A 144,179-nucleotide genomic window follows, 5' to 3' on the forward strand; every position below is an offset into this window, starting at 1 on the left:
CGACACAAGTACTTAACAGAGGTGTCACAAGATCTTTTGACATAAGCAATAGATGCTCGAGGTGCAAAGCCATTGGACACATAGCACGTGGATGCAATAACCAACCAAGACTGTTTTACTGGGTGTGCGGACAGGATGGAATACGCACAATTCATTGCTGTTGCCTGAATGAAACGACGGGAAACGTCAGAGGCCCTTGAGATCAGAGCGGGCACCCTATGCACACACCACACCCGCAACGTCAATAAAGTTCAACGGTCAACGCCTACTCGCACAAGTCAACATAGGCAACACAGGAGTTCGCTGAGCAATTGACACAAGTTGACGAACTCATAGTCTACTGCTCCCCAGTGGTAATCGTGGAGAAAAAAACAAAAAATGGAGACTGCGTAGACTATAGGCAGCTGAACGAACACTCTGAGCGAGACGCGTACCCGGTACCCCGAATAGATCACATACTCAACCAACACCGCCAGGCAAAATATATAAGCACACCAGACCAGAATGGATCACATTCTCAACCAACTCCGCGAGGCAAAATACAAGCACACTGGTTCTGAAAAGTGGCTACTGGCAGATACCGATGGACGAAGGTAGTACACAGTACACTGCTTTTACTGTACCAGAAGGCGTACTGTTTGAGTGGAAAGTAATGCCCTTCTGATTACACCAGAACCAGCTGCTTTCCAAAGAGCTCTAGACTCAGTCATTGGACCAGAGATGGAACCATTCGCGTTCCCATACCTGGATGACACAGTGGTCATCGGACGCACGAAACTTGAGAAACTACAAGAAGTGATGAGACGAATCCGCAAGGCAAACCTGAAGATAAACACAGGGAAATGTAACTTCTTTAAGAAAGAACTAAAATATCTAAGGCACGTATTCAGCGCATACTCACCGATCCGGAAAAGATAGCCGCGATCTTTAACATGGCAAGTTCACAGACAACGAAGCAGGTGCACAGCTTTCTAAAGCTGGCCTCCTGGTACAAAAGATTTTTCCTTACTAAACGGCACTGGCACAACCGTTATACAACCTGGTTAAGAGGGCTACAAAGCTTAAATGGACCGAGGAGAAAGAAGAGGCAACGAAAAACATGAAGAAAGCCCTAACGGAAGCACCGGTCCGGACGTTCGCTGACTTTGGAAGAACATTTGTACTTCAGACGGACGCCAGTAACTGCGGATTATTAGCAGTACTAATTTAAGTGGCTGAAAACGGAGAACACGATATTTCATGCGCCAGTCGAAAGCTTACAAATACAGAACAAAACTACTCGGCCACCTGGCAATACACTGGGGCATCCAGAAAATGAGGATGTACCTGCAGGGATACCACTTCGATGTCATCACTGACCACCAAGCTCTTAAATGGCTTAACTCGATCGAGAGCCCTTCAGGACGGATTGCCAGATGGGCATTGGTAATGCAGCCATACTCATTCGAGGTACGCTATCGCCAAGGCAACCTTAACGTCGTGGCAGACGCATTATCCAAAATGCTCGAGGAAGAAGTACACGGAGCCGAGATAGAAGAAGAAGTACACGGAGCCGAGATAGAAGAAGTACACGGAGCCGAAATTGAGGAAGACGAGTGGATGAAACAGAAACTCCTTGCAATAGGAAAAGATCCAGAAACATGGACAGATTACGCGGTAATAGAAAGAAAACTGTATGGACGAAGATACGCAACCGTGGAAGCTTTGCGTGGCAAAGAACCCAAAAAAAATAGTCAACTTCGGTTGCGTATAGACGTGTTTTCTTAACACTCCGGAAAAACAATAAGCCACTAAGTCGAAAACGTTCGAAAAAATTTATAAACGCGAGGTTTGGCGATTCGCGATGCTAATTCGCATATCGTAAGCTAAAGTTTTAGTTAATTAATTAATTAATATTACGCTCTATCAATAAATGAATAAGAACGTGGATCAGCGCACTCAACGTCAAAAACAACAAGACGAAGCCCGTGAAAAAATTCAGAGAGAGCAAGACAAACGTCGTCTCTCTCTGGCCCGAAACAATGCTTATTTCTCGTTCACGAGTAATACTCTAGAACCGAAAGTGCAAGAAAGTGCAAGTTTACTGACCGCCGAAAACCAGAGAGCTAGTTCTTGCTCTCCCGCCCTGCTCTTCACCGCACAAACACCATGGAGTGAGCAATGCAAACCTCCAACCGAGCTTCAGCCACCTAGTGCAACAACAACAGCAACTACTACGTCAACTACAACGGTCTCTGTCGCCAACAATGCAATAACGACTCCACTCTCTTCTTCTGCAGCGGGTAAAGCAACAACACAACCAAGTGCAAAAATCGGCTCAAACGGCAAAAACAAAGCTACGGAAGAAAAAATTACAATTCCGCAAGCAGGTTCGGCCATGCAGACAGGCATGGATCGCTATATTAATATTTCCAAGAGCAAGCTTACCCCCCCCCCAAAAAAATCTGACGGCAATATGCCCAAAATAAATCGTACCAACAAAGGCCCTGAAAATCTCGGGCCATTAAATGAAAATAGATTTTTCATTCTGGCGGAGCCTGAAACAGAGTACGAAGAATTAGCCCCAAAGAAACTAAAGCCCCCATCTATCTTTATTCGGGAGAAGATCTCCAACGTCCTAGTCAATAAAATAGTTAACCTTGTCGGGAAGGATAACTTTTATGTTATTCCGCTTAGGAAAGGGAATATAAGCGAAACCAAAATTCAAACCAAAACCGAAGATGATTTCCGAGCAGTGTCGAAGTACCTAAACAATGTCAAAAAGAATTACTACACGTACCAGCTAAAAAGCTGCAAGGGCTTACAAGTTGTCCTCAAGGGAATAGAACCCGATGTGACCCCCTCTGAAATTATAAAGGCTTTAAAAGAAAACGGTTTTTGCGCTAAAAATGTTATAAACAACCAACCACTTTTCAAGGTCGAGCTGGAGCCAGACAGCAGAACTTTGAAAAAAACGCAGTGCACCCGATCTACAAGTTGCAGTACCTTCTGCACCGTAGGATCACAGTAGAAGAGCCGCACAAACGGAACGGGCCAGTGCAATGCACAAACTGCCAGGAATACGGACACACCAGGGCTTACTGCACCCTCAGGTCAGTTTGTGTAGCTTGTGGAAACTTCCACGGCTCCGAACCCTGCCCTGCCAACAAGGGAGACTCTCTCACTTAAAAGTGTGTAAACTGCCAAGGAAACCACACAGCAAACTACAGAGGCTGTCCAGTCTACAAGGAGATGAAAAGTCGGATGCAAAGAGCGACAACGGCACGCCAGAACGTTTACATGAAATCACAAACGACACCCGAAGTTTTCTTCGCAAAAGCAGGTCATCATTTGGCCCTTCAATTACCACCAACAGCATTTCCTACGCCAGTGCTCTAAGATCAGGCACAGCTCACATAGAGCCGAAATCTGATAACATACAGCAGGCCATGGGACAGCCACAAAGTAACATGGAAACTATGATGAAACTTTGCAACAAAATATGATGGAATTTATGTCCTTCATGAAAACCACCATGCAAACTCTAATGCAAAACCAAAATATCTTGTTAAAAATGCTTGCAGCTCAGCAGTCCAAATAAATTATGCCTAGCCTCCGAATAACTCTGTGGAACGCCAACGGTGTTTCACGGTATATACCTGAAATAACTCAATTTCTGAACGAAAATCACATCGACGTTATGTTGCTGGCAGAAACGCATCTCACCAGCAAATATAACTTTCAAATATGAGGATACACGTTCTACGGCACCGATCATCCAGATGGTAAAACACATGGCGGAACCGGCATTCTTCACCAACGGTTTGCAAAAAATTATCTGCAAGCTACATCGATAAAATTACAGTTGGGCACCAGCAACCTTGCCATTGCCGCTGTCTACTGCCCACCCCGCTTTACAGTCTCAGAAGACCAATTCATGGACTTCTACAATTCACTTGGAGAGCGATTCATAGCAGCAGGTGATTACAACGCCAAGCACACACACTGGGGATCCCGCCTTGTTACCCCCAAAGGAAGGCAACTATATAATGCACTCATCAAAACATGCAACAAACTGGACTACGTTTCACCAGGCAGTCCTACATACTGGCCAACAGATCCCAGAAAACTACCTGATTTAATTGATTTTGCTGTGACAAAAAATATTTCTCGCAATCTAATATCTGCAAAATCGCTTTTGGATCTATCATCGGGCCACTCACCAGTGCTAATAACTCTTCTTCAAAGCCCGGAATTAATCGAGCACCCTTGCAGGCTGACGTCGCATCGAACCAACTGGCTGAAGTTCAAAAAGTACGTAAGTTCCCACATCGAAATAACTCCACAGCTCAACTTCAAGGAGGACATCGACTGCTATGCCAATGCACTGGAGTCTGTACTCGTCGCAGCAGCCAAAGTCTCTACACCGCAATGGAGGGATGGGCACACACACCAACACAAAACTAACCTTGAAATCGAACAGCTTGTTTTGGAGAAAGACGTTTGAGGCGTGCTTGGCAGACCAGCAGATCGCCATCCTCAAAACATAGTCTTAAGGAAGCTGGTCGCAGACTTACCAGGGCTCTAAGGCACGAAGAAGAAAAAGCACAACGCCAGTACATTGAGAAACTTTCACCCACCAGCACCAAGCACCCCCTGTGGAGGGCCCACCCAAATCTAAGTGCGCGGGCCGAAACAGTAACTCCCGTAAGAGACTCTTCAGGCAGCTGGGCCAGAAGCGACAAAGACAGAGCCTGTACATTTGCTTTACACCTTCGAAATGTTTTTCAGCCAAAACCGCCGTCAATTCGAGGTGGAACTGAGATGGCGATAATTCTGTTTCAAACAAACGAAGTTGCAAAAGTCATCAGCGAGCAATTAAAAACAAAAAAGGCCCCAGGCGGTGATCTTATAACTCCTAAGATGCTAATTGAACTCCCAAACTGTGCAGTTGAGGTAATTTGTAAACTATTTAACGGGATTACACGACTTGGCTACTTCCCAAAAAAATGGAAAAAGTCGGTAATCATAATGATCCCAAAGCCAGGAAAAGATCACACAATACCAGCCTCATACAGACCGATAAGTTTACTTTCGTGTCTGTCAAAACTGCTCGAAAAATGCCTTTTGACACGCATAATCCCATATCTGATAGAGCACAACATTATTCCGGCGCATCAATTTGGCTTTCGAGAAAGCCATGGAACAATAGAGCAAGTTAACCGATTAACAACAGAAATACGAACTGCATTCGAGTCTCGGGAATACTGCAGTGCGGTATTCCTTGACGTTGCGCAGGCTTTCGACCGAGTCTGGCTCGATGGCCTTATGCATAAAATCAGAACGTTACTACCGGAAAACACTCACAGGATACTTGAACAGAGCCTTCGCCGTGAGATGCAACACTACAATATCGGACGATTACACGATAGAGGCTGGAGTTCCTCAAGGTAGCGCCCTTGGTCCAACTCTATTTCTCCTTTACACCGCAGATATTCCCACGAACGAGCGGCTTACTACTTCTACATTCGCAGACGATACCGCGATCTTAAGTCGGTCCAAATGCCCAATTCAGGCAACAGCACTACTAGCTGATCATCTCGTGGTAGTGGAGAGGTGGTTATCAGACTGGCGTATAAAAATAAATGCGCAAAAGTGTAAACACATAACGTTTACTCTCAACAGACAAACGTGTCCCCCGCTAACTCTGAATAACACGCCACTTCCACAAGCTGACGATGTAACGTACCTTGGCGTCCACCTTGACAGAAGACTTACATGGCGGAGACATATCGAAGCTAAGAAAATTCATCTAAAACTAAAATCCAATAACCTCCATTGGCTCATAAACGCTCGCTCCCCCCTCTGCCTGGACTTCAAGGTTCTGCTCTACAATTCAACGCTTAAGCCAGTCTGGACTTACGGCTCCCAATTGTGGGTAAACGCTAGCAGCAGTAACATCGACATAATCCAGCGAGCACAATCAAAAATCCTGAGAACTGTCACTGGGGCACCTTGGTATGTTCGGAACGACAACATCCACAGAGATCTTGGCATTCTACCCGTAAAAGATGAAATTTCAAAACAAAAGGCGTCCTACCACACCAAGCTAACTTCTCATCCAAACCAGCTCGCCAGGGGCCTAGCCAGGGTTTCCAACCGGACCCGATTGCAACGAAATGACCTTTCAGCTCAGCAATAGTTATTAGAGCCCTTACATCCCGCGTCAGTCAACTTTACTGTCAGATATAGCTTTTTAATTTAAGATTTTATATACTTATTGTTAGTCTTAATTCAGAGAAGATTCAATAAATAAAATGCATATGTAAAAAAAAAAAAAAATATGAAACAAGTATTGCCTAATCAAATACCAAAGGAACATAACTTTATTCCTCACCACTGTGTTTCTAAGCCGGAAAGTACTACTACAAAATTAAGAGTAGTTTTTGATGCTTCCTGTAAAACATCTACAGGAATTAAATGATGTGCTTTATGCAGATCATTCACAAATATGTTTTTACGGCTGATATAGAAAAAATGTATCGGCAAGTTTGGATGAATCCAAAAGACCAATTCAATCAAATGATTGTTTGGCGCTACACTCCGTCTGATGAAATAAAATATTACCGGCTTAAAACTGTGACTTATGGCACAACGTCAGCTCCATTTGGAAAAATGGCAATTGGGATGCACTTAAGAACGACTTCTATGTTGATGACTGCCTATTATTATAGGCTACAAGGATTCAAGGAGAGTTGAACAAAGTCTTGCTGCCTTGTGGATTTACATCTGAGATATGGCCGTTAAGGCCAGTTATGAACACTCGTAGTGCTGTCTTTCTTTGTTTTTCATTAAGTTCAGATGTAATTGGCTTATTCCTCCCATGTGTCATATTGGTTTTGTTAATCAAGAGAGCTAATTTTTTATTTACCAGAATAGATAGTGCCGAAAAGTTTTTTTCACTTCTCCTTTCGTATTGTCCCTTGCTATTTCCGCCGATGCTCCCCAGCTAACATAACTATCTTCATCTCCTTTAAATTCTCAAACCGACTTAATGATTTGATGTTAAGAAGTATCGCACCTTACGTTTGGAATAATATCTTCCATCTTGAATTCCTCAACCTGCTTTATGTTGTGATTTAATTGTGTCTTTAAACTTGCGATTTCATTCCTCAAAGGACTCAATTCATTATTAATTAAATCGCTTACACTAACCGTCTGGCTGCTAGAAGAATTTAGAATTGGTTAGAATTTTTTTAAAGTCGTTGTTTAACTCTTCCACCTTGTTGGTTTATATTTAAATTTTTTGTAGTAACTTCTTATATATATAAAACTATTATTAAACAGCTCACTAATTGTTCTTCTTAGTTTCCTTGAATATGGGATGTCTTCTTTTTGCCTGATGATCCTATTTGGGGTCTTCGTATAGCGAGGGATGGCTCTCAGCTCTTCCTTCAATTTATTTCTCGGCTCTTCCTTTTATTTGTTGAATTTGTATTTGATTTTTGATAATATTTTTACTTATCCTTTTGTTTTTTATATTTGTTTAATATTTGTTTTTGAGAGTAATAGATTTTTTTAGCAGTGTGTTTTTTTGTTACGGTCATTAATTAAAGGATTGTTGTAAGCAAAGGGGGATTATTGCATTTATTGTTTTCCTCCTTTATCTATTTTCACGATGTAAACACTTTTTATAATGTCATCGGTTAGGATTTGAGCGGCGCGAATTCCCTTTTTGTTTTTCAAAACTGTTTTGTTTTAAAACTTATTTCAGGATTTTTTTTTTTACTGTACCAGAAGGCGTACTGTTTGAGTGGAAAGTAATGCCCTTCTGATTACACCAGAACCAGCTGCTTTCCAAAGAGCTCTAGACTCAGTCATTGGACCAGAGATGGAACCATTCGCGTTCCCATACCTGGATGACACAGTGGTCATCGGACGCACGAAACTTGAGAAACTACAAGAAGTGATGAGACGAATCCGCAAGGCAAACCTGAAGATAAACACAGGGAAATGTAACTTCTTTAAGAAAGAACTAAAATATCTAAGGCACGTATTCAGCGCATACTCACCGATCCGGAAAAGATAGCCGCGATCTTTAACATGGCAAGTTCACAGACAACGAAGCAGGTGCACAGCTTTCTAAAGCTGGCCTCCTGGTACAAAAGATTTTTCCTTACTAAACGGCACTGGCACAACCGTTATACAACCTGGTTAAGAGGGCTACAAAGCTTAAATGGACCGAGGAGAAAGAAGAGGCAACGAAAAACATGAAGAAAGCCCTAACGGAAGCACCGGTCCGGACGTTCGCTGACTTTGGAAGAACATTTGTACTTCAGACGGACGCCAGTAACTGCGGATTATTAGCAGTACTAATTTAAGTGGCTGAAAACGGAGAACACGATATTTCATGCGCCAGTCGAAAGCTTACAAATACAGAACAAAACTACTCGGCCACCTGGCAATACACTGGGGCATCCAGAAAATGAGGATGTACCTGCAGGGATACCACTTCGATGTCATCACTGACCACCAAGCTCTTAAATGGCTTAACTCGATCGAGAGCCCTTCAGGACGGATTGCCAGATGGGCATTGGTAATGCAGCCATACTCATTCGAGGTACGCTATCGCCAAGGCAACCTTAACGTCGTGGCAGACGCATTATCCAAAATGCTCGAGGAAGAAGTACACGGAGCCGAGATAGAAGAAGAAGTACACGGAGCCGAGATAGAAGAAGTACACGGAGCCGAAATTGAGGAAGACGAGTGGATGAAACAGAAACTCCTTGCAATAGGAAAAGATCCAGAAACATGGACAGATTACGCGGTAATAGAAAGAAAACTGTATGGACGAAGATACGCAACCGTGGAAGCTTTGCGTGGCAAAGAACCCAAAAAAAATAGTCAACTTCGGTTGCGTATAGACGTGTTTTCTTAACACTCCGGAAAAACAATAAGCCACTAAGTCGAAAACGTTCGAAAAAATTTATAAACGCGAGGTTTGGCGATTCGCGATGCTAATTCGCATATCGTAAGCTAAAGTTTTAGTTAATTAATTAATTAATATTACGCTCTATCAATAAATGAATAAGAACGTGGATCAGCGCACTCAACGTCAAAAACAACAAGACGAAGCCCGTGAAAAAATTCAGAGAGAGCAAGACAAACGTCGTCTCTCTCTGGCCCGAAACAATGCTTATTTCTCGTTCACGAGTAATACTCTAGAACCGAAAGTGCAAGAAAGTGCAAGTTTACTGACCGCCGAAAACCAGAGAGCTAGTTCTTGCTCTCCCGCCCTGCTCTTCACCGCACAAACACCATGGAGTGAGCAATGCAAACCTCCAACCGAGCTTCAGCCACCTAGTGCAACAACAACAGCAACTACTACGTCAACTACAACGGTCTCTGTCGCCAACAATGCAATAACGACTCCACTCTCTTCTTCTGCAGCGGGTAAAGCAACAACACAACCAAGTGCAAAAATCGGCTCAAACGGCAAAAACAAAGCTACGGAAGAAAAAATTACAATTCCGCAAGCAGGTTCGGCCATGCAGACAGGCATGGATCGCTATATTAATATTTCCAAGAGCAAGCTTACCCCCCCCCCAAAAAAATCTGACGGCAATATGCCCAAAATAAATCGTACCAACAAAGGCCCTGAAAATCTCGGGCCATTAAATGAAAATAGATTTTTCATTCTGGCGGAGCCTGAAACAGAGTACGAAGAATTAGCCCCAAAGAAACTAAAGCCCCCATCTATCTTTATTCGGGAGAAGATCTCCAACGTCCTAGTCAATAAAATAGTTAACCTTGTCGGGAAGGATAACTTTTATGTTATTCCGCTTAGGAAAGGGAATATAAGCGAAACCAAAATTCAAACCAAAACCGAAGATGATTTCCGAGCAGTGTCGAAGTACCTAAACAATGTCAAAAAGAATTACTACACGTACCAGCTAAAAAGCTGCAAGGGCTTACAAGTTGTCCTCAAGGGAATAGAACCCGATGTGACCCCCTCTGAAATTATAAAGGCTTTAAAAGAAAACGGTTTTTGCGCTAAAAATGTTATAAACAACCAACCACTTTTCAAGGTCGAGCTGGAGCCAGACAGCAGAACTTTGAAAAAAACGCAGTGCACCCGATCTACAAGTTGCAGTACCTTCTGCACCGTAGGATCACAGTAGAAGAGCCGCACAAACGGAACGGGCCAGTGCAATGCACAAACTGCCAGGAATACGGACACACCAGGGCTTACTGCACCCTCAGGTCAGTTTGTGTAGCTTGTGGAAACTTCCACGGCTCCGAACCCTGCCCTGCCAACAAGGGAGACTCTCTCACTTAAAAGTGTGTAAACTGCCAAGGAAACCACACAGCAAACTACAGAGGCTGTCCAGTCTACAAGGAGATGAAAAGTCGGATGCAAAGAGCGACAACGGCACGCCAGAACGTTTACATGAAATCACAAACGACACCCGAAGTTTTCTTCGCAAAAGCAGGTCATCATTTGGCCCTTCAATTACCACCAACAGCATTTCCTACGCCAGTGCTCTAAGATCAGGCACAGCTCACATAGAGCCGAAATCTGATAACATACAGCAGGCCATGGGACAGCCACAAAGTAACATGGAAACTATGATGAAACTTTGCAACAAAATATGATGGAATTTATGTCCTTCATGAAAACCACCATGCAAACTCTAATGCAAAACCAAAATATCTTGTTAAAAATGCTTGCAGCTCAGCAGTCCAAATAAATTATGCCTAGCCTCCGAATAACTCTGTGGAACGCCAACGGTGTTTCACGGTATATACCTGAAATAACTCAATTTCTGAACGAAAATCACATCGACGTTATGTTGCTGGCAGAAACGCATCTCACCAGCAAATATAACTTTCAAATATGAGGATACACGTTCTACGGCACCGATCATCCAGATGGTAAAACACATGGCGGAACCGGCATTCTTCACCAACGGTTTGCAAAAAATTATCTGCAAGCTACATCGATAAAATTACAGTTGGGCACCAGCAACCTTGCCATTGCCGCTGTCTACTGCCCACCCCGCTTTACAGTCTCAGAAGACCAATTCATGGACTTCTACAATTCACTTGGAGAGCGATTCATAGCAGCAGGTGATTACAACGCCAAGCACACACACTGGGGATCCCGCCTTGTTACCCCCAAAGGAAGGCAACTATATAATGCACTCATCAAAACATGCAACAAACTGGACTACGTTTCACCAGGCAGTCCTACATACTGGCCAACAGATCCCAGAAAACTACCTGATTTAATTGATTTTGCTGTGACAAAAAATATTTCTCGCAATCTAATATCTGCAAAATCGCTTTTGGATCTATCATCGGGCCACTCACCAGTGCTAATAACTCTTCTTCAAAGCCCGGAATTAATCGAGCACCCTTGCAGGCTGACGTCGCATCGAACCAACTGGCTGAAGTTCAAAAAGTACGTAAGTTCCCACATCGAAATAACTCCACAGCTCAACTTCAAGGAGGACATCGACTGCTATGCCAATGCACTGGAGTCTGTACTCGTCGCAGCAGCCAAAGTCTCTACACCGCAATGGAGGGATGGGCACACACACCAACACAAAACTAACCTTGAAATCGAACAGCTTGTTTTGGAGAAAGACGTTTGAGGCGTGCTTGGCAGACCAGCAGATCGCCATCCTCAAAACATAGTCTTAAGGAAGCTGGTCGCAGACTTACCAGGGCTCTAAGGCACGAAGAAGAAAAAGCACAACGCCAGTACATTGAGAAACTTTCACCCACCAGCACCAAGCACCCCCTGTGGAGGGCCCACCCAAATCTAAGTGCGCGGGCCGAAACAGTAACTCCCGTAAGAGACTCTTCAGGCAGCTGGGCCAGAAGCGACAAAGACAGAGCCTGTACATTTGCTTTACACCTTCGAAATGTTTTTCAGCCAAAACCGCCGTCAATTCGAGGTGGAACTGAGATGGCGATAATTCTGTTTCAAACAAACGAAGTTGCAAAAGTCATCAGCGAGCAATTAAAAACAAAAAAGGCCCCAGGCGGTGATCTTATAACTCCTAAGATGCTAATTGAACTCCCAAACTGTGCAGTTGAGGTAATTTGTAAACTATTTAACGGGATTACACGACTTGGCTACTTCCCAAAAAAATGGAAAAAGTCGGTAATCATAATGATCCCAAAGCCAGGAAAAGATCACACAATACCAGCCTCATACAGACCGATAAGTTTACTTTCGTGTCTGTCAAAACTGCTCGAAAAATGCCTTTTGACACGCATAATCCCATATCTGATAGAGCACAACATTATTCCGGCGCATCAATTTGGCTTTCGAGAAAGCCATGGAACAATAGAGCAAGTTAACCGATTAACAACAGAAATACGAACTGCATTCGAGTCTCGGGAATACTGCAGTGCGGTATTCCTTGACGTTGCGCAGGCTTTCGACCGAGTCTGGCTCGATGGCCTTATGCATAAAATCAGAACGTTACTACCGGAAAACACTCACAGGATACTTGAACAGAGCCTTCGCCGTGAGATGCAACACTACAATATCGGACGATTACACGATAGAGGCTGGAGTTCCTCAAGGTAGCGCCCTTGGTCCAACTCTATTTCTCCTTTACACCGCAGATATTCCCACGAACGAGCGGCTAACTACTTCTACATTCGCAGACGATACCGCGATCTTAAGTCGGTCCAAATGCCCAATTCAGGCAACAGCACAACTAGCTGATCATCTCGTGGTAGTGGAGAGGTGGTTATCAGACTGGCATATAAAAATAAATGCGCAAAAGTGTAAACACATAACGTTTACTCTTAACAGACAAACGTGTCCCCCGCTAACTCTGAATAACACGCCACTTCCACAAGCTGACGATGTAACGTACCTTGGCGTCCACCTTGACAGAAGACTTACATGGCGGAGACATATCGAAGCTAAGAAAATTCATCTAAAACTAAAATCCAATAACCTCCATTGGCTCATAAACGCTCGCTCCCCCCTCTGCCTGGACTTCAAGGTTCTGCTCTACAATTCAACGCTTAAGCCAGTCTGGACTTACGGCTCCCAATTGTGGGGAAACGCGAGCAGCAGTAACATCGACATTATCCAGCGAGCACAATCAAAAATCCTGAGAACTGGCACCTTGGTATGTTCGGAACGACAAAATCCACAGAGATCTTGGCATTCTACCCGTAAAAGATGAAATTTCAAAACAAAAAGCGTCCTACCACACCAAGCTAACTTCTCATCCAAACCAGCTCGCCAGGGGCCTAGCCAGGGTATCCAACCGGACCCGATTGCAACGAAATGTCCTTCCAGCTCAGCAATAGTTATTAGAGCCCTTACATCCCGCGTCAGTCAACTTGACTGTCAGATATAGCTTTTTATTTTACGATTTTATATACTTATTGTATAAATAAATAAATAATAAATAATAAACAATAAATAAAATGCATATGTAAAAAAAAAAAAAAAAAAAAAAAAAAGAACCAACGGGAATGAGCTCTACGAGAATAAGGAATTGGGAAAACGAAGCACCGGGTAATGGCAAGGGATGCACAGTAATATACAGCAGTACGTACGACGCTATGAAAAATGCCAACAATACAAGACCTCACAGCAGCAGGCGGCAGGGAAAATCCGGAATTGTAAAGGCGACGATCAAGTTAGCACCAAAATACGAGGGCCATTTAAGGTGACTGGTTTCGACAGTTATAGCGAAAGGTCGAAACTAACGATGACCTACACTCCCACATCCCACTAGAAAAACCAAGTAAATCGTACCACACTCCTACAATTTTAATTATAATCGTAGCCCTAGCCAACCGTATTGTCAAATATAACCATAGTCTGTAGCGTTCGATTTGTGTTGTTTTTTGGGTAAAGGGATGGAATTTGATCAAAAGAGGAAAGCTATACCGCCTCTCGAAACAGTTCGTTACAATGCGAAGCTTTCCCGGCTTGTTGGCGTTGTTTACCGGGAATATTGGTAGATCCAACAATGCTTCTTCACCGCATCCGATGTTCTGATCGGTCTTGCATATCCTTTCCGCACGTCCTCGTTCATTTGCCGTCTCATTTCGGCGTCAAGATCCGATTGCTGCAAGAGCTTCTGATATAGGCAACGTGCGCGCTTAATAACTGTGGGCAAGCTATCGGGTAGGTCACTACACTTAGTTCCACACGCGCCTACCTTTCCAGCAAAATGGGGATGTTCAATTCACATCGACTATATTCTTGAAATTTTTAAGTAAGTGTATGCTGTGCGTTATGGTGTTAAGATTTGTGACTATCCAACCCTTTGACTAGGCCGTCACATTCTGTGATCTTAATTAAGTCTTAGCTAAATATCTTAATCCACAAATAAGTGTCTAAGTGTAAATTACGTTAGTACTAATATTAATAAAAAAATCATATGAGAAAATAAAACTAAAGATTATATTGTAATTTTATATTATAAGAGAAAAAGAACACCGAGTCTGATTCCCAAAAGCTAAGTTCCGAAACACACGCCCGAGGTAGCAACTACAGGTAAAATAATACAAGATCGGCTTCTTTTTTTCCGGGTTTTCAAGCAAGGCGCCCACGCGTGCTTTTTAACGCGAGGACAAATCAAAAGTAAAAAAAGGAAGGTCTCAATTAAATAATCTATTTGTCTTACACCATCTTCAGTGATATAGGTGATTGCCTGATTTTCAATCCCTCTGTTTGCATTGCGACCCCATAAAGAAAATGAAATTAAAAGAAACCAACGCACAGTGGACATAAATACTTCTAGATGTGCTATCGCTATGAAACTTTCAGTAAAAATCTAGAAAAAAAAATCTGAGTCAATATTAAGGAAAGTTCAAACGAAATCCCGAGCAAGCTTAAAAAATGTTCTACCTTACTATCGCCTAGTTCCATTTTTAAAAATTGGTATGTAAGAATTTTTTTTTTTAACAGATATGCGATCATTTTTCTGTTTGTGACGATGTAACTGTTACTGTTGACGTTCGACGATTAGAAATAGAAGACACGGATAAGACTGTCACGGACTCTCTAAATAGAGCTCGTCGTTGGTTGATGTATGCAGATTGGCAAAAAGCTTTTTTATTATTGTATCAAGTAGCGAAGTTAATCAAGTCAAAAGAACGACTTATCCACTTTATTCAAACACTTTATGTATACCAACCACAAACAACAGTGCAACTTGCTCACCTAGTGCGACTCACAAAACGAGTAGTCCTTTCCCTAGAACCACTTGATGACATGGACGTAAATGTTGTGGCAAGAATGCTTCATTTAATTTCTTCTACATTTAAGTTTATAATCGGTGGTAATGAACTTAATACTTTAATGGACAATTATTATGAAACAATGGTAAATGAGGTATGCGATATTCTCAACAAATTTAATGCTGAGTGGGAGTACATACCGAAATCTCAATGTCGGGCAGAGTCTGAATCCTGTCTGAACATTGATAATTTCAGAAATAGGCTGGAACAAATGTCCACGCTTCGACCACAAGGCTTGGAACATATAAACAATTGGTTGCACGCTCATTGGAAATTAAGTAGTTGTTTGTTTTACATGGGAATGGGAACTGCTAGGCGCCTTCATCCTGAGGAAGGGCCAAAATTAATTGAGCGTTCAACTTTTAACATGCGAATGGAAAGTTTTGATCTAGATCAAGAAAAAAACATTGAATTTGAATCTGCTGACTTAATGCACACGCTCGTTTTTACTGATAAACTTATTGAAGAGCTAAGGCTTCGACTTCGCACTGACGAAGTTCTTATATCCGTTCGAAGTCATAAACAAAGTCAATATTGGTGGTATCCTGAACAAGAGTCACAAACACAAGTACTTGTGGTTAATGCTTATACAAAAAATAATATTTGGAAAAAGGGTGAAGAGATTTCTGAACCATTTCAATATATCTCCAAACTTAAAATGAATTTTTCGGCTGGTGATCCTGTAAATGAAGAGCAGTCTTCTCAATCTTTTCCACGTGGTATTGACTTTGACGATCCTGAGGAAGATGTAGAAAACATTATACATGATAATGTGTATTCTCCATTTGAAGTTCGTATGTATCGAACCGAGTTATATGGGCATTCAGTTCTTGGTGTTACTTTTACTCAAGCGGATATAGACTACTGTGTCTTAATTCGCATGAGCATTATACCTAAATTGGTTGATATAGAAAGTCAAAGCTCTACCTGTCGAGTGAGAACTGGAGTTTTACAGCCAACTACTATTTTGTTAAGGAATCGCTGTGATAAATCACGACCAGTTTATATATATATTCGCGCTTCTAATCCATCTGAGCCTTGGGATACTTTTTATGAATCAGGAGCATTTTTTGCGTTTTCTACTGAAATACGAAGCTGCCGAATTTGGAACTATGCTAGACCCGAGCCTAGCTGGCAAAATTTGGCATGTATGCCGGAAATGAACAAAAGTATATACTTTGGTATACATTGCCGTTGTAATTTTATTAGTGACTTTGATGCAGATGCTATGCCTATAATTGCAGTGCCAATGAATCTAAAATGTCACCTGGAACGACCAGTAGTGAACCAAAATTACCAAATGATCATTTTTTTATTCTCTTTATCTGTATTTGGAGTAATATATATTTTTTTTAATATGAAAAGCATTTCCGACTGGGATAAACGATTATACGTTGAAAGATATCCAAACAGAGTCGCTTGCTGTCGCGGAGATCTTGTTCTAAGGTTTACTTTTGGGGGAAGATATAACGCTGGTACATCAGCAAACATTATACTTTCTTTTAAATATTCAACCCAAATTTCGCACTTTATAGTATATCAAGATCCTGTTTTTCGAACTTTTCAAAGGAACAGTACAATATCTTTCCGCCTAGATCGACAGCTTATCCGATTACCAACTGGTCTTGCAATCGGACATGACAACTCTGGAATATATCCACATTTTTTTTGTAGAAATGTCATTATAGCCGATATACTAACTGAAAAGGTGCAAAACTTTTCGGTTCAGAACTGGGTACGACGATTTAGATCAGTTACAACTTATAAAATGGCTAATATATTTAGCCGCGCAACAACAATTGAAAAAAGTGTGTATCAATGGAAGGTTCGATTTTCACATGCTATGGAAAGCTATATGGGGAACTGGTATTTATTTCAACCAATAATTGGACCATGGCGTTTTGGAACTGACAGGTGCGCTTTTTGTAGCTGGGAAAGAAGCTGCATATTTATATCTAAACTATTTATTTCTATATGCGTTGTAGTTATATTTTTTGGACACAGTGTACCGATAGCTTGCGACCCTAGCCCAAAAAAATACAACGATGTCGATGTAGTCATTAGGCTTTGCTTAATATGTTTTATAGTTAGTTGTTTTGTACAGGCATCTTTGGAAATAATTTTTAAAATTATTGCAGCTTATGACTTTACTTAACTATTGGATGTTAAAGAAAAATTGTAAACGTGTTAAAAAAAAATTAAAAAGGAATAAAATTAATCTTTTTTCTTTTATTGCTTTTTGATGAGTACTACAATTTAGTAAGTATTTTAGTTAGTAACATTTGTTTATTCCCTGTCTATTGAAAGTATTTACATGTATATCCGTGCCACACTATAATGAACAGTAATAGCCGACACTTACTGCTCTTGTTATCTTGAATCGTCTTACCTACTTCTGTATCCAAACTAGAGCACAAAATCATAGAAAAGTTTAATTTATATTTTTTTCCACTAAAGCTATTTTTTTATCCACATTAAACATCACTAAGTTATATTTGTATTTTGTATTTTATTATAAAATTTGCTCTTCTAGAGGATGTAAGCTGCAGTTTTTCAGAAAAATTAAGACTCGCATCTTTATCCATTTATTTAGTGAGACATCGAATATTTTCTGTGAAAATTCGGATACGTGATTTCTATGTAGTAGGTTGAATATGCAATTGCATAGTACTTTAATTTTGTTTTTACTGATAGTGTCACAGTTTAAAAAAATTTTATTCCATAAAATAGCGCTGGAACAATGCAGGTTTTAGCTATTAGTAAACGTATGTGTTTGGGCAGGCAATTTTTAGTTACGTATATTGTCCTTATTATGCCATATAATTTCCCTACAGAAATTGTAATATGATCATTCCAGGTAAGAGTTCTGTTGAATGTGAAACCTAAATTTATAGTTGTTTCAACGTACTCAAGTGGCGTGTTATTTATACTCAGTGGCTGAAACTTGTTAAAAACTACTAATGGCAAGACATTTTAATTTTGATGGGTTGATTACTCATTCACTCATTTACACGTGCAAGTTCTCCTGTTACAAACATCTATACACTCATTTATTCTGGACATCAATAGCATACACGTGTACATTACATTCAGATAACGCATTGGGAAAGTCATTAATATATAAGGTAAGCAATAGAACCTTGAGGCACACCACTATTAAAATTTACATATGAAGACGAAACGCTAGTCAGTACAACAGATTGACGAAGATTTTGTAGATACGAAGACACAAGTTTGACAGAAGTTTTAGAAAACATAAACATATTACGTAATTTTGCACAAAGAACATTATGGCTTAATGTATCGAAGGCCTTAATTTAGTCCAGTAAAACTAAGAGTGTAACATTGTTTTCGTCTATTTGTTCCCTTAGGTCGTATGCAGTTTTTTTCAGAGGAGTGCGTGTATGCACTTAGTAAAGCCGGCGCAGAATGAGCGTTGCGGCTAATTTTATTTGTGTACATGAGTTTACATATGTTTATACAGAGAATAAAATACTAGATTTGCATGCTCCGGAATAGTGACCGTTCAACAGTTATTTCAAAATACCAATAGGACAACACTAACCTGTAAATAAATTTTGGGCTGGTAATGCCGTGCCTATTGTTTACATTTGAAGCTTGGGAAATTTATGCTGTAGTTTAAGGTTTGTAGGTCAAAGTAATGGTTTTAATTGCATTGAAGATGCTTTAACTGTGTTTTATTCTAACATTTCAGGATGGCCAAATCGGACCTGTGGCGGCCATCGAATCCAAATGGAGTAGGTGTAGCTGGCTTCGCGGGTTACATCGAGATTTGTTGTGGCGGCCATCGAATCCAAATGGAGTAGGAGCAGCTGGCGTCGCGGGTTGCATCAGGATTTGCTGTGGCGGCCATCGAATCCAAATGGAGTAGAAGTAGCTAGCGTCGCGGGTTGCATCAGGATTTGCTACTCGACCGAGGCGAGAGGATTGGCAGGAGCGTAGATAAGTTTTAAAGTTGATTTTATGGTGTTGATTGTAGTTTTCGTGCAATGGAATTTTGGTTGTGTTAATATAATTTTTTTTTTTATGTTTTCCTTTTCAGCATGGCCAAAACGGATCTGGGGCATCCATCAAGTCCAGTAAAGAAACGCAAGGCAGGAGTGGCTGGTTTCTGGGTAGCATGCAGGATTAGCTGCGTCGAGACGAGGAGCAGGAAGGTAGAGTAGGTAAACGATGTCTTTATAATTTTAATTACAATTTTAATTACAATTATTTCCACCAACTAGGAAATAAGAGGCAGGAGTAGCTGATTTCTGAAAGCACATCTGCATTTGCTGCGCCGCCGAGACAAGCAATTATATAGAAGCAGAGATAAGTTGAACTTTGATGTTTATGGTTTTAGTAGCAATAAGAATACAAAAATATTTTAATTGTGCATTTTTCCCTCTTTTTAGCATGTATTTAGTATTTAGAGGCGTTAGCAGAAACCTAGGCTTTAAGAGATTTGATTAACAGTGATAACATAAAAATATCTTAAAAATAAATACTGTGGATGTTAACAGGTTTTAAAAATACGTGAACTGTGACCAAACGCGACAATTTATCGCTATCGAAATATTCTTATATATCTTATATATTACTGATAACTGTAAGGTGTGACCAAAATGCCTGAGTATCTCTGTCAAAAGTCAGTGCCGCGAATATCGATAGTGGCCTAAGTGACCCGATATCGCAGCCGTGACAATCGAAACAATACAGCATGTCTGGTTTGTTTACATTTTTGGAGTTATAAAATTTACACATTTACTAACAAAAATTTTGCTTTTTCATGTTATACGCGCCTTCTGCCGACAGGATCTGGAGTTGCCGCATCCACAGGAAGCCGTCCAGTGTCGATGGAGAAGTACCAACCAGCGGAGTCAGCGGAGTTAAGCAGCAGCCAGTTTCCAGTCTACGGAGGAGCAAACATCTTTGGACGCAGCTGTGCTTGCTGCAGATCACGTTTACTAATGAAAATTTTGCTTTTTCAGGTTATACGCAGCTTTCTGCCGACAGGATCTGGAGTTGCCGCATCCACAGAAGCCGTCCAGTGTCGATGGAGGAGCAAGCATCTTTGGAGTTCCTTGCGCTCTGTGACTACCAGCCGGGGTGAGAGCTTAGAGCAGCATTACTGTTGGCGTGTGTACATCTAGTATTGACCTCCGTTGGAACCTGTAAAATTGAGTGAGAAAGATTAGGAGTGACGGCCATGGTTTTTTGGACCGCCACAGATAAATCTGTATCATACGAATCTAATAATTCTTCTTCCAGGTTCAGTTTCAGCCTATTCAGGCCAGCTTGAAGCTGCTGCTCTGGAGTTGGCGTGCGGATCTCGGATGGTAGTAGCGGGCTCATAATAAGCCTCGGATATACTCTGGCTGAAACCTGATGATATGGGCCATGTCTACACGGCTAATCGTGCCACTCCTGACTGACCGTGACATGTTGTTGACCCAGTCCAGCGACGGCCTTTCCTGGGGTACGCCGGTCGCTAACGCTAGTTCCTGTTTTTGCCTAGCCTGGCTTTCACGTTGTTCTATACGCAGCTGTGCTTGCTGCAGATTACGCCGTTGCTGTTCTTGTTGTTTAAGGCGAATTAGAATTGGAATTTGCTGCTGGAGTGTTACCGGCTGCTGTAGTAGTAAACGCCGCAAAGGCTCAAAATGTTTTTCGAGTTGTTTCGAGTAAATTGGCAAGTCTTGGTTATCCGGAGTAAGTAGATTCAAGAGGAGATTTCTCACTTCTGTTGGCGAGCCTGTAACTGGCTTCGTCAAACACTTCTTGCACCGACTCTACGTTATAAAAGCTTTGTATGTCGTTATTCCTTATATAACGGCCAGCTTGCACAGTCCAGCGTAACATTTTGTTGTGTGAGACCTCTATTTTACCAAATTGTGTTTTTGAAACCAGTGGACTCCAGACAGGGGGTGCGTACTGCCAGGTTGGCGCGATTAATTGGGAGCTTGCTCTGCTTACCCAGGATTTAGCTCAGACCATAAACAGCAGCTCGAACCCTGTTTGATAACTGGGATGTATGATGATTTAGTTTTATCCTCCTGTCTAGTAAAAGACCTAAATAGCGATGCTTAAATTGGTTTTTTATTTTAGTTCCACATATAATTGGGGCTGTTGGTCCACGTAAAACTGAGTCAGTGCGATTTGCAAACATAATATGGTAGTGGGCCTACAAAGTCCCCACAGAGAATGTCGAAAGGTTACGACTAGGGTTAGCATCTTACCTGCCGCTTTGGTCTGTTCCGCCTTAAACCTTTGACAAGATCCACAATGGCGAACATAGCATTTAGCGTCGCGATACATACCGGGTGATCGTTTTTCGGACTCCCAAGTGTCCTGCGGTCGGGGAATCGTGGAACTCATGTAGTCGGCGAACTTCTCGGGGTCATCATGCATTTGATCCAGACGCAGTGGTCCTCGAGTTCGACAGCGCCTTGAAGTACCTCACAAGGCTGTCGGGAAAGTGTGTCGGCCACGACGTTCAATTTTCCTCGTCGGTAGCGTATGTCGACCTGCAATTCTAGCGAGATAGCAATAAGAGCTAGATAATCGGTAACGATTTCGAATCGGTACCCTTCCTGGTAGCACCGCATCTTCCTGATTGCTTAAATTATGGCAAGACACTCTAGCTCCGGAGGTTAGTCGGCGGCTAGCGTATGCGGTGACCTTTTCTTGACTTTCGAAGCCCTGTGATAAAACTACGCCCAAGCCGACGTCACTCGCGTCTGTTTGCAAAATGAACTTCTGTTCGAAATCCGGACAATTTTATACGGGGGCAGTAGTCAGGCATCTTTTAATTTCTTCCAAGGCGGCGGAGTTTTTTTAAGTTAGAGGGGGCCTTCAGCCCGTTGATCGCAGACACCTTCTCGGGATCAGTCTGAATTCCATCACCGCTTATGACATGGTAAACCTAGGTAAACGAGTTTCTGCTTGAAGAAGTAACACTTCTTTGGATTTATCTTTAAATTCGCCGCTCGCAATCTGCGGAAGATAATATCTGCTTATTATAATAATATCGTCTAGGTAGGCGATATCCTCTCCCAGGAACCGTGAATGCTGTATATTGGCGACTATCCCTAGCCCTGGGTATTTGCCAATAGTCCAACGTGGAGATGTATCGGGCGTGGAGCAATTTCTCCAGAATGTGGTTGATTCTCGGGTCTGGGTAGGCGTCGGGCACTGAGTGTGCGTTTAACTGACGATAGTCTACACACATGCGCCAATCGCCAGTCTTCTTCTTGACCAATACGATGGGAGAGCTGTGCGGGCTTCTGGAAGGTTCGATGGCCCCGTCACGGAGCAGTTCGTCTACTTGGGCATCGATGACATGTTGCAGCGCGGGGTTCCGGGGATAATACCTTTGTATTATCTTATCAACGCGAATGACGATAGTGTGCTCGGCGACGTGAGACACTCCATGTAGCCTCTCGAATAAGGCCAGTTCTCGATCGATGAAGCCTGTTGGGCTGGACCCAATGGTGTGCTCTGTCGCTGCTCGTCGTGTTCTACCGTCCCCATCCTATTGGGCGCGCCGACGTCGATGTTCGGGGTCGTAGCCCGCGTAGGAATAGGACTGGGTAGGCGTCGGGAACTGAGTGTGCGTTTAACTGACGGTAGTCTACACACATGCGCCAATCGCCAATCTTGACTAATGCGATGGGAGCGCTGTGCGGGCTTCTGCTCGTCGTTTTCTACCATCCCCATCCTAATGGGCGCGCCGGCGTCGATGTTGGGGGTCGTAGCTCGCGTAGGAATAGGACTGAGTGCCTCTGCTTCTCCAGGCCAAATGGGCCCCAACCTCAACAGGGAGTGGCGTTTCCGCGTCTTTATAAGTAATGGCTGTAACAGAGGGCCTCCTACCTGCACGTGCGGCCAGGCGAGTAAAACTTTCGCTGGCGAAACTCCTCGATGGCCCTGTATCAATGGTGGCGTCCACCCGTTGTCCTCAGACTTCTATCGCTGCTGTGATGAGCCCGCCGTGTAACCTTAACGGGAGATTTACTGGGGTCTGGTTGCTGCTCCGTTCGTCTCCGCCGCACCCGGGTTCCGGCGGAGGCGTTCCCCGTTACACGACACATTTCGACGGCAACAGTCCATAGTCGCCCACAGTCCCAACAGAAATCCCGACGTGTGTTGGGGCAGTTCCGTTAATTATGTCCGTTCTCTCCGCATCGGTTACAAGCCCGCTGTATGTCCTCTCGAGAGGTTTCTTGTCCGATCATCTGGTGGGTCACGTGTCCTATCTGCGTTGTATTCAACGGATTCCGGAACGGGTTCGGCGATCGGCGAAGTTGAGGTTCCTCTTGGTTCCTGTTCATGATTGCTCTTGGCTCACGCCGAGTCCACTCGAGTTGTTTGACACTCTCATATTCTGTGGCTGTATGGGTCAACTGTGTCAAAGTCACGAATTCACTGCGTTTAATATATAGCCGGTTTTCTGGAGCCATATTTTCTTATGCTTGGTACAATTCTTCCTCTTCTCGATAGCCGGCTTGCTGCATCTTGGTTCTGAACTCGATCAAGTATGTTTTGAAAGGCTCTCTTCTCCGCTGCACGTGGGTTCGTATCTCATCTTCCAACCGCTCGAAATATCGAGGTGGTAGGAAGAAGTCCAGGAATTCCCTCCTGAAAGTTGCCCATGAGGCCGACTGTAGCTGGCTTGTGCGAAACCACCGTGCGGATCCGAACTCCCATCGAACCGTAATTTCCACTTATGCATCTTCGCGGGGAGCAGACGTTAAATGGGAGCCGTGTTGCTCCGTGTGTCTCGCCCTTGTAGATCAGCGGATAAGCGGGCGTCTACTGGCGGCATCCAGGTGCCGTGTGTCGATCCTGGGTGTATCCCTCGATGGCGGGCTGGAGTCCCGATCGATGTAGCCCCAGAAGTCATGGGAATGGTGAGGGATTCCGTGAGTTGTCCCGTCTCTCCGTTCCTTCCTGGAGGACTTGGGGCCCGGCTGCTATATTGCTCCTGCAACTGAGCCAGTCGGAACGACCCTGTGTTGACGAGGCTGGCGAATTCCTTCCTGGTCTGCTCGACGGTACCGTCGGCTTTCAAATTAAACTCCAAGGCGAGAGAGCTGAGTTCATCTTTTCGGCGAGCGTATATCCAGCGGACTCCTATACCTGGATTCTTAATAAAATCGGCTTCTTCGTACTCACCGTCGGATTCCTTGGGGTTACTCATTGTTTGTTGTCGTCTTTGATTTAATTTTTGTGTTAACTTCCTTCTCAAGTCTTTTAGGTCCTTCCGGAGATCGAATGTGAGCGGTTCGGGTGACTCTTCCCTTCCTTCTTCTTCAGTGGGTCTTTAAGCCTCCTGGATGATTCTCTAGCTAGTCTCGGTGTCCCTGCTCAGGCGCCACTTGTAAGGATGCTCTCTGGCCGGGGTACAGATCTCAGTCAGATCCAGGAGTCCTTTACAAGAAATTTGTAAATCACCGAAACACCCGACTAAAGAGTTTCATTCAACGGTTAATGAGTCGTTTGGGGGTTCACGCCGAGGGTTCTCATGGACGCCGGAGAGAGAGTGATGTCGGAGTTGATCGAGTCGTATCTTGCTCCGGAGTTAAAAATCCAACGGGCTGGACCTTGGGGAGAGGCCAAGCCAGGCGAACGATTTCACGAGGGTGGGAACGCCGGATGATCTCACTGGTCACTTCCGCGATTGGTGCGCGTAAGTCGTTTTCCGCGTGTCGGAGGCCAAAAATCCACCGAGCTGGACCTTCGGGCGAGGCCAAGCCGGGACACTATTTCGCAAGAGTGGGACCCGTGGGTGACGTCACTGATCGCTTCGGTAATCCAGGCGCGCAAGTCGTTTTCCACGTATCGGAGAACAAAAATCCACTCGGCTGGACCTACGGGCAAATCGGGAATTTGTCGGACGTGGGGGGATTGAAAGGAAAAGGATGGCGGTTTGATTGACCAGTCGGGAATGATGTCCGCGCGCAAGTCACTTGCACTACGAGGAGGAAAGCTAGGGTACTAGACCAGACGGGCCGGGTGTCCGCGTACCGGTCGCATGCGCTACGAGAAGGGAAGCTAGGATGCCAGACCAGAAGAGACGGGTGTCCACGTAAAGGTCACAAATACTACGAGGAGGGCAGCTAGGATACTAGACCAGACGGGTGTCCGCGTACAGGTCACAAATACTACGGGGAGGGAAGCTAGGGTACTTGACCAGACGGGCCGGGTGTCCGCGTACAGGTCACATACACTACGAGGAGAGAAGCTAGTGATCGACTACGAATAAAAAATCACAAACGAGGGATTTCACTTTTTTCTAGATTAGAGGAGTATTATGTACGAGGCGCTACTTCGGATTACACGAAAAATTACTGCGGAAGACACGTATTAAGACGGGACTTACCATTCCGAAACAAGAGACCGCCAACTCGATCGTTGTATGACAACCTTTCCCACGCTCCCTTTTTCTCGCGTTCAGGATTTCTGGTACCGGTTAGCGTTGCCACTCGGGTTTGGAACTAAACTATGGCTTAATATTCGGTATCAACTTAATATTTTTTATCCATAATACGTCGCTTACACCTATAACCTTACTTACTACCAATAATTGTATCGTACACCGTCTGGGTGTGTACGTTACAGTTTATATATGTTAGGCTGACGGAGGGTGGCCGCGGGAGAGAAGGGTACTTTGTTCAGTCGGAGACAGAGCGGTCGCGCATGGCAATTATTTTCAGAGGAGTGCGTGTATGCACTTAGTAAAGCCGGCACAGAATGAGCGTTGCGGCTAATTTTATTTGTGTACATGAGTTTACATATGTTTATACAAATATACATAGTGGCTAAAATATATGCAGAGGCTAGAAAATAGCTAGCTTTAATGAGTTTTACATTGGTTTAACATTAACAGAGAATTTGCAGAGGAGTGCGTGTATGCACTTAGTAAAACCGGCGCAGAATGAGCGTTGCGGCTAATTTTATTTGTGTACATGAGTTTACATATGTTTATACAAATATACATAGTGGCTAAAATATATGCAGAGGAAAGAAAATAGCTAGCTTTAATGAGTTTTACATTGGGTTAACATTAACAGAGAATAAAATACTAGATTTGCATGCTCGGGAATACATTTGTAGCTTGGGAAATTTATGCTGTAGTTTTAGGTTTGTAGGTCAAAGTTATGGTTTTAATTGCATTGAAGATGCTTTAACTTTGTTTTATTCTTACATTTCAGGATTGCCAAATCGGACCTGTGGCGGCCATCGAATCCAAATGGAGTAGGAGTAGCTGGCGTCGCGGGTCGCATCAGGACTTGTTGTGGCGGCCATCGAATCCAAATGGAGTAGGAGTAGCTGGCGTTGCAGGTTGCATCAGGATTTGCTGTGGCGGCCATCGAATACAAATGGGGTAGGAGTAGCTAGCGTCTCGGGTTGCATCAGGATTTGCTACTCAACCGAGGCGAGAGGATTGGCGGAGCGTAGATAATTTTTAAAAATGATTTTATGGTGTTGATTGTAGTTTTCGTGCAATGGAATTTTAGTTGTGTTAATATGTGTTAATATTCCTTTTCAGCATGGTCCAGTAAAAAAACGCAAGGCAGGAGTGGCTGACTTCTGGGTAGCATGCAGGATTAGCTTCGTCGAGGCGAGGGTTTGAGCAGGAAGGTAGAGTAGGTAAACGATGTCTTTATAATTTTAATTACAATTTTAATTACAATTATTTCCACCAACTAGGAAATAAGAGGCAGGAGTAGCTGATTTCTGAAAGCACATCTGCATTGGCTGCGCCGCCGAGACAAGCAATTATACAGAAGCAGAGATAAGTTGAACGTTGATGTTTATGGTTTTAGTAGCAATAAGATTACAAAAATATTTTAATTGTGCATTTTTCCCTCTTTTTAGCATGGCCGGATCAGACCTATGGCAGCCAACGAATCCAACACAGAAACGTGAGACAGGAATAGCTGGTTTCTGGACCACATGCAGGACTTTCTGAATCGCTGAGGCAAGGATTGAGCAGGAAACAAGGAATAGGTTAACGTGCATTTATAGTTTTTAATTGTAATTTGCGTGCAATGATATTTTAACTATTTTTAATTTTTTTTTTTTTCAGCATGTCTAATTTAAGCCTATGGTAGCCACCAAATCCAGTTGAGAAAAGCAGGAGTAGCTAGTTTCTGGGCAGGAGTAGCAGTTTGGCCAAAACAAGCGTATGGCGGCGTGAATTTATGGTTTTTAATTTATTTATTTACTGTGTTTTTTATTTATTTTTTTTTTTAGCATGTCTTATTCAAGAGTATGGCAGCCACCAATTCCAATTTAAGAAATGCAGGAGTAGCTGGTTTTTGGGCAGGAGTAGCAGTTTGGCCAAATCTAGCGTGTGGCGGCGTGTGTTTATGGTTATTAATTGCAATTTGCGTTCAAAAATATTTTTACCGTGTTTTTATCTCCTTTTTTTTTTGTTTCAGCATGTTTAATTCAGGCGTATTACAAACACCAAATTCCAACTAGGAAATAAGAGGCAGGAGTAGCTGATTTTTGAAGCCACATCTGCATTTGCGCCGCCGAGACAATCAATTATACAGAAGCAAAGGTAAGTTGAACGTTGATGTTTATGGTTTTAGTACAGAAAGATTCTAATCGTGCTTTATTCCCTATTTTTAGCATGGCCGGATCAGTCCTATGGCAGCCACCGAATCCAACACGGAAACGTGCGACAGGAATAGCTGATTTCTGGGCCACATGCAGGACTTTCTAAACCGCCGAGGCAAGGATTGAGCAGGAAACAAAGAATAGTTAACCTGTATTTATAGTTTTTAATTGTTATTTGCGTGCGTTGTTTTAAAACGCCTCGGATCAAAAATAAGTTCAACGTTAAATTTGTGGGTTTTAACAGCAATTTGCATACAAAGATATTTAACTCTGTTTTATTGTTTCATTTTTAGCGTGACAAGATCAGAGCTGTGGCGGCCAACGGATTCAAAAGGAAACCAGAGGCAGGAAAAGCTGTTTTCAGAGCAATGTGCAGAATTTACGGAGCCGCCGATGCAAGATAATGAGCTAATAAATTTGAGACTGCTGTGAAAGATCGTTTTACCTGAATGTTCTTGCTTCTTTTTGGCCATTAGAAGACAACAATTGCCGACAGTCGTGATCTTGTCCCATATTATTGGCGCATTCGTTTTAAGAAGGTATCGGACTTGTTGCACACCAGATTAGGGAGGTTTTAGAACTTCAGTTTTCCAAAGTGCGGCAATGGAAGCAGTCTTAGGTACTGGGCAGGCAGTAGTGATAGGCTGAAAGAGGCTGAGAAACGAGTTAGGAAGCAGAGGAGTTATTGTTTTTCTGACTCCACTGGGCACTGGCCACTGATAATTCTGTCATTAGAATTATCAATCATATTTTCTAGTTGCAGTTTAAGCCTTAACAGGCCAGCCTCAAGCTGCTGCTCTTGGGTAGGTGGTGGAAATTCATGGATCATGGATCCTGTGACATGGCATTGACCCAGCAGATAGATGGCCGCTCCAGTGGTATACCAGTGGCGAGTGCGCTTTCGTATTTACTCTTTTGCAAGTTTACACGTTCTTCCGCAAGTAGTTTTTGCCTCTCTAGGGATTGTCGTTCTAGTAGCTGCTGTTCAAGGCGGATTAGGGTAGGATACTGCCGTTGTAGCTGATTAGGGCACTGCTGAGGCTGGTGGTTTAAGGGCAGAAAATGACGTTCCAGTTGTGCTTTATATCTAGGCCATTCAGCTGTATTGCCTCAGGGTTAGGATGGCAGGATAGAGAAGCAGCAAGTCTATTACTAGCTTGATGGAATATATTCTCTGCCGATTTAATGTCGTAGAGTTCTCGGATATCCTGATTTCTAATATACCTGCTTGCTTTAACTATAAGTCGAATTATCTTGTTTTGGGTGGCTTCAATTTGTTTGAACCTTGTGTTGGATATCAAAGAACCCCAAATAGGAAGTGCGTATTGCCAGACCGGAGCAATTAATTGTTTGTAGAGGGTAATTTTGATACTTTTTGGCAGTTTACTTTGATTTCCTAGAATCCAGTTTAAACCAAAAGCTGTGGAACGAAGCCTGTTAATAAGTTGCGTTGTATGCAGATGCAGGATTAGTTTCCTATCCAGTAAGAGCCCCAAGTAGCGATACTTAGTTTCGTTTTTTATTTCAACTCCATTCATAGAGGGCGATTTTGGTCCGATTAAATTTACCGTAGAGCGCCTGGAAAAAAGGACGTGTACTGTTTTACTTGCATTGAGTGTTATGCACCATTTAGAAGCCCATTTTGTGATTAGCGAGAGGTATTTTTGGATGGTATTAATAGCAGAGTGGGCTTCTTTGCTGGCACAGAGAATAATTGTGGCGTCGGCGTAAGTGGCGAGCAATATGTTGTTAAACAGATCACTGACATGGGGATGCTGCTGTCCGGCAATCGTTGGTAGAGGCATGTCAGAGGTGAAGATTGTATATAGAACCGGACCAAGAACGCTTCCTTGTGGTACTCCAGCGCCCATATTTCCTTTTTTTGATGAAACTCCAGAATTTCCATTTACGTAGAATGTACGATCTGTAAGATAACTTTTCAATACCCTATAGAGGAAAAAAGGAAGAAGCTTGGCAAGTTTTACCAACAGGCCATCATGCCAGACCCGATCAAAAGCCTCGCTAACGTCATTAAAAACTCCGGAACAGAACATCTTCTTCTCGTAAGCAGTGATGATGTATTGAGTGACTCTTCGTAGTTGCTGCTCTGTGTTGTGTTCCTTACGGAATCCGAACTGATGCATAGGTACGGCCATCTCAAAATCCTTGCATGCAAACATCCTATCCATTAGCAGAGTTTCAAAGATCTTTGAGAAGCCGGCTAGCAAGCTAATGGGTCTGAATGAGGTAACTTCGTGGGGACTTTTTCCCGGTTTTCTAATCATAGAAATAGCTGCGCATTTCCATTGCTCTGGGAAATGTCCGTATCTGAGAATTGAGTTGAAAATGTTTGTCAGGTAAATAATTGCCTTTTGTGGTAGAACCTTGATAACGTGATTGTCTATCTGGTCCATCCCAGGTCCTTTTTGTTTTGAAGAAGTTTAATCGTTGAAGTAACTTCGCTAGGCGAGATGGGACGAAAGGGAGCGCCTACGCCATTTAGGCTCCCCCCAAAGGATTCTCTTTGAATCCGATTTGGAGCAACAATGAGTCTTTTATGTCGTTCAATTTCCTCTTTCTCAGTAATAATTTGTTTTTTAAATTCTTCAGAATTTGTTAGTTTTGGGGAGTACCTTTCCTCGAGATGTTTTACAAATAATTCAACTTTTTCCTCACTGCTTTTTGTCCAAATAAAATTTTGCCTATTGTTAATATTATTATTACTACCACTAATGCTATTTATGTGAGTTTTTAATGGCCAGTTTGGCTCGGGCTGCCTTTTGAATTGATTTGTAATTTTCCAAAGTTTCTGCATACGATAGCGATCAGTAGGGTCGATTTTGTTAAAGATGTTATTAATTCGTTTGGTTTCTGCTTCCCTTAGTGCATTTAAGAATTTTTTCTTTGCAGGTTTATAATTTTTTCTAGCGTCTGAAGACGGTCTTCTCATTAAATCTTGTTTACACGCTTTTTTGGCATTTTGTAGATTTCTCAGCTTATGATCAAGGAAAATTTGACCTGGGCGGTTTGGTTGTCTAGAATTTGAGTAACGTGTTGCAGCATGGGCTGCTTGATAGATATTTCGATTAAATATGTTAATCGCGTCCTCAATATCTTGACCAGATCTAATTTCTGTGTTAAGTAAGATAGAATCTGATAGAATTTTCTGAAACTTGTTTACATTTGCGTTATGAGGCAACAGCTTGCGATTTATTGGTTGAGTATTTAAAGGCCCATTTATGGATAACTCGATGAATATTGGAAGATGATCAGAACGCAGATCAACTGCAGAATATGTTCTAATTCTATCACAACTGAAACCAGAATAGACAGCAAAATCTATTGCTGAGGGGCGTTTTCTTTTGTCGGTGAGTCGCCCCACCTGTGGCCAGCACATTTAGCCATGAATTCAGGTGAATAGCATTTAGTAAAGCTCGGCCTCTAGGGCATGAACGAGTGTTACCCCACCAAGAGTGTTTTGAGTTCCAATCGCCCCATAAAATAAGTTTTGAGTTAGGGTTGAGTCTGCTCATACGACTGGAAAATTCTTTGAAATGAGAGGAAGACCAATTATATGTCGGAGGACAATATATGGGAGCAATGACGATTTTTTCGTTGTGACCAATAGTCAGAACTATGGGGGCTTCTTGAAGAAATTCCTCCTCAATGGGTTCATGTGCAATATGATTTAGGCAGGCCCTGACAAAAATGGCTACTCCACCACTTCTTATTGAAAAAGGATGTGAGGCAGTGTATAAAACATATCCCTCAATGCAGAGTTTTTTAGTGGTAGTGGGAAAATTAACAGGGCTAAAAGCAGTTTGGGTTTCTATTACCATCATAATGTCTATATTGCTTGACTGGATGAAGAAATCTTGCTCAGTAATTTTATTGTTTAGCCCACAAGCATTCCAATAAGCAATTTTAATTTTTTGCTATTGGTCGCATGTATAGTTGGATTTAAAGCTTGGGTTGTGGTTGCTCGAGTATTAGTCGAATTATTTATATTGTTAGTCAAATTACAATGGCGTTGAGAAGTATTGGCTAGATTAGGCATTAATTATGTCATTGGTATTTGTATTTATATTAAGTTTTGAATTTGAAATAAGCAAATGCAAAAGGTTTAATAAGGATTCCTTTTATTTACCCATATCGTTAACCACGGCGACGCTTTCTTTTACCATCAGTAACATGTCATAATTCGTGACAGTAGGTCCATGATTTTGATGGTGTGGAGAATGATGAGTCCAAGGCTAGGGCCCGTCTTGACCCTGCTGTTTTTGTGGCGTACTAGCGTAGTGAGACGGACGTGAGTTGTCGGATAAATCTGCAAAATTAATTTCAGCACGCAGTTTTTGTTGAAATTTCTTCAAGTGGGCCGCAGCTGGGTTGTGGATAGGAGATTTTTGGGCAGGTTTTTTAAAAATTTGACTATATGTGGCTTTATTTACAGAGCTAGGTGATTGCCGGTTCCGCTGATTTGGTCTAGTTTGAGATTTCGTGGGAGTCTGTGCCTGAGGGAGCCCACTCACCGCAGGTGGCTGGGGAAGATGGTATTGTCGCTGACGATTGCTATCCACAGCGTTTGTATAAGCATGTTTTCTGTTTTTAATGGCGATGTGGGCACCGAATGCAACCAGTCTTACTTGTGCCTGCTTATATGCTGGACAGCCTTTGTAGCTAGCTATGTGTCCCAGGCCACAATTGGCACATTTGGGATTAGGTACTCGAACTTGGGCGCAGTCGGTGGAAGGATGAGGCCCGGCGCATTTCAGGCAGACAAAATCACGTCGGCAAAAGTTCTTTGTATGGCCAAACTGCTGGCAGCGGTGACACATGGCGGGGTCTAGGCGGCGCAACTGGCGCTCAACAGTTACACGTTGGTTACCCAGCATGTTAATGGCAAGCATTTTGCCGTTTAGATTGTCTGGTGTAGGGGCCAATTCAACCTCGAAAAGATCAAGAGGCTTGCGACTCCGCCGGTGTTTAATATTGTTTACATAACGGACAGACAGACCTAGATCACTAATTTGCTTGCTGATCAATGAGCAGGAAGTGGAATGATGCAATTGTCTAATAACTACCCTAAAGCCACGCTCTGATTTGAGCTGGTGAGTGTGGGTCTGTTGGTTATTTGCCTCAAATTTCCCAAGTATTAGTAAATAAGATTGTTTGTCTTTACAGGTAATTTTAATTTGGTTGCCCTTTAAGCAGGTGGTAGTAAATTTATCCGCTAGACCTGGAGTGTCCAGGAGGGAGTCCAGTAATGGTTGAATAAGGGTGACGTTATGAAGGAAAATTGCAGGGAAGTTTTCTTTTCTGCCTTGATTGATTGCAGTGCCTTCCAAATTTGTCCTTAGATTGGCCAGTGCCTGCCTACTTGTTGACGGCGCCTCACTACAGAGCCGTTTGGCAGCACTCGGGCTGGACCGCAAGTCCTGGTCATTAGTAGCTGCCTTGCCAGTGGTTCAAGGCATCTTTTAACAGCAGTATTGGTTTGGGCAACGGGCCCAGAGTGAGCAGCAGCACTAGATTGGGAAGTACAGCTGGGCTGGGGGTCAGAACAAACTTGATTGTCATCGATGGGCTGGTCAACAACGCCAGGCTGGGCAGCTACTCTGGAACGAGATGCAGAACTAGGGTGAGCAGCAGCGCCAGTATGGACAGCAGATGAAAGCCTAGGGTGTTAATCCTCGAGAGCGTTAGGGCAAGAGTCTTCTTTCTCTTGCTGGATTGTGGACCAGGTTTGTATTTTTGTGTAGCAGCAGGTTTAGTAACCCGGGGGGTAGAGGTGGGGAAACGCACCTCATCACACACTAGCGGGTCGGGCTCGCAATCCATATTTTGCTCAACAGGTCCAGAAGTAGCAAAATTTTCAATAATTGTTTCATCGCCGTATAGTCTTTCCGGGTTGTTAGAGAACCAGGATAGCCTCGGAGAGGTAGTAATACTTTTATCAGGTGTTGACCTATCAGGACTGGCAAGATCAATACAACTTTCATTTAAGCTTTTATTAATTTTATTTGCACTGTCACATGTAGATTGCGTAATAGCTACAGATTTTTTACCTTTATCTGTGATTTCATTTTTGTCAAACTCCATTTTCACTAATACTCTCTTTGTAGAGTTTCGTTAAGTCTTCTGGTGTTAGTGAAAAAAGGAATTTTTTGATGCAACAGGTTTAGGCGGCAAGTGCGCTAGTGTGCACAAGAAAAAAGGCGGCAATTGCATTAATGTGCACAAGAAAAAGGCAGCAAATGTATTAGTGTGCACAAGAAAAAGGCGGCAATTGCATTAGTGTTTGTAAAATTGGCGGTAAAATTTGCAGCAGAAAGTTAATATTTTTTAAGCTTGTCAAAGTGTATAAATTACATACACAAAACAGCTACTTGCACGATTTGTTGCGCGTCGATATTCACGTGTAACATATTTTAAAACAGGTTAAAATTAGAGAGTAAACGTTTACGCACACATTACAAAAAGTAAAATTTTGCACGTCACACAGCACAATTTCACGTCAAATAAATCTGCACTAACTAGCCTTACTAATTAGGTTGCTTTTATTTAAAGGCTTAGTAATTGATTTAACTATTAGCGTCGGCGGATTTATTTTATTTAAGTTTTAATTTTTTCAGTTTTTTTCAGAGTTTTTCAGAGTTTCAGATTTCAGAGTTTCAGAGGTTTCAGATTTCAGAGTTTTTTTTTCAGAGGAGTTTCATTTTCAGAGGTTACAGAGTTTTCAAATCAGAGGAGTGCGTTTATGCACTTAGTAAAGCCGGCGCAGAATGAGCGTTGCGGCTAATTTTATTTGTGTATGTCGCAGTTCTCAGAAGTATTTGAATTCGATGAACGCTAAAGTTATTTGGCGCTCAGATTTGGTATAAGCAGCTGGTTCCTGGAAAGACATTGGTTCCTGGTAAAACATGGATTCTAGGAATTCCTGCTCTACTCGTAGCGCGACGGCATTGCCAGATCTCTTTTAGAGTGGCGTAGTCGTCGAGTGAGGCCCGGTCGCCCAAGAGAGAGAGAGAGAACCGGAGAGCAAGAAGTTGCAAGAAGATGAGCTCTGGTATTTGAAGGGTAGTCAGTTGGAATTGGGCTCTTGGCGCAATTGGGACTTACTGCGCAATCGAAATGGCAGACCATGAAAATACTCCTTCTCCGTTATCAGAAGTGGGATCGGCCTTGCCACAGGACAATGAAAGTGTTATAGCTGCATTAGAAGCTCAAAATCGTGCCTTGTTGGAACTTGTGAAATCAATGAACACACCGCGAGTGCCATTAACGGAAGTTAAACCGAATTCCATATCATTGCCGAAATTCGACCCTGATAGTGCGGGCGCGGATGCAAATCAATTGAATTGGAAGAGCTCATCGTATCCATCGTTTTGACGCATCTTTCAAACTTGGATGCTCGCCTTTTAAAGTCAATGTTTACGGGCGCTGTTAAAACCCGCAACGATCTGCAGCAACAATTAAAGGCGTATGCGTATTTAAAACGCAACGAATCCTTTGGAAACGAAGTCGAAAGGAAAAAAATGAAACTACCATCTCTAGTGAAGTGTCATCACTGTGGGCGTCCTGGCCATAAGATTGCGGATTGTCAAAAAAGGCGAACGGACGAGAGACAACGGACCACCTCAACTCCAGGACAACAACAACGCTCAGTTAACAACAGGACCTGCTTCAAATGTGGGGAGTTTGGGCACTATGCTTCGGAATGCTCGAGATTAACAAAAGAGTGAACTTGGTGGCCATAGCACCAAAGGGAATTTGAAACAATTTGGTGAGTCTATTCCATTTTGTTTTGATTCAGGCGCTGAATGTTCTCTTGTAAAGGAAAGTGTAGCAGCGAAGTTACAAGGAAAGCGTCAGTCTAGCACAGTGGTTTTAAGGGGCATCGGAAACGAACCGGTGTGGAGCACAGTACAGATAATTTGTAATGTTAATATAAACGAACATTTTCTTGAAATATTGTTTCACGTTATTATGGATACTTTTATGAATTTTGATATTCTTATTGGAAGAGATATTTTAAGTCAAGGCTTCGGAGTCGTAATTGAAGCAAATATATTTGTTATTTATAAGCCTAAAATGGTACAAGCACTGTCGTATGAATTAAATCTGAAAAATCATTTTAATTTTAATAAAGATTTAAATGAGCTCGATAAAGAAAAATTAAGTGAAATACTAGAAAAATATTCCAAATCATTTATAGTGGGCAATCCACACACGCGAGTAACAATAGGGCTACTCAGCATACGGCCTATTGACCCACATAAGACTGTTCAGCGTCGCCCATATAGACTCACTGAAGAAGAAAAGGCTAATGTTAGGGAAATGATTAACGAATTATTGTCCGCAAAAGTTATACGCCCTAGTAGTTCCCCTTTTGCTAGTCCGATGATGCTGGTCAAGAAGAAGAACGGTTCAGATCATTTATAAGTAGACTACAGGGAACTAAAAACAAATACGGTGGCAGATAAATACCTGTTACCACTTATAGCTGACCAAATTGCCCGTAATACCCAAAGCTTACAGATGGGCTGTAACAAACCACTTACACGAAGCTGTAATGCACTTGGGTTGGGAGAAGACAATAGATTAAGTTAATGCGCCCTATTGGTTTGCCCACATGTCAAAATATGTTAGGCGTTTCGTAGAAAATTGCATTACATGCAAAATATAAAAAGGCTCTAAAGGTAAAGTGCAGGCAGGATTCCATCCGATTCTGAAAATAGATATACCTTGGCTTACTCTGCACCACGATTCTGTGTGAATGCGTGGCGGGAGCATATGTGTATACGGCTGCACCATGATCCTATGGGGATGCTTGGCGGGAGCGTATGTGTAGATCCTACGAGGAGCGTATGTGTAGATCCTACGAGGATGCTTGGCGAGAACAATTGTGTGAGACTGCACCACGATTCTGTGTGAATGCGTGGCGGGAGCATATGCATGTGTATACGGCTGCACCATGATCCTATGGGGATGCTTGGCGGGAGCGTATGTGTAAGTCCTACGAGGATGCTTGGCAAGAACAATTGTGTGAGACTGCACCACGATTCTGTGTGAATGCGTGGCGGGAGTATATGTGTATACGACTGCACCATGATCCTGCGTGGATACGTGGCGGGAGTCAGGAGGACGAGTTGGTGTCCAATTGGAAATACAGAGAAATTGTGAAAATGAATGTTGTTGAGATATGTATAACAAGAAACGCTGTTATTGGTTGTATGTTTATGGAATAATTGAATGAAGCTGAAATCAATTAATAATTGAAAGGAATAGTGCTTTGTTGTAAAGCTTATTAGGTCATGATCACGCATACACGAGGACGTGTGCAGGTCAGGAAGGCCGTGTCGCAGTTCTCAGAAGTATTTGAATTCGATGAACGCTAAAGTTATTTGGCGCTCAGATTTGGTGTCCTGGAAAGACATTGGTTCCTGGTAAAACATGGATTCTAGGAATTCCTGCTCTACTCGTAGCGCGACGGCATTGCCAGATCTCTTTTAGAGTGGCGTAGTCGTCGATTGAGGCCCGGTCGCCCAAGAGAGAGAGAGAGAGAACCGGAGAGCAAGAAGTTGAAAGAAGATGAGCTCTGGTATTTGAAGGGTAGTCAGTTGGAATTGGGCTCTTGGCGCGATCGGGACTTACTGCGCAATCGAAATGTGGCAGACCATGAAAATACTCCTTCTTCGTTATGTACATGAGTTTACATATGTTTATACAAATATACATAGTGGCTAAAATGTATGCAGAGGCTAGAGGCTAGCTAGCTTTAATGAGTTTTACATTGGTTTAACATAAACAGAGAATAAAATACTAGATTTGCATGCTCGGGAACAGTGACCGTTCAACAGTTTTTTAAAATACCAATAGGCAACAGCAACTGTTAATAAATTTTGGGCTGGCAATGCCGTGCCTATTGTTTACATTTGTAGCTTGGGAAATTTATGCTGTAGTTTAAGGTTTGTAGGTCAAAGTTATGGTTTTAATTGCATTGAAGATGCTTTAACTGTGTTTTATTCTTACATTTTAGGATGGCCAAATCGGACCTGTGGCGGCCATCGAATCCAAATGGAGTAGGAGTAGCTGGCGTCGCGGGTTGCATAAGGATTTGTTGTGGCGGCCATCGAATCCAAATGGAGTAGGAGTAGCTGACGTCTCGGGTTGCATCAGGATTTGCTACTCAATTTTTTTTTAAAAGATCAGTCTGACGACACTGCAAAACTAACAGATCGTCAACATTTTATTTAACTTATTACCATATGGCAACTTCCTTAAACATAACATGGCGTTGTTTTAACAGAGAAATAGGAAAGCATACGTTAACAAATACAGATTGGCAGCACCAAGACACAGCTTGGCGGTTACCTAAACAGATGTTAAGTTAAGAATAAAAAGCAATAATAATACAATTTCATTCCTTTTTTTTCAGCAACCACAGCAATAGATGTAACGGATGCGATCGGAACAGGCACCATATTCAAATAGACATCTTCAAGCAGGCAACAGGAGCAGGGCAGCCACCGCATTGACACAGTGGACGCAGTCATCTTAGGCTGGAGCAGCCACTCAAGTATTGGACGCCAAGAATCCGCCAACAGGGCAGTCGGCGCTGAAGGCTCCTCGCCGCCAATCCACAGAAATCAGCTGCCAGGACCAGGAGCAGCATTCATCTCGGGAGCAACCACAGCAAAAACTGCTGCATAGTAATCGGAGAAGCAGCCCACTTCCAACGAAGAACCATCCAACCGGAACATGTTCGTCATCGCAGCAGCAGTGTGGTATTGGACACCAGAGGCTGAAGCAGCTGCCAAGTGGTGGTCGCCGGAGACCGCATCAGAAGCTGCCGGCGCAGGCAGTAAGTCTGGCAGTTTGGTGTTGCTTTGTGTAGAGGCCAGCACCAACATGGCAGCCCCAGCAGGAAGAAGCTATTGCGTTATTAGGGGCGTAATTCATCCAGCAGCAGTCTTCAAGTGGAAGCGTTCAAGTTTTAGCAGCCGTAAATTTTATCGCCTGTTTGTAATTATTTACATTAATAAAATTGCATAGAAAAAAAACAATGTTAATTTATCTTTCGTGTACGTTTAGCATGTGTAAACTTAATGACTGTACAATGAAAATAATTAAGCAGCCAACAGAAGCAAGACAGCCAACACAGCCACAGAGTTGCGGTGGCCACTGGAATCTGGAGCAGCTAACAAGTAGTGGCCGCAAAAACGCCGTCATCAGGAGCAGTCAGTGCTGGAAGCAGATCTGGCGGTTCAGCGCTGCTTTGCATAGGAAGAGCTGCCAGGACCGGAGCGGCAGACAACTCAGTTGCAGTCACATCGAGAGGCAAACAAGCTGCAGCAGAAATAGGCTGGTGAAGCCACCTGGAGACCAGTATCCGGAGCGGGCTGCAAATTGCAGGCTATGTGTTTTTCCAGTAGCAGCTGAATTCAGGAGTAGCAGCTGGATGGCAGCCATCTAGAAACCGACGTCAATTAGCAGCCTAACGTAATAGCCAACGTAGTGCCTCGCTTTTCTTTTGCGATTTGCCTGTTTGTAATTAATGACATTAATTAAAATGTATTTACAAAAATTATAATTTGTCTTCCGTATTGTACAGGTCATTAACAGCAGGAACATATCAGTGCTATTTAGCGTTTTGACGATCTCCTAGAACAGCTTATACATGTAGCAGAGACCTGGAAGACTCCTCCCCGGCGACGAGATACAATAGGTCACAGACTGCCCGTTGTATTGAAGTTTGTGGCTCTGGCATTGGTTCCATCCTCTGTGAGTATTGAAAGTATAGCAGGAAGGACATGAGCGATTTACGGGGATTTGTCGTACTATGATGATCACCCCTTATTTCTCTCCCTTCTACTACACTCTGAGGCTGGATTCCGCGTTCGTCTGTCGGTTCATTGTCAACAAGTAGGTGTAGTCTTTGACGTAGTTGCTCAATATTAGCAGTCAACTGGTTCTCCTGACAAACAGGCTCAGTTGAGGTGGAAGGGAGCGTGTCCTGAGTACGGGCTCCCTCTCCTTTTTTGACCCCAGGTTTATTGAAGGTCGACTGGGCGACTGTGTGTACCTTTAGGATACCTGTAAGTGACGGTGGTCGATCTCTTTCAGCAGCTTCGAGTAGCTTTTCATGTTCCTCGTCTCCCTCAAAGTCAGGAATTATGAGTCGTTGTATTGTTAAGTGTTGACCTCTGATCCTTTGGGCAATAAAATTGCGGGTACGAGTTCCATGAGCGTGAGCCCTCTTTAGGTGATTAATAGTTTCCTCACAAAATCTGCTGGGTACAGGTATGGGTTTTAACCTCTCCGCTGCTGCCAACCGCTTCCTTTCAGCAATTTCTTTTTTTTCCCGTCCCTCGCCCTCTAGTCTTAATAAAGTTGGAAGTCCACTCGCTGCAAAATCATTGATACTGGAACTCTCCGGAATTATAGGCAGTGGCGGTTCCCACAAAGGTTGTAGGCCGTCTCGAAGTGGAGAAAAATGGCGGTTTAGTTGTTTCAAATATCTTTGCCTTTTAGACAAAAGTCTTTGTGGGATGTACGGCTCCTCCAGTATACGCCGTACCTCTGGATTCTGATGAATTGAAAGTGACCTTGCAAATCTTTCACTTGCCTGTTCGTAGATATCGTCCACAGTTTTTATGTTGTAGGAGTTCCTTATCGTGTCATTTCTTGTATATCTGGTAGCCTTAAGTAAGTTCCTGATAACCTTACTTTGAGCTGTCTGGATACGATTGATTTACGACTCTGAGACGAGAGAGCCCCATAAAGCAATGGAATATTGCCATATTGGCGTGATAAGTTGTTTGAGTAAAACCATCTTACAGTCGTTTTGCAGACGGCTATTTTTGCCCATTATCCAATCAAGTTTCTTAGCTGATGTTCTGATTTTATTACGCAGAAGATTAACATGCGAAGCCAAGTTAAGTTTACTATCCAATATAACACCAAGGTAGGTTTGGATAGTACTCGTGGGAATAGCATGTCCATTTATTTTCGGGGTTATAGGGCCCTTAAAGCGATATAGTTCCTTAATTCGGTTTTTTAAAGTGAACATGACATGAACAGTTTTAGCTTTGTTAACTGTAATGCCCAGCCAGAGAAGTGTTTTAGGTAATTTTCGTTTTTTCTCATGGCAGTAATAATGGTATCATCAGCTTAAGTCGCCAGCATCATGTCTTGAACTCTAGGAACAGGAAAACTAGAAGATGATGGTTTCTAAATTGAATAAAGCACAGGACCAAGATTGCTGCCCTGAGGCACTCCAGCGTTTATTTTTCCAACGCGAGATTTAGATCCATCTTTAGAGTTGACTTCAAAGGTTCTGTTACTAAGGTAATATTCCAATATTCTAAACATTTTCAAAGGTACTATTTTGACAAGTTTATTCAGGAGGCCAGCATGCCAGACTTTATCGAAGGCTTCGGTAATATCAATGAAGACAGCTGAGCATGATTCATGATTTTCATAAGCATTTAATATGAATTGCGTGACACACGCCAGCTGCTGCTCAGTGGCGTGTTCTCGACGGAAACCGAATTGATGACATGGAATAGCTTTCGAAAACAAAGGAAATTCGAATAGGCGTTTCAGTAACATTTTCTCGAATATCTTTGAAAGCCCAGAAAGAAGACTTATCGGTCTATACGAAGATACCTCTGAACTGCCTTTTCCGGGCTTCAAAATTAACGAAATAGCAGCATGTTTCCATTGTGCAGGATAGTGTCCAAGTCTTAGGATAGAGTTATAGATGAGAACCAAATAAAGCAACGCTTTTTTGGGAAGTTGTTTGATTAACTTGTTGTCAATTTTGTCGCTTCCCGGTGCCTTGTTTAAATCCAACGATTCTATTTCGAGCTTTAGCTCTAGAAAAGTGATAGGTCTTAGAGCAGCTTCAGAACTTTCGTTAAGGTGGGTTTCAAAATCAGCTTGGATTAGACTTCTCTGTAGGCAAGTATTTAATAGCTTCGGGATAAATCTGCTCTCAAGGTGTTAGACAAATTCTTCTGCTTTTTCCGAAATGGTCTTGGTCCAAATTATCTGCGAGTTATTTTTACTTGCTTCCGTGCTTAGATGAATTTTTATGGAAAATTTGGCTGAGGCTGTTTCTTGAGAGTATTTGTGATTTTCCAGAGTTTCTTTAAGTTATATCTGTCATTTATGTCAATACTCTCTAGCCGCTTGTTGATTTGAGCTTTTTAAGAACCTTCCTCAGCTTGTTTTGTGCCGCCTTATATTGCTTAGCCAAATCGGCAGTTCGCAAATTCTGAAAGGCAATTTTAAGGCGCTGTTTTTCCTCGAGCAATTCCCTGGTAGCTTCGTCCAGAGTATAGTCGTAGTGACTGCCTTGATTCCTAATTTGTGTATTTGATCTAGGTTGAAAAATTGTCCTCGGAGTGGCTATAATGGCAGCTTGTTGGATGTTTCTTAAAAAAATATCTACAGCATCCTCAATATCAAGTCCAGAGTTAATTTCAGTATTTAACAAGATTTTTTGCTCCAGTAATTCCTTAAATTTGGCTAGATTTGTAGCTTTAGTAATAATCCTTGTGTTTTTGTTTTTAAAATGAAAAATATTGTCTAGCGATAATTCTATCAGAACAGGCAGGTGATCAGAAGCAAGTTCTGTAGAGGCCTTTATTTTTAAAGAATTATATTTGAGTCCAGCATAAATGGCAAAGTCCAGCGCAGAAGGTCTTTTCTTCGTATCAAACGGAAATTGTGTGGCCCCGCCAGTGGCCAAGATATTGTACCGGCTCTGAGAGTGGATGGCTTCCAGCAGTACACGACCCCTTTTACATGATCTGACATTGCCCCACCACATATGCTTAGAATTCCAGTCACCCGCCAAAATAATTTTTGTGTTTTGACCAATTATACTGTCAAAATGCTTAAATAATCTCTGGAAATGTGAGGTGGACCATTCAATAGAAGGTGGGCAGTAGACAGGAGCCACTATCATCATATCATTCTTGTTGTTATTTTCTGGTAAAAGAACAATTGGAGCGCATTGAAGGCATTCTAAATTTATGGGCTCAAGAGCAGCATGTCTAACGTTTTCTCGTACAAAAATAACTACTCCACCTTTCCTGCGTGTCTTTTGTTTAGTAGCAAAATACGAGTAGTAGCCAGGAATTTTATAGAATATTTACAGAAGGGTTAATTTTCAATTCCATAACCATCATTATGTGTAGAGAATTATTTTTCTTGTAAATTTCTAATTCTGCCATTATATTTCATATGACGCATGCATTCCAAAATGCAATTTTGAGTTGGGTATTACTAAAAGCAACAGGAGCATAAGATGTATTTAAACGATGTTGATTAACAAAAATGTTGGACGAATTTGGTCTAGTATTGTGAGACATAAAAATAACATAAAATAATGGATTGGTAATTTTTTTATTGAGCAGAAGCTATTTTTAATTTCAGTTTACCGACACCTTGGCCGTAGAGCAGTCAATTTCCATCTCCCTTTGCAGACCGACCGCGTCCTGCTCCAGAGACTTAACAGGTAAGTTTTGAGAGTAAACTTTTGATATAGTAGAAATTCGACTCCCTTTTTGCAGGCTGTCCATACGTGTATTGCTCATTAGCTTTGTTGATTGGCTGGCTGTCATATAAAACATTATGTTGTTGGGAGGTACTCGGCTTTTGCTGCAGAACCTTCAGATGCCTTTCAGCTGGGTTTCCAGCGCGCGATGTACTAGCAACTCCCCGTGCATCTTCGTTAAAGCACTCCTCAGGATTCTTCGCAGATGAGCCCTCTCGAACACCAACGCCGCTGGATCCACGCTTTAAATGTTGAGACTTGTGCGTCTTCCGCGCTGCAATCTTGACCCGGTGTGTTGGACCAGAGATCTTTCCAGTTTTCCGGGTACGCGCCTGTTTATTGGTCTTCACCGTGCCAATAGAAGGGTAAGATTTAAACGGATTTCGCTGTTGAGGGGTGGAGTTCAATTGTTGTTCATCGTAGATTCTATTTTGAAGCCTTTTTATGTGAGCATCAGCCGGGTTCCATCCACGAACAACTTGGCTGCAGGATAATTCGGCATCATTTGCTGATGTGGGCAACCAGAGATGTTTTATAATTTTTTCTTGGCTGCTCAACGTGAAGAGCTGTCGGTTTTTCCCCCTATTAGCTTGGTTGTTTCTAAGCTTACTACGCGCCGCTTTAAATGCCTCACACCCCTTATAACAGCTAATATGTTTACCACCACAATTTGCGCATTTTGGAGCAACATTCCTAGGTTTTAAGCAAGCTGTAGTTGAATGTTTTTCGGCACACTTCATGCATTTATAAGGTAGCTGGCAGTAACTTTTTGTATGCCCGTATGCTTAACAGCGGTGGCACATAACTGGCTCACGTGGCTTGTTTATTCTCTCTACATCTACTGACTGACTGCCAAGCTTTTTTATCTTAAGAATTCCCAATTCTTGCCTGGAGACTGATTTGGTTTGGCTTCTTGTACCTGTTTGGGATGGCCAGAAGGGATTCCAACAGGATTAGGAGGCCCTTGACGCTGGCCAGCATTTTTTTTTTGCTGAGCCTCTAGGGATATTTGCTGTGCTACAGAACTAGTAAATTTCTACTGCTTAATTGGCGACCATGGGAAGAAGAGAGGGCTGTTGTCCATGTTTTCCAATTCAACACATCTTTTTTTTCCCAGGAGTTACTGTTGGCTTGGAGTCTGGTGCAGCAGACAGAGAGTTTGGCAGGCGGAGCAGTTCTTCATCAGAATCCGTTGTTTCACTGCAGCGTCGTTTTCCAGGAGTCCGCAACGGGCGGAATGCCTTGTTGGTCGGAGAGGTAAGATTGTGGATCCAATTTTTCACCATGTCAAATTTTTGGATGTCTTGGGCATCTGTGGTGTCCAAGGGGTCAGGTGGCGTAGGTGAAATGTGCATTATTGTGGATAGCAAACTTCTTCTGGCAGAACACGCGTCATCTGATTTTTTTTCATTGCTTTTGCAATTAAGTTGTGCTTCCATATTGGTTTTTGTCAGTATATTAGTGTCTGTAACAGAAGGTTTTGGAGCCACTGAAGATGAAGCCGCTACTTTTGTGTGGGATAAATGGCTAGATGTATTGGTGGGTAGTTTAGGAACAACTTTACTGGCAATGGTATAGGGTTTTTTACAATTAACATTAATTTCGGTCTTTAGATGATCTGATCGAGGGGCGTAATTGTTCCCAGTTGTCAATGTTTTAGGTTTTAAAAGCGTCTCAAGTGCCGTGAGGCTTTCGCTGTCATCCGACTTAATGGGGCCCATGCCAAAAGCAGAGGAAAAAACGTTTCCAGAGTTTGAAAGTAGGAAGATAACGCACTCACCTTGTAATCCTTTTAATAGCTTGCTCGTCTTTTCCTCAATCTCGGCAGTGGGGCTTAAGGCTTTAGTAGCGGCGGCCATTTTTAATTTTCTTTTCCTCAGCACGTGAATTTAACTATTGCAAATGTGCGCACTTTCTAGTGATTTTTTTAATAGCTTTTAATTGTTTGACTTAATGTTGACTTTTTAATTATTTAATTTTAATTTTTAATTTTTTTTTTAATAGATCAGTCTGGCGACCCTGCAATTTTTTATTTTTAAAAGATCAGTCTGACGACACTGCAAAACTAACAGAGCGTCAACATTTTATTTAACTTATTACCATAAGGCAACTTCCTTAAACATACCATGGCGTTGTTTTAACAGAGAAATAGGAAAGCTTACGTTAACAAAAACAGATTGGCAGCACCAAGACACAGCTTGGCGCTTACCTAAACAGATGTTAAGTTAAGTTAAGAGTACAAAGCAATAACAATACAATTTCATTCCTTTTTTTCAGCAACCACAGCAATAGATATAACGGATGCGATCGGACCAGGCACCATCTTCAAATAGACATCTTCAAACAGGCACCAGGAGCAGGGCAGCCACCGCATTGACACAGTGGCCACAGCCACTCAAGAATCCGCCAATAGGGCAGTCGGCGCTGAAGGCATCTCGCCGCCAAACCACAGGAATCAGCTGCCAGGACCAGGAGCAGCAGTCCTCTCGGGAGCAACCACAGGAAACTGCTGCAGAGTAGTCGGAGAAGCAGCCCACTTCCAACGAAGAAGCATCCAACCGGATCATGTTCGTCATCGAAGCATCAGTGTGGTATTGGACACCAGAGGCTGAAGCAGCTGCCAAGTGGTGGTCGCCGGAGACCGCATCAGAAGCTGCCGGCGCAGGCAGTAAGTCTGGCAGTTTGGTGTTGCTTTGTGTAGAGGCCAGCACCAACATGGCAGCCCCAGCAGGAAGAAGCTATTGCGTTATTAAGGGCGTAATTCATCCAGCAGCAGTCTTCAAGTGGAAGCGTTCCAGTTTTAGCCGCCGTAAATTTTATCGCCTGTATGTAATTACTTACATTAATATAATTGCATAGAAAAAAAACAATATTAATTTATCTTTCGTGTACGTTTAGCATGTGTAAACTTAATGACTGTACAATGAAAATAATTAAGCAGCCAACAGAAGCATGACAGCCACAGAGTTACGGTGGCCACTGGAATCTGGATTTTCAAGTTTACTCAACGACACTCAGGAGAAGACTGCTGATCAGAATTCCCTGGTCGTAATATTTATTGCCCTCTGATTACATGTATTGTAATATTTAGGTACATTAAATGGCGGGAAATAGTATCTACATTGCATTTTTATGTGTTAGTGTATTGTCTATTTTTTTTTTGCTTAGCTATTTTTAAGCTTAAAGCTAGATTATGTGTTAGTATATTTTGGGTTACATTTGGAATTTTAGGTTGAGGGTCACACTATTATTTAATATAAACATTGGTGGTAATAATTTTAAGCGTGTTTTCTTTTCCCGCAGTAAAATTTCTCGCCATCTAATTTCTCGCCGTAGTGTCCTCCCCCGCCGCAGTCACTTTTCCCAAACGCAAACATTCCAGTGTGATTTGTTGGTAGCCGAGAGCAGTTTGAGACGGGTGAGGGCGATTTTGTTTTGTTTTGTTTCTGTGTTGCATTTCTCTCAGCAGTTAACTCAATAGTCTTTTGGATGGATCTGCAATGCATTTGTGACAGGTAAGTTAAGGTAGGCGCAGCCTACACGCAGCCTGCACAATAATTTTAATTATTGTGCATTTAATTATAATTTTTTTTATTTCTTGCAGATTTTCATCGCGAGTCATCCTCTTGTTTGTCAGAAGCCAAGATACCTTTTAATGCAGGTAAGTGGCTTTAATTTGATTTATTTATTTATTCCATAATTGTTATAATTTTTTATTTATTATTGTGCAGGCGCAGCAGAAATTTTTACGGGGACAGCTCGCAATAGTGGCATGTATTAATGTTTTGATTTTGTTTATTGCGTTATTAATTTTAATTTTTTCTTTTTGTATTTCTCGCAGATTCGTCCACCGCAGCAGTCAGAGTTTTTCGGAGGCCTAGAGAAACCGTTTAAAGCAGGAAAGTAGTTTATAATTTAGATTTTATTGTTGCGCATGTATGTTATAATTTTGATTTATTTTTTCGCAGGCGCTGCCGGAGTTTGGTTGGTCTGGGTCGCTTATGTGGCAGTTACGTTTGTGTTTTGATTTTGTTTATTACTCAATTAATTTAATTTAGAGAAAATTTTATTTATTTGTTTTTTTTTTTCCTTTTTTTTGCAGGTTCTTCCATCGCATCAGAAAGATTCGCAGATTCGTTTGTAGCAGGAGACGCGGATTTTCAGATGCCGTAATACCCTTTAAGGCAGGTAAGAAGCTTTTAATTTAAGTTTGTTAATTGGGTAGGTGTTAATATTTATTTTTTTATTTTTCAGGCGCCGCAGAAGTTTTTTGCTGGTACTGGATCGCATTTATGTTAGTTAAGTTTATGTTTTAAATTTGTTTACTGTGCCTTTGGTTTATAAGATTTTTTTTTGGTTTTTGTTTCTCGCAGGTTCAATCATGGTAGCAACCACGGATTTACGGATGCCTAAAAGCCCTTTAAAACAGGTAAGTGGCTTTTAATTTAACATTGTAATTGAGTATTGTTAATATTTTTATTTTTATTATTTTGCAGGCGCAGCGGAAATTTTTAATGGTTACTGGATCGCGTTTGTGTCAGTTAAGTTTATGTTTTTAGATTTTTTTTATTGCGCATTTAGTTTTAATTTTTATTTATTTATTTTTTGCAGGTTCAATCATCGCAGCCGTCTCAACCATAGTTTCGTCTCCATTCGCAGTCACCGTCATCAGGAATTGCAGGAAATGATCCACACAGCCATGCTGCCCCTAGATGGCTTTGGAGAGGGATAATTGCTGGGTTTGGTGATACATCTAACTGGAGTGTGAAAGACCATTAAGGATGGAAGAATCTCCCGCCGTAGTCGTCCTAGCTTGGACCAGGAAAGAATACGTTGGCTGAGACAGCTAAGTGGAATATTGTTTTAAGTTTAATTCGGCTGTTATTAAATTTATACTTTTTCTTTTTTTTCATGTTTTGGAATGCCAGCCTGTGCGCCTGCACAGTATCCCGAGGTCCTTGTAGGATTCCTTCGCATCAGTTGTCGGCGTTCTGATGCATTCGAGTACTGGATCGCATTTGCGTCAGATAAAGTTATGATTTAATTTTGTTATTTTTTTGCGCATTTAGTTTTTTAAAAAATTGTTTTTAATTTAATTTCTCGCAGATTCGTTTATGAAAGCAGACACGGATTTTCGGATTCCCGAAAAACCCTTTAATGCAGGTAAGCAGTTTTTAGTTTATTAATTGAGTTGTGTTAATAATTTTTATTTATACTATTTCGCAGGCGCAGCGGAAAATAAAGTTTTATTTTTTTTTTTTTTTTGGTGCTGGATCGCATTTGTGTCAGATAAGTTTGCGTTTTAAATTTGTTTATTGCGCGTTTAGTTTAAAAAGAGAATTTTTTATTTTTAAATATCGCAGGTCCGTCAGTAGCAGCAATCTCGGAAAGAAAGAACCCTTTAATGCAGGTAAGTGGCTTTTAATTTAAATTTGTTAAATGAGTATTGTTGATAATTTTATTTTTATTATTTTGCGCGCCTGTGTGTCTGTGTTGGTGGGATCCCTCGCCGCAGTCGCATCCCAAGGTCCTTGTGGGAATCCATTACATCGGTCTTCGGCATCCTGGTCAAGCAGGGGCGTGACCCAGTCAGGCAGCGCAGGGGTAGGTAAGTGTATTTTGTTTTGGTTTTGTTTATTGTGAGTGTGTTTTTAATTATGTTGTTATTTTGTTTTTTGCAAATGTATCCCTCGCCGCAGTCGTGTGCACCCGAAGCCGGGTAGGAGCCCAATCGAGGTTCCGACCATGTGTCTGTGTGGAATTCCCTCGCCGCAGTCGGAGTGGGGTTGGGGTAGGTAAGTGTGTATTGTTTTGGCTTTATTTATTGTGAGTGTGTTTTTAATTATGTTATTATTTTATTTTTCCAGACTTATCCCTCGCCGCAGTCGTGTGTACCGGAAACCAGGCAGGAGTCCAAGCATGGTTCAGACGGGTGAATTTGTGTTTAATTTTATTTGTTATAAATGTGTTTTTATTTATGCCCTTTTTTTTCCCTCGCAGTCATGTCCAGCAAGGCACGTTTGGATGAATTTGGTACGAGCACTATATGGCTCGGGTAGGCAGCGTCAAGTCTTCCAGAAAAACGCAGGACAGTTTGGAGTCGTCCAGGGCAAGAACAGATGTTGATGGAGAACAGGTAATTTGTTGATGGGCCCATTTTTGAGTTTAGTTTTGACCCGTTTCCCCTTTTTATTATATTTTTTTAATTTGTTGAGTAGTATAGGGATTGTTGTCCTATGTGGTTTTGAAAATCAGGTATAATTTTGTCAAGTAGTTCCTCTCGTGTTATTCTTCCCTCTCTAAAAAGTTTATTATATTTGTTGATAAGCATTTCACACCATCTCTCTGGGGGTTTAGTTTTTAATGCCTTTTTTCTCTCGTTTTTCTTTTTAATCTCCTTTTCGTTTTCTTCTAATTCCTCTCACTCGTCTGTTAGTCGCAGTAATGTAGGAAGACTTTTTCTAAATTTTTCCCTTAATTTTTTCAATATTTGTTTTTCCTCACTTTCAGTGTAACCGTATGTGCTATTGTAGGTGGGCTTTATTAGTGGTTCAGGGATATTTGCTCTTGCTGGAGACAGGTATTTTTTGTATTGGTCTATGTATCTGGATCTGCTCGCCGCTAGTCTTTTGGGGATATACGGTTTTAGGATGAGATCTCTTATAAGTGGATTTCTGTGGGTTGTTGTTGAAATCGCAAACCTTTGGCTAGAATGAGCAAAGACTTCTGAGAAAGATTTGATGTTATGTATTTCTCTGATAGTGGATTGTTTTGTGTACCTAGATGCACCAATAGATTTTCTTATTAGCTTATTCTCCACGGTTTGAATTTGTTTGGCGCTTGTTTCTGATATTAAGGATCCCCAAACAGCTATTGAGTAGTGCCAGATGGGCGATATTATTTGTTTAAAGAGAAGTGTTTTGGTGTTGTCAGGTAGTTTGCTTATTTTGCCTAGTAGCCGTTCTAGTTTTTTATAGCCGGAGAAGATTTTTGCTCTTAATTGTGAAACGTGTGATTTAAGAGTTTTTTAAGTTTTGTTTCATTGTCTTTTGCCCGTCAACAAGTGGGGTAGTATACGGGGTTTCCTTAAGGAAAATAGTATGTGTCCCGTTTTTTTCGCATTTATCGAGATATCCCAATGTTTAGCCCATTTACAGTATTTACTCAGGTATTTGTTGCTCAGCTCAGTGGCTGTTTTTGCTGTTGTAGCACTGCTAAGGATGACGGTGTCGTCTGCGTATGTGGCAAGTAGCATATCCTTAGGAAAGTAGTTTGGGAAGGACCTTTCGTAGCTGGGGTTAGTTTGGATTGGTAGCGGCATATCAGATGTGAAAACTGAGAATAATAAGGTTTCCTCCTTGGGGCACTCCAGCTGTTATTTTGAATGTTTTTGATGTAGTTCCGTTGCCTAGCTTTACAGAGAATGTTCTGTTCTGTAGGTAGTTTTCTAGGACGTTGAACATGCAGATAGGGAGAGGCTTAGACAGTTTGACAAGGAGTCCGTCATGCCAGACCCTGTCAAATGCCTCTGAAACATCGACAAAGGTTGCAGAGCACACCTCTTTCTCTTCAAAGGCCTTTAAGATAAATTGTGTTACTCAGCTTAGTTGATGCTCAGCACTGTGTTCCGTTCTAAAGCCAAACTGGTGGTGAGGAATAGCTTTAGCAAAGGATTCAGTCTCGAAAAGCCTGACCATTAGGATCTTTTCGAGTATTTTGGAGAAGCTGGGTAAGAGGCTTATGGGTCTGTAGGAGCTTGCACAGGAAGGGGATTTTCTTGGCTTAAGGATCATAGCGATTGTTGCGTGCTTCCACTGGCTTGGAAAATGACCTGTTTGTAGAATCCTGTTATATATAAGAACGAGGTACAGTCTGGCTTTTATTGGTAGAGTTTTAATCAGTTTGTTGTCAACTTTGTCATGTCCAGGGGCTTTTTTAGTCTGTAGGACATCAATTAGCGTATTAAGCTCCGCTAATGTGACTGGCCTAAGGTTGTTCTGATTCTGTGCTCTTGTCATTGCTGCGTTAATCGTTTTGTAGTTCGTTAGTTCCTTTTTAATTTGTTCTCTGTCTGTAATTTCCTTCCTTAGGTATGGGGTAAATCGGGACTCTCGGTAAAGTGCAAGGACTTCGGCTTTTTCATCCGCAGTCTTGGTCCAGAGGCTGGCTGGTGTGGGTTTGTTAGGGTCAATTTCCTTTTTAAGTGGCCAGCAGGGTTGCTCTGGTTTTTTAATTGTATTTGTCATCTTCCATAGCTTCTCCATTTTGTATCTGTCTGTAGGGTCAATATCCTTTATTTTGTCGTTTATATTTTTTTCCCTAAGTTTTTTAATTTCCTTAGCCAGTTTATTTTGCGCTGCTTTGAACCATGTTTTTGCTGCTTTTGTCCAGAGCTACTGTATATTTTGTTGAGTTCTCGTTTTTGGTTGAGTAGGTTAAGGGTTCTTTCGTCAAGTTTTATTAGATTAGGGTTTTTCTTATGACTATTATTGTTTCTGTTTTGCGTGTGGGTTCGTGGGGTTGCTTCTTTGGCTGAAGAGTTGATGTTTCTCATGAATATGTCGATGCAGTCTTCTATGTCCTGTCCTGATTTAATGTCTGTATTTAGTAGAATTTTGTCCTCCAGCATTTTTTTTGAATTTAGGAATGTTAGCATTTTTTGTAATTATTGTAGGCTTTGCTTTTTACTGCATGATGTTAATTTTATTGAAGTTAATAGTGAGTAGTAGTAGTCAGAGCTGAGGTCTTGAGAAGAAGTGATCTTGAGACATTGCCTTCTAAATCCTTTGTAGATGGCGAAGTCAAGTGCTGAAGGCTGTTTCCTGCTGTCAAATGGGTAGTGGGTTGCTTCGCCAATGTCTAGAGTCTGTTGGTTTCTTGTGGCTTGTAGACTGTCGTGTAGGTGTCTGCCCCTTTCACAAGAGCGGTAGTTACCCCAATTTGGGTGTTTGGCATTCCAGTCCCCACTCAGGATAAATTTTGAATTACCACCCAGTACTTCCTTGAAGTAGTTGAACATTTTGGTGAAATGACTTGGACTCCATTTGTAGGTAGGTTTTTTACGGTAGATTAATGTGTTTTGTTGCCTAGTTTGCGTTTCCTATTATTGTCATTATTTTATTAATGAAATTGTCCAGCTTTATCTCTAGGCTTTCAATCCTTAATTCTAGGGCGTGGCTGAGGATATTATTTTCCGTCGGAATTGATTTATTTATGGGTTTTGCTTCTTCAGGGGAATTTGAAGTGATGAATGGTTTTTTGTTTTCAATTATTCTGGGTTTGAAGAAAGCTCTAGCAGCTCGGCTAGTTGTCGGGGGGCTTTCCCCAGCTTTCTGATTTAATTTTGCGGGGGAATTTTTTTCTTTTCTTTTTACTTTTTTCTCGTAGTCCATGTTGAAACTTTTTTAAATGTTGCTCGGCTGGGTTTTTTTTTGTTCTCTTGGGTTCCGTATCTCTCCGTAAGCGGTTGAGTCTTTTTTGGATGGCGGTGTCATGGTGTGAGGGGCGAAGGGTAGAGGGTTTTCTCTTTTCTTTGGTATCCCGGAATGGGTTTTGTCGTATGTTTTCAGCTGGCGGTTTAGAGTAAGCATGTATGAGGAGTTGGGGCCTGATTTCTCTTCTGGTTTCCCTCATTTCTCCCAGATTTATCTGATTAACAAATAATGACTTCTTTTCCTTTTTATAGACCGGACAACCCCTGTACGAGCTAACGTGCGCCCCCGAGCAGTTTGCACATGTAGCCGGAGTTGATCTTGATTTGAGACAGACTCTAGTTTCGTGGTTTCCGGCGCACTTCAGACACCTAGGGCCTTTTAGGCAGTGGTTTCTGGAGTGGCGGAAACCTTGACAATTGTGGCATTGGACCGGCTCTCGAGTTTTATGCATCATTTCGACTTTGATAGTTTGGTTGCCCAGGACCTTCAAAGTGTGTATGCCTTTATGGTCTGTGGTTCTATTTCAACTTTGTGTAATTTTATATCCTATTTTTCATACACTGTATGAATCGGGTTTTATACCCAATTTTTTGGAGCTCTTTTATCACCCATTTGTAAGGCGTGGAAGGATGCAAGTGGCGTATAACTACATAGAAGCCCCTTTCTGCCTGTGCCTGGTGGGTGTGGGCTGAGATGCCATTTTCTACAAGTACCTGTTTAATTATTTTATAAGATTTAAAATCCACAGCATTGATTTGCACCCCATTTCCTTTTGTGGTTCTAGTTTTATAGCTAGAAATTTTTTTCATAGGAGTGCGTGTATGCACTTAGTAAAGCCGGCGCAGAATGAGCGTTGCGGCTAATTTTATTTGTGTACATGAGTTTCCATATGTTTATACAAATATACATAGTGGCTAAAATATATGCAGAGGCTAGAAAATAGCTAGCTTTAATGAGTTTTACATTGGTTTAACATTAACAGAGAATAAAAATACTAGATTTGCATGCTCGGGAATAGTGACCGTTAACAGTTTTTTAAAATACCAATAGGCAACAGCAACCTGTTAATACATTTTGGGCTGGCAATGCCGTGCCTATTGTTTACATTTGTAGCTTGGGAAATTTATGCTGTAGTTTTAGGTTTGTAGGTCAAAGTTATGGTTTTAATTGCAGTGAAGATGCTTTTACTGTGTTTTATTCTTACTTTTCAGGATGGCCAAATCGGACCTGTGGCGGTCATCAAATCCAAATGGAGTAGGAGTAGCTGGCGTCGCGGGTTGCATCAGGATTTGTTGTGGCGGCCATCGAATCCAAATGGAGTAGGAGTAGCTGGCGTCGCGGGTTGCATCAGGATTTGCTGTGGCGGCCATCGAATACAAATGGAGTAGGAGTAGCTAGCGTCTCGGGTTGCATCAGGATTTGCTACTCAACCGAGGCGAGAGGATTGGCAGGAGCGTAGATAAGTTTTAAAGTTGATTTTATGGTGTTGATTGTAGTTTTCGTGCAATGGGATTTTAGTTGTGTTAATATGTGTTAATATTCCTTTTCAGCATGGCCAAAACGGATCTGTGGCATCCATCAAGTCCAGTAAAGAAACGCAAGGCAGGAGTGGCTGGTTTCTGGGTAGCATGCCGGACTAGCTGCGTCGAGGCGAGGATTTAAACAGGAAGGTAGAGTAGGTAATCGTTGTCTTTATGATTTTAATTACAATTGTGTGCAGAGTTGTTCTGATCGTGTTTTCTTTTCCTTTGCAGTTTGACCAAAACAAGCGTATATATATTTATGGTTTAAAATTGCAATTTGCGTGCAAAAATTTTATTACTGTGTTTTTATCTCTTTTTTTTCAGCATATCTAATTCATGAGTATGGCAGCCACCAATTCCAATTTAAGAATTGCAGGAGAAGCTGGTTTTTGGGCAGGAGTAGCAGTTTGGCCAGAATCTAGCGTATGGCGGCGTGTATTTATTGTTATTAATTGCAATTTGCGTTCAAAAATATTATTACCGTGTTTTTATCTCTTTTTTTTTTTTGTTTCAGCATGTTTAATTTAGGCGTATTACAGCCACCAAATGCCAACTAGGAAATAAGAGGCAGGAGTAGCTGATTTCTAAAACCACATCTGCATTTGCTGCGCCGCCGAGACAAGCAATTATACAGAAGCAGAGATAAGTTGAACGTTGATGTTTATGGTTTTAGTAGCAATAAGGATACAAAAATATTTTTATTGTGCATTTTTTTCTCTTTTTAGCATGGCCGGATCAGACCTATGGCAGCCAACGAATCCAAGACAGAAACGTGAGACAGGAATAGCTGGTTTCTGGACCACATGCAGGACTTTCTGAATCGCCGAGGCAAGGATTGAGCAGGAAACAAGGAATAGGTTAACGTGTATTTGTAGTTTTTAATTGTTAATTGCGTGCAATGAAATTTTAACTATGTTTTATCTTTTTTTTTTCAGCATGTCCAATTTAAGAGTATGGTAGCCACCAAATCAGGAGTAGCTAGTTTCTGGGCAGGAGTAGCAGTTTGGCCAAAACAAGCGTATTTTGCTGTGTTTTAACTATTTTCTTTTTCAGCATGTCTTATTCAAGAGTATGGCAGCCACCAATTCCAATTTTAGAAATGCAGGAGTAGCTGGTTTTTGGGCAGGAGTAGCAGTTTGACCAAATCTAGCGTGTGGCGGCGTGTGTTTATGGTTATTAATTGCAATTTGCGTTCAAAAATATTTTTACCGTGTTTATATCTCTTTTTTTTTGTTTCAGCATGTTTAATTCAGGCGTATTACAAACACCAAATTCCAACTAGGAAATAAGAGGCAGGAGTAGCTGATTTTTGAAGCCACATCTGCATTTGCTGCGCCGCCGAGACAATCAATTATACAGAAGCAAAGGTAAGTTGAACGTTGATGTTTATGGTTTTAGTACAGAAAGATTCTAATCGTGCTTTATTTCCTATTTTTAGCATGGCCGGATCAGTCCTATGGCAGCCACCGAATCCAACACGGAAACGTGCGACAGGAATAGCTGATTTCGGGGCCACATGCTGGACTTTCTGAATCGCCGAGGCAAGGATTGAGCAGGAAACAAAGAATAGTTAACCTGTATTCATAGTTTTTAATTGTTATTTGCGTGCGTTGTTTTAAAACGCCTCCGATCAAAAATAAGTTCAACGTTAAATTTGTGGGTTTTAACAGCAATTTGCATACAAAGATATTTAACTGTGTTTTATTGTTTCTTTTTTAGCGTGACAAGATTAGAGCTGTGGCAGCCAACGGATTCAAAAGGAAACCAGAGGCAGGAAAAGCTGTTTTCAGGGCAATGTGCAGAATTTACTGAGCCGCCGATGCAAGATAATGAGCTAATAAATTTGAGACTGCAGTGAAAGATCGTTTTACCTGAATGTTCTTGCTTCTTTTTGGCCATTAGAAGACAACAATTGCCGACAATCGTGATCTTATCCCATATTATTGGCGCATTCGTTGTAAGAAGGTATCGGACCTTGTGCACACCAGATTAGGGGGGTTTTAGAACTTCAGTTTTCCAAAGTGCGGCAATGGAAGCAGTCTTAGGTACTGGGCAGGCAGTAGTCATAGGCTGAAAGAGGCTGAGAAAAGAGTTAGGAAGCAGAGGAGTTATTGTTTTTCTGACTCCACTGGGCAAATCTCTGTCATTAGAATTAGCAATCATACTTTCTAGTTGCAGTTTAAGCCTTAACAGGCCAGCCTCAAGCTGCTGCTCTTGGATAGGTGGTGGAAATTCATGTGGTTGGAGAGGTGTCATTATAAGTCTCTGTATATATTCAGGCTGGTATTTTATTTTTTGAGCCATCTCCCATCTAAATGTAAGTCCTTTACGAAGATCCTGTGACATGGCATTGACCCAGCAGATAGATGGACGCTCCAGTGGTATACCAGTGGCGAGTGCGCTTTCGTATTTACTCCTTTGTAAGTTTACACGTTCTTCCGCAAGGAGTTTTTGCCTCTCTAGGGATTGTCATTCTAGTAGCTGCTGCTCAAGGCGGATTAGGGTAGGATACTGCCGTTGTAGCTGATTAGGGCACTGCTGAGGTTGGTGGTTTAAGGGCAGAAAATGACGTTCCAGTTGTGCTTTATATCTAGGCCATTCCAGCCTCTCAGGGATGAATGGCTGAGTAACCAGCTGTATTGCCTCAGGGTTAGGATGGCAGGATAGAGAAGCAGCAAGTCTATTACTAGCTTGATGGAATGTATCCTCTGCCGATTTAATGTCGTAGAGTTCTCGGATATCCTGATTTCTAATATACCTGCTTGCTTTAACTATACGTCGAATTAGCTTGTTTTGGGTGGCTTCAATTTGTTTGAACCTTGTGTTGGATATCAAAGAACATCAAATAGGAAGGGCGTATTGCCAGACCGGAGCAATTAATTGTTTGTAGAGGGTAATTTTGCTACTTGTTGGCAGTTTACTTTGATTTCCTAGAAACCAGTTTAAACCAAAAGCTGTGAAACGAAGCCTGATAATAAGTTGCGTTGTATGCAGATGCAGGATTAGTTTCCTATCCAGTAAGAGCCCCAAGTAGCGATACTTAGTTTCGTTTTTTATTTCAACTCCATTCATAGAGGGCAATTTTGGTCCGATTAAATTTACCGTAGAGCGCCTAGAAAAAAGGACGTGTACTGTTTTACTTGCATTAAGTGTTATGCACCATTTAGAAGCCCATTTTGTGATTAGCGAGAGGTATTTTTGGTTGGTATTAATAGCAGAGTGGGCTTCTTTGCTGGCACAGAGAATAATTGTGTCGTCGGCGTAAGTGGAGAGCAATATGTTGTTAAACAGATCACTGTCATGGGGATGCTGCTGTCCGGCAATCGTTGGTAGAGGCATGTCAGAGGTGAATATTGTATATAGATCCGGACCAAGAACGCTTCCTTGTGGTACTCCAGCGCCTATATTTCCTTTTCTTGATGAAACTCCAGAATTTCCATTTACGTAGAATGTACGATCTGTAAGATAACTTTCCAATACCCTATAGAGGCAAAAAGGAAGAGGCTTGGCAAGTTTTAACAACAGACCATCATGCCAGACCCGATCAAAAGCCTCGCTAACGTCAATAAAGACTCCGGAACAGAACATCTTCTTCTCGTAAGCAGTGAGGATGTATTGAGTGACTCTTCGCAGTTGCTGCTCTGTGTTGTGTTCCTTACGGAATCCGAACTGATGCATAGGTACGGCCATCTCAAAATCCTTGCATGCAAACATCCTATCCATTAGCAGAGTTTCAAAGATCTTTGAGAAGCCGGCTAGCAAGCTAATGGGTCTGAATGAGGTAACTTCGTGGGGACTTTTTCTTGGTTTTCTAATCATGGAAATAGCTGCGCATTTCCATTGCTCTGGAAAATGGCCGTATCTGAGAATTGAGTTGAAAATGTTTGTCAGGTAAATAATTGCCTTTTGTGGTAGAACCTTGATAACGTGATTGTCTATCTGGTCCATTCCAGGGGCCTTTTTGTTTTGAAGAAGTTTAATCGTTGAAGTAACTTCGCTAGGCGAGATGGGACGAAAGGGAACGCCTACTCCATTTAGGCTCCCCCCAAAGGATTCTCTTTGAATCCAATTTGGAGCAACGATGAGTCTTTTATGTCGTACAATTTCCTCTTTCTCAGTAATAATTTGTTTTCTAAGTTCTTCAGAATTTGTTAGTTTTGGGGAGAACCTTTCCTTGAGATGTTTTACAAATAATTCTACTTTTTCCTCACTGCTTTTTGTCCAATTAAAATTTTGCCTATTGTTAATATTATTACTACCACTAATGCTACTTATGTGAGTTTTTAATGGCCAGTTTGGCTCGGGCTGCCTTTTGAATTGATTTGTAATTTTCCAAAGTTTCTGCATACGATAGCGATCAGTAGGGTCGATTTTGTTAAAGATGTTATTAATTCGTTTGGTTTTTGCTTCCCTTAGTGCACTTAAGAATTTTTTGTTTGCAAGTTTATAATTTTTTCTAGCGTCTGAAGACGGTCTTCTCATTAAATCTTGTTTACACGCTTTTTTGGCATTTTGTAGATTTCTCAGCTTATGATCAAGGAAAATTTGACCTGGGCGGTTTGATTGTCTAGAATTTGAGTAACGTGTTGCAGCATGGGCTGCTTGATAGATATTTCGATTAAATATGTTAATCGCGTCCTCAATATCTTGACCAGATCTTATTTCCGTGTTAAGTAAGATAGAATCTGATAGAATTTTCTGAAACTTGTTAACATTTGCGTTATGAGGCAACAGCTTGCGATTTATTGGTTGAGTATTTAAAGGCCCATTTATGGATAACTCGATGAATATTGGAAGATGATCAGAACGCAGATCAAGTGCAGAATATGTTCTAATTCTATCACAACTGAAACCAGAATAGACTGCAAAATCTATTGCTGAGGGGCGTTTTCTTTTGTCGAACGGGTAGTGAGTCGCCCCACCTGTGGCCAGCACATTTAGTCGTGAATTCAGGCGAATAGCATTTAGTAAAGCTCGGCCTCTAGGGCATGAACGAGTGTTACCCCACTAAGAGTGTTTTGAGTTCCAATCGCCGCATAAAATAAGTTTTGAGTTAGGGTTGAGTCTGCTCATACGACTGAAAAATTCTTTGAAATGAGAGGAAGACCAATTATATGTCGGAGGACAATATATGGGAGCAATGACGATTTTTTCGTTGTGGCCAATATTCAGAACTATGGGGGCTACTTGAAGAAATTCCTCCTCAATGGGTTCATGTGCAAAAGGTTTAATAAGGATTCATTTTTTTACCCATCTCGTTAACCACGGCGACGCTTTCTTTTACCATCAGTAACATGTCATAGTTCGTGACAGTAGGTCCATGATTTTGATGGTGTGGAGAATGATGAGTCCAAAGCTGGGGCCCGTCCTGACCCTGCTAATTTTGTGGCGTACTAGCGTAGGGAGACGGACGTGAGTTGTCGGATAAATCTAAAAAATTAATTTCAGCACGCAGTTTTTGTTGAAATTTCTTCAAGTGGGCAGCAGCTGGGTTGTGGATAGAAGATTTTTGGGCAGGTTTTTTAACAATTTGACTATATGTCGCTTTATTTACAGAGCTAGGTGATTGCCGGAAGGGGTTCCGCTGATTTGGTCTAGTTTGAGATTTCGTGGGAGTCTGTGCCTGAGGGAGCCCACTCACCGCAGGTGGCTGGGGAAGATGGTATTGTCGCTGACGATTGCTATCCACAGCGTTTGTATAAGCATGTTTCAGGCAGACAAAATCACGTCGGCAAAAATTCTTTGTATGGCCAAACTGCTGGCAGCGGTGACACATGGCGGGGTCTAGGCGGCGCAACTGGCGCTCAACAGTTACACGTTGGTTACCCAGCATGTTAATGGCAAGGATTTTGTCGTTTAGATTGTCTGGTGTAGGGGCCAATTCAACCTCGAAAAGATCAAGAGGCTTGCGACTCCGCCGGTGTTTGATATTGTTTACATAACGGACAGACAGACCTAGATCACTAATTTGCTTGCTGATCAAGGAGCAGGAAGTGGAATGATGCAATTGTCTGATAACTACCCTAAAGCCAAGCTCTGATTTGAGCTGGTGAGTGTGGGTCTGTTGGTTATTTGCCTCAAGATTCCCAAGTATTAGTAAATAAGATTGTTTGTCTTTACAGGTAATTTTAATTTGGTTGCCCTTTAAGCAGGTGGTAGTAAATTTATCCGCTAGACCTGGAGTGTCCAGGAGGGAGTCCAGTAATGGTTGAATAAGGGTGACGCTATGAAGGAAAATTGCAGGGAAGTTTTCTTTTCTGCCTTGATTGATTGCAGTGCCTTCCAAATTTGTCCTTAGATTGGCCAGTGCCTGAATACTTGTTGAAGGCGCCTCACTACAGAGCCGTTTAGCAGCACTCTGGCTGGACCGCAGGTCCTGGTCATTAGCCGTATAGTCTTTCCGGGCTGTTAGAGAACCAGGATAGCCTCGGAGAGGTAGTAATACTTTTATCAGGTGTTGACCTATCAGGACTGGCAAGATCAATACAACTTTCATTTAAGCTTTTATTAATTTTATTTGCACTGTCACATGTAGATTGCGTAATAGCTACAGATTTTTTACCTTTATCTGTGATTTCATTTTTGTCAAACTCCATTTTCACTAATCCTCGCTTTGTAGAGTTTCGTTAGGTCTTCTGGTGTTAGTGAAAAAAGGGATTTTTGGATGCAACAGGTTTTGGCGGCAAGTGCGCTAGTGTGCACAAGAAAAATGGCGGCAATTGCATTGATGTGCACAAGAAAAAGGCAGCAAATGTATTAGTGTGCACAAAAAAAGGCGGCAATTGCATTAGTGTTTGTAAAATTGGCGGTAAAATTTGCTGCAGAAAGTTAATATTTTTTACGCTTGTCAAAGTGTATAAATTACATACACAAAACAGCTACTTGCACGATTTGTTGCGCGTCGATATTCACGTTTAACATATTTTAAAACAGGTTAAAATTAGACAGTAAACGTTTACGCACACATTACAAAAAGAAAAATTTTGCACGTCACACAGCACAATTTCACGTCAAATATATCTGCACTAGCCTTACTAATTCTTGGGTTGCTTCTATTTAAAGGCTTAGTAGTTTGATTAACTATTAGCGTCGGCGGATTTATTTTATTTAAGTTTTAATTTTTTCAGTTTTTCAGTTTTTTAGAGTTTCAGAGTTTTTTTCAGAGTTTCTTTTCAGTTTCAGAGTTTTTTCAGAGTTAAGAGTTTTTTTCAGATTTTCCTTTTTTTTCAGATTTTCAGATTTGCATGCTTGGGAATAGTGACCGTTCAACAGTTTTTTAAAGTACCAATAGGCAACAGCAAACTGTTAATAAATTTTGGGCTGGCAATGCCGTGCCTATTGTTTACATTTGTATCTTGGGAAATGTATGCTGTAGTTTTAGGTTTGTAGGTCAAAGTTATGGTTTTAATTGCATTGAAGATGCTTTAACTGTGTTTTATTCTTACATTTCAGGATGTCCAAATCGGACCTGTGGCGGCCATCGAATCCAAATGGAGTAGGAGTAGCTGGCGTCGCGGGTTGCATCAGGATTTGTTGTGGCGGCCATCGAATCCAAATGGAGTAGGAGTAGCTGGCGTCGCGGGTTGCATCAGGATTTGCTGTGGCGGCCATCGAATACAAATGGAGTAGGAGTAGCTAGCGTCTCGGGTTGCATCAGGATTTGCTACTAAACCGAGGCGAGAGGATTGGCAAGAGCGTAGATAAGTTTTAAAATTGATTTTATGGTGTTGATTGTAGTTTTCGTGCAATGGAATTTTAGTTGTGTTAATATTCCTTTTCAGCATGGCCAAAACGGATCTGTGGCATCCATCAAGTCCAGTAAAGAAACGCAAGGCAGGAGTGGCTGGTTTCTGTATAGCATGCAGGTTTAGCTGCGTCGAGGCGAGGATTTGAGCAGGAATGTAGAGTAGGCATTCGTTGTCTTTATAATTTTAATTACAATTGTGTGCAGAGTTGTTCTGATCGTGTTTTCTTTTCCTTTGCAGTTTGACCAAAACAAGCGTATATATATTTATGGTTTAAAATTGCAATTTGCGTGCAAAAATTTTATTACTGTGTTTTTATCTCTTTTTTTTCAGCATATCTAATTCATGAGTATGGCAGCCACCAATTCCAATTTAAGAATTGCAGGAGAAGCTGGTTTTTGGGCAGGAGTAGCAGTTTGGCCAGAATCTAGCGTATGGCGGCGTGTATTTATGGTTATTAATTGCAATTTGCGTTCAAAAATATTATTACCGTGTTTTTATCTCTTTTTTTTTTTTTGTTTCAGCATGTTTAATTTAGGCGTATTACAGCCACCAAATGCCAACTAGGAAATAAGAGGCAGGAGTAGCTGATTTCTAAAACCACATCTGCATTTGCTGCGCCGCCGAGACAAGCAATTATACAGACAGGAATAGCTGGTTTCTGGACCACATGCAGGACTTTCTGAATCGCCGAGGCAAGGATTGGGCAGGAAACAAGGAATAGGTTAACGTGTATTTATAGTTTTTAATTGTTAATTGGGTGCAATGATATTTTAACTATGTTTTAATTTTTTTTTTTTTTTCAGCATGTCCAATTTAAGCGTATGGTAGCCACCAAATCAGGAGTAGCTAGTTTCTGGGCAGGAGTAGCAGTTTGGCCAAAACAAGCGTATGGCGGCGTGTATTTATGGCTTTTAATTACAATTTGCGTGCAAAAATATTTTGCTGTGTTTTAACTATTTTCTTTTTCAGCATGTCTTATTCAAGAGTATGGCAGTCACCAATTCCAATTTTAGAAATGCAGGAGTAGCTGGTTTTTGGGCAGGAGTAGCAGTTTGACCAAATCTAGCGTGTGGCGGCGTGTGTTTATGGTTATTAATTGCAATTTGCGTTCAAAAATATTTTTACCGTGTTTTTATCTCTTTTTTTTTTGTTTCAGCATGTTTAATTCAGGCGTATTACAAACACCAAATGTCAACTAGGAAATAAGAGGCAGGAGTAGCTGATTTTTGAAGCCACATCTGCATTTGCTGCGCCGCCGCGACAAGCAATTATACAGAAGCAAAGGTAAGTTGAACGTTGATGTTTATGGTTTTAGTACAGAAAGATTCTAATCGTGCTTTATTCCCTATTTTTAGCATGGCCGGATCAGTCCTATAGCAGCCACCGAATCCAACACGGAAACGTGCGACAGGAATAGCTGATTTCTGGGCCACATGCAGGACTTTCTGAATCGCCGAGGCAAGGATTGAGCCGCTCTAGGGATTGTCGTTCTAGTAGCTGCTGCTCAAGGCGCATTAGGGTAGGATACTGCCGTTGTAGCTGAAAATGACGTTCCAGTTGTGCTTTATATCTAGGCCATTCCAGCCTCTCAGGGATGAATGGCTGAGTAACCAGCTGTATTGCCTCAGGGTTAGGATGGCAGGATAAAGAAGCAGCAAGTCTATTACTAGCTTAATGGAATGTATCCTCTGCCGATTTAATGTCGTAGAGTTCTCGGATATCCTGATTTCTAATATACCTGCTTGCTTTAACTATACGTCGAATTAGCTTGTTTTGGGTGGCTTCAATTTGTTTGAACCTTGTGTTGGATATCAAAGAACCCCAAATAGGAAGGGCGTATTGCCAGTCCGGAGCAATTAATTGTTTGTAGAGGGTAATTTTGCTACTTGTTGGCAGTTTACTTTGATTTCCTAGAATCCAGTTTAAACCAAAAGCTGTGGAACGAAGCCTGTTAATAAGTTGCGTTGTATGCAGATGCAGGATTAGTTTCCTATCCAGTAAGAGCCCCAAGTAGCGATACTTAGTTTCGTTTCATTCATAGAGGGCGATTTTGGTCCGATTAAATTTACCGTAGAGCGCCTGGAAAAAAGGACGTGTACTGTTTTACTTGCATTAAGTGTTATGCACCATTTAGAAGCCCATTTTGTGATTAGCGAGAGGTATTTTTGGTTGGTTTTAATAGCAGAGTGGGCTTCTTTGCTGGCACAGAGAATAATTGTGTCGTGGGCGTAAGTGGAGAGCAATATGTTGTTAAACAGGTCACTGACATGGGGATGCTGCTGTCCGGCAATCGTTGGTAGAGGCATGTCAGAGGTGAAGATTGTATATAGAACCGGACCAAGAACGCTTCCTTGTGGTACTCCAGCGCCTATATTTCCTTTTCTTGATGTAGCTCCAGAATTTCCATTTACGTAGAATGTACGATCTGTAGCATATAACGATCTATTAAGAAAGAGCTGGTGGAAAATTAACGTGTTTGCGGAGTACGCGACATCCTCGGCTTTTCATATGTCTGGTCGGCATGGGGTGGGTTAACGAAAAAAAGAAAACCGCCACGTTATAGGGCTCGTATGCTAGTAGAAATAAATTAAAATTCGCGTACTATTCATTTGCGTATATTGGGGAAGCTAGAGAAAAAAAAATAAAAGAAAAGGGCTGAAGAAAGGAAAGAATACGAAAACAAAACAAAACGTGAGAGATACACTTGCCAAAACATCACTCCTTATACTACGCCAGGAAGGCGAAGTGCCCACCCTACCGTGATCCTAATGGTCCAACATTTCATCTTGAGGATCCCTTGGAGTGACTACCAATCACCCATTCATTTCTTTTATTACAAATTATAATTACGAACTATCCCTTTCATATGGGCTGAGATATTTTTGTTGTTGTTTCATAAAATAATATTTTTTATTAAATTTGTTTATTTGTAGGTTACTTCGACTGGTTTTCATATAAATTTTCATATATGTGGTTTTAAATTTTTAAACAATACTATAAAGAATTTTTAGATGTAGGTAAATTTTATTTCTAACAAAAGCTCTCTATCATTTCGATTTCATTTATTTATTTTTTTTCTTTATTCTGGTGTATTACCAAAACTAAATAATTTTAAAATTACTGCTTCACAAAAATTTCCGCTTTATGTACATACCTAAAAAAAACTGTCTAATTAATTAATTTCATTCTTTTCTTTTTCTTATCGAAAATTGCAAAGAGTTCAAAGTTGCTGAAAGAAAACGGGATTAATATATATAAATAATAATTGCTATATATATATATATATAAATTTATATAAAAATATCATGTAGGTTAATAGTATACGATCATTGTAAAAATTTCAGGTTTTCAAATTTATAAGTGACTGCGCGTGTAAATCTTGAGAGAACTGTTGTAGCGGCCCTCGTTTATTAAAACAAAGCTTTAGAACTTGCGAGCAGCCGTCAGCAATACAGCGTAAACGCTCAAATATGTATATTCAAAAACAAAACATCGTAAATTTTATGCAGTTTGACCAGTGACGAAATAACTAAATAAAGGAAATAATGAAACAATGTATGATAAAGGTAACTTACAGTCGATTAACTCCGGCGGCGAAAGATCTTTGGCAGCGGCGACTTCTTGAACATGTTTATTTAGCTATATGGTCGTTGGGTTTATTTTTAGTTAACAATGTTTTAGTTTTCATTCGGCAACACAGTTTACTTTTAATTTTTGTGTATTATTTTTCGTTAAGATTTTAGGTATGAATTTTATAAAATTTGCGCGTTTAAACTGCGAGATTACACATTTACATTATTTATTTCGCCAAGTTTTTATATATATTTTTTCACCGGTTTGCAGCAGCAACGTTGATCTCTTTGCCTATCATTTTTCTCTCTAATATTTCATAGCCACAGCATATTTATGTTCATACTAGGTAGATTTTTTCTTATAAAACTGAGAAAAATATTGCAACAACGTGCATTAGATTTATGTTGAGGTAGGGTTAGGATGAGTAGCAACAGCTACTGCTGATGCTGCTGCGGCTGCGGCTCTACATTGGACAGCTTGTTGGGCCTATTTAGGCTTTAGTATAACTGCTGAAGATAGCCCTAGGTTTGCTGCACCTGCTCTGCTCTATTTCCACTGGGTATTGGGGCTTATTTGGGCTGCTGGGTAGCCCTGCTGTTGCTGCACCTGCATTGCTGTACTGGCTGTTGGGCCGAATTAGGCTGATCGTGCTACGGCTTTTAGGCAGCGCTATTAGTTATGGCCACGAGCCGTGTTGTAAGCCAGTGCGGTTAGGGTTAGGCGCGGTCTCAGGAGGAATATGGTGGTGCGTTGCCAGTACGACAAAGTTCGGGTTCCCGCGTTAGAGGGCGCCACCTGATCATGATGGGCTGCACTTGGTACAAGCTAGCATTCTGACTATAAGACCTAAGCTATACTGCCTACTTTTCGGGATTTCTTTTTGTTTTCTTTTTATTTTATAAGAGAGCTCGAACAGGCCCTTCTACAAGTCCCTACCGCTAAAATCGCACTTGGGAGGTGTAAACACACAATGTGCGATACACGCTTGGAGAGCCAACATCTATCACTGCTTTATGTCTTTTGCGTGGTACTTTCCTATTGATTTTCCTTGGAGGTCTTCGAGTTCGTAATAGGTTGTACCTAGCTTCCTTCTTATTCTAGCTTTCACAAAAGTTGGCGCTAGCTTGGCATTAAAACCTTTCACAAACTTGCTTTGTTGAAAATTTCTTCTGTACACCTCCTGGCCAACAGTAAATGACACTTCTCGGTTTCTCAAATTATACCAATTTTCATTCCGACGTTGCTGTTACCTCATAGCTTTCACTGCATCTCCCCTAAACATATCGACTGAATCATCTCGACTGACTTGAATAGTCCGATCCTCTAACAGATCCAGTTCTCTTAGTAGTTTATATGTAGAACCTTCTGTGATCATATGCTGACCGAAAGCTAGGCGATAAGGTGTGTTGTTAACCGCTGAATGCCAACTAGATCTAAGCGAACAGCATATGCTACTAATTTTGACATCCCAATTGGATTGATCCGGATGAACATAAGCTTTGATTCCAGCAATAATGCTACGGTTAACACTCTCTGACGCGTTACCTTGAGGAGCATGAACAGCGGTGTAAGCATGCTGTATGCCGTACTTTTTAAGCAAGTTATTGAAAATTTTGGATTTAAATTGTACTCCGTTGTCGGACACGATAACTTCAGGTATTCCAAAGCAATGAAATAAGTCTTCCTCTAGATATTTTAGAATAGCTTCGGCTGTGAAGTTTTTAACTGGCCTTAGAAATGGAAACTATGTAAAGTGATCAAGCAACACAAAAATTTCTACATATCCTGATTTTGATCGAGGATAAGGGCCTAGGTAGTCAATATAAAGTTTCTGAAACAACCTCTGGGTTTCACCTGTTTTAGCCAGAGGAGGTCTAAGAACATAATTAACATGCTTAGTGGTTTTGCACACTGCACAATTGTTGACGTAATCTTTAACATCATTAACTAAATTTGGCCAAAAATAGTGTCGTCTAATCCTTTCTAGTGTCTTATTAATTCCACAATGCGAGGCTAACGGGCTATCGTGAGCTTTTTGTAAAGCAACCGAGATTAGTTCTTGTGGCAACCATAGTTTCCACACCATATCATCCGCTAATCTTTCAGCCGACGCATGCTCTGTCCTTCTATAAATGCAATCTTTTACGACTTTGATTTCCGGAAACTGCTTTTCAGCTTGCATTAGCTTTGCTCTTAGTTCTTGATATTGTTTTGATTGAAATTGTGGTGAACAGAGATCTATGAAGTTTTCGATTTCTAAACTAGATAAATCCTCAGTAAACGTCCGTGATAAAGCATCAGGAACTACGTTCCTAGTACCCTTTCTGTGCTGAATGGTAAAACTTTATCCTTGTAGCTTGAGTGCCGATCTCGCTAAGCGGCTACTTAGATCGGATTGCGACATCAGCCACTTTAGTGAAGCGTGGTCGGTTATTACCGTAAAGGTATGTCCTTCTACGTATGCTCGAAATTTTGTTATGCTCAGAATGCCCGCTAAGCATTCTTTTTCCGTTACGGAATAGCTTCGCTGACAATCATTAAGTTTTCGTGACATAGATGCTATTGGAATTTCATCTCCTTCTTGGTTAACTTGCATTAAAACTCCCCCAACTCCCGTATGACTAGCATCACAGTGTATATAAAATGGCTGTGAATAATCTGGCATATGAAGAACAGGAGCTTTACACATTGCTGCTTTTAGGTCCTGAAATGCTTGCTCCGCTGCACTAGACCACGTAAATGTTTTCTTCTTTTTTAAGGAATCTGTAAGCGGAGAAGTTATTGAAGCATAATTCTCAATAAACTTACTGTACCACACACGATTCGTTTTCCCTCTTCTTACGTCGATCTATTGCTGAGCGAATGTTGAGATCCGTAAGTTCATCTTTAAACTGAGCCCTCATAGCGGCACGCAAATTTACCCACTGCAATGATCTAGTACCCTGACTTAGTTGAACGCTTTTGTGATAACGCCAAAACCAGTCATTAGCACTTCCGTCTAATATATTGCTTATGTAGCGAGATATTAGATCAAAGTTACCATTTAGAGTTTGATAGGTAAAGGCTTCAAGTCGATATATAAATTCATCAATCGACATGTTTGACCGGCCTGAGAAACGCAGTTTCCAGTTTATCATTATCTGGCTAATACGATCTGGTCTTAAATCTGTATTCATTTGCGAAAACCTAGCTTCGGACTCATTTCCTATTGTAGAACGATTTCCTACTGGAGATGAATTTCCTGCTACAGGCCTACTTTCTATTGGAGGAAGATTTCCTGTAGCCGAAGAATGTCCTGCTGCAGGGAAGTTCCCTCTTTCCTGAAGCTGATCATCACTCTCTATTAGCCTATTACCAGCATCTGGGGCTTGCTGTTGGTTCTCCAAAAGAGTTAACATTCGTTGAAACCCAGCGCTAACAGTTTCTGCTAAAGCTTCCGTTCTTTTATTAGATTCCTTAACGGCTTGCTGTAACTCTTCCATGTTAAAGTCGTCTGTAATAGGATTTCCTGCTAGTTCCTTGCTCAAATCAATCTGAGACCTACCCAATGCACTCGATGGTCTACTTGCACTTTCACTACCGGATTTTAAATCTGCTTTACACACAGGCCAATTTTTATGATTTCGGACCTTTGTGTTAAAACAAATTCGATGAAAAGTATGACCACAGTTAGCAGATAATAACTGAGCAGCGTATTCAATTCCTCTTAGACAAATAAAGCAATCACCGTTTGCCGTGACGGAAATATCTTCTGCTGGTTCGTCTTCACCTAACATTTCTTAATAAGCATTAATTTTTTCTTATAATTAATCAAAAAGATAACTCAATATTTAAAAAGTTTTTTTTTCTTTGAAATTACAAATAATTTCCGGGAATCAGAACAATCTTCGTGTCTGGTAATCATAATTGTTTAAGCATTGTGTATCAAAAGTAAACAACAAAAATTAGTTTTAACTATTGCAGATATTCCAACCTTCGTACAAATGTGTGATCCAAAACGTTAAAAGCTACTAAATAAAGCTTCCACTCTGGCACACCTCTGTTACGATTTTTACTTGTTTGCAACCTGCAATAACTAAATTGAACAACAAAAAAAACAAAAATTCCAAAGCGGTACTGCAACTAATAGCCATCTTTATCCAAGTTTATAGACCTGGCAAGAGGTTAGTTCGTATCTTAAAGCAGCGTTTTGGAAACCCTAAGCACCTTGCAAGAATATTGTAAGTTACGGTAGAACCCTTTTTGTAAAAGTGTATCTAATCCTTTTGTACTATCAGAGTTTTTATTTTCTTCTAAAATATCCACATCCAATCGCAGGTTCCTACTTGATTTAGCTGTTATCTCTTTAATGACTCATCGAAATTAAAATTGTTCGGAACGTTTCTATATTAATAGTACGCTAATCCAGAAACATCTTAACTCAAAATCAAGGGTTAGAAAAGGTAAAGAAAAGTAATAAATCTGACCATATTTTTAGTCTCCAGTGGTATATGAAAATTACCCACTGTTTGATGAAGTTGACTATTTAATTCTATTTCGGGGCCAGCCAAGGTCGGGCCTCACACGGTTGGGCGCCATAATTATTTCTGTAGCATATCACGATCTATTAAGAAAGAGCTGGTGGAAAAATTGACGTGTTTGCGGAGTACGCGACATTCTCGGCTTTTCATATGTCTGGTCGGCATGGGGTGGGTTAACGAAAAAAAGAAAACCGCCACGTTATAAGGCTCGTATGCTAGTAGAAATAAATTAAAATTCGCGTACTATTCATTTGCGTATATTGGGGAAGCTAGAGAAAAAAAATAAAAGAAAAGAGCTGAAGAAAGGAAAGAATACGAAAACAAAACAAAACGTGAGAGATACACTTGCCAAAACATCACTCCTTATACTACGCCCACCCTACCGTGATCCTAATGGTCCAACATTTCCTCTTCAGGATCCCTTGGAGTGACTACCAATCACCCTTTTAAAAGACACTCGACTTCCATGATCCCCGGATACGGAGAAACTTAGTTAAAATTCATTTCTTTTATTACAAATTATAATTACGAACTATCCCTTTCATATGGGCTGAGATATTTTTGTTGTTGTTTCATAAAATAATATTTTTTATTAAATTTGTTTATTTGTAGGTTACTTTGTCTTAAGAAAAATAAATGGTTTTCATATAAATTTTCATATTTGTGGTTTTAAATTTTTAAACAATTAGATGTAGGTAAATTTTATTTCTAACAAAAGCTCTCTATCATTTCGATTTCATTTATTTATTTTTTTTTCTTTATTCTGGTGTATTACCAAAACTAAATAATTTTAAAATTACTGCTTCACAAAAATTTCCGCTTTATGTACATACCTAAAAAAAACTGTCTAATTAATTAATTTCATTCTTTTCTTTTTCTTATCGAAAATTGCAAAGAGTTCAAAGTTGCTGAAAGAGAACGGGATTAAATATAATTGCTATATATATATATATATATAAATTTATATAAAAATATCATGTAGGTTAATAGTATACGATCATTGTAAAAATTTCAGGTTTTCAAATTTATAAGTGACTGCGCGTGTAAATCTTGAGAGAACTGTTGTAGCGGCCCTCGTTTATTAAAACAAAGCTTTAGAACTTGCGAGCAGCCGTCAGCAATACAGCGTAAACGCTCAAATATGTATATTCAAAAACAAAACATCGTAAATTTTATGCAGTTTGACCAGTGACGAAATAACTAAATAAAGGAAATAATGAAACAATGTATGATAAAGGTAACTTACAGTCGACTAACTCCGGCGGCGAAAGATCTTTGGCAGCGGCGACTTCTTGTACATGTTTATTTAGCTATATGGTCGTTGGGTTTATTTTTAGTTAACAATGTTTTAGTTTTCATTCGGCAACTTAGTTTACTTTTAATTTTTGTGTATTATTTTTCGTTAAGATTTTAGGTATGAATTTTATAAAATTTGCGCGTTTAAACTGCGAGATTACACATTTACTAGCACATTCACATATTATTTATTTCGCCAAGTTTTTATATATTTTTTTTTTCACTGTAAATTTTTACCGGTTTGCAGCAGCAACGTTGATCTCTTTGCCTATCATTTTTCTCTCTAATATTTCATAACCACAGCAAATTAAGAACTCTAATTTTAATTATTACATTTTTGTATCGAATATTTATGTTCATACTAGGTAGATTTTTTTCTTATAAATCTGAGAAAAATATTGCAACAACGTGCATTAGATTTATGTTGAGGTAGGGTTAGGATGAGTAGCAACAGCTACTGCTGATGCTGCTGCGGCTGCGGCTGTACATTGGACAGCTTGTTGGGCCTATTTAGGCTTTAGTATAACTGCTGAAGATAGCCCTGGGTTTGCTGCACCTGCTCTGCTCTATTTCCACTGGGTATTGGGGCTTATTTGGGCTGCTGGGTAGCCCTGCTGTTGCTGCACCTGCATTGCTGTACTGGCTGTTGGGCCGAATTAGGCTGCTGGGTAGCTGCTGATCGTGCTACGGCTTTTAGGCAGCGCTATTAGTTATGGCCACGAGCCGTGTTGTAAGCCAGTGCGGTTAGGGTTAGGCGCGGTCTCAGGAGGAATATGGTGGTGCTAAGCCAGCATCCGAATTGGCCTCAGATAGTTCACTGTATTCAGCCACCGTTGAACGCGTGTTGCGTTATTCGAATAGATTTCTTTAAACAAAATTAAATAAAAGCACTAATAAGTTTTCGTTGCTTTTTCTGCTGGTTGATGGTTACTCACGGTTTATTTTTCTAACCAAGTAGCCAAACCACGAGGTCGGTCTGCTTGTTGGAGAAATTTTATTTCAGACAACTTGTATCGTTGGCGGTGGAAATCGAAAAGAATAAGCTAAAGCCGTGAGCTTAGCAGGTGTAACGAACTGATTTTCTTTATTATCTGCTCGCTACGAATGTCGTGCGGCTAGCTCAGAAGATGTAAGTGTTCGTCCCACCAAATTTATATATACGTGACCGCCCTTTTGACCAGTGAAAACACACAGAAAGATTGGGAGTATGCAGTGCTCTTTTATTCGCCGACTTGACCATCGGCCGGGGTGGTGTAATGGTTATGTAGAATTACGTCCTGCCGTCGTCTCCTTCCCTCGTTGAACGCCTCGCTGGATCGTGCCGGCTGCGAAGTGGTGTCTTCCCCGCCGGTTTCGCTTGCGATGTCTTCTGCCACCCTTGGCTCAGCGGGTTTACAGGGACTAGGGATGCGTCACCGTTCCCAGACTAGGGTGAACAGGCACTGTGCTCTCAAGGCGTACGCCTTTCGCAGCCGCAGCCTCCTGTCCTTTGCTCTGTCCCGGCCGGTCGCACCGGACGTCGGCTCAGTTTCTACCTGACGGTTCAGGCGTACGCCGGAACCCGCCCAAGCAGTCCCTGGGTCAAACGCCAGGTTCTAGACGAACGCTTCCCCCCTACCCTCTCTGCCGCAGGCTTAAGAATCCGAAGTATAGGCTGCTCGCTCGACGCTCGTTTTTCGTCGTCCTGGGGTCCTCGTTGTTCTTGTTCTGCCTCCAGCTATCTCGACCAGCTCCGCTCCTTGTTGACGACTAGGTAAGCTGCCGTTCTGGGACTCTAGCGGTGGACCGCTGTGCTCTCAACGCATACGCCTTTCGAGACACCAGCTGGACAAACGCGCGTCCTTCCGGGCTATTCGCAGCACGACCTTGTACAGGACGACCTGCAGGACGATCAGGCATACGCCGGAGTTCGCCAATGCAGTCCTTGTAGGCAGGCTCCCCTCCTTGTTGGCGACTCGGTAAGCTGCCGTTCTGGGAGACACCAGCTGAGCAAACGCGCGTCCTTCCGGGCTAGTCGCACCAGGACCTTGTACAGCTCCTGCAGGACGATCAGGCATACGCCGGAGTTCGCACATGCAGTCCTTGTAGGCAGGTAGCTAGTTCTGGACACTTTGCTTCTGAGCCCACGGTTCTTCGTCGAAGGACTCTATTTGTTCACTTTGTCGGACACGCCGGGTGGGATGCCCAGCTCAAATCGCGACAGAAGTTGTAACAAAACGCCTGGACTTAGCCGTTTGATGCCGTAAGGACCTCAGCTAACTGTGTCTCAATTCGGAGACTTTAGCTCTAAGTCCCGAACGTCTCGACGTAGCGATTTTGTTTCCTTGATGACTCCGCACGGCTTTACTTGCTCCTTCACGATGTTTCACTGGTTACTTGTTCACTTAATGACTGTTACTTGTTGACTTTGTAGAATCGACTGATCCAGCTTCCTGTGCTCGGCCGGTTTATATAGGCCTCCATTTACCGCTAGTTATCGGCGTCTCCTTGCCTCCTGGTCCAAAGTCCACGGTTTTACCGTTCGACCTTTCGCCCTCTGCGCCCGGCACCAATATCAGGGTCCAAAGTCCGGTGCCGTCCCGTTACTTCCTTCTGCCCACGGCCCTTCGCCGCTCTCTTGTATTGCTATCCCTCTCGGACTCTCCTTGGCTTTGTCTGGTGCCCAGTTCACCACTCTCTCTCTCCGCACTACCGTTACTACGGGCGAATTCGCCGCCTAACTGGTAACTGGTAGGCCACTGCTTGCATGCGCTTACTCTGCTTGCTTCTTAAATTGTGGGGAGTTATTCAACTCCTCACATTCTCCCCTTACTTCGGGAATGAAAAAGAGACTCGCTCTTCTCTCTGCCTTGGTATACTCCACATTCTGACATCCTTCCCTCGACGTGTCTTCTCCTCGTACTTGTCCTCGTTCGCCCGTAGTCTTCCAGTCGACTCGCTCTTCCAGATGGTTCCCACGACGCTCACAGCTCCTTCTTGAGTTCCACAGCGCCGATCCTCCTCCCAGATTTTGAATTTCCCGCCCAGACGTTTCCCCCGTAGACTTTAAATTCCCTCCCAGACGTTTCCCCCGTAGACTTTTGAATTCCCGCCCAGACGTTTCCCCGATGATTTTTGAATTCCCGATATGTCTTCTCCGTCGGATGGCCACTCTACATCGTGCCGATCGGTCTCCAGTCGTTATCGGTGTTATCGATAGTCTCTCGTGTGACTCTCTGTTGTATGGTCACTCTCCGCCAAATCGATCGGTCTCCAGTTGCTATCGGTTCCGTGACCCAACGTGGTGTTGCCACTTAATGTATCGATGTTCCACGGTGTGACTTCCTGTGTCGATATTTCCAGTATTTGAGCCCACCGATCGACACAATCGTGCAGCGCCAATCGGTCATAAATCCAAGCGCCCCCATCCTTTTTGGGCAGATGAGGACATTTTCTCCGGGTAAGTTTTCTAATTTCTCCTTTTCTCCTTTCTCTCTGTTCTTTTCTCTTTTTTTTAGCGTTCTTGACCTGACGAAGAGGGTTATGCGCCTTCTCCTGCACCCCCTCCCGGTTGGCCCTCGCGACTTCTCGTAAGTGAGCCGTTTGTTTCAATAACCCGATCTGACCTTTTTTCCTTCTTTTCAGCATTCCCTTTGCCTGAAGACGAAAAAACTGCCCAACATTTGGACGACATGTGCTTCGCCTCACCCCCCCCCCCCTTTTCGGTTGGACCCCTCATCCCTGTTGCATATTTTTACTGTGTAAGTACTTTTTCTTATATGGACAATATACATCTACCTTTTTGTGTGTTTTCATTTTTACTTACTTTTTACTTTACATTTTTCGACGACTTCCCTCCAGCGCCTCGAGTCCGGCGCTGAGGCCTGCCGTATGAACGCGGGCCTCGTCTCCACCACCGGCGCGGAACACTGCCGCTTCAGGTTCGGCCTCGGGGGTGCCACCGGGTCCGGCCACACCCACGGCCCTTTCTCCACCACGTCCTCGGCGGGAAGGCCTACCTGCTCAACCCTTTCCTGCTGAGCGGCGACTACCTCTGGCGAGGCCAGCGGAGATGGGGTTGGGGTCGGCGTCGGCATCACGACTCCGGCGGGGTCCGGTGGGACTGCGGTCCTCCACAACCGTGTTTCGCGACAGTTTCCCCGGGGTTCCTCCCACACTTGGGCTCCTTCCTCCTCCGTCGCTACAGTGGCCCCGTCCGGCCACGTCCAGGTGACGGTGTGCTGCCTCCACACGCGTCCTTCCGCCTCGAAAGGAGCCGATAGCATGGCTGACGTGGGACACCGGGATGTCCATCCGGGCGTAACCCGGAGATCCCTCCTGCTGCCGCCGCTCCTCCTGCTGCCGCCGCTCCTCCTGCTGCCGCCGCTCCTCCTCCGATGCTGCCTCTTCCCACTCGGGGCAATACCTCGGGGTAGGTGGGCGTGCCGGTGTCCATGGGGGTGGGGACGGGGGTTGGTTCTCCTCCTCCGCTGGGTCCGCTGCCCGTTCCCTTGGCTCCACGACGTACCTCGGGGTCATGGGAACCTCGGGCGTCCCCTCCGCCTGGGGTGGCACTTCCTTGAGGAGGATTGGGTCGCCCCATATCCGGCGCTCCTCCTCCTCGGCAGTTCTCAGCGCCGCTTCCCACTCTTCCCGAGCGTCCTGCTCCTTGAGCGCAGCCTCTTGCTGCCTCCGCTCATGCTGGCGGCGGTACTCCGCTATTATGGCCTCTGTTCTGCGGGCCTCGGCTGCATGGTCATCGTCGGCAGAATCCTGGTGGACCCTGCCCTCCGAGCCATGGGGAATACTCCCCTCGAGCTCGCGGCATTCCGCAGCCGCCACCTGCTGGCCTCCATCGTCGGATCGTCCACCATCACCACGTCACTATTGGAACTGACGGTGGGCTCCGGCGATGACGCCTCCGACCGTCGTCGGTTCCTTGGGATCCGTCGCGGGGTTCGGGGGGCCGGACGACAGGCCTGTCCTCCGACCGTCCTTGCCCCGGTCCGGATCCTGCCAAGTCCTCGGCAGCCATCCTCCTGCGGGCCTCAGCTCTTGTAACGCGTGCGCTCATCTTGACTCTCCTTTTCGAATTGGCTCCTCTTGCTGGCGGCTCTCCTGACGATGACTCGGTTCTTGGTCATTCCTTATGACCCTCCCGTTATTTCCCTCGGGCATCCCTTCTTCGGGTGTTCTCTTGCTCTTGCTTGCGATCCCGTTGCTTCTCTCATGTCGCCCTTCCCCGTGTAAGTTCGTCGCCGCTTGGGTTTTACGGTTCAGCTTTGCTGTGCCGTCTCTCCCTCTACTTCGGTCGACGCTGCCTTTAGTCTTGTTTCTGCCGTATAGAGTCTAACGACGCTATGGTACGAGCTCCTGTTCACACATACTAATCGTGCCGTTTCCTTCCCTTGATCACTAGTAGTTTCAGTTTGTGTCCCAACATGTAACCAACATGTGCATCACCTTATTCCATGCGGCGTCCTACTGATGACTCTGGCTTTATGCCCGACGCAGAATCAGTTTGCCACGTGGTCTGGGTCACTGTACCTTCTTGTTTCCTGCGTTCTATATAGACTCTGGCCCATGCCCGACGCTATAGTCCGCACTTTTTGTTGTTGTTGGCTGCTTGTGTTGTCATGCGTTCTATACAGACTCTGTATTTGCCCGACGCTATAGTCCGCATCCTTTTGTCCTCGTATGCTCGTGTTATCCTGCGTTCTATATAGACTCTGGCCTATGCCCGACGCTATAGTCCGCACTACTTGTTGCTGTTTGTGTTGTCATGCGTGCTATATAGACTCTGGCTTATGCCCGACGATATAGTCTGTACTTTTTGTCGTTGCATGCTCGTGTTATCCTGCGGTCTATATAGACTCTGGCTTATGCCCGACGATATAGTCTGTACTTTTTGTCGTTGCATGCTCGTGTTATCCTGCGGTCTATATAGACACTGGCTTATGCCCGACGCTATAGTCTGCACGTATTGTCGTTGCATGCTCGTGTTATCCTGCGGTCTATATAGAATCTGGCTTATGCCCGACGCTACAGTCTGCACGTTTTGTCGTTGCATGCTCGTGTTATCCTGCGGTCTATATAGACTCTGGCTTATGCCCGACGATATGGTCTGTACCTTTTTTGTCGTTGCATGCTCGTGTTATCCTGCGGTCTATATAGACTCTGGCTTATGCCCGACGCTATAGTCTGCACGTTTTGTCGTTGCATGCTCGTGTTGTCCTTGCTTGTCTGTACCGAGTTCTTGTGTTTGTTGTTTAAGCTCACTGACGTGGACTGTTCGTTCTTTTTGTGTATCCTTGTGGCGGATTTTACAAATGACTGGTGAGACGAAGTCTATTACCGTGTACGGTCCGTCATATCTCGGCGCTAGCTTTGCCGCGAAACCCTCGGCTGCCTTTGACAGATGGTGCTCCTTCGCCCAGACTGTGTCCCCTATCGTTGGATTCCATTGCCTCCTTCGTAGATTGTAATGCCTGGCTTGGTCCTGAGCAGCCTTCTCCATGTTCCGGCGCACAATTTCGAAGATCTCCTTCATCTTATTGGCCTTATCTTCAGGCGTTTCCGTCTGCTTTCCTGTGCCGATGGTTTCCCTGTCGTACAGGGCGCTGGGCAGTCGAGGCTCTCGAGCCTGCGTGAGGAAACACGGGGAGTACCCTGTTGACTCTGACGTACTTGAATTTACCGCTAGCATAATCTCCGGCCACTTCTCGTCCCAATTCCTCTGGTTCTGTCCCGCAAACTGCGCTATCATGGTTTTAACTGTCCGGTTTGCTCTTTTCCGTCAGATTCTCCTGCGGTGTATATGGTGCCGTGAATTGTTGCTTAACGCACATTTCGCTGAGGAATTTTTTGAATGCGCGGCTGGCAAACTGAACTCCATTGTCCGTTATTACCACCTTCGGGACCCCGAACCTAGATTCTGCCGTTGCTGCTCGCAGTGGCACCTATCCATCAGCACTAGCAGCATCTGGTTGCCATGCTTCGACCTGGGCAATGGTCCGACAAAGTCTGCACATACCGTTGCCCATGGTTCTTCGGGTATTTGCGTCAGTATTTTCCCGGCTGCCTGCATCTGGTTGGGCTTGTACCTGAGGCATGTCTCGCATTTCCGTACGTGTGCTCGGGCGTCCCTATGCATTCCTGGCCAGTAATATCGAGCCGCCATCCTTGCGATCGTTTTCCGACTTCCCACGTGTCCAGCTGGTGAGTCGTGATTCTCCTTCAGGACTGTTTCCCTCAGCCCCCGTGGGACACAGAGCTTCCATGCTGCCACGTCTTCGCTGCCTGCTCTGTGCGGGATATGCCTGTACAATGCGCCTCCCTCCATGATGTAGTCCGGAAACTTCTGTGGCTGTTTGGTAATCTTCTCACACATATCCTTGATCCAGCTGCATGTTCCCTGCTTGTCCTCCGGAGTTTCTTTAGCTAGCCTAAAGGCTTCTGGTAGAGGCTGTCTTGACAGTGCATCAGCGACCACGTTAAGCTGCCCCTTCCTGTATGATATTTCAAAATCATACTGCTGCAGCTCCAGGGCCCACCTCGCTATTCTTCCTGAGGGACTTTCGATGTTCAACCATTTAAGCGCCATATGGTCCGTCACCACCTTGAAGTGGTATCCTTCCAAGTATGGTTTGAGCTTCCGGATGGCCACACGATTGCCAAGCATTCCTTTTCGCTGGTTGAGTAGTTCTTTTCCGCGCCATTTAGGGTCCGGCTTGAATATGAAATGACCTTTTCGCCGCTTTCAGTTTCCTGCGTCAGGACTGCCCCTATACCATAATGGCTTGCGTCCGTCTGCAGTACGAATGGTTTATCGAAATCCGGGCATGCCAGCACAGGATCGGCCACTAGCCTTGCCTTCACCTCCTCGAATGCCTGCTGGTGCTCTGGAGTCCATGTCCATTTCGTGCCTTTCCGCATTAGATCGTTTAGTGGTTTTACTATTCGCGCAAAGTCGGGCACGAATCGCCTGTACCACGATGCTACGCCCAAGTATTGGCGCAACTCCCGGATGGTTGTGGGTGGTTCCAGCTCGGCTATGGCTGCTACTTTTTCGGGATCGGTGCCGATTCCTCGGTCCGTAACGCGGTGTCCCAGGTAAAGCAGTTCGCTTTTGAAGAAATGGCATTTTTCGGGATTTATCCTCAGGTTAGCCTGTTTAAGGCGTCGGAACACTTCCCTCAGGTTCCTTCTGTGTTCTTCCAGTGTCCGTCCGATCACGATGATTTTGTCTTGGTATGCAAACGCGTGTGGTGACATCTCTGGTCCAATAACCTGGTCCAGTGCTCTCTGGAAAGTCGCCGAGGCGGAGTGTAAACCAAATGGTATTACTTTCCACTGGAAAAGCCCCTTTCCTGGCACTGTGAACGCCGTGAATGGCCTGCTATTTTCTTCCAGAGGAATTTACCAGTATCCGTCTTTCAAATCCAGACTGCTTATGTATCTCGCCTCCCTCAACTGGTCCAATATGTAATTTATCCTTGGCATCGGATAAGCATCTTTGGTGGATTTGGCATTGATCTGTCTAAAGTCGACACAAAGTTTCCACTGACCTGTCTTTTTCTTCACCATGACTATCGGGGAGCTGTACGGGCTTCTAGAGTGTTCTATGCACCCCTTCTCCAGCAACTCGTCGACTTTCGCATTGATTTCCCCTTGAACCTTTGGATTTTTCGGGTAGTATCTCTGTTTGATTGGTTTGTCGTCCTTCATGGTGATTCGGTGTTCGGCTATGTTGGATGTTCCACTCATTGTTCGAAACTCCGCGAGCTCCTGCTCTAGGAATTTTTCAACGTCGCATTCCTCAGAGTTGGTTTGCACCACTGCCACGGACAATTTTTCCTCTAACCACCCGTTGTGCCTTCTTCTTTCTGGGATCACCACTGTATGTCCGGCACACCTTATTTCGGCGCCGACTCCTGTGAGGAAATTCCATCCCAGCACCAGCGAGTCTACCACTCCTGGTAAGATCAACAGGCTCATGGGCAATCGCTGTGGGCTCTTGGAGCTGCGCTGGGTGGTCTCTGGTTGGTATTGGGTGGCCTCCATAACGTGCTCTGGTGGTTGTAGGTGTTTGGAGTCCATTGTCTTGGACCGTCAATAGGTGCTTGGTGTCCGCCTTCTTCTTTGCACCTTTTACACGTGACTTGTGGTGCTGTTGTTTTGCTTCGCGAAAATTTGTTTTCTTGAATAAATGCTTCTCGCTCTTTCTCGAGTTCTTCATACTCGGCAGCCAGCACCATTAGAGACTCTAGATCGTCTATCTTATATGTCCTCAGGGAAATCCTCAAGTCAGGTGTGCAGTTTTCCTTTATCTGCTCGAGTGTTTCCTTTGGATCATGCCGGCTGCGAAGTGGTGTCTTCCCCGCCGGTTTCGCTTGCGATGTCTTCTGCCACCCTTGGCTCGGCGGGTTTACAGGGACGGATGCGTCACCGTTCCCAGACTAGGGTGAACAGGCACTGTGCTCTCAAGGCGTACGCCTTTCGCAGCCGCAGCCTCCTGTCCTTTGCTCTAGTCCCGGCCGGTCGCACCGGACGTCGGCTCAGTTTCTACCTGACGGTTCAGGCGTACGCCGGAACCCGCCCAAGCAGTCCCTGGGTCAAACGCCAGGTTCTAGACGAACGCTTCCCCCCTACCCTCTCTGCCGCAGGCTTAAGAATCCGAAGTATAGGCTGCTCGCTCGACGCTCGTTTTTCGTCGTCCTGGGGTCCTCGTTGTTCTTGTTCTGCCTCCAGCTATCTCGACCAGCTCCGCTCCTTGTTGACGACTAGGTAAGCTGCCGTTCTGGGACTCTAGCGGTGGACCGCTGTGCTCTCAACGCATACGCCTTTCGAGACACCAGCTGGACAAACGCGCGTCCTTCCGGGCTATTCGCAGCAGGACCTTGTACAGTTCCTGCAGGACGATCAGGCATACGCCGGAGTTCGCCAATGCAGTCCTTGTAGGCAGGCTCCCCTCCTTGGTGGCGACTCGGTAAGCTGCCGTTCTGGGACTCTAGCGGTGGACCACTGTGCTCTCAACGCATACGCCTTTTGAGACACCAGCTGAGCAAACGCGCGTCCTTCCGGGCTAGTCGCACCAGGACCTTGTACAGCTCCTGCAGGACGATCAGGCATACGCCGGAGTTCGCCAATGCAGTCCTTGTAGGCAGGTAGCTAGTTCTGGACACTTTGCTTCTGAGCCCACGGTTCTTCGTCGAAGGACTCTATTTGTTCACTTTGTCGGACACGCCGGGTGGGATGCCCAGCTCAAATCGCGACAGAAGTTGTAACAAAACGCCTGGACTTAGCCGTTTGATGCCGTAAGGACCTCAGCTAACTGTGTCTCAATTCGGAGACTTTAGCTCTAAGTCCCGAACGTCTCGACGTAGCGATTTTGTTTCCTTGATGACTCCGCACGGCTTTACTTGCTCCTTCACGATGTTTCACTGGTTACTTGTTCACTTAATGACTGTTACTTGTTGACTTTGTAGAATCGACTGATCCAGCTTCCTGTGCTCGGCCGGTTATATAGGCCTCCATTTACCGCTAGTTATCGGCGTCTCCTTGCCTCCTGGTCCAAAGTCCACGGTTTTACCGTTCGACTTTTTGCCCTCTGCGCCTGGCACCAATATTAGGGTCCAAAGTCCGGTGCCGTCCCGTTACTTCCTTCTGCCCACGGCCCTTCGCCGCTCTCTTGTATTGCTATCCCTCTCGGACTCTCCTTGGCTTTGTCTGGTGCCCAGTTACCCCAAAACGCAAATATAGCTCTGTCAAAATTGATATTGACCACAGACCACTGTCTTCTACTCAGCTGATTGCATTTGTTGCGTTGCCAGTACGACAAAGTTCGGGTTCCCGCGTTAGAGGGCGCAACCTGATCATGATGGGCTGCACTTGGTACAAGCTAGCATTCTGACTATAAGACCTAGGCTATACTGCCTACTTTTCGGGATTTATTTTTGTTTTCTTTTTATTTTATAAGAGAGCTCGAACAAGCCCTTCTACAGATCTGTAAGATAACTTTCCAATACCCTATAGAGGCAAAAAGGAAGAAGCTTGGCAAGTTTTAACAACAGGCCATCATGCCAGACCCGATCAAAAGCCTCGCTAAAACTCCGGAACAGAACATCTTCTTCTCGTAAGCAGTGAGGATGTATTGAGTGACTCTTCGCAGTTGCTGTTCTGTGTTGTGTACCTTACGGAATCCGAACTGATGCATAGGTACGGCCATCTCAAAATCCTTGCATGCAAACATCCTATCCATTAGCAGATTTTCAAAGATCTTTGAGAAGCCGGCTAGCAAGCTAATGGGTCTGAATGAGGTAACTTCGTGGGGACTTTTTCCCGGTTTTCTAATCATGGAAATAGCTGCGCATTTCCATTGCTCTGGGAAATGGCCGTATCTGAGAGTTGAGTTGAAAATGTTTGTCAAGTAAATAATTGCCTTTTGTGGTAGAACCTTGATAACGTGATTGTCTATCTGGTCCATTCCAGGGGCCTTTTTGTTTTGAAGAAGTTTAATCGTTGAAGAAACTTCGCTAGGCGAGATGGGACGAAAGAGAGCGCCTACGCCATTTAGGCTCCCCCCAAAGGATTCTCTTTGAATCCAATTTGGAGCAACGATGAGTCTTTTATGTCGTACAATTTCCTCTTTCTCAGTAATAATTTGTTTTCTAAATTCTTCAGAATTTGTTAGTTTTGGGGAGAACCTTTCCTCGATATGTTTTACAAATAATTATACTTTTTCCTCACTGCTTTTTGTCCAAATAAAATTTTGCCTATTGTTAATATTATTATTACTACCACTAATGCTATTTATGTGAGTTTTTAATGGCCAGTTTGGCTCGGGCTGCCTTTTGAATTGATTTGTAATTTTCCAAAGTTTCTGCATACGATAGCGATCAGTAGGGTCGATTTTGTTAAAGATGTTATTAATTCGTTTGGTTTTTGCTTCCCTTAGTGCATTTAAGAATTTTTTGTTTGCAAGTTTATAATTTTTTCTAGCGTCTGAAGACGGTCTTCTCATTAAATCTTGTTTACAAGCTTTTTTGGCATTTTGTAGATTTCTCAGCTTAGGATCAAGGAAAATTTGACCTGGGCGGTTTGATTGTCTAGAATTTGAGTAACGTGTTGCAGCATGGGCTGCTTGATAGATATTTCGATTAAATATGTTAATCGCGTCCTCAATATCTTGACCAGATCTTATTTCCGTGTTAAGTAAGATAGAATCTGATAGAATTTTCTGAAACTTGTTAACATTTGCGTTATAAGGCAACAGCTTGCGATTTATTGGTTGAGTATTTAACGGCCCATTTATGGATAACTCGATGAATATTGGAAGATGATCAGAACGCAGATCAACTGCAGAATATGTTCTAATTCTATCACAACTGAAACCAGAATAGACAGCAAAATCTATTGCTGAGGGGCGTTTTCTTTTGTCGAACGGGTAGTGAATCGCCCCACCTGTGGCCAGCACATTTAGTCGCCGCATAAAATAAGTTTTGAGTTAGGGTTGAGTCTGCTCATACGACTGAAAAATTCTTTGAAATGAGAGGAAGACCAATTATATGTCGGAGGACAATATATGGGAGCAATGACGATTTTTTCTTTGTGGCCAATAGTCAGAACTATGGGGGCTACTTGAAGAAATTCCTCCTCAATGGGTTCATGTGCAATATGATTTAGGCAGGCCCTGACATAAATGGCTACTCCACCACTTCTTATTGAAGAAGGATGTGAGGCAGTGTATGAAACATATCCCTCAATGCTGAGTTTTTTAGTGGTAGTGGGAAAATTAACAGGGCTAAAAGCAGTTTGGGTTTCTATTACCATAATAATGTCTATATTGTTTGACTGGATAAAGAAATCTAGCTCAGTAATTTTATTGTTTAGCCCACAAGCATTCCAATAAGCAATTTTAATTTTGTTGCTATTGGTCGCATGTATAGTTGGATTAAAAGCTTGGGTTGTGGTTGCCGAATATTAGTAGAATTTATAATGTTCGTTTAATTATGTCATTAGCATTTGTATTTATATTAAGTTTTGAATTCGAAATAAGCAAATGCAAAAGGTTTAATAAGGAGTCCATTTTTTTACCCATCTCGTTAACCACGGCGGCGCTTTCTTTTACCATCAGTAACATGTCATAGTTCGTGACAGTAGGTCATTGATTTTGATGGTGTGGAGAATGATGAGTCCAAGGCTGGGGCCCGTCCTGACCCTGCTGTTTTTGTGGCGTACTAGCGTAGGGAGACGGACGTGAGTTGTCGGATAAATCTGCAAAATTAATTTCAGCACGCAGTTTTTGTTGAAATTTCTTCAAGTGGGCCGCAGCTGAGTTGTGGATAGGAGATTTTTGGGCAGGTTTTTTAACAATTTGACTATATGTCGCTTTATTTACAGAGCTAGGTGATTGCCGGAAGGGGTTCCGCTGATTTGGTCTAGCTTGAGATTTCGTGGGAGTCTGTGCCTGAGGGAGCCCACTCACCGCAGGTGGCTGGGGAAGATGGTATTGTCGCTGACGATTGCTATCCACAGCGTTTGTATAAGCATGTTTTCTGTTTTTAATGGCGATGTGGGCGCCGAATGCAACCAGTCTTGCTTGTGCCTGCTTATATGCAGGACAGCCTTCGTAGCTAGCTATGTGTCCTAGGCCACAATTGGCACATTTGGGATTAGGTACTCGAACTTGGGCGCAGTCGGTGGAAGGATGAGGCCCGGCGCATTTCAGGCAGACAAAATCACGTCGGCAAAAGTTCTTTGTATGGCCAAACTGCTGGCAGCGGTGACACATGGCGGGGTCTAGGCGGCGCAACTGGCGCTCAACAGTTACACGTTGGTTACCTAGCATGTTAATGGCAAGGATTTTGTCGTTTAGATTGTCTGGTGTAGGGGCCAATTCAACCTCGAAAAGATCAAGAGGCTTGCGACTCCGCCGGTGTTTAATATTGTTTACATAACGGACAGACAGACCTAGATCACTAATTTGCTTGCTGATCAAGGAGCAGGAAGTGGAATGATGCAATTGTCTGATAACTACCCCAAAGCCACGCTCTGATTTGAGCTGGTGAGTGTGGGTCTGTTGGTTATTTGCCTCAAGTTTCCCAAGTATTAGTAAATAAGATTGTTTGTCTTTACAGGTAATTTTAATTTGGTTGCCCTTTAGGCAGGTGGTAGTAAATTTATCCGCTAGACCTGGAGTGTCCAGGAGGGAGTCCAGTAATGGTTGAATAAGGGTGACGTTATGAAGGAAAATTGCAGGGAAGTTTTCTTTTCTGTCTTGATTGATTGCAGTGCCTTCCAAATTTGTCCTTAGATTGGCCAGTGCCTGCCTACTTGTTGACGGCGCCTCACTACAGAGCCGTTTGGCAGCACTCGGACTGGACCGCAGGTCCTGGTTATTAGTAGCTGGCTTCGGAAGTGGGGCAGGCAAATGGCAAGCGTGCCTTGCAAGTGGTTTAAGGCATCTTTTAACAGCAATATTGGTTTGGGCAACGGGCCAACGGGTTTGGGAAGTACAGCTGAGCTGGGGGTCAGAACAAACTTGATTGTCATCGCTGGGCTGGTCAACAACGCAAGGCTGGGCAGCTACTCTGGAACGAGATGCTTAAGATTTTACTTAAATATAATTACAGAGTATAAGGATAAAATAAAGTTTTTTTTTATATACTTGTATACTGGACTTTCAAACTGTTAACTTTACTTTACTGTACTGAAATGAATTTCAAACCTTAACTCTATGTTCTTTAGCTCTTGACACAACAGTCAGACTACAGGCACGCAATCTGTTAAATTTCAAATTATTTTTTACGCTCCAATAAGACCAACAAGAGCTCTCCACTTCTCTTTTCTGGCACAGCGCCTTCTGCCAGTCAAGTTGCAAAAAAAACTTGTCTCGCCTCTCGATGTTTTCTCTGTCACTCACCAATATTTCTTCAACCGTTTTCTTTCGCCAGCTCAAAAATGTCTTCTTGCCAAGTCACCAACACAGCTTTGGATTCGTCTCGCTGCCTCACCGGAAATGTTGATAAGCTATTGTCCTGAATCTTTCCAAACCGTATGTTGTAAAGCATACCATGATCAGGGTAAAAGCATGTACCAATCGGATGTCTATATCTTATAGCTCACATAGAAACAATAGGGCAAAATGGTTTTTAATTTAATTTTTTTTTGCGGACGTATATATCTTAGAGCTCCCAGAGGAACAATAGGGCAAAATGGGTTCCAATTTAATTTTTTCACCACATTTCGCGCAGCTTATAAGCTGTTGACCTGAATCTTTCCAAATCGTATTAATTAATGTATACCATGATCAGGGTAAAAGCGCGTACCAATCGGATGTCTATACTTTATAGCTCCCATAGAAACAATAGGGCAAAATGGGTTTAAATTTAATTTTTTTTTTGCCATTGAGCATTTATAAGCTGTTGGCTTGAATCTTTCTCTCTTTTTTAAGCATACATGATCATGGTGAAAGAGCATTCCAATCGGACGTCTATATCTTACAGATCACATAGGAGCAATAGGACACAATGAGTTCAAATTAAATGTTTTCACCACATTTCGCGCAGCTTATAAGCTGTTAACCTGAATCTTTCCAAATCGTATTTCTTAATGGATACCATGATCAGGGTTAAAGGAGCGTGCCAATAGGACGCTTTTATCTTATAGCTCCCATAGGAACAATAGGTCAAAATGGGTTTAAATTTAATTTTTTTTCAGCATATTTCGCGTATTTTATAAGCTGTTGATCTGAATCTTTCCAAATTGTATTTTGTAATGCATACCATGATCAGGGTAAACGCGCTTGCCAATCGGACGTCTATACCCTATAGCTCCCATAGGGAACAATAGGGCAAAATGGGTTAAATTTAATTTGGTTACCATATTTCGCGCAGTTAATAAGCTGTTGACCTGAATCTTTCCAAATTGTATTTTTTAATGCATACCATGATCAGGGTGAAAGAGCATGACAATTGGACGTTTATACCATAGAGCTCCCATTGGAACAATAGGGCAAAATGGGTTCAAATTAATTTTTTTTTGAAATCGTATTTTTTTAATGCATACATGGTCAGGGTAAAAGAGCGTGCCAATCGGACGTCTATATCATATAACTCCCATAAGAGCAATAAAGCATAATGGGTTTAAATTTAATTTTGTCACCACATTTCGCGAAGCTTATAAGCTATTGACCTGTATCTTTCCAAAATGTATTTTTAAAGCATACCATGATCAATCGGACGTCTATATCTTATAGCTCTAATAGAGAACAATAGGGCAAAATGGGTTTAAATTTAATTTTGTTACCATATTCGCGCAGTTTATAAGCTGTTGACCTGAATCTTTCCAAATCGTATTTTTTTAAAGCATACATGATCATGGTGAAAAAGCGTGCCAATCAGACGTCTATATCAGACAGCTCACATAGGAGCAATAGGACACAATGGGTTTACATTAAATTTGTTCAACACATTTTGCGCAGCTTATAAGCTGTTAACCTGAATTTTTCCAAATCGTTTTTCTTAATGCATATTATGATCAGTGTAAAAGAGCGTGCAAATAGAACGCTTTTATCTTATAGCTCCCATAGGAACAATAGGTCAACATGGGTTTAAATTTAATTTTTTTCAGCATAACTCGCGTATTTTATAAGCTGTTGATCTGAATCTTTCCAAATTGTATTTGTAATGCATACCATGATCAGGGTAAAAGCGCTTGCCAATCGGACGTCTATACCCTATAGCTCCCATAGGGAACAATAGGGCAAAATGGGTTAAATTTAATTTGGTTACCATATTTCGCGCAGTTAATAAGCCGTTGACCTGAACTTTCCAAATAGTATTTTTTAATGCATACCATTATCAGGGTAAAAGCGCGTACCAATCGGATGTCTAGATCTTATAGCTCTCATAGAAACAATAGGGCAAAAGGGTTTTAATTTAATTTTTTTGCGGAGCTCCCAGAGGAACAATAGGGCAAAATTTGTTTAAATTTAATTTTTCACCATGTCTTGCGCAGTTTATAAGCTGTTAGCCTGAATCTTTCCAAATCGTACTTTTAATGCATACCATAATCAGGGTAAAAGCGAGGTCCAATCGACCGTCTATAACTTATAGCTCCCACAAAATCAATTGGGCAAAATGGGTTTAAATTTAGTTTTTTGTACCATATTTCGCGCAGTTTATAAGCTATTGACCTGAATCTTTCCAAAATGTATTTTTTAATGCCTACCATGATCAGGGTAAGAGCGCGTGCCAATCGGTCGTCTATACCCTATAGCTCTCATAGGAGCCATAGGGAAAAATAGGTTTATATTTAATTTTTATAATTTGAATCTGTTCAAATCGTATTTTTTAATGCATACATGATTAGGGTGAAGAAGCGTCTAATCGGAGCAATAAGACAAAATGAGTTAAAATTTAATTTTTTCACCACTTTTCGCGAAGCTTATAAGCTTTTGACCTGATCAGGGTGAAAGAGCGTGCCAATCCGACGTCTATATCTTATAGCTCCCATAGGAGCAATAGTGCAAAATGGGTTCCAATTTGGTTTTTCACCACAATTCGCGCAGCTTATCAGCTGTTGACCTGAATCTTTCCAAATCGTATTTTTTAATGCTCGATGATTAATTAATGATACCGCTTTTAGCGTCCGGCCTGCTTATATATGCATCTGTTTACCATTAATTCTCGGTGTCTCCTTGCCTCCTGGTCCAAAATCCACGGTTTTACGGTTCGACCTTTCGCCCTCTGCGCACGACACAATATCATGGTCCGAAGACCGGTGCTGTCACAGTCCTGCTCCTTGTAATGCCTCAAAACTCTCTGCAAGGTACCAAAGGATCCCTCTGGCCTGATGATGTCGTCGAGATCAACCAGAGTGGATTCCCAAGTAGGGCCGGAGAAGAAGCCCGTCCATCAACCGTTCAACGGTGGCAGGGGTATCGGTCACGACAGCGGCATCACGTTAAACTTGAAAAAAATCCATAGTGCATGGTGGCTTAAGTGTCATCCATCTTGGAAGAGGCTAGGAATCCTTGACGGTGATGTCCTTTATATATTATGCCCACGGACTGGTATAGACACATTTGTTCCACCTCGGACCTCCTGGCTAGCCCGATGCGGCGGTGGTTGATGCATTGTTGGTTTAATGGGCGGCATCGAACCGTCACGTGAGAGTCGTGTATTGCGGTATACTGGTCGGCGCAGCCTATTGCGCATTACTTACAAAGGGCTTTATAGTTTATGTTTTTTTATAGATTAAAAACACAGGATTGGCCTTAAATTTTTAGATTTATATTTTGTACCGCAACACCAGCACATGTAGTTTACTTGCAGAAAGTTGAACAGAAAGAGGAAGAGGCAACCAGTATGCCCATAGAATATGTTTCTTATTAAGACCTTAAAATACTACCATATATACTGTATTTGGAATGTGGCATAAGTAATAAGGAATAGTGGTATTCCCCACAAGCCCCATCAAAAATAACATTTATAATTGTTTTGCAATTTGCATATACTTTTACGAAGTGCATTCTGGGAATAATTATCTGATCCAGCACTCGCTGCAAGGATACGTGGAAAACCCAGAAAAACCCGATCACATCAGTCTTACATATGTTTTTCAAAAAATTAATTAAATTTTAGTAACTTATGTTTTACAAACTAACGAAAATATTTCATTAAACAAAACAAACGTGGAGAGATACACTTGCCAAAACATCACTCCTTATACTACGCCAGGAAGGCGAAGTGCCCACCCTACCGTGATCCTAATGGTCCAACATTTCATCTTGAGGATCCCTTGGAGTGACTCCCATTCATTTCTTTTATTACAAATATAATTACGAACTATCCCTTTCATATGGGCTGAGATATTTTTTGTTGTTGTTTCATAAAAGAATATTTTTTATTAATTTTGTTTATTTGTAGGTTACTTCGACTGGTTTTCATATAAATTTCATATATGTGGTTTTAAATTTTTAAACAATACTATAAGAATTTTTAGATGTAGTACATTTTATTTTCCTAACAAAAGCTCTCTATCATTTCGATTTCATTTATTATTTTTTTCTTTATTCTGGTGTCTTACCAAAACTAAATACTTTTAAAATTACTGCTTCACAAAAATTTCCGCTTTATGTCCATACCTAAAAAAACTGTCTAATTAATTAATTTCATTCTTTTCTTTTTCTTATCGAAAATTGCAAAGAGTTCAAAGTTGCTGAAAGAAAACGGGATTAATATATATAAATAATAATTGCTATATATATATATATATAAATTTATATAAAAATATCATGTAGGTTAATAGTATACGATCATTGTAAAAATTTCAGGTTTTCAAATTTATAAGTGACTGCGCGTGTAAATCTTGAGAGAACTGTTGTAGCGGCCCTCGTTTATTAAAACAAAGCTTTAGAACTTGCGAGCAGCCGTCAGCAATACAGCGTAAACGCTCAAATATGTATATTCAAAACAAAACATCGTAAACTTTATGCAGTTTGACCAGTGACGAAATAACTAAATAAAGGAAATAATGAAACAATGTATGATAAAGGTAACTTACAGTCGATTAACTCCGGCGGCGAAAGATCTTGGCAGCGGCGACTTCTTGAACATGTTTATTTAGCTATATGGTCGTTGGTTTATTTTTAGTTAACAATGTTTTAGTTTTCATTCGGCAACACAGTTTACTTTTAATTTTTGTGTATTATTTTTCGTTAAGATTTTAGGTATGAATTTTATAAAATTTGCGCGTTTAAACTGCGAGATTACACATTTACATTATTTATTTCGCCAAGTTTTTATATATATTTTTTCACCGGTTTGCAGCAGCAACGTTCATCTCTTTGCCTATCATTTTTCTCTCTAATATTTCATAGCCACAGCATATTTATGTTCATACTAGGTAGATTTTTTCTTATAAAACTGAGAAAAATATTGCAACAACGTGCATTAGATTTATGTTGAGGTAGGGTTAGGATGAGTAGCAACAGCTACTGCTGATGCTGCTGCGGCTGCGGCTCTACATTGGACAGCTTGTTGGGCCTATTTAGGCTTTAGTATAACTGCTGAAGATAGCCCTAGGTTTGCTGCACCTGCTCTGCTCTATTTCCACTGGGTATTGGGGCTTATTTGGGCTGCTGGGTAGCCCTGCTGTTGCTGCACCTGCATTGCTGTACTGGCTGTTGGGCCGAATTAGGCTGATCGTGCTACGGCTTTTAGGCAGCGCTATTAGTTATGGCCACGAGCCGTGTTGTAAGCCAGTGCGGTTAGGGTTAGGCGCGGTCTCAGGAGGAATATGGTGGTGCGTTGCCAGTACGACAAAGTTCGGGTTCCCGCGTTAGAGGGCGCCACCTGATCATGATGGGCTGCACTTGGTACAAGCTAGCATTCTGACTATAAGACCTAAGCTATACTGCCTACTTTTCGGGATTTCTTTTTGTTTTCTTTTTATTTTATAAGAGAGCTCGAACAGCCCTTCTACAAGTCCCTACCGCTAAAATCGCACTTGGGAGGTGTAAACACACAATGTGCGATACACGCTTGGAGAGCCAACATCTATCACTGCTTTATGTCTTTTGCGTGGTACTTTCCTATTGATTTTCCTTGGAGGTCTTCGAGTTCGTAATAGGTTGTACCTAGCTTCCTTCTTATTCTAGCTTTCACAAAAGTTGGCGCTAGCTTGGCATTAAAACCTTTCACAAACTTGCTTTGTTGAAAATTTCTTCTGTACACCTCCTGGCCAACAGTAAATGACACTTCTCGGTTTCTCAAATTATACCAATTTTCATTCCGACGTTGCTGTTACCTCATAGCTTTCACTGCATCTCCCCTAAACATATCGACTGAATCATCTCGACTGACTTGAATAGTCCGATCCTCTAACAGATCCAGTTCTCTTAGTAGTTTATATGTAGAACCTTCTGTGATCATATGCTGACCGAAAGCTAGGCGATAAGGTGTGTTGTTAACCGCTGAATGCCAACTAGATCTAAGCGAACAGCATATGCTACTAATTTTGACATCCCAATGGATTGATCCGGATGAACATAAGCTTTGATTCCAGCAATAATGCTACGGTTAACACTCTCTGACGCGTTACCTTGAGGAGCATGAACAGCGGTGTAAGCATGCTGTATGCCGTACTTTTTAAGCAAGTTATTGAAAATTTTGGATTTAAATTGTACTCCGTTGTCGGACACGATAACTTCAGGTATTCCAAAGCAATGAAATAAGTCTTCCTCTAGATATTTTAGAATAGCTTCGGCTGTGAAGTTTTTAACTGGCCTTAGAAATGGAAACTATGTAAAGTGATCAAGCAACACAAAAATTTCTACATATCCTGATTTTGATCGAGGATAAGGGCCTAGGTAGTCAATATAAAGTTTCTGAAACAACCTCTGGGTTTCACCTGTTTTAGCCAGAGGAGGTCTAAGAACATAATTAACATGCTTAGTGGTTTTGCACACTGCACAATTGTTGACGTAATCTTTAACATCATTAACTAAATTTGGCCAAAAATAGTGTCGTCTAATCCTTTCTAGTGTCTTATTAATTCCACAATGCGAGGCTAACGGGCTATCGTGAGCTTTTTGTAAAGCAACCGAGATTAGTTCTTGTGGCAACCATAGTTTCCACACCATATCATCCGCTAATCTTTCAGCCGACGCATGCTCTGTCCTTCTATAAATGCAATCTTTTACGACTTTGATTTCCGGAAACTGCTTTTCAGCTTGCATTAGCTTTGCTCTTAGTTCTTGATATTGTTTTGATTGAAATTGTGGTGAACAGAGATCTATGAAGTTTTCGATTTCTAAACTAGATAAATCCTCAGTAAACGTCCGTGATAAAGCATCAGGAACTACGTTCCTAGTACCCTTTCTGTGCTGAATGGTAAAACTTTATCCTTGTAGCTTGAGTGCCGATCTCGCTAAGCGGCTACTTAGATCGGATTGCGACATCAGCCACTTTAGTGAAGCGTGGTCGGTTATTACCGTAAAGGTATGTCCTTCTACGTATGCTCGAAATTTTGTTATGCTCAGAATGCCCGCTAAGCATTCTTTTTCCGTTACGGAATAGCTTCGCTGACAATCATTAAGTTTTCGTGACATAGATGCTATTGGAATTTCATCTCCTTCTTGGTTAACTTGCATTAAAACTCCCCCAACTCCCGTATGACTAGCATCACAGTGTATATAAAATGGCTGTGAATAATCTGGCATATGAAGAACAGGAGCTTTACACATTGCTGCTTTTAGGTCCTGAAATGCTTGCTCCGCTGCACTAGACCACGTAAATGTTTTCTTCTTTTTTAAGGAATCTGTAAGCGGAGAAGTTATTGAAGCATAATTCTCAATAAACTTACTGTACCACACACGATTCGTTTTCCCTCTTCTTACGTCGATCTATTGCTGAGCGAATGTTGAGATCCGTAAGTTCATCTTTAAACTGAGCCCTCATAGCGGCACGCAAATTTACCCACTGCAATGATCTAGTACCCTGACTTAGTTGAACGCTTTTGTGATAACGCCAAAACCAGTCATTAGCACTTCCGTCTAATATATTGCTTATGTAGCGAGATATTAGATCAAAGTTACCATTTAGAGTTTGATAGGTAAAGGCTTCAAGTCGATATATAAATTCATCAATCGACATGTTTGACCGGCCTGAGAAACGCAGTTTCCAGTTTATCATTATCTGGCTAATACGATCTGGTCTTAAATCTGTATTCATTTGCGAAAACCTAGCTTCGGACTCATTTCCTATTGTAGAACGATTTCCTACTGGAGATGAATTTCCTGCTACAGGCCTACTTTCTATTGGAGGAAGATTTCCTGTAGCCGAAGAATGTCCTGCTGCAGGGAAGTTCCCTCTTTCCTGAAGCTGATCATCACTCTCTATTAGCCTATTACCAGCATCTGGGGCTTGCTGTTGGTTCTCCAAAAGAGTTAACATTCGTTGAAACCCAGCGCTAACAGTTTCTGCTAAAGCTTCCGTTCTTTTATTAGATTCCTTAACGGCTTGCTGTAACTCTTCCATGTTAAAGTCGTCTGTAATAGGATTTCCTGCTAGTTCCTTGCTCAAATCAATCTGAGACCTACCCAATGCACTCGATGGTCTACTTGCACTTTCACTACCGGATTTTAAATCTGCTTTACACACAGGCCAATTTTTATGATTTCGGACCTTTGTGTTAAAACAAATTCGATGAAAAGTATGACCACAGTTAGCAGATAATAACTGAGCAGCGTATTCAATTCCTCTTAGACAAATAAAGCAATCACCGTTTGCCGTGACGGAAATATCTTCTGCTGGTTCGTCTTCACCTAACATTTCTTAATAAGCATTAATTTTTTCTTATAATTAATCAAAAAGATAACTCAATATTTAAAAAGTTTTTTTTTCTTTGAAATTACAAATAATTTCCGGGAATCAGAACAATCTTCGTGTCTGGTAATCATAATTGTTTAAGCATTGTGTATCAAAAGTAAACAACAAAAATTAGTTTTAACTATTGCAGACTATTCCAACCTTCGTACAAATGTGTGATCCAAAACGTTAAAAGCTACTAAATAAAGCTTCCACTCTGGCACACCTCTGTTACGATTTTTACTTGTTTGCAACCTGCAATAACTAAATTGAACAACAAAAAAAACAAAAATTCCAAAGCGGTACTGCAACTAATAGCCATCTTTATCCAAGTTTATAGACCTGGCAAGAGGTTAGTTCGTATCTTAAAGCAGCGTTTTGGAAACCCTAAGCACCTTGCAAGAATATTGTAAGTTACGGTAGAACCCTTTTTGTAAAAGTGTATCTAATCCTTTTGTACTATCAGAGTTTTTATTTTCTTCTAAAATATCCACATCCAATCGCAGGTTCCTACTTGATTTAGCTGTTATCTCTTTAATGACTCATCGAAATTAAAATTGTTCGGAACGTTTCTATATTAATAGTACGCTAATCCAGAAACATCTTAACTCAAAATCAAGGGTTAGAAAAGGTAAAGAAAAGTAATAAATCTGACCATATTTTTAGTCTCCAGTGGTATATGAAAATTACCCACTGTTTGATGAAGTTGACTATTTAATTCTATTTCGGGGCCAGCCAAGGTCGGGCCTCACACGGTTGGGCGCCATAATTATTTCTGTAGCATATCACGATCTATTAAGAAAGAGCTGGTGGAAAAATTGACGTGTTTGCGGAGTACGCGACATTCTCGGCTTTTCATATGTCTGGTCGGCATGGGGTGGGTTAACGAAAAAAAGAAAACCGCCACGTTATAAGGCTCGTATGCTAGTAGAAATAAATTAAAATTCGCGTACTATTCATTTGCGTATATTGGGGAAGCTAGAGAAAAAAAATAAAAGAAAAGAGCTGAAGAAAGGAAAGAATACGAAAACAAAACAAAACGTGAGAGATACACTTGCCAAAACATCACTCCTTATACTACGCCCACCCTACCGTGATCCTAATGGTCCAACATTTCCTCTTCAGGATCCCTTGGAGTGACTACCAATCACCCTTTTAAAAGACACTCGACTTCCATGATCCCCGGATACGGAGAAACTTAGTTAAAATTCATTTCTTTTATTACAAATTATAATTACGAACTATCCCTTTCATATGGGCTGAGATATTTTTGTTGTTGTTTCATAAAATAATATTTTTTATTAAATTTGTTTATTTGTAGGTTACTTTGTCTTAAGAAAAATAAATGGTTTTCATATAAATTTTCATATTTGTGGTTTTAAATTTTTAAACAATTAGATGTAGGTAAATTTTATTTCTAACAAAAGCTCTCTATCATTTCGATTTCATTTATTTATTTTTTTTTCTTTATTCTGGTGTATTACCAAAACTAAATAATTTTAAAATTACTGCTTCACAAAAATTTCCGCTTTATGTACATACCTAAAAAAAACTGTCTAATTAATTAATTTCATTCTTTTCTTTTTCTTATCGAAAATTGCAAAGAGTTCAAAGTTGCTGAAAGAGAACGGGATTAAATATAATTGCTATATATATATATATATATATAAATTTATATAAAAATATCATGTAGGTTAATAGTATACGATCATTGTAAAAATTTCAGGTTTTCAAATTTATAAGTGACTGCGCGTGTAAATCTTGAGAGAACTGTTGTAGCGGCCCTCGTTTATTAAAACAAAGCTTTAGAACTTGCGAGCAGCCGTCAGCAATACAGCGTAAACGCTCAAATATGTATATTCAAAAACAAAACATCGTAAATTTTATGCAGTTTGACCAGTGACGAAATAACTAAATAAAGGAAATAATGAAACAATGTATGATAAAGGTAACTTACAGTCGACTAACTCCGGCGGCGAAAGATCTTTGGCAGCGGCGACTTCTTGTACATGTTTATTTAGCTATATGGTCGTTGGGTTTATTTTTAGTTAACAATGTTTTAGTTTTCATTCGGCAACACTAGTTTACTTTTAATTTTTGTGTATTATTTTTCGTTAAGATTTTAGGTATGAATTTTATAAAATTTGCGCGTTTAAACTGCGAGATTACACATTTACTAGCACATTCACATATTATTTATTTCGCCAAGTTTTTATATATTTTTTTTTTTCACTGTAAATTTTTACCGGTTTGCAGCAGCAACGTTGATCTCTTTGCCTATCATTTTTCTCTCTAATATTTCATAACCACAGCAAATTAAGAACTCTAATTTTAATTATTACATTTTTGTATCGAATATTTATGTTCATACTAGGTAGATTTTTTTCTTATAAATCTGAGAAAAATATTGCAACAACGTGCATTAGATTTATGTTGAGGTAGGGTTAGGATGAGTAGCAACAGCTACTGCTGATGCTGCTGCGGCTGCGGCTGCTACATTGGACAGCTTGTTGGGCCTATTTAGGCTTTAGTATAACTGCTGAAGATAGCCCTGGGTTTGCTGCACCTGCTCTGCTCTATTTCCACTGGGTATTGGGGCTTATTTGGGCTGCTGGGTAGCCCTGCTGTTGCTGCACCTGCATTGCTGTACTGGCTGTTGGGCCGAATTAGGCTGCTGGGTAGCTGCTGATCGTGCTACGGCTTTTAGGCAGCGCTATTAGTTATGGCCACGAGCCGTGTTGTAAGCCAGTGCGGTTAGGGTTAGGCGCGGTCTCAGGAGGAATATGGTGGTGCTAAGCCAGCATCCGAATTGGCCTCAGATAGTTCACTGTATTCAGCCACCGTTGAACGCGTGTTGCGTTATTCGAATAGATTTCTTTAAACAAAATTAAATAAAAGCACTAATAAGTTTTCGTTGCTTTTTCTGCTGGTTGATGGTTACTCACGGTTTATTTTTCTAACCAAGTAGCCAAACCACGAGGTCGGTCTGCTTGTTGGAGAAATTTTATTTCAGACAACTTGTATCGTTGGCGGTGGAAATCGAAAAGAATAAGCTAAAGCCGTGAGCTTAGCAGGTGTAACGAACTGATTTTCTTTATTATCTGCTCGCTACGAATGTCGTGCGGCTAGCTCAGAAGATGTAAGTGTTCGTCCCACCAAATTTATATATACGTGACCGCCCTTTTGACCAGTGAAAACACACAGAAAGATTGGGAGTATGCAGTGCTCTTTTATTCGCCGACTTGACCATCGGCCGGGGTGGTGTAATGGTTATGTAGAATTACGTCCTGCCGTCGTCTCCTTCCCTCGTTGAACGCCTCGCTGGATCGTGCCGGCTGCGAAGTGGTGTCTTCCCCGCCGGTTTCGCTTGCGATGTCTTCTGCCACCCTTGGCTCAGCGGGTTTACAGGGACTAGGGATGCGTCACCGTTCCCAGACTAGGGTGAACAGGCACTGTGCTCTCAAGGCGTACGCCTTTCGCAGCCGCAGCCTCCTGTCCTTTGCTCTGTCCCGGCCGGTCGCACCGGACGTCGGCTCAGTTTCTACCTGACGGTTCAGGCGTACGCCGGAACCCGCCCAAGCAGTCCCTGGGTCAAACGCCAGGTTCTAGACGAACGCTTCCCCCCTACCCTCTCTGCCGCAGGCTTAAGAATCCGAAGTATAGGCTGCTCGCTCGACGCTCGTTTTTCGTCGTCCTGGGGTCCTCGTTGTTCTTGTTCTGCCTCCAGCTATCTCGACCAGCTCCGCTCCTTGTTGACGACTAGGTAAGCTGCCGTTCTGGGACTCTAGCGGTGGACCGCTGTGCTCTCAACGCATACGCCTTTCGAGACACCAGCTGGACAAACGCGCGTCCTTCCGGGCTATTCGCAGCACGACCTTGTACAGGACGACCTGCAGGACGATCAGGCATACGCCGGAGTTCGCCAATGCAGTCCTTGTAGGCAGGCTCCCCTCCTTGTTGGCGACTCGGTAAGCTGCCGTTCTGGGAGACACCAGCTGAGCAAACGCGCGTCCTTCCGGGCTAGTCGCACCAGGACCTTGTACAGCTCCTGCAGGACGATCAGGCATACGCCGGAGTTCGCACATGCAGTCCTTGTAGGCAGGTAGCTAGTTCTGGACACTTTGCTTCTGAGCCCACGGTTCTTCGTCGAAGGACTCTATTTGTTCACTTTGTCGGACACGCCGGGTGGGATGCCCAGCTCAAATCGCGACAGAAGTTGTAACAAAACGCCTGGACTTAGCCGTTTGATGCCGTAAGGACCTCAGCTAACTGTGTCTCAATTCGGAGACTTTAGCTCTAAGTCCCGAACGTCTCGACGTAGCGATTTTGTTTCCTTGATGACTCCGCACGGCTTTACTTGCTCCTTCACGATGTTTCACTGGTTACTTGTTCACTTAATGACTGTTACTTGTTGACTTTGTAGAATCGACTGATCCAGCTTCCTGTGCTCGGCCGGTTTATATAGGCCTCCATTTACCGCTAGTTATCGGCGTCTCCTTGCCTCCTGGTCCAAAGTCCACGGTTTTACCGTTCGACCTTTCGCCCTCTGCGCCCGGCACCAATATCAGGGTCCAAAGTCCGGTGCCGTCCCGTTACTTCCTTCTGCCCACGGCCCTTCGCCGCTCTCTTGTATTGCTATCCCTCTCGGACTCTCCTTGGCTTTGTCTGGTGCCCAGTTCACCACTCTCTCTCTCCGCACTACCGTTACTACGGGCGAATTCGCCGCCTAACTGGTAACTGGTAGGCCACTGCTTGCATGCGCTTACTCTGCTTGCTTCTTAAATTGTGGGGAGTTATTCAACTCCTCACATTCTCCCCTTACTTCGGGAATGAAAAAGAGACTCGCTCTTCTCTCTGCCTTGGTATACTCCACATTCTGACATCCTTCCCTCGACGTGTCTTCTCCTCGTACTTGTCCTCGTTCGCCCGTAGTCTTCCAGTCGACTCGCTCTTCCAGATGGTTCCCACGACGCTCACAGCTCCTTCTTGAGTTCCACAGCGCCGATCCTCCTCCCAGATTTTGAATTTCCCGCCCAGACGTTTCCCCCGTAGACTTTAAATTCCCTCCCAGACGTTTCCCCCGTAGACTTTTGAATTCCCGCCCAGACGTTTCCCCGATGATTTTTGAATTCCCGATATGTCTTCTCCGTCGGATGGCCACTCTACATCGTGCCGATCGGTCTCCAGTCGTTATCGGTGTTATCGATAGTCTCTCGTGTGACTCTCTGTTGTATGGTCACTCTCCGCCAAATCGATCGGTCTCCAGTTGCTATCGGTTCCGTGACCCAACGTGGTGTTGCCACTTAATGTATCGATGTTCCACGGTGTGACTTCCTGTGTCGATATTTCCAGTATTTGAGCCCACCGATCGACACAATCGTGCAGCGCCAATCGGTCATAAATCCAAGCGCCCCCATCCCTTTGGGCAGATGAGGACATTTTCTCCGGGTAAGTTTTCTAATTTCTCCTTTTCTCCTTTCTCTCTGTTCTTTTCTCTTTTTTTTAGCGTTCTTGACCTGACGAAGAGGGTGATGCGCCTTCTCCTGCACCCCCTCCCGGTTGGCCCTCGCGACTTCTCGTAAGTGAGCCGTTTGTTTCAATAACCCGATCTGACCTTTTTTCCTTCTTTTCAGCATTCCCTTTGCCTGAAGACGAAAAAACTGCCCAACATTTTGACGACATGTGCTTCGCCTCACCCCCCCCCCCCTTTTCGGTTGGACCCCTCATCCCTGTTGCATATTTTTACTGTGTAAGTACTTTTTCTTATATGGACAATATACATCTACCTTTTTTGTGTGTTTTCATTTTTACTTTTGTTTCGGTGGCTGCGTGTGTGTTTTTTTTTTTTCTCTCCTCCCTGTACCAGTGCAAATGTGAGTTTTATGTTTCCTTTTTTTTTTTTTTTTTATTTATTACTGTGTAAATACCCTGATCCCCACTGGTCCTACCCGCACCCGGAACATGCGGCCGCCCTGCTGCACCAGGACGCACCTCTTTCCTCCCCGCCTTCGTGCTGCTACGACCGCTGGGGCTTTGGTGATTCCCTCCGGCCAGTCCACCTCGACGACTTCCCTCCAGCGCCTCGAGTCCGGCGCTGAGGCCTGCCGTATGAACGCGGGCCTCGTCTCCACCACCGGCGCGGAACACTGCCGCTTCAGGTTCGGCCTCGGGGGTGCCACCGGGTCCGGCCACACCCACGGCCCTTTCTCCACCACGTCCTCGGCGGGAAGGCCTACCTGCTCAACCCTTTCCTGCTGAGCGGCGACTACCTCTGGCGAGGCCAGCGGAGATGGGGTTGGGGTCGGCGTCGGCATCACGACTCCGGCGGGGTCCGGTGGGACTGCGGTCCTCCACAACCGTGTTTCGCGACAGTTTCCCCGGGGTTCCTCCCACACTTGGGCTCCTTCCTCCTCCGTCGCTACAGTGGCCCCGTCCGGCCACGTCCAGGTGACGGTGTGCTGCCTCCACACGCGTCCTTCCGCCTCGAAAGGAGCCGATAGCATGGCTGACGTGGGACACCGGGATGTCCATCCGGGCGTAACCCGGAGATCCCTCCTGCTGCCGCCGCTCCTCCTGCTGCCGCCGCTCCTCCTGCTGCCGCCGCTCCTCCTCCGATGCTGCCTCTTCCCACTCGGGGCAATACCTCGGGGTAGGTGGGCGTGCCGGTGTCCATGGGGGTGGGGACGGGGGTTGGTTCTCCTCCTCCGCTGGGTCCGCTGCCCGTTCCCTTGGCTCCACGACGTACCTCGGGGTCATGGGAACCTCGGGCGTCCCCTCCGCCTGGGGTGGCACTTCCTTGAGGAGGATTGGGTCGCCCCATATCCGGCGCTCCTCCTCCTCGGCAGTTCTCAGCGCCGCTTCCCACTCTTCCCGAGCGTCCTGCTCCTTGAGCGCAGCCTCTTGCTGCCTCCGCTCATGCTGGCGGCGGTACTCCGCTATTATGGCCTCTGTTCTGCGGGCCTCGGCTGCATGGTCATCGTCGGCAGAATCCTGGTGGACCCTGCCCTCCGAGCCATGGGGAATACTCCCCTCGAGCTCGCGGCATTCCGCAGCCGCCACCTGCTGGCCTCCATCGTCGGATCGTCCACCATCACCACGTCACTATTGGAACTGACGGTGGGCTCCGGCGATGACGCCTCCGACCGTCGTCGGTTCCTTGGGATCCGTCGCGGGGTTCGGGGGGCCGGACGACAGGCCTGTCCTCCGACCGTCCTTGCCCCGGTCCGGATCCTGCCAAGTCCTCGGCAGCCATCCTCCTGCGGGCCTCAGCTCTTGTAACGCGTGCGCTCATCTTGACTCTCCTTTTCGAATTGGCTCCTCTTGCTGGCGGCTCTCCTGACGATGACTCGGTTCTTGGTCATTCCTTATGACCCTCCCGTTATTTCCCTCGGGCATCCCTTCTTCGGGTGTTCTCTTGCTCTTGCTTGCGATCCCGTTGCTTCTCTCATGTCGCCCTTCCCCGTGTAAGTTCGTCGCCGCTTGGGTTTTACGGTTCAGCTTTGCTGTGCCGTCTCTCCCTCTACTTCGGTCGACGCTGCCTTTAGTCTTGTTTCTGCCGTATAGAGTCTAACGACGCTATGGTACGAGCTCCTGTTCACACATACTAATCGTGCCGTTTCCTTCCCTTGATCACTAGTAGTTTCAGTTTGTGTCCCAACATGTAACCAACATGTGCATCACCTTATTCCATGCGGCGTCCTACTGATGACTCTGGCTTTATGCCCGACGCAGAATCAGTTTGCCACGTGGTCTGGGTCACTGTACCTTCTTGTTTCCTGCGTTCTATATAGACTCTGGCCCATGCCCGTCGCTATAGTCCGCACTTTTTGTTGTTGTTGGCTGCTTGTGTTGTCATGCGTTCTATACAGACTCTGTATTTGCCCGACGCTATAGTCCGCATCCTTTTGTCCTCGTATGCTCGTGTTATCCTGCGTTCTATATAGACTCTGGCCTATGCCCGACGCTATAGTCCGCACTACTTGTTGCTGTTTGTGTTGTCATGCGTGCTATATAGACTCTGGCTTATGCCCGACGATATAGTCTGTACTTTTTGTCGTTGCATGCTCGTGTTATCCTGCGGTCTATATAGACTCTGGCTTATGCCCGACGATATAGTCTGTACTTTTTGTCGTTGCATGCTCGTGTTATCCTGCGGTCTATATAGACACTGGCTTATGCCCGACGCTATAGTCTGCACGTATTGTCGTTGCATGCTCGTGTTATCCTGCGGTCTATATAGAATCTGGCTTATGCCCGACGCTACAGTCTGCACGTTTTGTCGTTGCATGCTCGTGTTATCCTGCGGTCTATATAGACTCTGGCTTATGCCCGACGATATGGTCTGTACCTTTTTTGTCGTTGCATGCTCGTGTTATCCTGCGGTCTATATAGACTCTGGCTTATGCCCGACGCTATAGTCTGCACGTTTTGTCGTTGCATGCTCGTGTTGTCCTTGCTTGTCTGTACCGAGTTCTTGTGTTTGTTGTTAAGCTCACTGACGTGGACTGTTCGTTCTTTTTGTGTATCCTTGTGGCGGATTTTACAAATGACTGGTGAGACGAAGTCTATTACCGTGTACGGTCCGTCATATCTCGGCGCTAGCTTTGCCGCGAAACCCTCGGCTGCCTTTGACAGATGGTGCTCCTTCGCCCAGACTGTGTCCCCTATCGTTGGATTCCATTGCCTCCTTCGTAGATTGTAATGCCTGGCTTGGTCCTGAGCAGCCTTCTCCATGTTCCGGCGCACAATTTCGAAGATCTCCTTCATCTTATTGGCCTTATCTTCAGGCGTTTCCGTCTGCTTTCCTGTGCCGATGGTTTCCCTGTCGTACAGGGCGCTGGGCAGTCGAGGCTCTCGAGCCTGCGTGAGGAAACACGGGGAGTACCCTGTTGACTCTGACGTACTTGAATTTACCGCTAGCATAATCTCCGGCCACTTCTCGTCCCAATTCCTCTGGTTCTGTCCCGCAAACTGCGCTATCATGGTTTTAACTGTCCGGTTTGCTCTTTCCGTCAGATTCTCCTGCGGTGTATATGGTGCCGTGAATTGTTGCTTAACGCACATTTCGCTGAGGAATTTTTTGAATGCGCGGCTGGCAAACTGAACTCCATTGTCCGTTATTACCACCTTCGGGACCCCGAACCTAGATTCTGCCGTTGCTGCTCGCAGTGGCACCTATCCATCAGCACTAGCAGCATCTGGTTGCCATGCTTCGACCTGGGCAATGGTCCGACAAAGTCTGCACATACCGTTGCCCATGGTTCTTCGGGTATTTGCGTCAGTATTTTCCCGGCTGCCTGCATCTGGTTGGGCTTGTACCTGAGGCATGTCTCGCATTTCCGTACGTGTGCTCGGGCGTCCCTATGCATTCCTGGCCAGTAATATCGAGCCGCCATCCTTGCGATCGTTTTCCGACTTCCCACGTGTCCAGCTGGTGAGTCGTGATTCTCCTTCAGGACTGTTTCCCTCAGCCCCCGTGGGACACAGAGCTTCCATGCTGCCACGTCTTCGCTGCCTGCTCTGTGCGGGATATGCCTGTACAATGCGCCTCCCTCCATGATGTAGTCCGGAAACTTCTGTGGCTGTTTGGTAATCTTCTCACACATATCCTTGATCCAGCTGCATGTTCCCTGCTTGTCCTCCGGAGTTTCTTTAGCTAGCCTAAAGGCTTCTGGTAGAGGCTGTCTTGACAGTGCATCAGCGACCACGTTAAGCTGCCCCTTCCTGTATGATATTTCAAAATCATACTGCTGCAGCTCCAGGGCCCACCTCGCTATTCTTCCTGAGGGACTTTCGATGTTCAACCATTTAAGCGCCATATGGTCCGTCACCACCTTGAAGTGGTATCCTTCCAAGTATGGTTTGAGCTTCCGGATGGCCACACGATTGCCAAGCATTCCTTTTCGCTGGTTGAGTAGTTCTTTTCCGCGCCATTTAGGGTCCGGCTTGAATATGAAATGACCTTTTCGCCGCTTTCAGTTTCCTGCGTCAGGACTGCCCCTATACCATAATGGCTTGCGTCCGTCTGCAGTACGAATGGTTTATCGAAATCCGGGCATGCCAGCACAGGATCGGCCACTAGCCTTGCCTTCACCTCCTCGAATGCCTGCTGGTGCTCTGGAGTCCATGTCCATTTCGTGCCTTTCCGCATTAGATCGTTTAGTGGTTTTACTATTCGCGCAAAGTCGGGCACGAATCGCCTGTACCACGATGCTACGCCCAAGTATTGGCGCAACTCCCGGATGGTTGTGGGTGGTTCCAGCTCGGCTATGGCTGCTACTTTTTCGGGATCGGTGCCGATTCCTCGGTCCGTAACGCGGTGTCCCAGGTAAAGCAGTTCGCTTTTGAAGAAATGGCATTTTTCGGGATTTATCCTCAGGTTAGCCTGTTTAAGGCGTCGGAACACTTCCCTCAGGTTCCTTCTGTGTTCTTCCAGTGTCCGTCCGATCACGATGATTTTGTCTTGGTATGCAAACGCGTGTGGTGACATCTCTGGTCCAATAACCTGGTCCAGTGCTCTCTGGAAAGTCGCCGAGGCGGAGTGTAAACCAAATGGTATTACTTTCCACTGGAAAAGCCCCTTTCCTGGCACTGTGAACGCCGTGAATGGCCTGCTATTTTCTTCCAGAGGAATTTACCAGTATCCGTCTTTCAAATCCAGACTGCTTATGTATCTCGCCTCCCTCAACTGGTCCAATATGTAATTTATCCTTGGCATCGGATAAGCATCTTTGGTGGATTTGGCATTGATCTGTCTAAAGTCGACACAAAGTTTCCACTGACCTGTCTTTTTCTTCACCATGACTATCGGGGAGCTGTACGGGCTTCTAGAGTGTTCTATGCACCCCTTCTCCAGCAACTCGTCGACTTTCGCATTGATTTCCCCTTGAACCTTTGGATTTTTCGGGTAGTATCTCTGTTTGATTGGTTTGTCGTCCTTCATGGTGATTCGGTGTTCGGCTATGTTGGATGTTCCACTCATTGTTCGAAACTCCGCGAGCTCCTGCTCTAGGAATTTTTCAACGTCGCATTCCTCAGAGTTGGTTTGCACCACTGCCACGGACAATTTTTCCTCTAACCACCCGTTGTGCCTTCTTCTTTCTGGGATCACCACTGTATGTCCGGCACACCTTATTTCGGCGCCGACTCCTGTGAGGAAATTCCATCCCAGCACCAGCGAGTCTACCACTCCTGGTAAGATCAACAGGCTCATGGGCAATCGCTGTGGGCTCTTGGAGCTGCGCTGGGTGGTCTCTGGTTGGTATTGGGTGGCCTCCATAACGTGCTCTGGTGGTTGTAGGTGTTTGGAGTCCATTGTCTTGGACCGTCAATAGGTGCTTGGTGTCCGCCTTCTTCTTTGCACCTTTTACACGTGACTTGTGGTGCTGTTGTTTTGCTTCGCGAAAATTTGTTTTCTTGAATAAATGCTTCTCGCTCTTTCTCGAGTTCTTCATACTCGGCAGCCAGCACCATTAGAGACTCTAGATCGTCTATCTTATATGTCCTCAGGGAAATCCTCAAGTCAGGCGTGCAGTTTTCCTTTATCTGCTCGAGTGTTTCCTTTGGATCATGCCGGCTGCGAAGTGGTGTCTTCCCCGCCGGTTCCCCTCCTTGGTGGCGACTCGGTAAGCTGCCGTTCTGGGACTCTAGCGGTGGACCACTGTGCTCTCAACGCATACGCCTTTTGAGACACCAGCTGAGCAAACGCGCGTCCTTCCGGGCTAGTCGCACCAGGACCTTGTACAGCTCCTGCAGGACGATCAGGCATACGCCGGAGTTCGCCAATGCAGTCCTTGTAGGCAGGTAGCTAGTTCTGGACACTTTGCTTCTGAGCCCACGGTTCTTCGTCGAAGGACTCTATTTGTTCACTTTGTCGGACACGCCGGGTGGGATGCCCAGCTCAAATCGCGACAGAAGTTGTAACAAAACGCCTGGACTTAGCCGTTTGATGCCGTAAGGACCTCAGCTAACTGTGTCTCAATTCGGAGACTTTAGCTCTAAGTCCCGAACGTCTCGACGTAGCGATTTTGTTTCCTTGATGACTCCGCACGGCTTTACTTGCTCCTTCACGATGTTTCACTGGTTACTTGTTCACTTAATGACTGTTACTTGTTGACTTTGTAGAATCGACTGATCCAGCTTCCTGTGCTCGGCCGGTTTATATAGGCCTCCATTTACCGCTAGTTATCGGCGTCTCCTTGCCTCCTGGTCCAAAGTCCACGGTTTTACCGTTCGACTTTTTGCCCTCTGCGCCTGGCACCAATATTAGGGTCCAAAGTCCGGTGCCGTCCCGTTACTTCCTTCTGCCCACGGCCCTTCGCCGCTCTCTTGTATTGCTATCCCTCTCGGACTCTCCTTGGCTTTGTCTGGTGCCCAGTTACCCCAAAACGCAAATATAGCTCTGTCAAAATTGATATTGACCACAGACCACTGTCTTCTACTCAGCTGATTGCATTTGTTGCGTTGCCAGTACGACAAAGTTCGGGTTCCCGCGTTAGAGGGCGCCACCTGATCATGATGGGCTGCACTTGGTACAAGCTAGCATTCTGACTATAAGACCTAGGCTATACTGCCTACTTTTCGGGATTTATTTTTGTTTTCTTTTTATTTTATAAGAGAGCTCGAACAAGCCCTTCTACAGATCTGTAAGATAACTTTCCAATACCCTATAGAGGCAAAAAGGAAGAAGCTTGGCAAGTTTTAACAACAGGCCATCATGCCAGACCCGATCAAAAGCCTCGCTAAAACTCCGGAACAGAACATCTTCTTCTCGTAAGCAGTGAGGATGTATTGAGTGACTCTTCGCAGTTGCTGTTCTGTGTTGTGTACCTTACGGAATCCGAACTGATGCATAGGTACGGCCATCTCAAAATCCTTGCATGCAAACATCCTATCCATTAGCAGATTTTCAAAGATCTTTGAGAAGCCGGCTAGCAAGCTAATGGGTCTGAATGAGGTAACTTCGTGGGGACTTTTTCCCGGTTTTCTAATCATGGAAATAGCTGCGCATTTCCATTGCTCTGGGAAATGGCCGTATCTGAGAGTTGAGTTGAAAATGTTTGTCAAGTAAATAATTGCCTTTTGTGGTAGAACCTTGATAACGTGATTGTCTATCTGGTCCATTCCAGGGGCCTTTTTGTTTTGAAGAAGTTTAATCGTTGAAGAAACTTCGCTAGGCGAGATGGGACGAAAGAGAGCGCCTACGCCATTTAGGCTCCCCCCAAAGGATTCTCTTTGAATCCAATTTGGAGCAACGATGAGTCTTTTATGTCGTACAATTTCCTCTTTCTCAGTAATAATTTGTTTTCTAAATTCTTCAGAATTTGTTAGTTTTGGGGAGAACCTTTCCTCGATATGTTTTACAAATAATTATACTTTTTCCTCACTGCTTTTTGTCCAAATAAAATTTTGCCTATTGTTAATATTATTATTACTACCACTAATGCTATTTATGTGAGTTTTTAATGGCCAGTTTGGCTCGGGCTGCCTTTTGAATTGATTTGTAATTTTCCAAAGTTTCTGCATACGATAGCGATCAGTAGGGTCGATTTTGTTAAAGATGTTATTAATTCGTTTGGTTTTTGCTTCCCTTAGTGCATTTAAGAATTTTTTGTTTGCAAGTTTATAATTTTTTCTAGCGTCTGAAGACGGTCTTCTCATTAAATCTTGTTTACAAGCTTTTTTGGCATTTTGTAGATTTCTCAGCTTAGGATCAAGGAAAATTTGACCTGGGCGGTTTGATTGTCTAGAATTTGAGTAACGTGTTGCAGCATGGGCTGCTTGATAGATATTTCGATTAAATATGTTAATCGCGTCCTCAATATCTTGACCAGATCTTATTTCCGTGTTAAGTAAGATAGAATCTGATAGAATTTTCTGAAACTTGTTAACATTTGCGTTATAAGGCAACAGCTTGCGATTTATTGGTTGAGTATTTAACGGCCCATTTATGGATAACTCGATGAATATTGGAAGATGATCAGAACGCAGATCAACTGCAGAATATGTTCTAATTCTATCACAACTGAAACCAGAATAGACAGCAAAATCTATTGCTGAGGGGCGTTTTCTTTTGTCGAACGGGTAGTGAATCGCCCCACCTGTGGCCAGCACATTTAGTCGCCGCATAAAATAAGTTTTGAGTTAGGGTTGAGTCTGCTCATACGACTGAAAAATTCTTTGAAATGAGAGGAAGACCAATTATATGTCGGAGGACAATATATGGGAGCAATGACGATTTTTTCTTTGTGGCCAATAGTCAGAACTATGGGGGCTACTTGAAGAAATTCCTCCTCAATGGGTTCATGTGCAATATGATTTAGGCAGGCCCTGACATAAATGGCTACTCCACCACTTCTTATTGAAGAAGGATGTGAGGCAGTGTATGAAACATATCCCTCAATGCTGAGTTTTTTAGTGGTAGTGGGAAAATTAACAGGGCTAAAAGCAGTTTGGGTTTCTATTACCATAATAATGTCTATATTGTTTGACTGGATAAAGAAATCTAGCTCAGTAATTTTATTGTTTAGCCCACAAGCATTCCAATAAGCAATTTTAATTTTGTTGCTATTGGTCGCATGTATAGTTGGATTAAAAGCTTGGGTTGTGGCTGCCGAATATTAGTAGAATTTATAATGTTCGTTTAATTATGTCCTGACCCTGCTGTTTTTGTGGCGTACTAGCGTAGGGAGACGGACGTGAGTTGTCGGATAAATCTGCAAAATTAATTTCAGCACGCAGTTTTTGTTGAAATTTCTTCAAGTGGGCCGCAGCTGAGTTGTGGATAGGAGATTTTTGGGCAGGTTTTTTAACAATTTGACTATATGTCGCTTTATTTACAGAGCTAGGTGATTGCCGGAAGGGGTTCCGCTGATTTGGTCTAGCTTGAGATTTCGTGGGAGTCTGTGCCTGAGGGAGCCCACTCACCGCAGGTGGCTGGGGAAGATGGTATTGTCGCTGACGATTGCTATCCACAGCGTTTGTATAAGCATGTTTTCTGTTTTTAATGGCGATGTGGGCGCCGAATGCAACCAGTCTTGCTTGTGCCTGCTTATATGCAGGACAGCCTTCGTAGCTAGCTATGTGTCCTAGGCCACAATTGGCACATTTGGGATTAGGTACTCGAACTTGGGCGCAGTCGGTGGAAGGATGAGGCCCGGCGCATTTCAGGCAGACAAAATCACGTCGGCAAAAGTTCTTTGTATGGCCAAACTGCTGGCAGCGGTGACACATGGCGGGGTCTAGGCGGCGCAACTGGCGCTCAACAGTTACACGTTGGTTACCTAGCATGTTAATGGCAAGGATTTTGTCGTTTAGATTGTCTGGTGTAGGGGCCAATTCAACCTCGAAAAGATCAAGAGGCTTGCGACTCCGCCGGTGTTTAATATTGTTTACATAACGGACAGACAGACCTAGATCACTAATTTGCTTGCTGATCAAGGAGCAGGAAGTGGAATGATGCAATTGTCTGATAACTACCCCAAAGCCACGCTCTGATTTGAGCTGGTGAGTGTGGGTCTGTTGGTTATTTGCCTCAAGTTTCCCAAGTATTAGTAAATAAGATTGTTTGTCTTTACAGGTAATTTTAATTTGGTTGCCCTTTAGGCAGGTGGTAGTAAATTTATCCGCTAGACCTGGAGTGTCCAGGAGGGAGTCCAGTAATGGTTGAATAAGGGTGACGTTATGAAGGAAAATTGCAGGGAAGTTTTCTTTTCTGTCTTGATTGATTGCAGTGCCTTCCAAATTTGTCCTTAGATTGGCCAGTGCCTGCCTACTTGTTGACGGCGCCTCACTACAGAGCCGTTTGGCAGCACTCGGACTGGACCGCAGGTCCTGGTTATTAGTAGCTGGCTTCGGAAGTGGGGCAGGCAAATGGCAAGCGTGCCTTGCAAGTGGTTTAAGGCATCTTTTAACAGCAATATTGGTTTGGGCAACGGGCCAACGGGTTTGGGAAGTACAGCTGAGCTGGGGGTCAGAACAAACTTGATTGTCATCGCTGGGCTGGTCAACAACGCAAGGCTGGGCAGCTACTCTGGAACGAGATGCTTAAGATTTTACTTAAATATAATTACAGAGTATAAGGATAAAATAAAGTTTTTTTTTATATACTTGTATACTGGACTTTCAAACTGTTAACTTTACTTTACTGTACTGAAATGAATTTCAAACCTTAACTCTATGTTCTTTAGCTCTTGACACAACAGTCAGACTACAGGCACGCAATCTGTTAAATTTCAAATTATTTTTTACGCTCCAATAAGACCAACAAGAGCTCTCCACTTCTCTTTTCTGGCACAGCGCCTTCTGCCAGTCAAGTTGCAAAAAAAACTTGTCTCGCCTCTCGATGTTTTCTCTGTCACTCACCAATATTTCTTCAACCGTTTTCTTTCGCCAGCTCAAAAATGTCTTCTTGCCAAGTCACCAACACAGCTTTGGATTCGTCTCGCTGCCTCACCGGAAATGTTGATAAGCTATTGTCCTGAATCTTTCCAAACCGTATGTTGTAAAGCATACCATGATCAGGGTAAAAGCATGTACCAATCGGATGTCTATATCTTATAGCTCACATAGAAACAATAGGGCAAAATGGTTTTTAATTTAATTTTTTTTTGCGGACGTATATATCTTAGAGCTCCCAGAGGAACAATAGGGCAAAATGGGTTCCAATTTAATTTTTTCACCACATTTCGCGCAGCTTATAAGCTGTTGACCTGAATCTTTCCAAATCGTATTAATTAATGTATACCATGATCAGGGTAAAAGCGCGTACCAATCGGATGTCTATACTTTATAGCTCCCATAGAAACAATAGGGCAAAATGGGTTTAAATTTAATTTTTTTTTGCCATTGAGCATTTATAAGCTGTTGGCTTGAATCTTTCTCTCTTTTTTAAGCATACATGATCATGGTGAAAGAGCATTCCAATCGGACGTCTATATCTTACAGATCACATAGGAGCAATAGGACACAATGAGTTCAAATTAAATGTTTTCACCACATTTCGCGCAGCTTATAAGCTGTTAACCTGAATCTTTCCAAATCGTATTTCTTAATGGATACCATGATCAGGGTTAAAGGAGCGTGCCAATAGGACGCTTTTATCTTATAGCTCCCATAGGAACAATAGGTCAAAATGGGTTTAAATTTAATTTTTTTCAGCATATTTCGCGTATTTTATAAGCTGTTGATCTGAATCTTTCCAAATTGTATTTTGTAATGCATACCATGATCAGGGTAAACGCGCTTGCCAATCGGACGTCTATACCCTATAGCTCCCATAGGGAACAATAGGGCAAAATGGGTTAAATTTAATTTGGTTACCATATTTCGCGCAGTTAATAAGCTGTTGACCTGAATCTTTCCAAATTGTATTTTTTAATGCATACCATGATCAGGGTGAAAGAGCATGACAATTGGACGTTTATACCATAGAGCTCCCATTGGAACAATAGGGCAAAATGGGTTCAAATTAATTTTTTTTTGAAATCGTATTTTTTTAATGCATACATGGTCAGGGTAAAAGAGCGTGCCAATCGGACGTCTATATCATATAACTCCCATAAGAGCAATAAAGCATAATGGGTTTAAATTTAATTTTGTCACCACATTTCGCGAAGCTTATAAGCTATTGACCTGTATCTTTCCAAAATGTATTTTTTAAAGCATACCATGATCAATCGGACGTCTATATCTTATAGCTCTAATAGAGAACAATAGGGCAAAATGGGTTTAAATTTAATTTTGTTACCATATTTCGCGCAGTTTATAAGCTGTTGACCTGAATCTTTCCAAATCGTATTTTTTTAAAGCATACATGATCATGGTGAAAAAGCGTGCCAATCAGACGTCTATATCAGACAGCTCACATAGGAGCAATAGGACACAATGGGTTTACATTAAATTTGTTCAACACATTTTGCGCAGCTTATAAGCTGTTAACCTGAATTTTTCCAAATCGTTTTTCTTAATGCATATTATGATCAGTGTAAAAGAGCGTGCAAATAGAACGCTTTTATCTTATAGCTCCCATAGGAACAATAGGTCAACATGGGTTTAAATTTAATTTTTTTCAGCATAACTCGCGTATTTTATAAGCTGTTGATCTGAATCTTTCCAAATTGTATTTTGTAATGCATACCATGATCAGGGTAAAAGCGCTTGCCAATCGGACGTCTATACCCTATAGCTCCCATAGGGAACAATAGGGCAAAATGGGTTAAATTTAATTTGGTTACCATATTTCGCGCAGTTAATAAGCCGTTGACCTGAAACTTTCCAAATAGTATTTTTTAATGCATACCATTATCAGGGTAAAAGCGCGTACCAATCGGATGTCTAGATCTTATAGCTCTCATAGAAACAATAGGGCAAAATGGTTTTTAATTTAATTTTTTTGCGGAGCTCCCAGAGGAACAATAGGGCAAAATTTGTTTAAATTTAATTTTTCACCATGTCTTGCGCAGTTTATAAGCTGTTAGCCTGAATCTTTCCAAATCGTACTTTTTAATGCATACCATAATCAGGGTAAAAGCGAGGTCCAATCGACCGTCTATAACTTATAGCTCCCACAAAATCAATTGGGCAAAATGGGTTTAAATTTAGTTTTTTGTACCATATTTCGCGCAGTTTATAAGCTATTGACCTGAATCTTTCCAAAATGTATTTTTTAATGCATACCATGATCAGGGTAAGAGCGCGTGCCAATCGGTCGTCTATACCCTATAGCTCTCATAGGAGCCATAGGGAAAAATAGGTTTATATTTAATTTTTATAATTTGAATCTGTTCAAATCGTATTTTTAATGCATACATGATTAGGGTGAAGAAGCGTCTAATCGGAGCAATAAGACAAAATGAGTTAAAATTTAATTTTTTCACCACTTTTCGCGAAGCTTATAAGCTTTTGACCTGATCAGGGTGAAAGAGCGTGCCAATCCGACGTCTATATCTTATAGCTCCCATAGGAGCAATAGTGCAAAATGGGTTCCAATTTGGTTTTTTCACCACAATTCGCGCAGCTTATCAGCTGTTGACCTGAATCTTTCCAAATCGTATTTTTTAATGCTCGATGATTAATTAATGATACCGCTTTTAGCGTCCGGCCTGCTTATATATGCATCTGTTTACCATTAATTCTCGGTGTCTCCTTGCCTCCTGGTCCAAAATCCACGGTTTTACGGTTCGACCTTTCGCCCTCTGCGCACGACACCAATATCATGGTCCGAAGACCGGTGCTGTCACAGTCCTGCTCCTTGTAATGCCTCAAAAACTCTCTGCAAGTGTACCAAAGGATCCTCTGGCCTGATGATGTCGTCGAGATCAACCAGAGTGGATTCCCAAGTAGGGCCGGAGAAGAAGCCGTCCATCAACCGTTCAACGGTGGCAGGGGTATCGGTCACGACAAGCGGCATCACGTTAAACTTGAAAAAAATCCATAGTGCATGGTGGCTTAAGTGTCATCCATCCTTGGAAGAGGATAGGAATCCTTGACGGTGATGTCCTTTATATATTATGCCCACGGACTGGTATAGACAACCATTTGTTCCACCTCGGACCTCCTGGCTAGCCCGATGCGGCGGTGGTTGATGCATTGTTGGTTTAATGGGCGGCATCGAACCGTCACGTGAGAGTCGTTGTATTGCGGTATACTGGTCGGCGCAGCCTATTGCGCATTTACTTACAAAGGGCTTTATAGTTTATGTTATTTTTATAGATTAAAAACACAGGATTGGCCTTAAATTTTTAGATTTATATTTTGTACCGCAACACCAGCACATGTAGTTTACTTGCAGAAAGTTGAACAGAAAGAGGAAGAGGCAACCAGTATGCCCATAGAATATGTTTCTTATTAAGACCTTAAAATACTACCATATATACTGTATTTGGAATGTGGCATAAGTAATAAGGAATAGTGGTATTCCCACAAGCCCCATCAAAAATAACATTTATAATTGTTTTGCAATTTGCATATACTTTTACGAAGTGCATTCTGGGAATAATTATCTGATCCAGCACTCGCTGCAAGGATACGTGGAAAACCCAGAAAAACCCGATCACATCAGTCTTACATATGTTTTTCAAAAAATTAATTAAATTTTAGTAACTTATGTTTTACAAACTAACGAAAATATTTCATTAAAAAAAAAATAGCATCAGCAATCTGTAAATCAGTCATCGTGCAGCAGTCCCAATTCAGTTCCTAAGTCCAAAAACTTAGCAGCAGGCAGTGGCTTTAAAAAGATATCTGGCTCTCTGTGCAAATATACTCAAGATAAATTGTGTTACCTTCAATTTGCTCTCTGACAAAATGATATTTTATATTAATATGTTTGTATATGACATGAGGGGTTATTTGCTATACTGATACAGCCTTGGTTATCTTCGTAGATTTTAATTGGAGTTTCAAGTTTTACATATACACTTTTAAGGAGAGATTTCAAATAACGCCATGTACTCAGCTTCAGTTGATGAGGCTGCTACTGAATTCTGTCTCTTAAAGTTCCAGCAAATTAGGTTTAAATCAAACATTTTGAATAAATACCCTGTGGTACTTTTTCTATTAATTTCATTACTTCCCCTATCAGAATCTACATAACCAATTAATGTCTTTTTAATGCTGCATTTCTTTTAAAAATTAGTTTCATATCAACAGTGTCCTTAAAGTACCTTAAGACCCTTTTTTAACACTGCCATAACTCGGAATTATTTTAACTATTATTTTTACTTATAATATTTACTGCTGTTGTTAAGTCCGGACGTGTACAAAGAATTATGTACATTAAACATCCTATTTGGTTACGACATGGAGTTTGCTTGGTAAGGAAGTATGTACTTTACTTTCCATTTTAAATTTATTTAAAATTCTTTAAACTTGTCACTTTCATATCGTCACTATTTAGAAGAGATCTACCTAAAATTTCATCAAATGGCATGACTTCGTCCGATATAATGTGGAATTCTACGTTGAGATTGATGCCATCAATCTGCACTGGTGTTCCTGTTAAACATTTCTTACCTCCTGTTAGGTTTTCTACTCCAAGCCTTATAAAAACGTTTCGTCGCAATAAACACAAGTCCGCCCGTATCTACCAATTTTTTGAAGGTTCCTTACTTTCTCAACTGCTTTCACTGTCTCCTTTTCGCCTTGACCTACTTTACGTACTTCACCGATCCTCGATTTGAACTTTCAGCTCCTTTATCTTCTTGGCTTGATAAAGTAAAGTCTTGTTTCCCTATGAGTCTGGAATACCGTCGACAAGCTTTCATCGTCTAAATCAATTGGCTTCGGCAATGCCATTAACGCGTACAGGTACTCTTGTAACGAATCGGTTTTCTTTTGTTGTCGCTTGCCAAGTCTACGATGTACCTCTGCCGATGAAACTTTAACCCCAAATTCTTCTAGCAATGTAGCTTTCAGTAAGCTCCAATCGGCAATATTCCGCTGACTACGAACGTAAAGCTTAGCCGATCCGCTGAGCAATTGTTTTGCATACATAAACACCTGCAACTGACTCCATTCAACCGTAAGTGCACACTCTTCAAATTCCTCGATCCACAGGTAAACCAGTTCCCGAAAACTATGACACACTCCCCTCTACGTCCTTTAATGTAGTCCACAATCTACCTGTGTTCGCATTTCCAATTTGGCTGTTCTGTTCGCTTTTCCTTGGGCTCACCATTTCCTGCACCTGCACCTGCCTGGTAATTGTCTGAATTCACTGATGCAAAAGATCAATCCTCATCATCATCCACTTCAATCGCATCTTCATCGTTTTCATCAGATTGCAAACCATAGTGAGCAAGTAGTTTGTTTTGCAATTCGCATTTTCTTCCGGTTGTCCTAAGACCTAGCTTTGAACAACTTAGCGCGCAATTCTGCCAATTCTCTTGCCTGTTCATTTTTACTTAAATATTATTATAGAATATAAGGATAAACTTAAGTTTTTTTATATATACTGGACTTTTAAACTGTGAACTTTACATTACTTTACTGAAATTAATTTCAAACCTTAACTCTATGTATTTTAGCTCTTGACACAACAGTTCGACTGCAGGCACGCAATCTGTTAAATTTCAAATTATTTTCTACTCTCCAAGAAGACCAACAAGAGGTCTCCAGTACGAAATTGGTCAGTGCTGCTCTCCACTTCTCTTTTCTAGCACAGTGCCTTCTGCCAGTCAAGTTGCAAAAAAAACTTGTCTCACCAATATTTCTTCAACCGTTTTCTTTCGCCAGCTCAAAAATGTCTTCTTGCCGTGTAACCAACACAGCTTTGGATTCGTTTCGCTGCCTCACCGGAAATGTCTTTTCGCCGTGTCACCAATGCTGCTTCAGAATATTGGCTGCATCACTAATACTGATTCAGAATATTGGCAGGATCACTAATACTGCTTCAAAAATATTCTCGGCGTCACCAATACTGCTCCAGAATGGTCTTTCCGTCACCACTTCTCCTCCAAAATATTCTTCTCGTCATTTCCAAAAACTTTTCCAGCTTTACAGGGCCTCTGACTGCCGATGCCCTTTCGTGCACAATGTCGTTTCCTTCCTTTGCTTTGACCAGCCTCCTGACGCACAACTTCTGCGTTCCACTTGCTACCGTATCAGATGTCCACCGCCAACGATCTTGCCTCTTCCTTGTTAACGTTCACCACAAAGTCTTTTCGCTGCCTCTAGAATGGTACTCGCTTTTCAATCGCCATTGAAAATGGGGGTTCTTGCCTCCTTCCTTCGTTGCGCCAAAAACGAATTTCGCAACTTCTCGAATGTTGCGAAAACTTGCTGACTCGTTTCCACTCACGCCGTTATTCCTTGCAAATATGTTGTCTTTTTTTTTGCGCAGCACACTTGCTTTAGTTCGTAACTGTCTGAAACGACAATTCACAGATTTTTTTTCACTTTTTTACACACGACTAAGTTTAGTGACTTAGGTTTTTTAACACTTAACTAAGTTTAGTGACTTAGGTTTGTAATATTTCCAAATATTTCGGCTGAGCACCCAAATTTGTGGCCCCGAGAGTTCCGTTCGTGCGAATTACTTCCAGGACTACGTAGTTTTATTATTCTGATGCTTTATTTATTATTATTATATTTGACATAACTAACAAACTGAGTGTTTTGTGTTATTTTAAACTTTAATGAGTTTACAAAGTGGAGTGTGTCTGTGTGGACTGCTTAGCTTGCGATTTCGGCATCGAATGACTTTATTAGAGTTTCTCGTTCCTGATCTGTTACACTCACGCATACATTAGCGATCTTTGTCTGTGTTGTCAGTACCAGTATTTTTTTTGATATCACCTTTATTAAGAATATAAAAATAGCGATCTACTGAAGAGTTCACAAACTCACAGTCTTTTAATGCTTGCTCAAAAACTTCAAAGCATCTAGTGGCTTGTTTGAGTCCGTAAATTGCCCTATTCAACTTACATATATTGTCACCATTGCATGGTACACCTTTAGGAAGTCTCATATATATTTGATGAACCTTCAAGTTATATTGAACTGCTAGCGATAACATGAATCGAACACTAGAAATTCTAGCTACAGGAGCAAAAGTCTGTTCATAATCGACTTGGTATTTTTGATCATCGTGCATCTAATATAGATTTATATCTTATTGCATTTTCTAGTTCGTTGTATTTAACGAAAAATACCCATTTGCTATCTACAATGTTATTATGTTTAGGCCTTTCTGTTATTGTCCATGTATTATTTAATGTACGAGCACTTAATTCTGTTTTTATGGCTTCCTCCCAAAACAATTTTACATTCCTATACTGAATTCCATTAAATGTATTTGGAACATCGTTAAAACAGTGTGAGCATTTAATATGAATTTCTTTAAACTATTATCATCTTCATTAAATTATATATGTGGCTCTGTATTTAATGTCTCACTTCTTCTACTCGTTATTTCCATTTCATCAGTATTTATTTGATTTCAAATTTCATCTAAGTGTTCTGCTGTTTCATTTTTCTCAGTTGTTCGATTTTTTAATATCATTCAGGAAAACACCTCGCTTTCTTTTCCTTCTCTCAGAAAATGTTCATCAATTTCCTACTATCATTTAGGAAATTTGTTTCATTAGCTTCCTTACTGTCATCCCACAATTTGAAACCATTTGATTCGTAGCCCACAAAAATAGCTTTGAATGATTTTTCATCAAACTTTCCTTTTTTGGTTTTATTATGCACATAAACAGTTGCCCCAAACACTCTCAAATTGGGTTTTCTATTATGCCACATCTCATACGGGGTCATCATGGCACCATGGCACGAGATTTTTCTGTAATGGTTCTAATCATCCTTTCTGAAACACCATTAAGATGAGGTGTGTGTGGCACTGTTAAGTGATAAGTAATACCTTTCCTAACACAAAACTGACGCATTTCATTTGAGAGGTATTCTCTCCCATTGTCTATGTACAAATTATTAATTTTCAAATTAAAATGAGCTACACTTTTCGCTACAAAGTCGTTAAACATTTTAAATACATCAGATTTGTGTTTTAGTAAGTAAGTTACACAATAGCGTGTAAATTGTTCAGCAAAGATGTCAAAGTAATCTTTTCATTTAAAGAAACTAGAGTAATCGGACCAGAGTGCACTACAAATAGGGGTCTTTGAATGTGGGTCTTATCTTTAAATTGCTGAAACGGTAACATTGCTTGTTTTCCATATAAACATGATTCGCAAATGTCATGGAATATTTCTAAATTATTTAAAAGGCTGTCATCACTAAATATATTATTTCTTTTTATTTCTAAAAATTTGCCATTGCTTATATGGCCAAGCCTCTCATGCCATAATCGAAAATTATTTTTATTTTTCGCATCTATGGTATATGCCTGAAACTTAACATAAGGTATATTGTTAAACACACCTGTGTTCTCAATCACCGTCAATCCATTTTTAGAAATGGTTACACCGTTCTTGTCAAATTTGATTGACATTCCTGCCTCTTGTAGCAGCCTGCTCGGAGTACAACACGTCCTCCACTGTTATTTCGTGCTCATTGCGCAGACGCACGATGCCACGATTAGATACGAAAATATATTCGCCTTTCTTAGCCAAAGCGATATTCAATGGCGGTACCAACTCCATACTATCGGCGTATAGCGACTTGTCATTTATTAAATGATCGCTTGCACCGGTATCGAGGACAAATCCACAAAAATCTATCCCCGGTTGGTCTTCCACTTCTTTCACCATGAATGCAATGCTTTGAGATGTTGCGGTTTAAGTTGGTTTATCATTGTTTTTATTATTTCTTTCGTTCATGATTATTTTATAGTGGTAGCAATCATTTTAATTGTGGCCCTCTTTGTCACAGTAGTGACACTTAACCCTATTCTTAGAATTTCCCTTAAATGTTTACTTATTTTAAATGAGTTGTTTTTAAAGCTATAATTTTTATGTTGAACAGTGGTAGTTAAGCTTTCCGGCTTGTGTCATAATGGTAATTTTTAATTTTAATTTCCTGATCTAGCAACCTACATACGTTAATGTCAAATTTTTTTCTGATAACGTCTCTATTGCTGTGATGACACCGTCTTAAGATCATCAAGTGAGCAAAAATTTTAAAATGGGGCAAGAGCGACATCTTACTCGACAGCTTAACAGAAAGCAAATGCTTACGAACTGCGACGCCAGACTTTTTCGTTCATATACCGCGTTTAAATTCTTTAGAATTTTACGAGCCGTTATGTCGCTTGTATTATTATTATTAGTATAGGGGTGTATAGTGTACCGCGAGCTATAAGATCTATTGTACCCCCATTCAGAGCCTACAGCCCAGATATCAACCCACTTCCTCGAATAAAGTCGAGGAGTTTTAATGGGTTGATTCTTCCTAAGAGCTCAGGTGTAAGAGTTCTGGTTCCTAAGATTTTACATCTTATACTTGCTAATGCCGGACAGTCTGCGATGATGTGTTTAGAGGTTTCGTCCTCTATGTCGAAAAATCTGCAAGTTCTACTGCTGGTTATTCCCATCTTACCTAGGAGACTTTTCAGTCCACAGTGCCCGGTTAGTAATCCGGAAACGATCCTAAGTTGAATAAGTTCCTTGAACCTCTTCTTGTTGTAGTTATTTATGTGAGTTTTGGCTTGCCTTAGGCCTGGGGTATTCCTCCAGTGCTCTTGCCTCATGGCGCCTTCCTCTTTCCTTAGGTATTCCTTTATAGTGTGCCTCCCTATGCCACAGTAGGGCTCTGGTCCTATCAGGGCTGTTCGGCTCCTAGTTTTGCCAATTTATCGGCAAGTTCATTTCCGGATATATCCTTATGTCCCGGAATCTATCTGAGGGCCAGCCTTTTTCGGCTGCCCAATATATTTAGCTTACTCTTCACCTCTAGGACTAGCTTCGAGGTGACTTTGTTACTATGTAAAGCAGTAACTGCTGCTCGGCTATCCGAAAGGATCGATATGTTCTTTTCCTTGTATCCACGCTGTATGTTGAGCTCTGCACAACGTCCAATGGCACATACCTCAGCCTGTAATATGCTGGTATATTGGCCAAGGGATTCGTGGTATTTTATGCGAGGCCCTACCACTCCAAGGCCCGTTTCTTGTTGTGTCAGGGATCCATCTGTATACCATGCTATGGTGTGTTTAGCCATACGGTGCACTTCAGACAATGTGGTCCAGTCTTTCTTATTGCCTAGGTGTGCTGTGAAGTACTGCACGAAGATTAATTCGGCTGTCATTTCATCCCTAGGGTGGAGTATTAGGGGCACCTCACATAAGAGATTAGTCTTATTCTTAGGAGTGTAGCTTTGCGTTGAATTTCAATTACAGAGTGGAGTGGTGTAAGCTCCATCAGAATTTCTAAGGCAGTTGTAGGACAGGTCCTCATTGCCCCTGTCATGTGCTCCGTAAGTGAGGATTGGTCTCACAATCATTAAGTATAGCCATCGTATTAAGTGAGGCCTGGTTCCCCAAAATTTCCCAGCAATTTTCCGACAGGTATAGAGTGCTCTGTAACACTTTTCCAATGTCTTTTGGACATGGATATCTAAGTTCAGCTTACTATCCAGGGTGATTCCTAAATATTTAACCTCTCGGCTAGTTTCTATAGGAGTTCCTAGCAGTGAGATTTGTCTCATTCTCTGTAGTTTGTACTTCCTTGTGAAAGGAACGATGACTGTCTTACCAGAATTTAAGTTGAGTCCAACCTCCCTGCACCAGTCTAGCGTTGTCTTTAAACCGAGTTGGACTATGTCGCAGAGTGTCGCTTCAAATTTGCCCCTGGCGATTATCACGATGTCATCGGCGTATCCCTGACATTGGATTCCTTTTTCAGCAAGTTTTCTGAGAAGCTCATCTACTAGCAGACTCCGTAGCAAAGAGTATTCCTCCTTGCGGGCAGGCTCTGCTGGTTGCAATTGTCACGCTATCCGAACCTAGTGTACATGTTGCCTGCCTGCATTCAAGTATGTTTCCAATCCATTTGCTCGTGGTAACAAATGTGTTCCTTCTGGACAGGGCTGCTCGAACCGCATCATGTGATGTGTTGTCGAAGGCTCTCTATGTCTAGAAAGGCACAGATAACTATTTCTTTGTTGTCAATTGCCCCTTCTAGGGTGCGACATAGTTGATAAAGTGCAGTGTCTGCTGAACGGCCTGCTCTGTATGCATGCTGTGTGTTTTGCAGCGGACAGTCTCTGAGAGCTGTTCTTCTGATACTGTAGTCTACCAGTTTTTCCAACGTTTTAAGAAAAAACGAAATTAAGCTAATAGGTCTGAAGGACTTTGGGCTGGTAATATCTTTCTTCCCGATCTTAGGCGGGTTAGGAGTAGTTACTGCCCCTGCTGTAAGAAAGATGGAGAGATCATGTCTTTGAAAAGTTCCAAAAGCCCATTTGAGTTTCTCGGGCGTAACTATAGACTTGGCTGCTGCCCAGTCACTAGCTACTGTCCTAGGGGTTCTATGTTGATCACGCACTATATATCCCGTAATGGGAGTACTTCCCGGGAAATAGCTGTTCAGATTCCTCCCGATCCGTGTAGGTGAAGGTGTTATTCCCTTTCCTCAGGGCTAAATTACTATCCGTTGCACTTTTAGCTATTGCCTTGTGCAGTCTCGCGCCCTCGTTGACGTTACTTATTGCCTCACAGAAGTTCCTATAGTTTTCCCGCTTGGCTTTCCTGATCTCTTTGTTGTACAGCGTCAGGCTTTGCCTGTACAGTTCCCAGTTTGTATCAGTTTTTGGTTTGTTGAAGAGCTTTCGAGTGGTTACTCGTAGTCGTTCAAGACTAGCATTCCACCATGGTGCGTCTGTTTCCCGCTTCTGTCAGCCTAGAGGACAACTGTCTTCAAAGGCATTCATTATTTCGTGACCTAGTTTGTCTACCGCTCTGTCTAATTCCAAGGGATGCCTAGGGTATCCTGACGGTTCGTTGGAAAGATTGAGCTCTAGAGTTGACCTGAATTTGTCCCAGTCTGTTTTTTCTGGGGTTTCTTTTAGGTTTACATCTTTTTGTATTGAACATGAACCACGGACATGGATTCTTTTGGTGACACATGCCCGTTCCTAATGTGGGGTTTAAATGAATTGGTTGCCAGAGTTATGTCTAGCACCTCTTGACGTACCCTAGTAACAAATATCGGCCTGGCGCTGACATTACAGATCTTTAGGTTATTGTTTGAAATAAATTCTAGTAATTGCTCACCTCTGTTGTTGACATCCGTGCTGCCCCAGACCACATGATGCGCGTTGGCATCACATCCTATGATGAGGGGGATCTTGTTCGTCCGGCAGTGGTCCACGAGCCCGGGTATTCCTGGCGGTGGACAGGCCTCCTCCCCGGCAAAGTAGGCGGAGGTCACTGCTAGCTTTGGTGCACCTCCTATGCCGTTGTGGGCTACGGCGAGGCAGTCTCTGCTCATGAACTCTGAAAAGATACTATAATTGATATCTTTCCTTATAACGATGCATGATCTGGGAGGTAATCCTCCTGGAAGATGACTTTCCAGGCGTCCGTCTTGACACGGTTTTAGAAACCAATGAAGGCTAGTATCTCCTCATTGGTCCGGTCTGAGCTCCTCAGGCAGAACAACGTGGCGTTGTAAGCTGCCGGATGTCTGCTCCCGTGCTGGTTTCTAGGGGTACTCCCTTCCACGTCCGCAGCTGAGGTACGGCAGTCTTAAGCCACTCAGCTGAGCCTTCATCCAGGCAGTCGATAATCAGGTAACCCACCCTGAAGTGGATTCCCCTGAAAACGACCGGACCGCTCCACGCTGACGTGAGCATCTCGTCCATGACCGATTCCTGGAGCCCGGATAGTTCCTCGGCGCCGGGAAACCCTCCGAGAGTATGGCCACCCTGATAAGCGTGGCATTCTTGGCAGCCTCCGCGTATGTCGGACAGGGTCCGATGACCGGTGGTGTCGAGCTAGAGGGTTGTCCTTCGGCGGTTGTCGGCCTGCACCTTTGCCCTTTCTGCCGCTGCTGCTGCTGCTGTGCTAGGCTTCTCTTGCCAAGCGACCCGTGAGGACGTCTCACTAGCCCCTGTGCCGTGCCTAGACCTCTTGGGGTATCTGTTGGTGGTGTGCGGCTGGTGTTCAACCGTTTGCCAGCCGGTGCTGCCCCCAATGCCGGCTGCTCCCTCGGCTCCTTCAAGGCCTCCTCCGGTGTCATGCGCTACATGAGATACCTAAGGTACCACTTTACATTCGACCCTGGCAGGCCACGCCAAACAAGCGTCTTGTCGGTATACCTCCATCGGTATACCCGCTGTTTGTCCGGGGTTGCTAATTTGCTTGCGCTTACCTCGCTTACCTTCCCAGAAGGCCGTTCGCTTTCCGCAACCTAAACCTCCCTTCGAACCATCCCACTAGTTCTTGAGGACCAAGTATGTCGCTTGTAGCAAAGTTAAGAAATTAATCGCTAAGGTACTCTATGAGCGTACTCTTTGCACAACGTTCTGCCTTATTCCATTGTTCAGTCACTTTCTCAGGCACATTTTCATTAATAACGTTAAGTACATCCAGTTCATTTAATAAAGCCCTAATTCTAAATATCCAAATCGCGTATTTCTCGCCATAGAAAGGCTTGATGTTTCGTTTTGCTTTTCTCATAATGTTTTTTTTTATATATGCGTATATAAAAACTACTTTTCAAACGTAAATTCGCCTGCGAAACTAACTCGACGCAATTTCAAAAGAACTTGAAATGGAAAATTTCTTTTATTTTTTACAAGAAATTTAATGTACATGTAGTTTACTTGCAGAAAGTTGAACAGAAAGAGGAAAAGCCAACCAGTGTGGCCATAGATTATGTTTATTATTAATACCTTAAAATAAAACCATTTATACGGCATAAGAACAAGAAAAGATATTTTTGTATAAGGAATAGTGGTATTCCAACAAATGCGATTAAAAATCATTCGTCCCCAACATTTTTAGAAAATGCACCACTAGAACAAATGGTTTCTATGTGCAATTTGGTATTCCTTTGAATTTAAAATCTATGTTGCGTAAAAATTACTGAAAACAAGAGGAAGCGCAGCCAATCCTGGTCGCAGTTCTAAAATGCATAACTGCTAGATCTCTGGCTGGAAAAAACTCCCACATATACGGAGATCCTTGCCCTATTTCAGAAACTATGGTGGTCTCCTTTGCAAAGCCCGCCAAACAACAGCATATTTTGCGCAGTTTAAAAGCTACTTACCTGAATTTTTCCAAATCGTAATCCTTACTGCATACCATGATCTATATCTTAAAGCTCACATAGGAACAATAGGGCAAAATGGGTTCAAATTTAATTTTTTGTTACCATATTTCGCTCAGTTTTTAATGCTATGTCTAGGTACTTATAGCGTGCCCAAAGGACAATAGGTCAAAATTTGTTGAAATTTATTTTTCACCAGGTTTTGCGCAGTTTAGAAGCTGTTAACCTGAATCTTTCCAAATAGTATTTTTTAATGCATACCATTATCAGGGTAAAAGCGCGTACCAATCGGATGTCTATATCTTATAGCTCCCATAGAAACAGTAGGGCAAAATGGTTTTTAATTTAATTTTTTTGCGGACTATATATCTTAGAGCTCCCAGAGGAACAATAGGACAAAATGGGTTCCAATTTAATTTTTTCACCACATTTCGCGCAGCTTATAAGCTGTTGACCTGAATTTTTCCAAATCGTATTTTTTTAAGTGCATACATGATCAGGGTGAAGGAGCCTGCTAGTCGGACGGCTATATCTTATAGCTTCCAAGTAGCAATAGGACAAAATGAGTTCAAATTTAGTTTATAAACCACATATCGCGCAGCTTAAAGCTGTTGACCTGATAAGGGTGAAAGAGCGTGCCAATCCGACGTCTTTATCTCATAGCTCCCATAGGAGCAATAGTGTAAAACGGTTTCCAATTTAGATTTTTAAACACAATTCGCGCAGCTTATCAGCTGTTGACCTGAATCTTTCGTATTTTTTAATGCTCGATGATTGACTAATGATACCTCTTTCAGCGTCCTACCTGTTTATATAGGCCTGTGTTTACCGTTCATTCTCGTTGTCTCCTTGCCTCCTGTTCCAAAATCCACGGTTTTACCGTTCGACCTTTCGCCCTCTGCGCACGACACCAATATCATGGTCCGAAGTTCGGTGCTGTCCCGTTATTCAGTCCCGCGTTTTTGGTAGTTAGTGAAAGTAACGGCAGAGAACATATTGCATAGGCTTGCCCAGGTCGTCTATTATCACAAATCCAGGGCAAATCAGAAGAAAAGCGTATTAACTTGTGTAACGTATCAGGACCAATAAGCATTTTGACATCATCCGGTGAGTCGTATCCATTTTGCTTTGATTCTGGAGCAGAGTGCTCTCTCGTAAAAGAATCGGTATCCCAACAGCTGTCCGGCACACGAACCAATAATGTTTTAGCTTAAGAGGTATAGGAAATAATACGGTAACTAGTACGTTACGAATATTATCCATTGTCATGATTACCGAGTACACGCTTGAAGTTATTCTGTATGTTGTTCAATATAGTTATACCAATTATAGTATTATAATTGGCCGCGAAATTCTAAGTCAGGGTTTTGGCGTATCAATAGCGATCGATAAACTTAAACTGTTTAAAACTGTATCTATTAATATCTGTTCTGCTTTGATTAATTGTTGTAATTTTTCAAATATCAATGCTTGTTGTGCATTTTGAATAAATTCTCGGACACATTTATAGATGGACTCCCTAAAAGTCGAGTGACAACCACAGAGTTTCATATTCGATTAATTAATCCAAATAAGACTCAGCATCGAGGAAAAAGAAATAGTGAGAAACAGAATAAAAGAATTACTACAAGCTTATATCACCCGTCCTAGCTCTTCTTCATTTGCTAGTCCAATGCTTCCGGTAAAAAAAAAAGAAAGACGGATCTAACCGACTTTGTGTAGATTACCGCAAGTTAAATTCGAACACGGTGGCATAAAGATATCCCTTGACGCTTATTAAAGTATTTTACGTGTTTGGATAAGGCAAGCGGTTAACACCACAGAGGGTCAATTTGAGTTCTTAACAAAGCCTTCGGACTTAAGAATGCGGTACCTGTTTCAAAGGGCGGTAATTAAGGCGTTAGGTGAGCTGGCATATTCATACGTCATAGTTTATATGGAGGACATCTTATTAATACACAAGAAGAAGCATTTGAAAGATTAAGAACTGTTCTGAGCCTATTATCACAAGCTGGTTTTTCATTTAATATCGCGAAATGTTCCATTTTAAAAAACAAGCGGGGATTGTTTAGATTTTTAAATCAAAGATGGCGAAGTTAGACCCGATCCACGAAAGGTACTTGCTTTGGTCAATCTACCCCCTCCGCAGTCAGTTGCACAATTAAGGTGCTTTTAATTTTTTGACCCACAATGTCCCCTCGAACTGCACACTGACGCTACGGTACAATACTACTCCATAAAATCGACAATAAACCTAGGGTAATTGAATATTTCAGTAAACAAACATCCGCAACTGAATCACATTACCACTCTTACGAGTTAGAAACACTAGCCGAAACAGTTTCGACACTATTTACACGGCCGACATTTTGATGTATTTACGGATTGTAATTCTCTGCAAGCTACGCGAAATAAAATAAGCCTTACACCCAGAGTACAACGTTGGTGGGCCTATATGCAGATATTTGATTTTGATATAAAATATGTACCTGGTGCAAAACTAGCCCACGTAGATTTTTTTAATCCGTTGCCACCGAAGGTAACTACTAAATCGAATCCCAGTCCTGAAAACAAATGAGTTTCGATGGTCGAAATATCGGACAATTGGTTGCTTGCTGAGCAGCAACGAGATGAAGAAACTTTATCCATTATTTCAGGAATTCAAAAGGAAGAACTGGGAAAAGATTTGGCCATAAACTGTTCTGTAAATCAAATTACAAAAGCAAGCCCTCTAGAACTATTAATTGGAAGAGAAAAGTAAATATGGAAAATAATGGTAAATATGAAAGAAAAGATTTGATAAAAAAAATGTAAAGTTAAAAGTTTAAGAATTGGTGATTATATTTTGCTTAAAAACGAAGAGAGGCATCAGACCAAATTAGATAATAAGTTTCAAGGCCCATTCTTAATGTCAGAGTTACTTGAAGGCGACCGCTATGTTCTAAAATCACTAACTAATAAACGAACGTATAAATACGCGCACGAAGCTTTAAAAAAAATGCCTATTGAAGAGATTCCCAGAGAGTAATATGTGTGTAATGAGAGAATAGGAAATGATGATAGCTTATTGGTGGATTCCAATGAAGCAAGCGACGTGGAAGGCGACTGTGATGTGGCATTGATGGACTTCAATGCGAAATTCTATACAATCATACACTTAAATCAACTCTAGCCACTAGGTTGCGTAGGTACATGGTCATGTATTCACCTGGCTATGGTGAGGCGCCTAATTAGTGGTGGAAACCTAAGTGGTGTGTTTGTTGTAGATGGTATTACAATCTTTCGGAATCGATTTCTAGTAAAGGCTCTTCGCAAACGAATAATCTAATTAACTAGTAACTATTGGAAAAAGTAACAACGAGCGACGAATTAATACTTTTTATTTTTTTTATGATCGTTTCCTATTATGCGGTACCTTCTAATTACTCTTAGTATTTTCTTTAAAATTTGTAACACACGAGGACGTGTGAATATCAAGATGACTGTGTCGGATCTTTAGTTTTGTTTTCGTGGTATTACGCTATTAAAATAAGAATTAACATGAATTGCTGACTTACTTGGAAATACACTTTTACTTAGAATTTGTTATGAATGCCACTCGTTGCTTTTTATTCGCATTCCTTTCTTTATATGAGTTTCTGTGTGTAAGTGTTGCGATGAACCTAAAGGATTTCTGTTATGTGCAGTCTCGGTGTGACATGGTACATGTAAAAGAGACGGCCATATGGTATTTGGCAAAGTATGTGAACAAGAGGATGTTGACCAATTTGAGCTGTATAAAAGGGAGTTCTGATTGATAGATCAGACAGTCTCGATCGAGGTGCGTAACCGCAGGTTACGAAATGTCACAGCCGAGAAAGCACACGGCTCGCAACGCCGCAGAATTCATTGAGAAACTCGATGTTCCGACATATACTTGTACGGTGTGCATTTTGGGAATAATTATCTGATCCAGCATTCACTGCAAGGATACGGGGAAAACCCAGAAATACCCGATCCGATCAGACTTACATATGTTTTTAAAAAAAATATATTAAATTTTAGTAACTTATGTTTTACAAACTAACGAAAATATTTCATAAAAAAAAATAGCATCAGCAATCTGTAGATCAGTCATCGAGCAGTAATCCCAATTCAGTTCTTAACTCCTAAAACTTAGCATCAGGCAGTGGCTTCGAAAAGATACCAGCAAGTTGGTTCTCTGTGCAAATAATCTCGAGATAAATTGTATTACTCCAGCATCCAGCGGCTTGTTTGAGTCCGAAAATTTCCCTATTCAATTCACATATATTGTCACCATTGCATGGTACACCTTTAGGAAGTCTCAAATATATTTCCTTCTTTAATGTGCCATTTAAAAAAAACTGTTTTTACATCCATTTGATGAACCTTCAAGTTATATTGAACTGCTAACGATAACATGAATCGCAAACAAGAAGTTCTAGCTACAGGAGCAAAAGTCTCTTCATAATCGACTTGGTATTTTTGATCCTCGTGCAACTAATATAGCTTTATATCTTATTGGATTTTCTAGTTCATCGTATTTAACGGAACATACCCATTTGCTATCTACAATGTTATTATGTTTAGGGCTTTCTGTTATTGTCCATGTATTATTTAATGTATGAGGACTTAATTCTGTTTTCATGGATGCCAGCGGCCGGATTAGCTACCGCATCCCAATTCCTCTGGTTTTCCAGCATGTAATATTTACGTTATCCACTGTCAGGAAACGCTCGGTTCTTAATTCAGCTTCGGCTCGGTTCCTCGCGTATAGGGGGCAGATGAAGAATGCGTGCTCCGCGTCTTCGATGCTTGCTGTGCCGCAGTGGTCGCAGCAGGGGTTCGGCTCGTGCTTGAACCTGTACAGGTATTCTTTATAGCATCCGTGCCCGGAGATCATCTGTGTGAGGTAGAAATCTACCTGCCCGTGTCTTCTCTGCAGCCAAGGGGTTAGACTGGGGATTAACCTGTGCGTCCACCGTCCTGTGCTCGCACTGTTCCACCTCCTTTGCCAAGCCTCTATCGTGCTGCTGCGTTGGGTCCTACTTCCTGTACTTCCTGTCCTTCGTTCTGCCGCCAGGAGGTCTATCGGTATTGTACCGGCTATCACTAGCGCGGTTTCCTCTGATACCGTACAGAAGCTGCTTGTGATGCGCAGTGCGCAGCGTCTGTAGCCTCGGCCCATATGGGCGCGGCGTACAGGATGGTCGAGGTCACCACTGTGGCTATGATCCTTCTGCTGTGCTGCTTTGGTCCTCGGGTGTTGGCCATCATCCTTGAGATGGATGCAGTCGATCTGGACGCTTTGGCTGCTGCATACGCTAGGTGACCGATCATTACCCCAAGGTACTTGATTGAGTCGCTTGATGCTATTAAAGTTGATCCGAATTGTTGCCTTCTCAACAATCTTCCTGCTGCTTGTGAGCACTGCCTCCGTTTTGTGCTCGGCAAGCGATATCCCGTTGTCTGCGAGCCAGCTCATAAGGGTGTCTATGGAGAGGCTGCACCTTACCGTGGCCTTTTCGAAGATTTTCGCTACTGTTACCAGCGCTATGTCGTCCGCAAAGCCCACTACGGTGCATCCTTCGGGTAGTGCCTGCGTTAGGATCCCGTCGTACATGGCGATTTACAGAATCGGGCCAAGGACTGAGCCTTGAGGTACTCCTCCTGTCACCTGGTACTCATGCTCTTCGACGTCGATAAGGTAGTCAGAAATTTCCTTTAGACCAAGCGCTTGCAGGACAAGGTTCCAGTTGGCAGAGTTAAATGCATTCTTGACATCCAGAGTGCAGACGAGGCAGTACACTTTTGAGCCGCCTATCCACCGCTCGGACCGCGTCAATGGTACTTTTTTCTTCCGGAAACCAAACTAATGGTCCGAGAAAGCTCCGAGTTGCATGGGTGCATATTATGCGCTCAAATATCTTACCCATCGTATTTAGCATACAGAGGGGCCTGTGTGACAATGCGTCATCGTTCATCTTGCCCGGTTTTGGGATGAGCACTAATCTCTGCCGCTTCCATCCTGTGGGGAAGGTTCGTTGGATGAGATGCTTGTTATACATTTTCGTGAATACACCCGGGTAAACTGCCACTATTGTGTGCAGCGCAGCATTGGGAATGCCATCCAGACCAAGGGCTTTTCCAGCCTTGGTTTTCCTTAGTGCTGCCAGTACTTCGGCTTCGCTAGTGAGTACGGTATCGCCTAATCCGGTGGCTTGCCAGGTAAGGGGCGGCTGTGTGGGGAACAAAGTAGCCACTATGTTGCCTAGCTGCAAGTGGTCAGTAGGGGTCGGCTGCCTGTTGAGCTTACCCATGACCACCGGATGCTGACCCGAATGGTTCTGCATCCGCAGCTTCGCACAGCTCCTGGAAACATCTGGACTTGCTGGCTTTGATCGCGTTTTTCAGCACCTTTCTCTTGGCCCTATAGGTTGCTTCGCTCAGCTCTTGGTTTCCGCGTCCTCTGCTTCTCTGATACCTGCGTCGGGCCGCTAGGCAGTCTCTCCTCGCTCCGTCTATCTCCTCGTTCCACCACGGAGCTGCTCTACGCCCATTACCACCTTTCGTGGCTTTTTTCATGGAGGCATCACACGTCGCCTTAACTTTATCGGCTAAGTTCTTCGCGCAGGTGTTAGCGTCTCCTGTAACGCAGACGCCTTCCATGTGTGCTAGGAGGGCCACTGTGTTAAGGGTATGGGCTTTGCAGGACGTTAGGCGACTGCTAGGGGAGGACAATCTGGGTCATGTCTGGGTGATGATCAGCGCGTGGTCGCTGTAAGTGTAGATGTCTGACACCCTCCATGCGCAGTTACGTGCCAGTTCTGTGCTGGCGAAGGTCAAATCGATAATCGATTCCCGGCCTCACTTGCTAAAGGTTGGCCTGTTCCCTTCGTTAATGCGTACGCTCGGGGCAATGTAGCAGCTGTAGATTGTTAGGCCTCTGAAAATCGCTCTGGTATATCCCGCCCTGGGTTCCCTTTGCGATTGGTGTCCAGAAGGCTGCCCGCAGCTCCAAATTGCTGTTCTACCGTCCGCGCTATGTTGCCATACGCTTTCGTGTTTGGCTTTATAGGGCTCGCTGATTATTGCCACATCAGCCTGTTGTTCGATTGCCGTCTGGGCTAGTAGGTCCTGCGCCGCTCTGCAGTGGTTTAGGTTAATCTGTAGAGCCTTAACCATGCTGTATACAGAGCTATCAGGTACTCAGGACACAACCTACTAAGGGTCGAGTGTTCGGCCTCTCCTCCAGTTATTCCTCGTCTCGTGCAAATGATACATTTCGGTTTGCCCTGAGTACAAGTTCTGTACTTGTGCCCATCCTTGCCACATCTGAAGCAGAATTCCTGCGTGTTTTTGGCTGTTGCCTCCGACGTTGGGCATCTAGCAGACATATGGCCTATTCCCATGCATTTGTAGCATCGCCTGGGCTCCATTTTCTGCCTTATGCGGCCGATTACCCATCCCACCCTGATTTTCCCCTTGTCGAGGATCCGCTGTGCATGCTCTTGTCTGAGGTGAACCGTCGCCGTTTGGGTTCCGCCATAAACCTTTCGCATCCCAGGTGCAGCGCCCGCCGGGATATCGCATTCCTCCACAGCGTAGACTGCCTATAGTACCTCCTCGCAGGTGGTCATCTCGTCCAGGTCGCGGATTTCCCCCTGTACCGACTCCTCCACTTCGGCTTTGCTGAAGGCGGACTTCATGGCTGTATGCAGTTGCTGCGTGGCTGGGTCTGAGGGTTTCTGCATCTTGAGTAGAAGGCTCCCATTGGCTGTCCTGCGTATTCCTTGCACCCCATCCATAAGCCCCTGTAGGGTAGGCTCGGTTTTAACCAACTTGAGCATGTCTGCGTACGATCCTTCGCTGCATTTGATCAGGATAGCGTCAGGGCGCTGGCTCTTCCGATTCACGGTGAGTCTCGCGTAGTCTTCGCTTTCCCTGATATTCTTGGTTTTACGCCTAATCTGCTGCCAGCAAGGGTTTCTCGTCTGGTTCCCTGCGCCAGTATGCACCCTCTCTGTGCTAGCGGCTTCTTGTCCTGGGCCAACAATCGATGGCGTTGTCTGCTGGGTTGGGCAGGCGGTCGGAGCCCTGGCGTGAGTTTCGTCCAGCGTCGCACTTATCTCGCTTTGCAGCCTGCAGTGAGTCGATCGTGGCCTGGGTGACATGACGGACAACCTTCTTGTTGTTACTCTTTAGGGGGCGCTGACAATGGGTGAGCCTCGGAAGTCTGCTCTATCCCCGTAGGAAACCGCGGCACCTTCTGTTTCATCATCTGTGGCGTTGCTGTGTGGGTGCGGAAGAGAGAGGATCCCCCCTTCTGTCCACCAAGCTTGGCCGTCGGTTGCAAGCGTAGCAGTGTGGCTAGTTGGCTGGATAGAACCTTCCTGTCGCTTCTGTGGTACGTACCTGCAACTAAGCAAATCCCGCACTAAACAAATCACACTTTTAGCTATTTTTGATCTTTATGACGGTGGAAATTCGAATCTGATTGGAGAGCGCGGAAAAACCCGTCCTTTGCGTGTCACCAACATCATCCGTGAAACACCATTAAGTTGAGGTGTGTGTGGCACTGTTAAGTGGTAAGTAATAACTTTCCTAACACAAAACTGACGCTTTTCATTTGAGAGGTATTCTCTATCATTGTCTATGTACAAATTATTAATTTTCAAATTAAAATGAGCTTCACTTTTCGCTACAAAGTGTTTTAGTAAGTAAGTTACACAATAGTGTGTAAACTGATCAACAAAGATCACAAAGTAATTCATTTCATTTAGAGAAACTGGAGTAATCGGACCACAAACATCTGAGTGCAATACAAATAGTGGTATTTGAATGTGGGTCTTATCTTTAAATTGCTGAAACGGTAACCTTGCTTGTTTTCCATTAAAACATGATTCGCAAATTTCATGGAATATTTCTAAATTATTTAAAAGGCTATTGTCACTAAATATATTATTTCTTTTTATTTCTAACAGTTTGCCATTACTTATATGGCCAAGCCTCTCATACCATAATCGAAAATTATTTTTATGTTTCGCATGCCTGAAACTTATCATAGAGTATATTGTTTAACATACCTGTGTTCTCAATCACCGTCAATCCATTTTTAGAAATGGTTACACCGTTCTTGTCACATTTGATTGACATTCCCGCCCCTTGTAGGCGCTTCACCGACATCAAGTTTCCAGATGCCACGATTAGATGCGAAATTATATCGCCTTTCTTAGCCAAAGCGATGTTCAATGGCGGCACCAACTCCATACTATCGGCGTATAGCTACTTGTCAATGGCGGCACCAACTCCATACTATCGGCGTATAGCTACTTGTCATTTATTAGATGATCGCTTGCACCGGAATCGAGGATAAATCCACAAAAATCTATCCCCGTTTGGTATTCCACTTCTTTCACCATGAATGCAATGCCTTGGGACAATGCAGTTTAACTTGTTTATCATTGTTTTTATTATTTCTTTCGTTCATGATTCTTTTATAGTGGTAGCAATCTTTTTTAATGTGGCCATCTTTGTCACAGTAGTGACATTTAACCCTGTTCTTAGAATTTCCTTAAAATGTTTTTTTATGCATCGTTAAGCAATTTTTAAATGAGTTGTTTTAAAAGCTGTAATTTTTATGTTGAACAGTGGTATTTAAAGCTTTCCGGTTTGTGTTTTTAATTTTAATTTCTTTTAATTGACAACGTCTCTATTGCTGTGATGACACCGTCGTAAGACGAAGGTAATGTGATCAGCAAATGTGACACCTTATCCATCTCTTCTATTTTTTCACCTGCTGCCAACAATTCACTCATCATCATTAAATTGAAAATTACTTTTTTTCTCAAGACATTTAATCCCAGTTTTTTCAAAGGAAATTGAAAAATCAAATATCTGTTTCACAAATTTAATATTTATTAGGCATGGACTGGGCCCATACCCTATACCATACACAGGATTGGCTTTAAGTTTTGACTAGCCCAACTAGATACTAAATTATATTGATAACATGTATATTAATAATTTCAAGTCAATTATATTTGTTAATTATATATTATAATTATATTTTATTCTTAAACAATTAAAAACTGTTTAAATAAAAATTATTCATTATTCATATTCATGTTTAAATAAATATATTATTCATAAAAAATTAACTGACAATTTTAAATTTTTATCATATTCTTACATGGTCAAAATTATTAAGAAAAAATGTAGTTTGTTATTTATCATATTTTTAAATCAACTCCCGCGCTCAACCGGTTCAAATACAGCACCTGCGCTAGCGGATTAAATGTTATGTAATGTTAAACAAAAATTCTAGGATGTTACTTAAAATGATTTAATATCAGCCTGGCAGTTCCCAAATGGACCCCAACCTCAACAGGGCGTACCGTTTCCTCCTGGCTGCCTCGCGTCTTTATAAGTACTGGCTGTAAGAGAGAGTCTCCTGCCGCTTGGGATTCATTTTGCAAGTCGAGGGTAGCTCGACCATATCGCACCTGAGTTCCCGCTACTTTGAGGAAGTCCATCCCAAGTATTTCGCGATCTAACATGGTGGGCATCACTAACATAGGTAAGAGCGCCGTAGTGCCGGCCAACGTAACCGAGGTTCGCCAGAGCTTCGTCACATCCATACATGACCGGTTGGCCAACGCTATTCTAGTGACAACATCCTGACGAAACTCCTCGATGCCCCTGTATCAATGGTGGCGTCTTCCCGTTGTCCTCCGACTTCTATCGCTGCTGTGATGAGCCCGCCGTGTAACCTTAACGGGGGCTTTACTGGGGTCGGGTTGCTGCTCCGTTGGTCTCCGCCGCACCCGGGTTTTGGCGGAGGCGTTCCCCGTTTCCCGACACATTTTGACGGCAACAGTCTATAGTTAAAACTCCTGGTCGCCCACAGTCCCAACAGAAATCCCGACGTGGGTTGGGGCAGTTCCTTTGGAGATGTCCGTTCTCACCGCAGCAATTACAAGCCCGCCGTATGTCTACTCGAGAGGTTCCTTGACCGATCATCTGGTGGGTCACGTGTCCTGTCTGCGTTGTATTCACCGGATTCCGGAATGGGTTCGGCGATCGGCGAAGTTAAGGTTCTTCTTGGTTCCTGTCCATGGTTGCTCTTCGCTCGCGTCGAGTCGTCTCGAGTTGTTTGACACTCTCATATTCTGTAACCATATGGGTCAACTGTGTCAAAGTCACGAATTCACTGCATTTAATATACAGTCGGTATTCTGGAGCCATGTTTTCGTATGCCCGGTACAATTCTTCCTCTTCTCGATAACCGGCTTGCTGCATCTTGGTTCTGAACTCGATCAAGTAGGTCTTGAAAAGCTCTCCTCTCCGCTGAACGTGGGTCCGTATCTCATCTTCCAACCGCTCGAAGAGTCGAGGAATTCCCTTGTAGATCGGAGGGTAAGCGGGCGTCTACTGGTGGCATCCAGGTACCATGCGTCGATCCTGGGTGAGTCCCTCGATGGCGGGCTGGAGTCCGAATCGATGTAGCTCGGGAAGTCATGGGAATGGTGGGGGATTCCGTGAGTTAGCCCGTCTAACCGTTCCTGCCTGGAGGATTCCGACTTGGGGCCCGGCTGCTATATTGCTCCTGCAACTGAGCCAGTCGGTCCCACACACTCTGTAGGAACGACCCTGTGTTGACGAGGCTGGCGAATGCCTTCCTGGTCTCCTCGACGGTACCGTCGGCTTTAAAACCAAACTCCAGGGCGAGTGAGCTGAGTTCGTCTTTTCGGCGAGCGTATATCCAGCGGACTCCTATACCTGGATTCTTAATAAAATCGGTTTCTTCGTACTCACCGTCGGATTCCTTGGGGTTACTCATTGTTTGTTGTCCTCTTCGAAGGTTCTCATGGACGTCGAGAGAGAGAGAGAGTAATGTCGGAGTTGATCACTGCTCCTTAGGTCCTTTCACATTAAAAACATCAAGTTCTTTGAAATATTTATTTAATTCTTTATTTGGCGAAGCAGCAATGGTGCCGCTCCAACGTTTAAAAGTTTCTGATTCTTACATTATTCTTTTAATTCTAAGTAAAGCTAATTCTCGTCGCTGCGCTGCCCACAGACGGCGGCAGAGAGATGGCGATGTATATGCTTAAGTATATGGGCTATGCTCTCTTAAGCGGGAGCGCGAGGTATATGCACATTAGGTCGTTTGGGTTGCAATTATGCCGACGCTAGCACTTTCGGTGGGTTGGGCTTAGGACAGGGGCATGTTTGATTATGTAACCACTGCAACAAAGTGTTACAGTGTGTACCCTTTAAGTACTCTTGTGTGCATACCTACAACTGTAAAAACAAGGGGGAAAGAGCGTGCCAATCTGACGTCTAAATCTAACAGCTTCCATAGGAGCAATTTTGCAAAATAGATTCCAACTTAACTTTTTCAACACATTTCGCGCAACTTATCAGCTGTTGACATGAATCTTTCCAAATCTTTTTTTTTATGCATACCATGATTAGGTAATAGCGCGTTCCAATCCAATGATCCCATAGTAGCAATAGTGCAAAATGGGTTCAAATTTAATTTTTTCACCACATTTCGAGCAGCTTTTAGGCTGTTGACCTGAATCTTTTTAAATCGTATTTTTTAATGCATACAGTGGCTCGCAGCTTATTTCATACAACTGAATAAGAAATTTGTATGTCAGTATTGCGGCCAAACTAATTGAAAATTTAATTGTTTTGTAGAGGAGCCGTATACACGAAACGGCCCGGTACAACGTACAAATTGCCAGGAGTTTGGGCACACAAAAAGTTAATTGCCTTTGCTACCAGTCTGTGTTGCCTGTGGCGACCTCCACTGTATAGAAGCTTGTACGGGTAACAAAGAAGACCCAGCACTGAGAAAATATAGCAACTGTGGTGAAAACCACACTGCAAATTACAGGGGATGCCCCGTCTATAAAGAGATCAAGAGTCGGCCCAAACAGAGGCGCCAACAACCAACCTCCACAGAACAGCCAAAATTTTATATTTCCTTCGCAAACCATTCTTGGAGTTACTTTTGCGGCTGCACTTCGATACCCTGAATTGTCGCCTACAAGAACCGCTCAGCCCAAAGCTTTACAGGCCCACCCGACTAAACCAAAACCAAAATATACTCCGCTTCAGAGCAAAACGCTCAAAGACCAACACAACCTTTTAACTAACAAAACCAGACTTACACTCCACAAATACAAAACAGCATCGAAGCTACTTTAGCTACACTCACGAACATCATGCTTTCAATGCAATTACCCTCCAGGAACCAGTGCAAACCCAGAACAACCCAGAACCCTTATGGAACTTCTAATCAAACAAAAGACAACATAAATGGATCCCTTAAGAATATGCTTTTGGAATGCGAACGGTGTTTCGCAGCACAGACTTGAACTTATACAGTTCTTAAACACACAGGACATGGATATCATGCTCCTCTCAGAAACGCACCTAACCAATAAAAACTATTTCTATCTCACTGGCTACATCTGCTATGCGAGCAACCACTCAGACGGCAAAGCCCACGGAGGCTCCGGAAACCTTATCAAACAGCGCATTAGGCATCACCCTCTGGAGGCGTTTGCTTACAACCACATACAGGCCACATCCCTACGAATCAACATAGCCAGCCATAGCCACTCCACATTTAATATTTCAGGGTATGAATTTTTAGTCTTTTATAACTCATTGGTGACTGTTTTGTAGCTGCCGGTGACTATAATGCGAAACTGGGGCTGATTGATACCATTTCAGCAATGACACTTTCCACTTTTGAAGTGTTTAAGGAAGAGTTCTTGCTGCCTATCGCTACAATTAAGTCGCTGCGCTGCCCAGAGACGGCGGCAGAGAGACGGCTATGTATGTGGGATTTTAGTTTATTTTTGTTTATTGATTAAGTGTAAAGTTTTAAATATGAACAAACACTTTAGCAAAATTTAATTTGGTTATCGTCTCGGAACCACTGTCGTCAAACGCTCGTACTCAACTCGCCGTCTTCACGTCGTCTGCATAAAGCCAACTCTCGTTTTTTGCTCATCGTCTTTAGTCTTCATTTGTAGTCTTCTCTTCTTTTGTCTTTACTTTTAGATCTCACATCTTTCGTAGTTCTCGTTCAGCTTAATGATTGTTGTCTAGGGTAACGTAAAGCAGACACACTCCACATTCGGCCGTCCTGCTATGCTTTCGCCCCGAATGCATGGTCGTCTTCATGAGGTGTTGACAAACGCTTATAACACTCAGCACAAGTCGAAAAATTAATTGGACCATCAAAATGTTCGATCTTCTGTACATCACAGGAGTTATTGCCTTTGGATTTGACAATTTTATACGGGACCAAATCACTTCACACGTTGTTTTTTTTTTTTTTTTTTTTTTTTTTTTTTTTTGTTTTACTTATGCATTTTATTTATTGAATCTTCTCTGAATTGAGACTAACAATAAGTATATAAAATCTTAAATTAAAAAGCTATATCTGACAGTCAAGTTGACTGACGCGGGATGTAAGGGCTCTAATAACTATTGCTGAGCTGGAAGGTCATTTCGTTGCAATCGGGTCCGGTTGGAAACCCTGGCTAGGCCCCTGGCGAGCTGGTTTGGATGAGAAGTTAGCTTGGTGTGGTAGGACGCCTTTTGTTTTGAAATTTCATCTTTTACGGGTAGAATGCCCAGATCTCTGTGGATGTTGTCGTTCCGAACATACCAAGGTGCCCCAGTTATAGTTCTCAGGATTTTTGATTGTGCTTGCTGGATAATGTCGATGTTACTGCTGCTCGCGTTTCCCCACAATTGGGAGCCGTAAGTCCAGACTGGCTTAAGCGTTGAATTGTAGAGCAGAACCTTGAAGTCCAGGCAGAGGGGGAGCGAGCGTTTATGAGCCAATGGAGGTTATTGGATTTAGTTTTAGATGAATTTTCTTAGCTTCGATATGTCTCCGCCATGTAAGTCTTCTGTCAAGGTGGACGCCAAGGTACGTTACATCGTCAGCTTGTGGAAGTGGCGTGTTATTCAGAGTTAGTGGGGGACACGTTTGTCTGTTAAGAGTAAACGTTATGTGTTTACACTTTTGCGCATTTATTTTTATACGCCAGTCTGATAACCACCTCTCCACTACAACGAGATGATCAGCTAGTTGTGCTGTTGCCTGAATTGGGCATTTGGACCGACTTAGGATCGCGGTAACGTCTGCGAATGTAGAAGTAGTTAGCCGCTCGTTCGTGGGAATATCTGCTGTGTAAAGGAGAAATAGAGTTGGACCAAGGGCGCTACCTTGAGGAACTCCAGCCTCTATCGTGTAATCGTCGGATATTGTAGTGTTGCATCTCACGGCGAAGGCTCTGTTGTAAAGGTACGATTCAAGTATCCTGTGAGTGTTTTCCGGTAGTAACGTTCTGATTTTATGCATAAGGCCATCGAGCCAGACTCGGTCGAAAGCCTGCGCAACGTCAAGGAATACCGCACTGCAGTATTCCCGAGACTCGAATGCTGTTCGTATTTCTGTTGTTAATCTGTTAACTTGCTCTATTGTTCCATGGCTTTCTCGAAAGCCAAATTGATGCGCCGGAATAATGTTGTGCTCTTCCAGATATGGGATTATGCGTGTCAAAAGGCATTTTTCGAACAGTTTTGACAGACACGAGAGTAAACTTATTGGTCTATATGAGGCAGGTATTGTGTGATCTTTTCCTGGCTTTGGGATCATTATGATTACCGACTTTTTCCATTTTTTTGGGAAGTAGCCAAGTCGTGTAATCCCGTTAAATAGTTTACAAATTACCTCAACTGCACAGTTTGGGAGTTCAATTAGCATCTTAGGAGTTATTAGATCACCACCTGGGGCCTTTTTTGTTTTTAATCGCTCGCTGATGACTTTTGCAACTTCGTTTGTTTGGAACAGAATAGGCGCCGTCTCAGTTCCACCTCGAATTGGCGGCGACGGTAGTGTGAATTAATTATTTGCAGGGTTTGGCTGAAAAACATTTCGAAGGTGTAAAGCAAATGTACAGGCTCTGTCTTTGTCGCTTCTGGCCCAGCTGCCAAAGAAGAGTCTCTTACGGGAATTACTGTTTCGGCCGGCGCATTTAGATTTGGGTGGGCCCTCCACAGGGGATGCTTGGTGCTGGTGGGTGAAAGTTTCTCAATGTACTGGCGTTGTGCTTTTTCTTCTTCGTGCCTTAGAGCCCTGGTAAGTCTGCGACCAGCTTCCTTAAGACTATGCTTTGAGGATGGCGATCTGCTGGTTCGCCTCAAACGTCTTTTCTCCAAAACAAGCTGTTCGATTTCAAGGTTAGTTTTGTGTTGGTGTGTGTGCCCATACCTCCCTTGCGGTGTAGAGACTTTGGCTGCTGCGACGAGTACAGGCTCCAGTGCATCGGCATAGCAGTCGATGTCCTCCTTGATGTTGAGCTGAGGAGTTAGTTCAATGTGGGAGCTAACGTAGTTTTTGAACTTCAGCCAGTTGGTTCGATGCGACGTCAGCCTGCAAGAGTTATTAGCACTGGTGATATATTAGATTGCGAGAAATATTTTTTGTCACAGCAAAATCAATTAAATCAGGTAGTTTTCTAGGATCTGTTGGCCAGTATGTAGGACTGCCTGGTGAAACGTAGTCCAGTTTGTTGCATGTTTTGATGAGTGCATGATATAGTTGCCTTCCTTTGGGGGTAACAAGGCGGGATCCCCAGTGTGTGTGCTTGGCGTTGCAATCACCTGCTGCTATGAATCGCTGTCCAAGTGAATTGTAGAAGTCCATGAACTGGTCTTCTGAGACTGTAAAGCGGGGTGGGCAGTAGACAGCGGCAATGGCAAGGTTGCTGGTGCCCAACTGTAATTTTATCGATGTAGCTTGCAGATAATTTTTTGCAAACCGTTGGTAAAAGTGGTGTTTGATACGGTCTCTTAATAAGATGCCGGCTCCGCCATGTGCTTTACCATCTGGATGATCGGTGCCGTAGAACGTGTATCCTCGTATTTGAAAGTTATATTTGCTGGTGAGATGCGTTTCTGCCAGCAACATAACGTCGATGTGATTTTCGTTCAGAAATTTAGTTATTTCAGGTATATGCCGTGAAACACCATTGGCGTTCCACAGAGTTATTCGGAGGCTAGGCATAATTTATTTGGACTGCTGAGCTGCAAGCATTTGTAACAAGATATTTTGGTTTTGCATTAGAGTTTGCATGGTGGTTTTCATGAAGGACATAAATTCCATCATATTTTGTTGCAAAGTTATCATCATAGTTTCCATGTTACTTTGTGGCTGTCCCATGGCCTGCTGTATGTTATCAGCTTTCGGCTCTATGTGAGCTGTGCCTGATCTTAGAGCACTGGCGTAGGAAATGCTGTTGGTGGTAATTGAAGGGCCAAAAGATGACCTGGCTGCTTTTGCGAAGAAAACTTCGGGTGTCGTTTGTGATTTCATGTAAATGTTCTGGCGTGCCGTATTCGCTCTTTGCATCCGACTTTTCATCTCCTTGTAGACTGGACAGCCTCTGTAGTTTGCTGTGTGGTTTCCTTGGCAGTTTACACACTTTCTAGTGAGAGAGTCTCCCTTTTTGGCAGGGCAGGGTTCGGAGCCGTGGCAGTTACCACAAGCTACACAAACTGACCTGAGGGTGCAGTAAGCCCTGGTGTGTCCGTATTCCTGGCAGTTTGTACATTGCACTGGCCCGTTCCGTTTGTGCGGCTCTTCAACTGTGTTCCTAACGTGCAGAAGGTACTGCAACTTGTAGATCGGGTGCACTGCGTTTTTTTTCAAAGTTCTGCTGTCTGGCTCCAGCTCGACCTTGAAAAGGGGTTGCGGCTTCTTGTTTTTGTTCATAATGTTTATAACATTTTTGGCGCAAAAACCGTTTTCTTTTAAAGGCTCTATAATTTCAGAGGGGGTCACATCGGGTTCTATTCCCTTGAGGACAACTTGTAAGCCCTTGCAACTTTTCAGCTGGTACGTGTAGTAATTCTTTTTGGCATTGTTTAGGTACCTCGACACTACTCGGAAATCATCTTCGGTTTTGGTTTGAAGTTTGGTTTCGCTTATGTTCCCTTTCATAAGCGGAATAACATGAAAGTTATCCTTCCCGACAAGCTCAACTATTTTATTTACTAGGACGTTAGAGATCTTCTCCCGAATAAAGATAGGTGGGGGCTTTAGTTTCTTTGGGGCTAATTCTTCGTACTCTGTTTCAGGCTCCGCCAGAATGGAAAATCTATTTTCATTTAATGGCCCGAGATTTTCAGTGCCTTTGTTGGTACGGTTTATTTTGGGCATATTGCCGTCAGATTTTTTTGGGCGGGTTAGCTTGCGCTTGGAAATATTAATATAGCGATCCATGCCTGTCTGGCCGAACCCGCTTGCGGAATTGTAATTTTTCCTACCGTAGCTTTGTTTTTGCCGGCAAAAACGGCAAAAACACACGTTGCTAACGCTGAAATCGCCTTCTTGTTTAACACGTCTTGGAGCTTGATGTCTTCCATTGTACCCATTTTGGAACCTACTAGAAGCTAGAACGGTTTATCGGCTGTTGTACTTTATAGACGTGCTAGTACCACTTTGTTGGGTCGTCGATGATTAATATCGAGAAGAATGAAATTATAG

The 144,179-nt window shown here is 42.8% G+C and overlaps 2 protein-coding genes and 2 long non-coding RNA genes across 5 annotated transcripts; 2 read left to right on the top strand and 2 right to left on the bottom strand.

The window, feature by feature from the left end:
- Positions 1–8,464: 8,464 nt before the first annotated feature.
- Positions 8,465–17,425, top strand: LOC128261176 (uncharacterized). The gene is made up of 2 exons (XM_052994724.1): positions 8,465–8,806; positions 14,939–17,425. The coding sequence occupies exons 1-2, from the start codon at positions 8,465–8,467 to the stop codon at positions 17,423–17,425; spliced, it is 2,829 nt and encodes a 942-aa protein (XP_052850684.1).
- Positions 17,426–20,535: 3,110 nt separating this feature from the next.
- Positions 20,536–78,330, bottom strand: LOC128261178 (uncharacterized). The gene is made up of 2 exons (XM_052994727.1): positions 77,797–78,330; positions 20,536–20,848 (listed from the first exon to the last, which is right to left on the bottom strand). The coding sequence occupies exons 1-2, from the start codon at positions 78,311–78,313 to the stop codon at positions 20,622–20,624; spliced, it is 744 nt and encodes a 247-aa protein (XP_052850687.1). The 5' UTR covers positions 78,314–78,330; the 3' UTR covers positions 20,536–20,621.
- LOC128261179 (uncharacterized) lies at positions 27,081–29,242 on the bottom strand. 2 transcript variants are annotated; one of them, XR_008268233.1, is made up of 3 exons: positions 29,128–29,242; positions 28,349–29,055; positions 27,081–27,251 (listed from the first exon to the last, which is right to left on the bottom strand). It is a non-coding gene; the product is annotated as an uncharacterized LOC128261179 (long non-coding RNA). The 2 variants fall into 2 exon arrangements; XR_008268232.1 differs by having other exon boundaries at positions 28,349–28,557; positions 28,815–29,236.
- LOC128261180 (uncharacterized) lies at positions 54,743–56,355 on the top strand. Its single transcript, XR_008268234.1, has 2 exons — positions 54,743–54,875; positions 55,485–56,355. It is a non-coding gene; the product is annotated as an uncharacterized LOC128261180 (long non-coding RNA).
- Positions 78,331–144,179: the final 65,849 nt, after the last annotated feature.

This window comes from Drosophila gunungcola (assembly GCF_025200985.1).
Source record: "Drosophila gunungcola strain Sukarami chromosome Y unlocalized genomic scaffold, Dgunungcola_SK_2 000041F, whole genome shotgun sequence".
NCBI lineage: Eukaryota > Metazoa > Arthropoda > Insecta > Diptera > Drosophilidae > Drosophila > Drosophila gunungcola.

What these genes read in the sequence shown, in the direction of transcription:
- LOC128261176 (XM_052994724.1), top strand. Translation starts at nt 8,465, where the DNA reads ATGAGGATGTACCTGCAGGGATACCACTTCGATGTCATCACTGACCAC. An exon ending in AAACATGGACAGATTACGCG is followed by an intron (nt 8,807 to 14,938) that starts GTAATAGAAAGA and finishes TTTTTTTAACAG; the next exon opens with ATATGCGATCATTTTTCTGT.
- LOC128261178 (XM_052994727.1), bottom strand. Translation starts at nt 78,313, where the DNA reads ATGATAGCGCAGTTTGCGGGACAGAACCAGAGGAATTGGGACGAGAAG. An exon ending in ACAACAAACACAAGAACTCG is followed by an intron (nt 20,849 to 77,796) that starts GTACAGACAAGC and finishes TTAAACAACAAG; the next exon opens with AACAGCAACGGCGTAATCTG.